This window comes from Telopea speciosissima, chromosome 9 (genome assembly GCF_018873765.1).
Source record: "Telopea speciosissima isolate NSW1024214 ecotype Mountain lineage chromosome 9, Tspe_v1, whole genome shotgun sequence".
NCBI lineage: Eukaryota > Viridiplantae > Streptophyta > Magnoliopsida > Proteales > Proteaceae > Telopea > Telopea speciosissima.
Window position 1 is genome coordinate 32,539,376 of NC_057924.1, and position 144,179 is coordinate 32,683,554.

The window sequence follows — 144,179 nt, forward strand, 5'->3', positions numbered from 1 at the left end:
TTTCAGTTCCGGCCGCAATTTGGCAGTAGGCCTCGAGCGCGGGATCAAACACTAAGTATAAATAAAAAATATGTTATTTAGTATTCCAAACTATTTTTGGATGTCCTAGGGTTGATCTAGGTTCACTGGTTAGACTCGGTGCACAATTGGACATCACTTGGAATTCTCTAGGCCTTGCATTGGGCCTTAGGTCTAAGTCCCGGTGCCTCATCTGGAGATTGTGGCTTAGGGGTAGAATGGTCTTTTACCCCTGCAATTCATGGTTCTAGGTCATAACAACCTTACAACACTATCCCCAATTCAGCAATGCTGCAGGACCAACACAGACAAGGTTTCCAAGCCCTACGAGGCCCACTTGGGTACCCAAGGTGTTCACAATTATGGACAGATGTGAGGAGGGGTATTTTGGTCATTTTCCACCTCCTTACACTATTTATAGTCCATATGTGGAGGTTCCCAAAGCAGATCAGCAAAATTACCTATTTTAATTCTCTGGGTGATGTGTGCATCGCCCATAGCCTGTTTAGAACGTGAACAGGCTCCAATTCCTAGGTTTTGCACCATGGGCAGTGCCTTGATCAATCCCCCATGCATGTTAGGTCATCATGGACCCCATGGGGTGTAGTTTGCACTGGACTTCATGGATTTTTACCTGGGCCCACCTCTTGGCTGCCAGGAGCTGCCCAGACAGCCTAATGAATAGTAACCCAGTAGAGCTTCAGCTGCAGACCATGGATTTGGCTGCATGCAAGGGTTGTTTCACATGTGTTAGAGCAATCTAGGGCTGCATCAACTTATAGCTAGGCTGCATGCAACCAGGGCACACAGATCTAAGCCCAGACTGCCTGTTCTTGGTGCAACAGTGCAGTGCAGTCTGGCACATGCATGGGTTTTGGTCTCAGGTGTACAACAGCAACCAAAACTTCATTAAGAAGCTTAGATCCTCCATGCATCATGTTTGCATGTTGGATCTGAGGTGGTTCATGGCAGCCCTCAGCTGTTCTGGGTTGCCAAGGGTCAAAAATGCTACCTAAGCACTGAGATCTATGAAGATGAACAGAGAACAGCAGCAAGGCAGCAGGTATAAGGTATGGTTTCATACCTTGAATGTGCAAAGAAGGCTACTAGAACTGATTTTGGAGGCAGGGACAGCTTCTCCTTCTTCTCTCTTCTTCTTCCCCTTCCTTTCTTCTTCCTCTCCTTCTCTTTCTCTCTTCTTTTCTCTCCCACGATTTCAATAGTGATTTAGAGTTCTAAAATGAGGCTGAGTCCTCTATTTATAGACCAGCCTCCACTGAGGTCTGTTTGTTTGCTTAGGCCTCTTTTGAGAATGCATTTTTAGACTGATTTTCAATCATCCAGGGCACTCAGGTGGGGTCCACAGGGGTCCAAGGGTGTGAGGTGGTCCCCCAGACTCCCTTCAACCTATGGAGGGTGCCCATGTCCAATATGGGTGATCCCCACACATCTGCAGATTAAAATAATGCATTTTTCCACTCTGGGTGATGTGTGCATCGTCCAGAGAATACAGCAAGGTTGTTTCACCTTGAGCTTGCACAAGGCTTTGACCCAAGGTTGGGGCCTTGCGCCGACACCTCACCCAAGCCCTTTTGCACCTATTTTCACCCACATTCATGGAGAGGAGAGAGAGTACCTGGAGTCCAAGCAGTATATTATGCTGTGGGCAATGCAACTGTAAGGATCTGCAATCCATCTTCTGACAGGTTTGTAGGAGGACATCCTTGGGGGTTCTCCATTAAATTCAATCACTGGAGTGATACTCCATAGTGTGCTTGGATGCCATGTCAGGGGTTCCTGTCCTTCAATAAAAAATTCTAGCTAGTCAGGGGCAGGTTTGACATTGTCCCTCCATATAGGCCAAATTAGAGTGGTTGGGTCCAAACTCGTTGTCCATTCTTCCAAAGCATTCATAGATCCCGTGGACAATCTTGGGGAGTGTAGTTCATCTTCATCTAGCAAACCATTCGAGGGGCAAGTGTTTTCAGTATCTCACGCCGCTGAGGGTATAGATACTCATGATACACTCCATGTAGATTCTTTAAGATTATCTCCACTTACTCTTCCTCCATTAGAGGGGGTTGCATCCTTTCGGCTTTTTTATGGAACCTGCTGACGAAGTTGAAGAATCCTTCATTTGGCTCTTGCTTTAGTGCATCCAATTCTTTTCTTTTCTTCCTACAAGGATAGCCATATAGGTTCGAGCGTCCATCAGCTTTCACTCTTGTTCCACAGGTTGAATCAGGATCGTCAGGTCCTTAAAGGGAACATCCACTTGTAACATGTTCACTCTATGATTTGGCAGAGGGTTGGTAGTCACATTAGGCTGTCGATCTGTCTTTAATTCAATTTTCCCCGCATCTATCAAGTCTTGGATTGCATGCTTGAGGTATATGCATCCGTCTATATGATGACCCTTCTGATTGTGGTAATAACAATGCCACTCTGACTTATATCTGGAGGTGGATTGGCCGTATTCACGGGCCACAGTGGTACAACATCCAACATCCCTGCCCTCTTGAGTTTGAAGAAAAGGCGAGTGGGTGTCATGCTGCCAAAGGTGAATTGTCTAGGAGGGGTTGACTGCTCAGCCTAAATCACCAAAGAAGGAGCAACTGTTGGTGAATTTGCTTCTTAGTGTACTGAACGGTAGTAACTGCATTCACTTCGGGGCCTTTCCCTCTTCCTCCTCTGTTGTTCTTGCCAAAATAAGATCCAGAAGCCTCTTTTGTTGAAGTTTGGGCTTGTTTTCCTTTGAAGAGCTTGTCCTCAATGCGCTTCCCAATGGCTATGAGTGCTTCAAGGGTCTTGATGTGTTGACAATAGAGGCGATCATGGCACTCTCCATATAGGTTTTCCAATATGATTTCAACCTGTTCTGATTCATTCGGGAGATTCCACATCTTGGACGCCTTTTCACGGAACCTCATGATGAAGTTAGAAAATCCCTCTTCGGCTCCTTGCCTCAAGGTTTCCAACTCACGCTGGGTGATGTCCACTTCGGTGTTATAAGAGTACTGTTTGGTGAATGCCTTCACAATTGCCAACCAAGTTTGAGTCTGAGTTTGGTCTAATTGGGTCAGCCACCTCAGAGCTGATCCTACCAACGAGTAAAGGAATGCTTGTCCCATTTGATTTCCTGTGAGATTCCACGACTTGGCTACTATAATAAAAATCTTCACGTGAGCTCGGGGATCTCTTGTCCTGTTGAACTTGTCAAGCTTCCATTTGAAATCTTCGAGTATTCTTTCTCCAGCGAAGCAGACCATGTCTTCTTCTGGTTTCTCAACAGCCTTTCCTTTCATTGCCACTTCAAGCTTCTCAACTTTCTCCCTCATCTACTTCTCCCTTTCCATTTCTGGTGGGTCTTGGTGAGCATTGATGGCTATATCCTCTTCTTCTATTATGATCCTGGGGTGTGCCCTAGACATCGTTGGGGTCTCCCTTGGCTCTCCGGTGGTTGGTGCATTATCTACTTGAGATTGACCTTGCATTGACTGGACCAACTGCATAACTAGCTGTTTCATCTTTGTCATGTTCCTCCGCATGCTAACCATTTCTTGACTTAGTGCTTCTTCTGAAGAATTGGCCTTTAGCGGATCCATGGTGCTCGTAACAGGGGTTGACCTTGTTTTGTGTCAGGGGACTAGAAGTCAAGGGAGGAGAACCAGAATTTTCAACTAGCTTAGAAGGTGACAACTGGTGGAGAATGGTCCGGTTCAATCAATTGCTACGATGGTTCCACACGGGTAGCCAGGATTTTCTTTGTCGCGGAATTGTGCCTTGCAAAGGTAAAGGGGGACCAATTTAGGACTCAAGTGATTCATTTTTAATCTTGTTTTAATATTTTATATATATTTTTTGATTTACAAACAAATATATACACGCATATATATATATATATATACAAACAAAGTAACAATTCGCTTTCAGTCTCCTGATTCTATTTTACTCAGGTAGTCGATGGTAAGGTTTGCATTTACGTTCAATACTGTTAGGGAATAACCCTTGTGATCTTGTGATGTGATGCAAGTTTTCCATAGATCCTTCATCATTTAATAGTTCTCGAAGATCAAATTTGAATTATCATAAGGAGATCTCATTGAGGACTTCTCAACGACCTACCTTTTCCTAATATAGAGAACCTCTCATCAGAATTCTATCATTGTCGTATTATTTAGACAGCGTATCCTTTTTCGAGGGACAACCGAGGCTATATTTTTTATACGCTGATCTAAATGGATATGTGATGTGCATTGGGGGACATTCGAGGGACAATCGAGGGACAAATAGAATTCTTCCCCTGATTGGTATTCTACATTAAGAGAAAGTATGCTTATGGGATTTTCACTTTCGACCTCGAGAAGCTACGAGGTTAGTTTGTGGCATATCCTAGTCGTATATGGTCTAATTTCCTACATGATGCATACAATAGGTAGGCTAATAGGACAGAACAAGGTTACCCTTGACAGGACCGAGATACCTATCGCTTGTGATAGCGAATTGCTGGTATGTGGTTCTTTTGATATATCTGGGGAATAAATCACGCGATCTCAAAATAATCCAACTAGTGTCCTTTTTGAGTAGCGGAGTACCCCACGACACACTAGCGAATACCCTCGTCAGTGATTCTAGACCCATATAGTAAATATCAAGGGTTGTGGCTTCGACCGCGAATTACCCATGACTACACATGGGGTTCAACGACTAACCACGGGGCTGTGTATTCCCATGAAGTGTTGTGTGTGCAAGATAGTGGTACAGGAAGTGGGTATCATCCGATCTCAGAGTACTTAGTATGATGTGCCCCACCTCCATGGGGGTAGAGGCACAACAGGGAGTACCCTCGTCGCTTGATTTTACTTCGAACATGATGCATGATGCAGTTAGTACGACAAAAGGGGTTAGCCAAACATGTTTCAATCAGTCAATGTAGAAGGGAGAAAATTCTCATTCAACGGTAGCATCTAGTATTGAAAGCTTGACCATCCATCCCCAGTGAAGTCATCACTATGAGGATCCATCCTTCCCAAGCGCGCTTTTGGAGGCACAAAGAGGGTTTTAATTGCTCCTCTTTTTGGAGGGAGAAGGAATGCATCTTCTCTGAAATATGGTTCAATTTATCAGGGGATGGGGGTCATACAATAAAATGAAATGGAGTCTCCACCTAAGGTTAGGGCCTAGGACCCATTGGTATAGCCCTAGAAGGTCTACAGGACTTCGGTTAGTCTGGTCAGAGATTCGGGGTAAATGGTCAGGTTACGAGAGTGGGAAGGTGTTAGGCACCCACCTTGCCCAGATAAACCAGTCTTTCTATTTATGCTTGTTTTCGAATATTCTCCCTTAATGAATGTCCTATTCCCATATGAATGGCTAAATAATGATGCACAAACTATTTAATTAAATTAAACTATGTTACACTAAGCAGTATACACAACATGAGAGTACAATAACGGAAGAAATGTATACCTATTTGCTTTAAATAAATGCAATTATATAAAATAGACAGCGTCCCCTAGCTCAAGTGGAGGCAAAAGACTGACTTTGTCCCTTTGTCAGACAGAGTAACGGTTTGCGGGTGTCAAATCTTACAATCTCGGACAAAATAACACCGTTCCAAGGCTTTGGAAACTAGGGGCTCAAAGGCCGGACAAAATGGCTATGCCACAGGAGGTTTCCCAGATTTGGGCAAGAAAGGGTCGAGGAAGCCTGACTTGGATAGCCCAGACTTCAGACAAAGGAGCGAGACTCGAAAGCTCGAAATCGGATTGGGGAAGAGCCTTGAAACAAGGAAAACAGGGAAAAACTAGAAAATTGGAGCTTTGGGGGTGCCCCCTCTCCCACAAAACTTTGATTTTTCAAATGAGGGGGGTGACCCCCTTTTTATAGGCAAATTTTGGGTTCGACGGCGCCACAAATATCATGTGGGGCCGCATGGCGAGGCTGCGGTAGAGCAAAAATAGAAAAAAAATCTGATTTTGGGCACCCGTGTGACCATGGCAAGGCCGCGGGTACGAAACACCGCATGGCAGGGTCACAGTGCACGCGCGTATGGCACTACACAACACCCCGTAGTAGGGCCGCGCAGGCCGCGGCGCTGTGCTACAGTGCCACAACGTGTGTGCATTGCAGTACAGCAGTGCGTGGCACCGTGTGGTAGGGCCGCGTAGTGCAGGGCGCTGCCTTGCGGGGCTACGGCCGTGACGCTGCCTCGTGGGGGTTACGCAGGCAATCTGGGGTTGTCTGGGGGGTCGTGCGCATGATTATACGCTTTATGGGATGAGTGGAGATGTTTTCCAGTACAGTGTCGATTTTGGGGACATTGCCAGTCATCTGCGTCCGATCGTCGTCATCGCTGGGGGGTGACGAAATTCAGCGTCTACAACACCATCAAAAGAAGCAAACATTCGGCCTCCGGAAGTGATAACACCCAAAGTGGTAAACCTATTGGATCAATTGTGGTTGAAATATGTAATTTCGGGATGAAGATATTGGACTTTGTGTTTCCACTCATTCCACCTTTTTTTTTTTTATTATCCGCAAAAACAACGCATTTAATGAGGAGAAATTGAATGCAAATGTTTGGAATTGTGCATTGTAAAAAAGTTTCATGTCAAGTAAAATTCTAAAATGCAAAAAAAGAAAAAAAAAACATTCAAAAGAAGAAAATAAAAAAATCCCAAAGTATTCGAAAGAAGAAAAAAGTGTCTAATCATTATCATCAAATAAAATCTCCTGGTCATCACTGCGGTACACAACTAATGGACCATGATGATCCCCCAAAGACTCGACCTGTCTCCAAAGCCTCTCAATCTCCCTCACATAAATCTTCCTGCTGCTCTCTGAGGTGTCAAGGGTCTCCTCAAAAGACCCAGCTGGCCACCCTATTAAAAAGAAAAGGGACATAAGTATTTTTAAAGTGCGAAGTCCAAATGACCAAAAAAGGAATGTACTCACTAAGTCCCGGACCATGGCCGACCGCTCAAAAAATTATGCTTCCCTGCATCCGGCGCATGTTTGCATATCTCTCAGCGTCGATCTACCATAACATTGCTAAATCAGTACCGTGATTATGCAAGTGAAGTCAGGATTAATCCAAAGGACAGATGACTTACCTCGTCAAAAGAAATCGAGAGCTCATGGTCTCGATCAGGGTCAAGCATACTAGGAGAGAGATCGTGGAATGAGCATCCACCACAAAAGGTATGGTCCACCACAGTAATGCGTGACTAGAGCATACACCTATGCTCCACTTTCCCATCGGGATCACTAATGCAGTATCTAAAGGCTATCTCATTCTTACGACAAATCAATAGATCAAAGAGAAGTAGAACAATATTGACAATATCAGAATTTGCGGAAGCTAAATGATAATATATACAATAATTGTTCATGTTTATCCAAAAGATTACACGTGTTTCCAATCAGGACTTATGTATTGAGTATTGTAAAATAATACATCTATCATGAAAGGGACAAAAAGAATACATGAATGTACCAAAATATAACCACATGGCCAAGCATCACTGTTTCCCCAAAGGAACAAACATCACAGTAATCATCTGGTCTGTGTTCCTCCACCTCCGAATTCCACTAATCATCACTACCACCATCAGAAGTCACATACTCCGAGCCACTCAGCCCCAATGCACCTGCATCAACATCTAAAAGAAGGTTTCCTCAACGAGTGAGCTCCAGTGAGCCCAATGAGCAGTTAAACCACGCAAACATACACAAATATCCATGAATGAAATTAGAAGGGCGCAAACCAAACATGATAAGCAAATCCCATAACGCCCCATACCACCAGAATAATTTGCACATCAAATCTGGTTTACAGTCATGCTATATGAATGCATGGTGAAGTTTAATTTTATTATTATCCACCTAACAAACAAATGCCTAAGTTTGGTAATATACTATTGCAACACCCTAAGTAGTATCCCCGGTGTCGGTACCACAAAGTGGATGGTATCCCAACAATGACAAACCCAAGTTGTGCTGGAAGCCTATAGTATCAGACTCCACCAAGAGCATGTACACAAACCCCCTTGACAAACCCATATATGATTTGTGGTGGTGGGATAGTGAATGACCTGTGGAGACCAAGGGTCAATCCAAAACAAGGTGTCCTGGCTAGAATTAATTTTATGGATGACAATGTCCTTAAGAGTTGGAAGGGTACTGGCTATGCTATTCTAGGTCCAAAACCCCTTTTTTTCACATGGTTCGAGGATCAAAAAGAGATATGTTGTGGGCGTAAATCACTAGCAAGCATTAGGCCCATAATGAATGAGAATCATTTAGAAGTCTCCAACCCATTTTAAGAAGGAGAGCATTGTTTTGAGTAGCAGCCTTCCGATGGCCCAATCCTCAAGAGCAAATTGTGTCCCAAGATATGAGGTGGCTTTTGTGAGCTCCTTTCATGTCTCCATTCCAAAATCTTAGACAAACATAATCAATTGATTGACAAATTTTAATAGGAAAAACAAAAGAAGACATAAGATAGTTAAGAATAGCAGATAATACAGATTGTGTAAGAATCTTATGCCCTGGATACAATAAAGGTTAGCTTTTGAGCAAGATAATCTATTTTTGACTCTTTGAACAATGTGATGAAGACTTTATGACTCGGATCTAAAATGGAAAAGGTTTGTACCCAAGTAGACTGCCGACTGAGACATCTCTTTAATTCCAAGAATATTGGAGAATCTTCTCCGATCCTCAGCAGTAACATTGTGACTGAAGCAAATTCCACTTTTATCCAAATTAACATATTAACTAGATAAATCAGATAAGAGATCAAGGATAGATTTAATTGTAAAATTATCATCTAATGTGGTACGGAAAAAAAAAATAAAGGTATAATATGCAAAAAACAAGTGAGATATATTTCAAGGGCATGTCGAGCCAATTTGATAGCTTTAAACCATATTCAGATCTCTGCATGCCTATAGAAGTCTGGATAAAACTTCCATTGCAGAAATGAAGAGATAAGGACTGAGGGGGCAACCTTGTCGGATCGGATACGTAAGACATCTTTTGGATGACTAAGGTTTGGTGTGGAGCTTGTTGGAGGACTATGGACCAACTATGGACGGTTCCTTGTTTTGTTTGACCAATCCTCCTTATGATCGGAGAGAAGCCAAACCACTCTTGGTTAGGTTATACTCCAATTTTAATGGTTTATGCGTTATTTATCTAATGGACTTAATTGCCACATCAACATTCTACATGGTACAATACAAATCGGCTATTTCAACAAATTTATTAGAGTTGGTTATTGAATTGAGTTTTTCCTTGTTTACCCCTCCCAAAAAAAAAAAGAAGAGTATCTCCCTAATTAATCGAACCTTTTATAAAAAGATAGGAAAAAAAGAACGCTACTTGGTTGCGTGATTGGCATGGCTCCTGTACCTAGACAGAAGCGCACAGAAGCATGTGAAAGTACCACCCTGCCCTCATGAAAACAAAAAAAGGGCATCTATGTTTATGCCTCCGTGTGCACTCTCGTTGGCCCATGCACTGGTGCAAGAGTTACAGACCTAGATAATGATCTTTTGTCAAAAAAAATAATACAAAAATTTTGATCATTAAATATGGAGGGCGTTTCATGCACGACCATATAAGGGGGTAGGTGACAATGCGTTAAATAGGAGGTGTTTGGTCATTTCGACCCTATATTATCCCATCCCATGGTCTGAGTTGGACCGTGCATGGTACACCTCTGTGCACAGAATCTTTTGCCTTACAAATATATATATTTTTTCAAAAAAAAACAAAGGAGTAACCTATGCCATATGTGGACACGTACCTGCGCCCAAACATAGCCTTGTACACGCCCACACATAGGAGTTCCTTTTCCCAAAAATTAAAAGGAGCAGCTGGTGTTGTATGTGGACATGTACTGCCCAGACACAGCCCCATACACGCCCACACATTGGAGTTGCTTTTCCCAAAAAGAAAAAATCTCAAAATTGATACTTAAATTCGACCCAAATGCCTTTGCATGGTGGAAAATTATCCTCTGAAATTTTCTAAAGCTCGAAGTGCGACAGTGCTAGGTGAAGATGCCAACATGTGGCAGTTCGGACATCCAATGGTCCGAGCTCAAGTCATGCATAGCGTCGCCAGGTTCGTGTACCGGATGGGCACGGTGGCGGTGCAAGTGCATTCTAGTGGGTGATACGTCTTAACATTTCCGCGATTTTGTGGTCCTTATTATTTTCCCGCAATTTAAAAAATCAAGACCACTCGTCTTCCCGTACGCTTATTTCTTCCATTGTGTTACTCAAGTTCAGGTGTTATCCGGAAAATGGAGTGCTGCTATTCTACCAAGCTATCAACGTCGTCTTCTTCAACCATTCTCAACCTTCAGGTAATCCCAAATCTCCTTTTACCATTTTACGTCTCAAATGTCTTTAATTTTGAGCTGCCATCGTATTTCTTATCTGGGAAGTGATACAGAGGTAACTGTATAAAACACGGGTTCTTTGATCCTTTTCTTCATTAATGCCCTTTGTTCGTGAATAGTTTATGATTTGTGATGTTTCAATACAAACAGCAGTTCAGAATTCTTCCCTGAAGCATATTGTTTAAGATGAGACATGGAAAACATAGGTTTCGTTTTGTGTTCTTGTGGTGGGTCGGATTATCCAATTGGGTTTGTTTGTGTAGACGGAGGTTAGGTTGAACAGGGTGTAGTGGAAACCAATTCAACTATATTATCTGATGATTGTACATGACAGCTTGAGTATTTTGTTCTTCAACAATGCCTCTTATCTTTTAAGTACTCGGCAAATTCTGAATGATTGTATATGGTTTGATATCGTCAAATAATTGTCCCACACTTCAACTATCTTTTTAGATGATTATTGACCTGCCCTTGCAAGAGTCCTTAACATGGCCAAAAGAAAAGTCACAACTCATTTGAGTCTCTTCAAGTTATTGAGGAGCTGGCAAAACTCTGTAACCTATTTGTATTTTTTTAAAATTTAATTTGGGTAGTCAAGTAAGAAACAGGTTGATCTGAAAAAAGAGTGTGAATGGCAGAGGATAGTGGTGGTTTTGGAAATGGGTTTGGGTGGAAGTGTGAAGGGGGTTTGCCTTTGCTTGACGAGGGAGCTCTTGCGTCCTGCAGAGGTTCTGAGGAGTTGGGTGTCGGTGTGTCTTTGTCGAGGTCGAGTGTGGGGGACCCTCATGTTCCTGCAGGCCGGTTCAGTCAGCCTGAGGTGGCCCCTGGGACGCAAGGTGAGTGGGCTGCCCTGTTCTCTCTGGGCTCTGGTCAAGCGGAGGGTCTCAAGCTCCAGTTTGTACAGTCAGCGTGCGTTGACGGCAGGCCGTTGGCACTCTGCCCAGCGGCTGTTGTAGAGGCGGAACTAGATCTTTGGAGCAACACCCTAATGGGATTCATGGGGAGAAGGGCTTTGCTTCGTCAGTGGAGATGCTCTAGAACGGTGGATGTCTCTCTACTCGATTCTGGGGTTTTTGTGTTTAGGTTCTCATCTGAGGAGGACAAGTTCAGGGTAATGGAAGGGGGAGTGTGGTCTGTCCTTAGGCGTCCTGTGGTGTTGAGGCCGTGGACTCCTCAATCCTGTTTGACTAGAATTTCGTTGGAATCCATGCTGTTGTGGGTAAACCTTCCGCATCTGCCGTTCCACCTTTGGACAGAGGCAGCCTTGAGCATTATAGGTAGCACTCTCGGTGTTTCTCTCTTTACTGACAAATGGACGAAGACTACGGGGCGGCTGTCCTATTCTAGGCTTTGTGTGGAGGTCTCGGCAAAGGTAGAGTTGCCTAAGTCTATTGAAATCATGGTGGAAGGAGGAGGGGGCCAGAAAGTTGATTTTGAATGGAGTCCCCCGAGGTGCTTTGTGTGCCTTTTGTTTGACCATGGAGACAGCCAATGTGCATCGAAGGCCCATCATCAGAATGATTCTCATGTTCCTCATCTTGGAGCCCATCTTAGGGAGAATGAAACATTGGTGGAGAATGGGTTTTAGCAAGCTCAGTCTTAGAGGAGAAGATGCCCTTCTAGAGGTACTGTTGGGAGAAGGGGGGATCCTTTGGATTATTTTTTGAGGGACTCCGACCAAAGGGCGATTGGATGCTCTAGCCTTTCTACTGCTCCGGCTTGGTCTGGCTTTATTGCTGACGGTGAAATTGCAGCGGTGGGAGCTGGTTGAGAGAGAGAGGAGCCTAGGGGATTAGTAACGAAGAGAGGGCCAGAGGTGGTGGGCCCAGCCATCACGGATGAGGTGGCAGTTGTTTTTTCCCATAGTGAAAAGGCTGTTTCACATGTCACTATTGCCATCCATTATCTCCTTGGTGAAGGTAATCGGTTCCCTTCTTTGGATGTCGTGGAGACAAGTGAAGCAGGTAGTGGCGTGCTTGGCAAGTCTGTCGTGCAGCAGCCTGGCGTGTCTGATCAAGTCGGCTTTGACCGATAGGTTGGGGTATGTCTTCGTCAAATAGTTGGACCTCTTTTGAGCTATGACACCTTTGCCCAGGAATTGGGTCTTGAGTTGTATGTTGAGTTGGGCCCTATTGTGTCCACAAGCGGGATTGAGCTAGCCGCGGCCAGTGAGTTCCACATTGAGAAAGTAGAACCACATTCACCTATTGCTGATCCAAGGTACATCCTTGCGCGTGGTGCCCTCAACGACCTAATTTGCGGTGCCGAGTTGAAGAACTCCAACTCTAACACCTCTCCTCCAGATAGGTTGCCTTTGCTGTCGCTGATTCTTATTTCTGCGACGTCTGAGTCGCCTCTGGCTTCTCCTCCATTGAAGGTCCCTGCTAGGAGGAAACAAGGTGGCAAAGTAAAGGGTAAATCTTCTTCTAAGGGAAAGAAAAGAAAGGGTAAGAAAGGGAAGAATCATCATGTAACCATTGAGGAGGGACCAGGTGGCAACACTAACTCTTCATCCCTTGTGGTACCCACGGATGAAGGTTTTTCTAATAAGTGTTCTATGGGGATAGAATTGGTGGATAAAGATGGGTTCATGGAAGAGGGAGGCACCATCTATATTGATCTTAATGGCCACCACGTTTTGTTAGATGAAGTCGATTCAATGGATGTTGAGATGACTGTATTGGGAGGTCCGTTGCAAACTTCGTTGACACATCTAGATCCCCAATAGGAGTTGGCACAGGATGTTCCAATTGATAATCTGACTCCCTATAATCCTAATGGGAAGAAGGTCAACTTTATATACAGATGATTGCTTGTTTGAGTTTGATTATGTCCTTTGTTCCTTTTTTGTGTGGTTTCCCTTCAGCTTGTTTAGGCTAGCTGTAGGTTAGTCCGTTGTTTTGTTGTTGAGCTTTCTCCTTGTTTTTTTCCTTGTTCTTTCCCCTTTTATTTTTTTGGGGGGAAAGTTTCTCGGTGCTTCGTTAATATATTTTTCATTCATTACAAAAAAAAAAAAGTGTTAACAAAACACAATTGGACTGAATGACTTGAATGATCAATGAGATCAGTCAAGCTCTCTATTTATAATAATAATGAAAGAGATTACAAAGGGAAACACTATACACGACATTGTTCACGACACTGTTCACGTGAACAATGTCACAACCATAATTACAATTCTACGCTTGTTCAAAAGTACATAAATAAAGCATAAATAAAATACCAAAAAGATCAATACCCCAACGATATTCTGGTATACATTATTCAACACTCCCCCTCAAGTTGGAGTAAATATGTCAATCATGCCCAACTTGACTAGATTATGATGGAACAACTTTCCAGACAATCCCTTGGTGAAAATATCAGCAAGCTGATTTGCAGACTTCACAAAGGGAACACAAATCAGCCATTCTTTCAAATTTTCCTTGATGAAATGTCTATCTTCTTCAACATGTTTGGTGCGATCATGCTGTACGGGGTTATGTGCAATGCTGATTGCAGCCTTGTTGTCACAGTACAATAACATAAGAAGATGAATAGGAACACCAAGATCTTGTAGCAAACCTTTCAACCAAAGTAACTCACAAATGTCTAGTACTATAGCACGGAATTCTGCTTCAGCATTAGAGCGAGCCACCACATTTTGCTTCTTGCTACGCCAAGTGATAAGGTTGTTACCTACAAAAGAACAATACCTAGAGATAGACTTGCGATTTGTAGAACCAGCCCAATCAATATCATTGTATGCCTCTATCTGTAGGTGACCATGAGGAGACAAGAAAATGCCTTTTTCAGGAGCTGACTTCAAGTAGTAAAGCATACGAAGAACAGTTTCCATATGAAAAGGGTGGGGATCATGCATAAATTGACTCACAGTACTCACGGCAAAATCAACTTCCCCACTAGTCTTTGGTATCGGCCTTTATCAACAGGTACACCCTCCTTTTCTTTGAGACGAACATTAGCATCCATAGGAGTATCTGAAGGGTGACATCCTAACAAACCAGTTTCAGCCAATAAATCTAGTACATACTTCCTTTGGGAGAGAAAAATACCCTTAGAAGATCTGACAACTTCAATCCCAAGAAAGTACCGTAGCTTTCCTAGATCTTTAATCTCAAACTCTTGCCCAAGAAATGTCTTCAAACGGCTGATCTTATCGCCATCATTGCCAGTAACCATAATGTCATCAATGTAGACTATAAGAATAGTGAGTTTTTCACCAACCCTCTTTATAAAGAGAGTGTGATCAGCATTACTCTGCTTGTAGCCCACAGAAACCATGGCCTTGTGAAACCGGCCAAACCATACTCTAGGTGACTGCTTCTGCCCATAAAGTGCATGCTTCAATTTACACACTTTGCCTTGGTTTTTGTCACAAGAGAACCCTGGTGGATGTCCATATACACCTCCTCATCCAGTTTTCCATTTAGGAAAGCATTCTTCACATCCAACTGCTGTAAATCCCATCCAAGATTGATTGCACAAGATAGCAAAACTCGAATAGTATTCAGCTTTGCAACAGGGGCAAAGGTCTCCTGGTAATCAATCCCGTATGTTTGGGTGAACCCCTTTGCCTTGAGTCGTGCCTTATATCTATCCATAGTGCCATCCACCTTCTGTTTCAATACAAACACCCACTTACATCCAACAGTCCTTTTCCCTGGTGGAGGAACCACAAGCTCCGATGTGTCATTTTTTTTTTCAAGGCTTCCATTTCTTCCATCATTGCTGCCTTCCACTATCCATCTGATAGAGCTTCCTGCCAATTGTTAGGAATGCGAACAGAAGAAAGAGAAGAAACAAAAGCACAAAAAGATGGAGAAAGGGAGTCATAGGAAACAACATGGGATATAGGATGCTTAGTGCAAGCCCTGACACCTTTGTGAACGACAATAGGTAGATCAAGCGAAGAAGTATTACCGGGTGGAGAAGTAGGTTCTGGATCCAGGTTTGGCAACTGAATGGGTACTAGTGCTGCAGTGGATTGAAGCTGCTTATGTTTTCTTGCATAAGTTTGCACATTAGAATCATTAATCCTCCTCTGAAATTCACTAATGATTTTCTGGATTGGAGTTGTCTCCCCTGAATAGGAATGTCAACATTATCTGTAATGGTCTCCCCCTATATAGGAACCTCTCCTCCTGAGGCAGAGGGAGGATTAGGAATAGGAGGAACAGGAATAGACTCATTCTGAACATATGGAAGGGGAGGTTCTATGGTCGGTACATCTTCACTAACACTCTCCCCCTGAAGAGGTGGGGACGAATAATAGGAGAGAGTCTTATGAAAGAAAACATCCATACTCCCCATGGCACGTCAGGCAGGAGGGTAATAGCATTTGTACCCCTTTTAGGTGGTAGAGTTACCCAAGAAAATGCAGCAGAGACTACGGGGCTCAAGTTTACCAAGGGATTTAGTATCCCTAGCATAACAGACAGCCAAAATACCTAGGGGGAACAATAAAAAAGGAAGAGCCGTGTAGAAGCTCGACAGGGGACTTGGAACCAAGTACCCGAGAGGGCTGCCTATTAATTAAATAGGCTACAGTAAGGACAACATCCTCCCAATAGGAGGGAACAGTTCGAGCAAACATAAGTGCTCTAGCCACCTTCAAAAGATGGCGATTTTTCCTCTCAGTCACACAATTCTAGGCTGGAGTATCAACACAACTGGTCTGATGTAAAATGCCATGGACAGCTAGGTATTTTTGGAACTGACCTTCTATATACTCTGTCCCATTGTCACTTTTCAAGACTTTGAGAGTGACATCAAATTGGGTTTGAACCATTTTGTGAAAGTGCTGAAAACAGGAAAAAACTTCAGCTTTTGTGTGCATCATATAGACCCAAGTGAACCTAGAATAACAATTTATGAAAGTGACAAACCATTGATGACCAGAAATAGAAACCTTACGACTAGGACCCCACACATCAGTATGAATCAAATTGAATAGGGAAGAACATCTTTTATTAGAAATAGGATAATTTGAATGTGTCTGTTTGGCCAAGACACAAGCCTCACAAAAAAACTCTTCCTTATTACAATTCTTAACTAAGGATGGAAATAAAGGAGATAAAGTTCCTAAGGGGGGGTGTCCTAATCTAGAATGCCATTGGTGTAACTCAGAGGAGAATGAAGATGGTTGACATAATGAAGAAGGTATCACTCTTGAAAGAGGAAGTCCATCATCAAGCAGGTACAATCCACCGTGCATACTACCCGATCCAATCGTTTTCCCTGAGTCCAGTTCCTGAAAAACACAATGATTTGGAAAAAAAGTTACTTTGCAATTCAGATGTTTGGTAATACTACTAATTGAGAGAAGATTAGCAGTGAATTTAGGAATATGCAAAACAGAAGACAAGTTAAGGGAAGAGGAGCAGCTGATGGATCCTTTCCCGGATACTGATGAGAGGGATCCATCAGCCACTTTGACTTTATCCTTGCCTGAAGTAGGAGAATAGGTATGGAAAAGGTTAGAAGAACTTGTCATGTGATCAGTGGCACTGGAGTCTATAATCCATGGAGTGGAGACAACTGAAGCACAATGACCAGCAAAAAAGATACCTGAACGGGCAGGGAACCTGATGGAGTAGAGTAACTGGCAGGAGCAGATGTAATAGAGGCAGCAGAAGTTTGTAACATACGCCGGAAAGCTTGTAATTCTTCCTGGGAGAGGCCACCTTTAGTAGTGGGGGCTGTAGCTACACTTTTAGTGTGATTAGCCTTGTTTCTAGTTTTACCACGACCACGTTTGGCCTCAAAATCAGCAGGATTCCCATGTAATTTCCAGCGAGTAGCCTTAGTGTGATATGGTTTGTTGCAATGTTCACACTTGACAGGCTTCTTTGCTGAAATAGCCGAAGCATTACCCTCAGATGAAGGAATAGGAGTAGAACCAGCAGCCTGTAAGGCTGATCTTTCAACCGTAGGGGTGAGTAACATTGCAGCCCTACGAGTTTCTTCAGTGTGAACAAAAGCAAAGGCCTGCTCCAAGGTTGGAAAAGGTACCCGACCAAGAACTTGAACCCGAATTGGATCATATTCAGCATTAAGTCCAGCCAAAAAATCATAGGTACGAATCTGGTCCACATATTTGCGATAGGCAGCAATGTCCGCAACCGTGGAGGGCTGAAACCGAGAGTAGTGATTCAATTGTTGCCATAGACTCTTGAGGGCAGCATAGTACTTAGAGATAGACAATTCTTTCTGTGTAGTGGTATGGAGGGGCTTACGAAGCTCATAAACTTGAGCGTCATTCCCCAACTGTTCAAACATTTCCATGGCAGCAGCCCAAATTTGTGTAGCTGTGTCAAGGAGAAGATACTGACCAGAGATATTAGAGTGCATAGAGTTCAATACGAATGACATAACCATCGCATCATTAGCAGTCCAACGAGCCCGAAGAGGGTCTTCATTAAGGGGCTGAACAGAGGTGCCAGTAAGATGGCCAGTGAGTCCTCTTCCAGCCACAGTTAGAGAAAGAGATCTGGCCCACATCAAGTAATTGGAACCATCCAATTTAATTGCAGCAGCGCAAGGGAGGAATTCAGTCCTGGCCTGACCTTCTTCTCCAGAGGTAGCTGTGGTAATATCTGACCCAGGCATACTTGTAGGTAATCAATAGAGAAAGCCAACAAAAAATTGAACCAGAAATTGGAAATCTGAGATTTGGCAGCAAAACTCCAAGGATGGGGCTGATATGCTGGTCGAGTGGTCCTTTGGTGTGTATAAAACTCCCCTAAAAAAATCAGCAAAAGGGGAGAACCCTAACCCTAAAATCGTTGAGTTTCAGGATTTTGAAAAAACCTTGAAGTTGAGATTGATAGAGGAAAGGGGCTTCAATATGTGAAGTAGACTTGCAATAGAAGCTGTCCAGAGCTGCTAGAATGGAACCTCCAATGCGAACAACCAATCTCCATTAGGAATGAGACCTGATCTTCAAGGGGGAGATTCTCCAAAAAATGGCCGAAGAAAAACAGGGCCAGCAGCTATCGCAGAGAAGAAAAAAACCTTATAGCATTGATTGAGGTAGACGGAGGGCAGCAACTAGATCATTCGATCACCTCATTAGTGCTGCCCCTTAAGCAGTGTAAAAAAACAGAAAAAAAGGAGAAGAAGAAGAAGCTGAGAAAGACAGGAGAAGAGAGAAACGATGGGGTGGGAGAGGGGGGAAGTGTTTTGTAACTTTAGATCAGAAGTGGCTCTGATGCCATGTTAACAATACACAATTGAACTGAATGGCTTGAATGATCAATGAGATCAGTCAAGCTCTCTATTTATAATAATAATGAAAGAGATTACAAAGGGAAACACTATTCACGATACTGTTCACGTGAACAGTGTCACATCCGTAATTACAATTCTACCCTTGTTCGAAAGTACATAAATAAAGCATAAATAAAATATCAAAAAGACCAGAATACCCCCACGGTATTCTGGTATACATTATTCAACAAAAAGATAATGGGTTAACTTTTAAGTGGTGAGGATAGGTCCTAAGTCAGTGAGCTCCTGCATGGTTTCAAGAACTTTTGCTACCGATTTACCTTTAGTATGAAAAACAGTTCTGGAAACTTCACTGTCATGTTGACCTGGATCTCGTAGTCATTGTTGTGTTGGATTACTGAATCAATTCGTATTGCAGGGGTTTTCTTCATCACCTGTTGGTAGGAGGTATTCTAAGAACAATTTACATCAGGGGCTGCTGTCTTCCTCACATTCTAAACACTTTCTTCAACTTAATGGCAGAGTGCAGCCATTTTACAGGCAAATTACACCTTTATCTTTGAAAACATATAGAGGGTCCATAGTTGCAGAAGCTGGAAGACAAGGTTGGGACTTCGGTAGATTTTTGAAAACATTATACTTTTTCAATGGGCCTCCATCTCCTGCTAAGGTTGATTATTACGTTTCATAGTTTTGTTTTTTACTTAACATTTCATTAATTATTTCCATTGTTCAGGTTGCTGATGCTTTCATTAACCTTTTATGTGTGAAGTTCTTTGAGTTTCTGATTGAGAAACTATCAAGCACAACAGCCAGTGAACCACTGAAGCCAATGGGGACTTCCGATGTCATCCTGGTAGCTGGAGCCACCGGAGGTGTTGGGAGGAGAGTAGTTGATATCTTACGCAAGAAAGGGTTGCCAGTCCGAGTATTGGTATTGTTTTCTTGCCTTTCTGATATTTGGTTGTTCTGTTGATCATAGCTCATGACTTGTTTTGGGAAAGAAAACATAGGGATGAGTTAGAGGGAACTAGAAAGGGGGAGAGTATCGGTTTATCAACTTTTTGATAGAGCAACTGATTTCCACTTTTGTAAAGTTTTAATTCTCAACTGTAAACCTTTCAGGTCAGGAATGAAGAGAAAGCAAGAAGGATGCTAGGTCTGGATGTCGACTTGGTGAGCCATCTACCACTCTTTGGAAATACCATTAAGAAAATTATATGGAATATTCTCCGCGATTTATAAATCAGTGAGACTGATTTTTCTCTATAATATTTCTTTTATGTTTGATAGGTTAGTTGTAAAACCCCTGCCCAAAAATACGGGCTAATTGGAATTTTTGTTGAAAGCCCAGAATCCGAGGTCAAAGCTACCAGTATACTGTGGTGCATTGCACCCGAGGTTGAACTTAATGAGGTAGCCCATCGGTGAGGACCTACATACCATTAAGAAGGCAAACACCAACTCCTTGTGACTGTACAGCTCACCACCAAATGTACAGGCTAAGGAAGGTGCCATACCTTGATTCTAGGACCCTTGGACTGAATCCTAGTTCTAGGTTAAACTGATGATGGCCCTCATCAGCTTATATGTTTTAGATAAAGCATTTTTAAATCCAAACATCAATTTGCATGATTGATTTGATGATGAGAACCCAATTCCATACATACATCTTAAATCCCAACATAAATGACAAATTCTGCTAATTTACAGATTGACCTTCTCTTAGTTAAAGTGATATAACTCCACCACCCGAACTTCATTTGTGTTGGTTTCAATTTTGTTGGAAACTAGACTCGTAGGGCTGCATTTTATTAGAAGACACCGTTACCTAGTTCTGTCTCTAAGTTTGTTAAAAGTTTAGTTCAAGTTGCTGTCAAAGTCGTATTCTGCTGTCTTAACAGATTGACCCTTGAGTAATAAAAATAACATAACTTCATCATCCAATCTGCATTTCCTTCGATTCCAATTTTGCTAGAAACTAGATTCATAGAGCTTCATTTTCTTAGAAGGAACCATGATCCAATTATGTCTCTAAATGAACTGAAATTTCATTTCAATCCAAACAATTCTGCAAATGAATTCTCTGGGCGATGCACAACATCACCCAGAGTGGGAAAATGCGATTTTTCATCAGCAGATGTGTGGGGACCACCCATATTGGCCACGAACATCCTCCATAGGTTGAGGGAAATCTGAGGGACCACCTCATACCTTTGGAATCATGTGGACCCCACTTAGGTAGCTAGAATGAAGGACAATTAGCTTAAAAATGTATTTTGAGCTTGGGACAGCAGCACCAAATAGGCCTTAGTGAAGCCTGGCCTATAAATAGGAGGGTCCAGCCCTAATTTCGTTTTCCCTACTGTTCCTAGCATTAGAGAGGAAAAAGAGAAAGAAAGAAAGAGAGGGAGAAGGAAGGAGAAGGAAGAGAAGGAAGAGAAGGAAGAGGAAAGAAGAAGGGATTGTGAGCTTGGAGCTTGGGATCGAATTCTCCACAGCTTAGGTATCTGGGTTTGAACTTAGAACAGTCCTCTCAGCCTATTTCACTTCTGTATTTTGTGTTTTACCTCTGAAACTTGATCTCTGTGGCCTTGTCTCTGTGTGTTTGCTTAGGATTTAGCATGTAGAAGCTTTGTATAGCCATGGATCATCCATGCATGTTCTGTAATCCATGTTTTGTTCATTATCTAGGCTAGATATAAATCTGTTAGACCATTATTTTTGCTTTCAGCCATGATAGATAGATGTTTCATACTCAATATGTATGTATACTATGTAAATGGTGAGCTAGAGACTTGGATCCCTACATGCATGCTAAATTTAGGATGTTATAGCTTAGGGTTGCTGCTGTAATAGGTATTATGGTCTGTTCCCATATGAATTACAGCAATCCAGGTAGTTGCATGCTTAATTTCAGCCATGCTTGATTGATCTCTGTGATATCTGAACCTAAACCAACACCTAAATGGTTAACCAAACCTTAACTCCTTTAATTCCATCCCATTCAACTTTATTCAAGTGTTACAACCCCCTGAGATCATCCATGATCGATTTGGGGCCAACCCAGCTGCAAAAACCAGATTTAGAGCTTGAAAACCCATGTTCTACCGGCACTGGGCGATGCATCACCCAGAGACATCACCCAGAGAATTAAAGTGGACTGTTTTGTAAATCTGAGTTTGGGGACCTCCACGTATGGACTATAAACAGTGTAAGGAGGTGGAAAATGACCAAAATACCCCTCCTCACATCTGACCATAATTATGTATACCTTGGGTACCCAAGTGGGCCCCACAGAGCTAGGTACAAGCACCCAGACTGAGCCAAACATGAGCTGAAACCTTTGGCCCTGTTTTGCATGCTTGGTGGGGCTGTGGTTAAGTTAATATTTCCCTAAAATTCATTAGAACATGGGTTCTGTATCTCTGGGTGATGCACTGGGAGTTTGACCTTTAGGGTGTGACATTAGTAGTTTCTCCAACCATTTATTTAAAGATTGAGTTAGAGCTGTTAAGTGATAGTCTCGGTTATGCGTTATGTTGTTCTATTTGTTAGTCTTAGTTAGTGAGGGGTGTTTTGGGTATTAGCATATACTTCATAACTTAAGTTTGTTGTAATTAGTTTGATATTACTATAAATCCCCTCCTAGGCCCACGGTTTCTGTATCCTATTCACAATACAAACTTTTACGTAAAAAACTGGAGTGGTCGACCTCCTTGGGTCGGTCTTGCACAGAAAGTAGTTAGCACAAGAGTGACCGGGCTGACCGGCAGAGGACACTCTGATGCTTAAGTCAGCGCTCTTAGCAACGGATTGTAAAGGACGAATTCAGATAGTGAGTAGTGGAGGTTACCTAGGTATTTATAGACCTTAGAGGAAGAGTCCCGGTGGTAATTGGAGTGTCCCCGCTAATGAAGACTCCTGGGCGTAATCTAAGACTGTGTGGAGACTCTACCGGGTGTTTGGATAAGAACCCTGTGCGTTACGCCTCCGTGGGCGAAGTCATGGGGCATTAGTTACTGAGCCGTTAGGTGCCATTCCTGGGATATGTGGGGGTGGTTGCTGGAGTCAACTTTACTTGTGGTCGGCTTGGATCGTATCGCTCTCATCCGTGTCAATCATTAATGCTCGGGTCATCCTTGTTGTTGGTGCAGACGGATTCCAGGTGAGTAGTGCCCGGATCCTTTACTTGCGTTAACCACTTAAAGGAGGGCGCAGGTTCTCGAGACAATCACTCATTAATGTCCTATCATCATTCTTTGAAAAGACATGATGGTTCACATTCCGAGCAACGCGTGGTACTAAGTCATTATGGCTTCTCGGGCAGTTCATCCGTCGCGTAATCATAACCGTCCATTTTGACGATCCTTGACCGTTGATCTTTGTCGTTTCACCTTCTCTCTTTACCTATAAATAGGAGAACCTTTTCCTTCATTTCTCGTTTTTGCTCTCCTACCTTCCTTGTTGCAAAGTAGCTCTGATCCTCGGCTCGACTCTAGATTTCTGTTCGGTGTTGGGGTTGTGTAAGTTGATCATCCTCGTCTTAAGAAAGTCTTGAGCTCATCGATCCGAACAGTAAGTTCTCTCTTTCAATGTTGTTTAATAATTCTTATCAGGGGCCTACTCTCGACCGTAGGACCTCCTTGGGATGAGTGAGGGCTCCGGCTCGAATGTAGATGCAGGTTCAAGAGATTCGGACAAAACCTAGTCCGATGATTAGGTCCCCTTACAGGCTCGATCCGAGGATCTTGCTGTTCCCAGACCTCTTGGCCATCTGGCCGAGTCTTCTATTGGGCTAATCGAAGCTGCTGGTCCGCACTTAGCACACGCCCTCGAAGGAAGTGACACAGATGTTGGCCCCGCCCAAGATTTTGAGGAGGTCGATGATGGTAATGAGTTTGAGGGCTCAGTTGTAATTGAGGACATCACTTCCGACTTGAACACTTTCGAGAGTGTCCTTGACGACCGAGCTCTAGTGGTCCTTAGGATTCTTTCCGCACGAGGTGGAACTTTGCACCTCGACCAAAATTGACAAGGCTTGTTATTTTCGGGAGGGCGAGGTTTGCCTCTATGAGATGTCCTTTATATGCGGCCTATGTCTCCCGGCTCAGTAATTCCCCGTCCTGATTTTGGATCATTACCACCTCTCGCCTGGTCAGTTGTTGGCGAATTCATGAAAGATTATCTTCGGGAGGTTGGGCCAACCTGTTATCATTGCCCTTTTCTCTTACTTTTTAATTTTGAAGAGGTCGGTCGGAGGGTGGTATTACTTCTCCTTCGCAACTTAAAGGAGTCTCTAAAGAATTTCCAATTTTTTGAGCACATGCCTAGCTTGGTCAAAAAATGGAAGGACTGGTTCTTCTTTGCAAGGATCGAGAATAACCCCTTTCAGGTTGGAATGGAAAGACATCTGCCTGAAGTATGTGAACCGACTGCTAGAGCTGAGCCAGGCCGACAAGGTGTCAGTAAACTGATGTCGGGAAGGGCTGCCTTTTGACGTCAGAAGGCTCTAGGACGAGGAGTTACTGCTTCTCTAGAGGCTAAGCTTGGGTCCGAGTGAGTATCTTCGGCTCGGGGGGACAACTTGTTTTGATTTATTATTCTTGTTCATCTCCGGGTATTGATTTTGTTCTTTCCTTTTCAGTGAATAATCAGCTAGATCGGACTCGGTTCAGGACCGCTGCCGCCGAGAAGAAGAAGAAAGCTGCCGAAGAAAGAGCAAACCGACATAAAGCTCTGACAGCCCCAGATGGACAAGGCGGGCCCTTCCGAGGGTCAGAATAAAGGGAAGGGTCATGCGACCGAGCATGGTCCGTCTTCTCAAAGGCGACCTCCTGCCGTGGAGAGCGGCTCAAAGAGAAACGAGAGGGAAGGCCACGAGGCTGGGGACCTTTCCTTCAGAACTAAACAGAAAAACGATGCCCCCCTGCCAACCGACCCCACCGCCTGGGGAAAAGAGGTCATCACTGTTGAGGTGGAGGCCGACATCCTCGAGGGAGAAAAGGATAAAGAGAAACCCCCCCTCTCGTCCCCGACTAGCACATCTACGAGGGCGTCTCAGCCCTTAGGGATTCGAATATGGCGCGGGAGTGGCTGGACAAGGCTCAACTTCTGGTAGATAGGGAGCTGCTGTCCCAGTTGCCGAACATCGAATTGGCAGACTTCCTTTATCGAGAGATGGCTGTGGTAAATGCTGTTCACTTTCTTGCTTTTCTTCGGTCATTATTGTCGTTACACTGATGTCTGGTTTTGTGTTTCCAGGTCTTATTTAAGGTCGTGGAGTCGGCCATTCGGTTTGAGAAGTACTGCTTCAAGTACTACAAGGGCAAAGGCACCCGTGCCAAGTTGGAGGAGCAATTGTTGGCTATGGTCGAGGAGAAGAACGGGATGGTCAACAAGGTGGCAGATATGGAGGAGGCAGTGAGGGTCCTCACCGAGAGGAAGGACACTCTGGAGATCGAAGCTCTTTCTGCTGTCGGATGGATCGCTGTTCTTGAGAAGGACTTGCAAGAGCTCAAAGCGAAGACTGAGGCCGACCTTAATGCTGTTCGGGTCCAAGCCGTGGAGGATTTCAAGAAGCCATGGACTTTACAATCTTGATCTATAAATACAAAGAAGGGACATATGGCTTCGACATTGATGACACGGTAAAGTTTGTCCTTGTGAAGGATCCAAGGTTCAACTTCTCGGAGTTTGATGCTTATTTTCCTCCCTAGGCCACAACTACGGTCATTGCAGATGGGCGTGTTGAGGATGGACCCGAAGTGGACCAGGGCTGTGTCGATGATCCATACCCGGGCCGTACTGATGATCTTTAGGAGACTGCAGACGCTGCTTCGAACCCGAACGTTGATGATCCCGCCCATACCTGATCAAGGCACTTTCAATGCAGTGGCTACGAGTAAGGACAACCTCTTATCATTGTTTGGTACCATGCCTCCTTGTCTCCTCTTCTCGTCGAGCTTCTCTTCTTTGGCCGGATCGGACTTCTTGTCAAGCTTGTCATTCTTTGCCGACCCGACCTGTGTCCTTTGCCTAGCTCTGATGTCAACCGAACTCTCCCTTCTCTTTTTTTTAAAATTTTTTTTTATCTTGAGGCAAGTTGTGGGGTGAGCCGACCCTGTTTTATGTAAAGAACTTTTGGATGCACTTGGTGTAATGACTTGGTTTGCCTTTGTATTTAAACTAATTGATGTGCCGATCTGCTAAAGTTGATCTTCTGTGTATCCTACTCATGCGTTTTTAGTATCGACCTCTAGGGTCGGTTTTTTCGTGCCTTATTTTTCCAAGGGCTTTGCTGTCGACCTCTAGGGTTGGTCTTTTGTGCCTTAATTTTGCAAGGGCTTTGATGCCAACCTCTAAAGAAGGTCTTTCATACCTTATTAAGGGCTTTTGTGCCGAACTTTAGGGTCGGTTTTTCGGGCCTTATTTTTCCAAGGGCTTTGGTGCCGACCTCTAGGGTCGGTCTTTCATGCCTTATTCAGGGCTTTTGTGCCGACCTTTAGGATCAGTCTTTTGCTTGAGAATTTGGAGGAACTTCGAACTTCAGACGTTATTAAGATGATCAAAATTACATAACTGGATCGCTACTGGTAAAATTTTTTCAAATTCTCGGAGTTTCATGGCTAGGGTATCTTGTTGCCCCCCGGAGTCTTCAAGCGATACGTGTTGGGCCATATTTTCTTAGCTGATAACTTCCTTTCTTTCCTCGGTTGAGAAGCTTTCGCCTTCCTGAGGACTAAGTCTCTTGGCCTGAACAACCTCTCCGTGACTTTCAAGTTGAAATACCAAGCCGTCCTTTATTGATACGCCACATTCCTCATCAGTGCCTTTTCTCATACTTCATCAAAGAAGTTAAGGTTAGCTTTGAGCCCGTCTTGGTATGTTCTTTCATTGAAGTGCAATACACTGTGTAATGCGGTGAGTACTTCAACTGGTGCTAAGCCTTCGGTTCCGTATGTCAATCGGAACGGACTCTCCCCTGTGGGCATACGAACTGTCGTTCGGTACGACCAGAGTATACTTAGTAGTTCGTCGACCCACCTTCCTTTTGCCTCAGTGAGTCTTCTCTTGATGCCGCTTAGTAGTGTTCGGTTTGTGACCTCAACTTGACCGTTTGCTTGTGGATATGCTATTGAAACTGGTTAGAAGTCGATGTGATACTGATGGCAAAATTGTTTGAAGGCCGGATTGTCAAATTGCTTGCCGTTGCCTGTGACGAGCACACGTGGCACTCCGAACTGATAGATAATTTTGTCCTTGAAAAGTTTTTCCATTTGTTTCCCTGTTATCTTTGCCAAGGTTTCAACCTCGACCTATTTGGCAAAGTAATCAATGGCTACCACCAGGTATTTCTTTCCTCCAGAAGCTGAGACAAAATCATCGAGGATATCCATTCTCCACATGGTGAACGGTATGGGGCTAAGGATTGAGTTCAATTTGGTTGTTGGCTGGTGTGGGATGGAGGAGAACTTCTGACATTGCTCACAGATCTTGATATATTCTATCGCTTCTTCCTACATCCTCGGCCAGTAGAATCCTTGGCGGAGTATCTTGGATGCCATTGCATGTCCTCCCATATGGCTCTCACATATGCCCTTATGTACCGTAGCCATAGCGTATTAGGCTTGCTTAGGACCGAGGCATTTTAGTGACAGGGCGGTGATTGACCTCTTGTACAGCTGTCCTTCGATCAATGTATACTTTGCTGCCCACTCTCTTACTTTTCTGGCTTCGGCTCAGTCTTCTGGAAGGATGTCATCTCTAAGTTGGCTGATTATGGGATCCATCCAACTTGGTTTGGCATCTATCTGGGCGACCTCTTTTTCTTGATGAGACGGCTCTCGCAACCTTTTGACATATACTGCCCAGTTTAATTGGGATAGGTCGTCTGTGGAGAGTCTAGACAACGCGTATGCTACTGCGTTCTCCGCCTGGTACTCTTTGCATTTCAAAGGTACCGAACTGCGCGATCATGACCCGAGCTTTATCAAGGTAAGCTAGCATTCGGTCATCTTTAGCTCTGTACTCCCCGTTCACTTGGTTGACTACGAGCTGTGAGTCGCTCCATACTGTCAAGCCTTCAATTTGTATGGCTCGGGCAATTCTGAGTCTTGCCAATAATGCCTCGTACTTGGCTTCATTCTTGGATGCCGGGAAAATGAATCGTAAGGCATACTGGATCTTAAACCCCTCGGGGCTGGTCAGCATGAAACCTGCCCCACTCCCTGCCGAGTTGCTCGAACCTTCCACGAACATTGTCCACGGGGCCTTTGCTTGTTTTTCAGGTTCGACTTCTTCTTCTTTAGTTTCTTGCTCATTCTTAGACAAGGTGCACTCGACTATGAAGTTGGCTAGAGCTTGGCCCTTTATGGCTGTTCTCGGCCAGTACTCGATCTGGTACTCACTCAACTCGACCGCCCACGCAATCAGCCGACCCGAGACATCAGGCTTGTGCATCACCTTCTTAAAAAGTTGGTTAGTTAGCATCGTGATCCGGTGAGCTTGGAAGTAGGGCCTCAGCTTTCTGTCCGCAATCACCAATGCAAAGGCCAGTTTCTCGATCTTTGGGTACCTCATTTCAGCATCTAGGAGTACGTGGCTCACATAGTAGACCAGTCTTTGCTATCTTTCTTCCTCTTTTATCAGGAAGACACTGACTGCCACGGCCGAAGTGGCTAGGTAGATCAACAACTCTCCTTCAGGCTCGGGTCGTACTAGTAGGGGCTGGCTAGTGAGATATTCCTTCAGTTTTTTGAAGGCTTGGTAGCATTCCTCGGTAGAGGAGAAGTCTTTAAGGGTCTTGTGGTTCTTTAGTGTCTTAAGGGACGGTAGGCACTTATCCCCCGATCTCGACATCAATCTTGCCAGAGCCGCTATTCTCCCGTTCAATCTTTGTACCTCCACACCGTTCCTGGCGGTGCCATGTCCTGTATTGCTTGTATCTTTGATGGATTCACCTCTATTCCTCGTTGAGATACCATGTACCTGAGGAACTTTCCCGAGGTGACACCGAAAGCATATTTTGTCAGGTTACAACCAGCTGTGTCTCGTGATGATTACAACCAGCTGTGTCTCGTGATGATTACAACCAGCTAATTAAATGCCTCCAACAACTTGAAGCTGCATCTGCCTCCACCTCTACCACCACTCTAGCCTATAAAGGTAATGTTGCCTTTTTTCCCTTCTACTTCATGGTTTATTGATTCGGGTGCTTCCTGTCACATGACTGGTAAGTCAAGTTTATTTTCTTCCATAAATTTTGTTCAAACCTCTTCCAACATTATCCTTGCTGATGGATCCTCTACTAAGGTAATTGGTCATGGAACTGTTTCTCCAACATCCACTATGACTTTTTCTCCTATTCTTCATATTCTTAAATTACCTTTAAATCTTTTATCTGTTAATCAACTTACTAAGTCTCTTTATTGTTTTGTCACTTTTTAAGTTTTTATCCTTCTTATTGCGTCTTTCAAGACCTTCAGACAAGGAAGATGATTGGTGGAGTGCTTGAGCACGATTGGCTGTATTGCCTAGATGGTAGCGGACCTTCCATTGGTGCTACATCCACTACCATACCATCCTCTATGCAATGGCATCTACGCCTTGGTCACCCATCCATACCTAAACTCCAATTAATGTTCCTTAGTTGCAAGTCCACATCTCATCTTGAATGTGAAGCTTGCGAACTAGGCAAACATCACTGTGCATCCTTTCCTGCCCGTACTTTACATAGGAGCTCTTCATTGTTTTCTTTAGTTCATTTTGACATTTAGGTTCGGTGTCGAGTTCCTAATAGGTTAGGAGTTTCTTACTTTGTTAGTTTTGTGGATGATTATTCTTGATCCACTTGAGTTTATCTGTTAACAGACTGTACTCAATTTTACTGTATTTAGAATTTTTTATTAAGAAATAAAGAATCAATTTGGTACATCCATAAAATTTTTTCGTTCTGATAATGCCCTTGAGTACACCCAAATTGAAATTTCTGATTTTTGCCTCACCCATGGTCTTATTCACCAAACTAGTTGTTCGTACACTCCACAACAAAATGGTGTGGCTGAACGCAAAAAATGGGCACTTATTAGAGGTTGCCCGATTCATTATATTCCACATGTATGTCCCCAAACGTTTTGGTGTGATGCTGTCCTTACTGCTTGTTATCTTATTAATCGTATGCCATCCTCAGTTTTATATAATAAAGTTTCTTTTTCTACCTGTTATCCTGATCGTCCTTTATTTTCCTCTCCACCAAATATTTTTGGTTGTGTGTTTTGTGCTCATTCTTCATCCCTCCATTGATAAACTATCTCCTCGATCCATTAAATGTCTGTTTCTTGGTTACTCTTGTACTAAAAAAGGGTATTAATGCTTTGACCCCATTTCTAATTGTTGTAATATGGGTTCAAGGGTACAAGGGTACAATTGTCTTTGTATCTATTCTAGAATGTTCCTTCTCATATTATTAATAAAGAATGGTTGTAGTCACTCTGACTCAAGCCAGTATTCACGGAATTCAACATGTCATCAGAGCTAAAAATCATCCGGGAATCTGGAAATTAAAATTTTTTTCCTTTTTTTCTTCTCTCGTGATTTCGCCCTAGCCTTCCCACCGCCTCCCACTACTCCAGCCTCTACCTTCCGCCAACCACCTCCTCTCTTCCGCCTCGCCAACCAGCCCTCCAACGACCCTCTCGTGGGGGTCTCGCCTGTTTTTATTTCCCACCCTTGGTGGTGAGTTGTCTCCCACCAAAGGATGTTTGTTTGCCTCCCCATGCATTAAAATATTTCTTGGAGAATTTTTTTCTCTTTGTTCTGGAGTAATTTTTTTTAACCAACCACTATGCCTGACAATTCCGAGATTACATCAGCTTCCTATGGTCCCGATGACACATCGCAACGTGATTTCCATCCTTTTCCTGCCAGTCCCGTCAAACTAAATGGCAGCAATTATCTATTGTGGTCTTTATCTTGCTTGTTTGCTATTGGTTCCCGTGGTCTCTCTGGCTACATCACCAGAACGACTGTCAGGCCTATCGATGCTGGTTTTGTCACACCCTGGTCCGGTTAATAAGGGTCTAGTGTGATTGGATGCCATCCGACATCCAACCAATCCCAAGGATCTCAAGTGCAGTACCCTATTCACAACAATTATCACAATACAATAATTTAAACGCAGCGGAAGAGTTTAAATAATAAGAATAAGATCAATAATAAAGAGAACTAAGTGATAATTCATTTATATGTATAACTGAAACTTGAGTTACATTGTACAGTTCTCACCAGTAACCCAAGACAAAAGTGTACAAGCTCTATATCATACTAAAGTATACAAAAGTGATGTATAAACACAAAAGAGTGGGGGCGGGGAGATAGCCTAGACCTGTCAGGCCACGTCAAGAGAAAGTGCAGTCATCACATGAGCACGAGGCATCGTGCACCTCATACAACGGAGCCTTAACTCCAACACCAGTAGGAGGATCCAAAGCGGAGGTAGCTCCTAGAGAAACACCAGTAGTAGTAGTAGAGTCATCTGAAAAATAAGGTTAACCATAGGGGTGAGCTCCACTGAGCCCAGCAAGGGAAACACACAAGTAAATGCAAATAGTCCATGATGAATGACCTAAAACTAAGTATGCTTCTGGCATCAGTACTAAGATTCATGGGGTATAACTGCTACTCGTCCAAACACAAACCGGGACAAGCCGGTCACCCGAGCGTATGATACACATCCCTCGTTAACCCTACTGTTTATTCCCATTCCTGTAGTGTTCGAAACCGGATGTGGAACAGTGAATGACATCCCAGAATCGTCCCTTCGAACCTACCACGGGTTATCCAACACCTCTCCCCTGTTGGTAAGGGCCGTAGCATTTGATTCATGCCAATCCTAACCATATGCATTCTAATATGATGGCATATGAATCAATAATAGATAGATAATAAAGCATTTCTGTCCAGCAACATCAATATCAAGAACAACTCATAGAACATAAGTAATTTATGCATATGCATCATGAAATGCAACCTAATATCATGCATCATCCAATGCGAAGAAGAAAGAAGCTATAAAACTACATGATTAGTATATTAATATGATGCATGATGTGGCAAACAATAACAAGGAGAAATTAATACACAAAAACACTGAAATTAAGGCCAAAATTCCCTTACCTTAACTTGAAGAACAACTAGCCCAAGGAAGATCCCAATTCACACAATAACCTCACCAACAGTAGAATTACAGCCCTAAAAAGACAATAGTTACCATATATCAGACATTAGAATAAGCTCAGGTCAAATCCCTATTAATTAGGTTCAAAACAGAGTCAGCAGATTGAACCGGATTCAGACCTGGGATCAATGGGTCGACCGTAGGGTCACCTGCAACTCCATCTGGTGGATGAACCAGAAAGGGGGTTTTGGCCGGGATTGCATGGATCTTGCCATGCAAAGTCTCAATTTGAAGAAATTAGACCTAGGGGGAGAAAACATAGCTAATTGGTTTAATTTAACCGAATTGCATGTTGGGTTTGAGGGTTTTAATACTCAATTGCCTAAGTTCTAAGCTTGGGGCTGAATAAAGTCATGAACTCAAAGGAAAGAAAGAGAAGGGGGAGAATTCAACCAAAACAGGAATTGGGGACAGAATCCTACCTGAATTTTAGGGTGTAGATGGTGATGACAGCCCCTACTTCAAGCTCCAAGCTCTAAGCTCCAAGTCCTTAGCTCTACTCCTTCCTTCTTCTTTATTCTTCTCTTCTCTTCTAAGAGCAGAAATCGGTTTTAGCTTTTGATAAAAAATGAAATCCTAAGCTAAGTTCCACTTATATACTAAGCCCTATTAAGGCATGATTGCCTTTGTTGGTCAAAATCAGTTTTTGTAAATGTGTTTCTTAAATCTAATTTTGTATAGAAATAACTGCATAATTAGCTATATCTAAGTCATAAGGGTGATGCCATGTGACATAAGCGGGAATCCAGCTGGGGTAAACTACGGGAAGTTAGATTCCACACTAAGGAGGTGGGTCCCACAAGAGGAAATTACTAGTCTGCCCCTACTGTACTATTTAAGCAAATATACAATATCTATAGTTACAAGAATGGATTTTTACCTAGGATCAGGCCTAACAGATCGAGAGCTTCTGCATGTGCTGGTCCAAGCACGTTTGACACATGTAGCTCAGATGCAGGGACCCGGCAGGGCCTTCGGATTCCAAGATGGCTAGCTGTGTTGGCTCCTAGGAATCTTCTATAGGTGGGTCGAGGAGTTGGTTTGAATCCTCCACCGATGCAGCCCACAACATTGAGGCAAACATGGACACTGAACCAGAACCTGGAATCACACAAGTTCCAAAGTTCAAATTTATAGTGGATTTCACAGGTTTCTCCCAGGATAAGTGGATGACTTCCAATTTCTTGGTCATGTCTTATCTAATTAATTCCATGGATCAAGAAAGTGCCGGACGCTACCTTCTCCTCGATACGCCTGCCAAAATCTGGAAGACAGCCCAGGACACCTACTCTCAGGTTGGGAATGCCGCCCAGTGTTATGAACTCCGCTAGAAAATTCGCTCGACAAAACAGTTGGAGTTGTCTCTATCCCAATACTATAAAAAGATGTGCACTATGTGGCAACGATTGGATTTTTTGGGCACCTTCACTGCAGCCTGTGATGTTGACACCACTGCTTTTCAGAAATAGGAAGATGGTTTACGGGTCTTTGATTTCCTTGCTGGTCTAAATATTGAATTTGACCAATTGTAGGCACATGTACTGAATTGTGACCCTCTACCGACTCTTGACCAAGCCTATGCGATTGTTACAGCCGAGGACAGTCGGCGTACAACCATGGTTCACCCCATAACTCAGGAGCGATCTGCCCTTATAGCTGGCACACAGTCTGCTTCTCGTGGGACTTCTTCCCGTGGTACAAGTGGTGATCGCTCTCCTATTAAATGTGACTTCTGTAGGAAGGACTGGCATACAAAGGGACGCTGTTGGAAGCTCCATGGTCACCTTGCGGATACCCGTGGGTATGGGAAGGGTGGATCTAATCGTTCCAACGATGCCCGTGCACATTAGGCATCTACGGAAGAGCAGCCTACTAACCAATCTCTTTCCTAGGTTGTGTAAGAACTCTAACATCTCAGGAATATGATGACTCGTTTGGATACCTCTTCAGCATTTGGGTCTCCTTTGGCTGCTTCGGCTGTTTCTCTGCCTTCCGACTCTTCTACCGCTCCTTCCATAGGTATTTCATTTGCTGGGAATTGCACCTCGGTCATACCCCACTCTTGGGTCATTGACTCTGGTGCAACCGACCATATGACAGATTTATAGGCCGTAGAGACCTTGATATAAGTTGGGATACATGTTGGACAAAGTTTTATTAGAGACAGACAGTCAAAATGACCAACACAATCAAGCGGTCGATCCACCGGTCGACCATTCCATAGGTTATTTTCGACCGCCACAAACAGTGGTCTGCCAGTTTCAACCGGTAACCAAACCGGTCACCCATCACCATAATCTACCGGTCGATCAACCAGTCGACCTGCCATTGACCGGTAGGCCAAGAAAAGTCCCAAATGGGCTCTATGTTACCCCTAACAGTCATGTTCAGCGGTCTACCCGTTAAAGCCAGCGGTCGATCAGTAGACCCAAAAACTATCCATTTTATAGCTCAGCCAGGCAGGGTTAGGAGGTTGGCCCAGGTCGGGTCAACCCAATCTGGTTCGGGTCGGGTAACTTTTTTGTTTTTTAAAAATTTTTTTCTTTAAAAAGATTCCATTTCAAAGGGTCCACATTGAAGTGCCAATATTTTTCAATCCGTGTGGCCGTTTTTGACACTCTACATATTGCCATGAAGCGTGTAAAATGTACTTTGCATCCGTACGGCTGATGTGGTCGTATTTTGTCGAAAAATGGCATGAATATCGAGGAAAGCACATAAATGGTCTTTTACATCGATTAAGTTCCAAATGATATCAGAATTACACGAAATTTTTCGTGCAAGCACAATATGACCAAATAAGGTCATCCAAATGGTTTCAGGTCACATCGGGTGGCCCGGATACTGAGAACCATTCTAACGGCAAAGCATCCATTTTCAGAAAAGTTATCCGATTTGGCCGAAACTTTACATGGAAGCTTAATATGAACAAATAAGGTCATCCAATGTGTTTCAGACCAAATTGGGTGGTCCGGATACTGAGAACCATGCCAAGGGCAAAACGGTCATTTTCACAAAAGGTGCCAGATTGGAGTGAAATTTCACATGTGGGTTTAAAATGGTTAAATAAGGCTATTCTAGGAGTTTTGGCTCTACTTGGGACAGTCTAGTTACAAAAAGTGGGGTAAGGGTAAAATGGTAATTGTCCATTGTCGAGTCACCACGCAAGCCATTCAGGCTTTGATCATGATTGCCATTACACACTCTCAAGGTGCCAAAATATAGTGTCTACAGTATCGCATGCTAAAGATACGTATGGAAATGACCAAGATACAAATGAAAATACACTTTTGGAACAAAAAAAACAATATAAATAAGCAATATATATCTTGTATCATGTATAAACACTAAAGTGGAGAATAATATATAACTAGACAAGTGCATTAAAGAAATTTTTGTAACAGATGAGGTTTCTTATATGTATCCCTCGCTCTATTTCCATGAAGAGTGTCGAGGAGGTTCAAACTCATATCTGGAAGAGTTTTCAGGAATAGGAGCGACTATGATGATCTTGTACACTGATTGAACATAAGCACAATACCTTTTTTTGTGTTCTTCTTCAAAACAAGAAATAAGATGGTTGTTGAGCAAAAAGCAACCCTACTTGCACCTTTAGAATCGTTTTCCCTTGAATGAGTAAATACCAAGCCTAATAGAGTGAAAGAAAGGTACGAAGAGAGGTAGAAATGAGGTTTTTATAGTGAAAAAGAAACTGCAGGGTTCTGATTTGCTTCTCTGTTTCACGAGTTAAGTGAAAAGAATGCAAAGATCAAGTGTATTGCAGGTGTATTGATGGTATCCCAGCGTATCGGTCCATACGTCTGCGATACGTACCAATACATTTTTTCCCCTTTTAATCTACGTATCGAGATGCTAGATACATATCGAGTGTATCGTATCACATTGCACCGTATCGGCCAATACTGTCACACCCCGGCTCGGTTCATAAGGGCCAAGTGTGATTGGATGTCTCTGACATCCAACCAACCCACCAGGATCGCAAGTGTTGTACTCTATTCGCAATCACATTCACAAATACAGAATTTAAATGCAACAGAAGCAATTAAATACATAAATAAGGCAGTAATAAAGAAGACTAAAGATGAACTGTGATATATATATATAAAAGAACTGAGTTATAGTGTTTGTTCCAAAAGCAGTAAAGTAAACAAAAGACTTATCTACAATAACTATACAAAAGTGTATAAAAAAAGGGGGGGGGGAAGAAGCCTGATCTAGTAATCAATCAGGAGAATGCACAGTCATCGCACCAGCACGAAGCATCGTGCTCCACCGCCAGAGGAATGTCAACTCCATGAGCCGAAGGAGAGTCCTATGTAGAGGAGACTCCCACAGAAGCACCAGAAACAACAGTATCATCTGAAAATAAGGTGTACACAAGGCCACAGGGGTGAGCTCCATCGAGCCCAGTAAGGAAATGCATGCAAACATAACACAACATTCCATGGTGAATGTCCTAAGCAAACATGTTCCTAACATGGATACTAAGTCATATGAGGTTTAAGTACTACTGTAATAGAATACTGGCCTTGGTCCCGGTAACACATAACTAGACGTCGCTCACCCGAGCGAAAGCATTCTACTACGGTGGAGACCCGACAGCTCAGGCATCATACATCTGACGCTAACGGACCCCCAGTGACTAACCCTATTGTTTGTTCCCACAATGGAGTACACACGCTAACATGGGACAGTGAATGGCATTCCTTAATTTACCCTTTGTACCTACCACGGGTTATCCAACACCTCTTCCCCTGTTGGTAAGGGACGTAGTACTGGGTAATGAAGCATCCTAGCCCAATGCAGTCTATCATGATGGCACATGTATGTATAGATCAATTGTAAAGTAAATAGTGCACCATTATCATCAATTGTACAATATCATATAAATATCAATGCAATGCAGTATGCCAATGTAACCTAATTCACATGCAGTCTAGTACAAAGAATATAAAGCTAATAAATTACATGATCTGAGCAGTAATAATGATGCATGACATGGCATACAGAACAAGTAGTAATTAAGGAAATAAGCATAGAAAAATTAAGTCAAATTCCCATACCTGGTGTGATAGACTAGCCTAAGGTAGGATAACTACAGTAACCCAGACAAGAACAGGCAAAAACAGTCCTAAAAATAACAGAAATACCAATTATTAGGGTCAGGGTCAAGCTGAAGTCAAATCAAAGCACTAGGGGGAGATTTTGGTCCAAATTGGTTGAACCGGATTCAGGGGCCAGACCTACCGGTCGACCGATTCAATACCTGCAACTGCATCCGATTGGTAAGTCAGAATTGGGGGTTTTGCTTGTAACCCCCAAATCTTGACATGCAGGCATCCAATTTTGTATTTCAACTCTATTCTAAGGTAGGTCAATCCAATTAGTGAATCAATTTCACAATTTAAGTCTAACTTGGGGATTTGTCTATTAAATCCCAATTTTACTGCTCTAGGGTTTATCATTAAGTCATTATAACCTGAAATTGGGTTCAATAGGGGAACAGCCATGAAGTTTCAGGTGTATCTGAACCATATTTGACCTAAAAGAGGTTTATATTTGCAGAATTTCTGTTATTAAAGCTTAGTTCTTTAAGCTTTAATGGCAGAATTGAGTTTAGGACTTAATTGGGACTGAAATTGGAGAAGAGGAAGATGAGAAGAGCTGAATTAGGGCCTACTTGAGTACAGCAGCAGTAACAATGTGATAGCAGCCTAGAATTATGCAGTCAGGTTGCCAAATTCAGTCCCAAGCTTCAATTTCAGGTGGAGAAAGAAAGCCCTTAGTAGACCCCTTTCTTTCCCTTCTTCTTCTCCTCCTTTCTCCTTCCTTCTACTTTCTTCTCTATTCTTCTAACTCTGGAATCGGTTCTTTATGTGTTTAGAGTAGTGAATAGTGAGATATGTTAGTTTATATAGTGGTTTAATTTAAGGCATGTTTGCCTAAAATACTAAAAATCTGTTTTGTGAATTAAATTCTTAAAGCTAATTCTAAGTAGAATTAATTACTAAATTAGCTTCTTTTAAGTGTAAAATGATATCATTTGACATCAGGGGTAATCCAAGTACGGGTAACTACTGGAAATAGGATTCCCCACTGGGGATGTGGGTCCCACAGAGGTAATTTACTAAACTGCCCTTGAAAACCCTAATTGGTTAGTACAATACGTTATAAAATACAAGTAATTCATACTTGCAATAGCTTTAATTGATGGAGAGGTTCTGCATGCTGTCCAGCTAGTAAATCTGACACAGGTAGCTTAGGTGCAGGGTTCCATCAGGGTCCTCTGGCTCTAGAAGGGCAAGTTGGAAAGACTCCCTGGAATCCTCCATAGGTGTGTCGAGTGACTGATCCATGTTCTCGACAGATGCGGCCCATAGCATCGAAGCAACCATGGACACAGAACTGGAACCTGAAATCACACAAGTTTTAAAGTTTAAATTTACTACAGTTTTTACACTCCTCCCTCCTTATTAGAATTTCGTCCTCAAAATTGACGTACCTGGGAGATCGAAGAGATAAGGGTATCTCTCTTTCATCAAGTCTTATGTTTCCTAAGATGCTTCAGCTGCAGAGTGGTTACTCCACCTAACTTTAACAAAAGAGATAGTTCGATTCCTCAGGTTGTGTTCCTTTGCATCAACAATCTTCTCGGGCACCTGTTCATATGTCAGATCAGCAATAAGTTCAGCTGGTTGCTGAGGTAGTAGATATATCGAATCAGGGATGTATTGTCTCAGCATAGAGACATGGAATACATCGTGTACACTGACAAGTGATGGGGGCGGTGCAAGCTGATAAGCCACTGCACCAACTCTAGCTATAATTTCATACGGGCCGATGTATCTAGGGTTCAACTTCCCTCTCTTTCCAAACCTCACAACACCTTTGATTGGGGACACCTTCAAGAATGCTTTTTCACCAACCTTGAACTGTATATGCTGCCTTCTTCTATCTGCATAGCTCTTCTGTCTAGACTGTGCAGCCTTGATCTTCTCTCTTATCAGATCAACCTTCTCACAGGTCTTCTGGATCAATTCAGGGCCCAATATACGTCGCTCTCCAACTTCATCCCAGTACAGTGGAGTACGACATGTCTTGTTGTACAGGGCCTTGAATGGAGTCATCTCAATAGATGCGTGGTAGCTGTTATTATAAGCAAACTCTATGAGGGATAGATGTTCATCCCAGCTGCCAGTCATCTCAAGTACACATGCTCCGAGCATCTAAGATCTGAATTGTCCTCTCTGACTGTCCATCTGTCTCAGGATGATGTGTTGAACTATGGCTCAACTCAGTTCCCATAGCCCTTTGTAAACTCTTCCAGAACCTAGAAGTAAACCTGGTGTCTCTGTCAGACAGAATGTTCACCGGTACTCCATGTAATCTGATAATGTTATCCACATAAAGTTTAGCTAATTGATCCATGGAGTAGGTAATCTTCATTGGGATAAAAGGGGCTGTCTTAGTAAATTTGTCAACAATTACCCAAATGGTATCCATTCCCTTCCTAGTGCGAGGAAGGCCAGTGACAAAGTCCATAGTGATGCTCTCCTTCCACTCTGGAATAGCAAGGGGTTGCAGAAGTCCCTGTGGTCGGTGTCTGACAGCCTTTACTTGCTGACAAGTAGAGCATTTAGAAACATATGCTGCTACATCATCTTTCATTCCACGCCACCACAAGTACTGTTTCAAGTCTCGGTACATTTTTGTACCACCTGGATGCACAGAGTAAGGAGATTGATGGGCTTCTTGTAAAATTAGACTCTTCAAGTGATTATCAGCAGGTAGACACAATCTGTCTCTGAACATCAAAACTCCATCAGATGTCACTGTGAAATCTGCATCTTTCTGTGTCCCAGCACGAATACTTCTTACAATGTCTTGGAACTCTTCATCAGAAGACTGGGCTGCAATGACCTGGGCCCGCAGTGATAGCTGCACCATCAACACTGACAGCAATGCTTCAGTCTCCCCAAATATAAGCTCCACATTCAATGCACTTAAGTCCTTCAGAATATCATTATTTATCACTATTCTACCTGTTGCCCAATCAGAGGACTTTCTGCTGAGTGCATCTGCTACAACATTGGCTTTCCCTGGATGGTATAAAATATCAAACTCATAATCATTAATGAGTTCGAGCCATCTTCTTTGCCTCATGTTCAACTCCTTCTGTGTGAAGAAGTATTTCAGACTTTTTTGATCTGTGAAGATTTCAATCTTCTCACCATACAGGTATTGCCTCCACATCTTCAGTGCAAATACTACTGTAGCCAGTTCCAGGTCGTGAGTTGGGTAGTTCTTCTCATGGTCCTTTAACAGTCGAGAACCATAGGCAATAACCTTCCCATGCTGCATCAACACACATCCTAGCCCTGTCTTGGAGGCATCTATATACACAACTATCCCCTCAGTTCCTTCAGGAAGGACAAGAACTGGGGCTGTCACCAATTTCTTCTTTAACTCTTGAAAACTATTTTCACAGTCTTCCTTCCATTCAAATTTAGCACCTTCTTAGTGAGCTGTGTCATGGGCATAGCTATCTTCGAGAAGTTCTCTATGAACCTCCCGTAGTATCCACCTAACCCTAGAAAACTTTTTATTTCAATTACAGTCTTGGGACTCTCCCAATTCACCATAGCTTCAACCTTCCCTGGGTCTACTTCAATCCCTCTGGCTGAAATTACATGGCCTAAAAATCCAACCTGAGATAGCCAAAATTCACATTTGCTGAATTTTGCATAAAGTTGTTTTTCTCTCAGTCTTTGTAGAATAAACCTCAAGTGCTGAGCATGCTCTTCGTCATTCTTGGAGTAAACCAATATGTCATCAATGAAGACTATCACAAACTTGTTCAGGACATCGTGGAAGACTCTGTTCATTAAGGCCATAAAGGCTGCTGGGGCATTACTAAGGCCAAAAGACATTACCAGGAACTCGTAGTGTCCATATCGAGTCTTGAAGGCTGTCTTACTAATATCAGCTTCCTTGATTCGAAGCTGATGGTACCTTGATCTGAGATCAATCTTTGAAAAGACTTGGGCACCCTGAAGCTGATCAAAGTCAATCCTTGGCAAAGGATATTTATTCTTAATTGTCAGCTTATTCAGCTCTCTGTAATCATTGCACATCCGCATGGAGCCGTCCTTCTTCACAAACAACACTGGAGCACCCCAAGGTGAGATACTCGGTCTTATAAACCCTTTCTTCAACAAGTCTTGAAGCTGAGCCTGTAATTATTTCAATTCACTCGGTGCCATTCTATAAGGTGCTTCAGATACCGGTGCCGCTCCAGGTACTAGATCATTGACAAACTCATTCTCCCTTGGTGGAGGTGGACTTGTCAAATCATCAGGGAACACATCAGGAAATTCCCCAACAATAGGGATCTCTGACATAGGCCTAACCTGTGTCCTAGTGCCCATAACAAACACAAGGTATCCCTGATATCCTTTGTCTAACATCTTTTTCATCTTTAAGGCTGAAATCACCATCTTTCTGGGTTTCTTCTTCTTGTTTCCCACAAAGATGAATCCCCTCTCGCCTCTTGGCTGGAATACAATTTTCCTCTCAGCACATATCACATTGGCCTTGTATGCTGCCAACCAATCCATTCCCAGTATGACATCAAAGTCAGTCATATCGAGCTGAATCAGATGGGCATTCATGTCTCGGCCAGTAATCCTTACAGCACACGGCTCGTACAATGTGTTCAAGTCTATTCTTGACCCTGTAGGCGTACTAACTGCTAGACCCTCTGTCAGACACTTAGGTGATACACCAGTCCTCTTAGCAAATGACGGTGACACAAAGGAATGAGTCACCCCCGTATCAAACAAGGTGTATGCAGGTGTAGAACAGATGAGATTGGTACCTATATGCCATGACTTGATGATTATGTATGCATGATATCAATCATTAAAAATACAATTAGGTATAAGTTAGAATGAAACCAGTAACCACTGCCTGGTTAGCCTCAGCCTCACTAGCAGTCACAGAGTATACTCGGCCCTGAGGCTTACTGGCTGGCTAACGAGCAGGAAGTACAGGTCTCCTGTGGTAGCATATCTTGGATGTATGACCCATCTGACCACAGGTGTAGCACTTGAAGTTTGCGGTGCTTGCTGGAGCTGTTGCATCTGTCGCCTTAGTACTGGGGTTAGCATACACGGGCCTGGACACTGATGACTCAGACTCACTCCTCTGTGGCAGGGCTGGAGCTGTACTAGGACCAAAAGATCTCGTGAACTTGTTGAATCCTCTATCAAAGAAGGGTGCTGCTCTCTTGCCGGATGCCTGACTCACATGATAAGCATCCCTCTGCTTATCCTCAATCTTCTTGGCTAACTGCACGGTCTCAGAATATCCTTGATTCACTCTAGTAGACATGATGGAGGCAATCTGCAGCCTCAAACCATCTTTAAACTTTTGTGCTTTTGCTTCATCATTGTTCAGATGTGGGGGAGCAAAGAAAAACAACTCTTCAAATTTCTGCTGGTATTCCAACACTGATTTTGGCCCTTGAGTTAACTCGGCCAACTTTACTTCTTTCTTCTTTCGTACACTAGTAGGAAAGTAGTTGGTGAAGAAAGCTTGTTTAAAGACCTCCCATTTCAGAATGGGATAAGCAGCCTCTAGAATAGGCCTAGTTGTCTCCCACCAGGCCTCTGCTTCATACTGGAGCTTGTATCCAACACATATGAGTTCTTGTTCATCAGTACATCCCAGAAACTTGAAAGCCTTTTCCATCTCCTTAACCCATTTAAAGGGTTGCAAGGTGTCTCTGCTAATTCCAGCAAACGTAAGGGGCTGGATCTTCAAAAACCTCTCCATTAGGCAACCCTCAGCATCATTATGCTGTGCAGGAGGGGTAGGGACAACAGGGGCTGCCTGGGGAGTCTGTAGATTCCTAATGACTGCCTGGAATTGATCACCCATGGTAGTCATCATCTGTTGCATCTGCTGTTGTTGCCTTTCCATGATGGTGTCCATAAGACCTGCCACATCATGCATGGGCATATCTGGAGGGTTTTCTTGTGCACCCTCAGCTAAAGGATCATTATGGGCAGGGTTGCAGGAAGAGGCTGCATTTGCAAGCCCTCGCGCATTATGCCTCCTATAAATGGTAGGACGCTGTCCATCCATAATGATCAGCTGAGATAAGAAAGTAAGACATCAAACTATCAGCACATGCATTAGTTTGATATGATAAAGTGCACAACAACAATAATACAGTAAGGAATAGTAAAGTATGCTTCATCATACTTAACAGAATTCAAGGAAGGCCTTGAAGTTTATCCGCCCATCTGGGGAGGATACTTTCGATGCGTGTGGTGTGAAATTGAAGGTATTCCACCCTTCGATCTATGATGTAGAAGTCCCTAGTCATCAAGGACTTGCCGTCATTTCAGAGAATTGACTGAAGGTATAACCGGTCATTGGTGAGTAACTCGAGCTTTCGATTCAACTCATCGACGTTTTCGGGATTGTAATTGTACTCCTCGATTGGCCTTAACACATAACTCATTTTGAGTTTCTGTTATATGTTAAGCCAACATCTCGAATTCCTAAAAAGAAACACGCAAATTATACAACATAATATAATATAATATAATAATAATAATACAATATACATGTATAAATATTTAAATAGCATTTAATACTTTATGCATAACAGTAATACTAAGTATAATTACATGCCAATAATCAATATAAGGTACAATATATATAATTTTATACTTAACATATATATTAAATATATATATATATATATATACATATATGTATCATTTACATATTACATACAAGCATTTTTACAAAATTTTATGTTATTTTATTTGATTTTTAGCATATTTATTTTTATTTTATTGTATTTTATTTTTATGAGTACATATGTATTATATAAGTAATATGGTATTATTATTATTATATTTATTCATTTATTTATTATATTTTTATATAGTTATAAATACTATTTTATTTGATTTACCATATTGTATATAAGTTATATTTACTTATATATTTATTACATAATTTTTAAAAAATCATTTTTAAATCATAAAACCCAACCGGATTCAGAGGCAAAAGTCGATCGGATTCACACATGAAGTCGTACCGTACGACTTCACAGTGACCTACCTGAGATTTTGGGTGAATCGGATTCAGCCAAAAAATTCAACCGGATTCACTGCTTGACCGAAGCGGTCGACCGGTTCGTGAAGCAGTGTTAAAAGCCTATTAAAAACGTGATTTTTCCTGCAACTTCATTTCTTACTTCTTATTCTGTCTTCAGAGCTTTCTCCTATTTCTCTCTAAGTCTTAAGGCTCTAAAGGGAAGCTACCAAGGGCATTCCTACATTTGTGGAGGGCATTCAAACACAAGATCTTACACTCCTAAGTAAATGTAAGTGTTCTAACTCCATTTCTTCTCTTTCTTTTCACTTCTTCTTAGATCTAGGTTAGATTTATCTCTATTACTTCCTAAGCTCTTCAATAAAACAGCAAGTTATTGTTCCTTTTCTTGCATTCTTTTTCTTCCTTGATCATTTTATCATCAAGCATTAGTCTTTTTCTTGTTTTTGCTCTACATCTACCATTTCCTACGTATTCCTTATGCTTACACTCACTGTGCACAGCAAGTGTTTGCATAAATGCTTAAATGACCTTATTATACCTTTTTGTCACTCTTTTTGCTGTCCTAAGCTATTATAGTTTGTAAATAGCTATTTTATAGTGATTTGTCCCTAAATACTCTATTTTTTTTACAAAATTTTTGGTACGTATTAGATTTTTTTTTCTTCCTAAAACTATGTTTATATTTGCATGTAAGGTGTTTGGTTAAATGTTTCTATGAACTTTTTGGCCTAAGTTTACTTGTTTTATTAACCTAGTCTATTTCATTATAATTATATAGACTTATAAGAAGTTTTTAGCATACAATCATGCATATAAATACACTATTTATTTTTATACTTGGTTTTACCACCCAATTTCGGTTCTAGCCTGTGGCTTTTTGCTGTATTTTTATTCAAGAGTGTTCACATATAGGCTGCTGTCCTATATGTGAACATACATTGAGTTATTTTTTTTGTTACTTACCACATACTTATGTTTTGCCTTGCAGCCTTTGAACATCAATGGCAGCGGCACGAGGAAGGGGTAGAGGTGGTAGAGGAAGGGGAAGAGGGGCTGCTAACCTATACGAGGAGTTTGAGCCTCTCTTCTTCCGAAATGCAGAGGAAGAGATACGCTACGGGGAACACTTCATGGAAAGAAACATAGAGATTGAGCGAGGAGTGGTCCTCGATGACCTACGGGCCTTCAAGGTCCAAGAGAGATTTGAGGCGATAGGATGGCTGCCTATGATTCAGCCCGAGCGCTATTACTATCCTAGACTTATCCAGCTGTTCTATAGCAACCTTGGCTACCGGCATGAGGGTAACGACTTCTACATCACGAGCTATTTTGAAGGGGAGAGAGATCTCCTTCAACGCAGGGCAGCTGGCCCAGATACTAGGGATCTCTAACAGGGGGGAGTGGAGGTATTGTCCTCCTAGGACAAAGACCACGGAGTTCCTGGCACGGACTGAGATTCGATGGCTATTCTCTGTGCTCACCAACGGGGTGTCTTATGACAGAGTGCTATCTGAGCTCCATTTCATCCCATCAGCTCGAGTACTCTCCAGGATCTGCGGTCACTACGTAGCTCCTAAGTCAGGACACCGCACGGAGCTGTCTTCGATGCAGATCATTACTACTTACAGCCTATACTGCGCCTATGAGATCTGCCTACCCTATTTGATCATGTGCACTATGGCTTACTTGCATGATCACTCGAGGTCAAGGAACCTACTATGCTGTCGACTCCTCACCAGGGTGTTCAGGAGTTTCAGCGTGCCCATGCTAGATGAGGAGCATGCAACAAAGAAGGTTTTAAATGTTAACCGAGTGACCCTGGTGAAGATGCGCATTCCGATGCCTCCCTTCTCTCTTGAGTTAGGCCATCCGGATTGCACGGAGATGGGTCAGCCTGCAGCTGAGGAGGAGCTACTGGTGTTTGAGGAGGATGACGACGATGCACCAGCAGACATGCCTGTTGATCACCCTATAGTGCCACAGCCTATAGTACCATCTGGGCATCCCGGTGCCTCTTCTTCCTCTGCTGCTCCACAGTACTCTGGTGATGGCACCACCTGGGCCCAGCTGTTTAGCAGATTGGACAGCTTGGAGAGAGCAGTGCACCAGGGCTTTTCATAGCTGAGTGGGAGAGTGAGCGCAGTGGAGACCCAGCTTACAGAGTGGAGGTCTCACTTTCATGGACAGGGCTCACCACCACAGTGACCATTAGATGTTTCTTGTCTTTTTAGTTTAGTCTTTACCTTGTAATTTCTTTTTATGCTTGTAAGGGTTATGGGTTATGTCTCCCAGTTATAGTATGCTAACCTAATGTAACCCAATCAGCCTAGTTGCTAAAATTTTGTATAGACTCGAATATATATATATATATATAATATAATATAAGTGTATCTTTACATTTACATTCTATAATCAAGTTTCTTTTATTTGGTATCTTTTACTTGAGGTTTTTAATTAACCCTAAACTAGACTCACCTTCAGATCAATGAGTCCAAGAGCTGCCGTATCATGAACTTGATTGCGAATAGAAATAGAGCATGATCGCTCTGATACCACTTAAATGTCACACCCCGGCCCGGTTCATAAGGGCCAAGTGTGACTGGATGTCTCTGACATCCAACCAACCCACCAGGATCGCAAGTGCTGTACTCTATTCGCAATCACATTCACAAATACAGAATTTAAATGCAGCGGAAGCAATTAAATACATAAATAAGGCAGTAATAAAGAAGACTAAAGATGAACTGTGATATATATATATATATATATATATATATATATATAAAAGCTTGATAAAACTTAAATTAAATCTTCAGAGAACTTGTTATAGGTATAGGACTTGAAGCATACAAGGACTTGGATATAAGTAAGGATACCAGAAGGGTTAACTTACAGGTATAAGGACGGACACTTGGAAGCTTGGGATAAAAGCTTAAGGAACTTGGAGATCTACCGTAGGAGGTTCACCTTCGGAAGATTATTACAACTTGATTACAGAAAAAGTACACTTGAAAATCCAAAATGGAAAATTAAACTTGCAGAGGATCTACTTAGATCCTGTTGATGTAGAAGAACTTGGAAGAGATGAGTTGCAGAGGTGCTGAACTATTTGGTTTCTCCCAAAATTTCTCCCCTCCTCCCTGGAAGACGAAGAGGTCCTTTTATAGAAGGCTTGCTGCGTGCCACCAAAAGTGATCCTTATCCGGAAGGAATCTCGGGATCACATGGGTTGCAATGGAGTGTCGGAATCTTTTAACTTGCTAGGCAAAAGGCACCGAAAGTAATTTTGTCGTGGTCTTGAGACACTTCTGGAAATGGGCCGATGGGTCGGCAAAATCCAGCTGGCTGAAGAGACTTGGAACTATTCAAAAAAGTCAATTTTACTATTTATGAATAGTGTTTTTGACAAAGATCAGTGAAAGGAATGGTCATCAGGGCATTCCAAGCATCCAGAAGGATATAGTTTTCCCTATATGAACCAAACACTGGTTATACCATATTTAAATGGGCCTGGTAGTGGCTTGACTATCCAAACCTGGGATAGTAACAGGGACACGACTTTTTGCCACGTGTCACTTGCAATGCCATTTATTTGATGACGTCATGGCTGATGTTTTTCCAACATCAAGGTCTGGAAAATAACCTTATTTTGAATGCTTCTTGCTATTTGTTTTGCTATGAATAGGCTGCTGAGTTGCTTGGCGTTGTTGGGCCCGGATAACTTGATTTCTGGTGCGAGGGGAAGTCGCAACAAAGGAAGTTTCTCCTTCGGAAACTCCATCATCGGAATCTTGAACTTCAGGGTCTTGAGCAAATTGGCCAATGTGAAGATGATGTGCCAAAGAGCTCATGCTAATGTGGTCTGGTATGTCCTATTCAGGTTTTGAATCACTGTCATGGCCAAGGGCTGCAAGGTTGGCTTTCAGGGCTTGCCGCTTGGATTTAATAGACGTGGAGCTTTTGTTACTGCCGGTAATCTTGGGGACTGGTTGTAGGCCAGTAAGGTTTTTGATTAAGGATTCTTTGCGGCATTTGCTAATGTCGCAGCTGTCCCACCTCTTAACAAAGAAAATTCTTGATAAGACTGGAATACTCCAGCCCACTTCTGTTTGCCGGGAAATCTCATAATCCCAGTACATAATCCAGGCGAGACGGCAATGGAGAAAAAATCTTAAAAGATCTGGTTGTTCAAGGACTGAAGGGGAGTGCTTGTAAAAAACATCAAAGGCTTCTTGAATTTGAGGAGGTAAGGTGTCTTGAATTGGGCCATAAGTAGCCCACCATTGTGTGAACCAATGTGGGAGGTGGCCGGTGAACTTGTAATTGAAACAGAAAAACCATGAATGGCGGTTCTTGCTATTTTGGTATAAGAAAGCATGACGCCATGCATGATGCATCTATATAATCAAAATAATGGTAGTCTTGGCGTTGATAGGTTTGGGTGAACTGCCGAATGGCCAAAGGATGAGTTCCCCAATCCTTCAAGAGAGAACCTTGTTGATGGTAACGGATGTATGAGTTACCAGTCCTGAATCTTGTTTATCAAAATTCTGCTTGATCGTGATCGAACCGGTATCCACCAAAATGAACTCAAAGAATTCTTGACTTTTGAGGGGATGGGATTGGTAAAAATGCCATCCAGAATAAAAAACTTTCTTTACAACCTCATAAGGAGTATTGCAATAATTGAGGGACTGTTGGTCTAGCACAAATACATCTTGGTAGCATTTCTTTTGGATGTACTGGCTCTTATAACTAGACTGGGCAGTTTGATTTGTAGGTTGGGTTCTAGTGATGGACTTGGTAGAAGAAGATCCTAATACCACTGTATGAGCATAGGATGAACTGGGTTGGACTTGCTTAGAAACGTTTGTTAGAGCAATTTGATTGAAAGGAGTGATCTTGGGCTTAGCATAACTGGCATTTGATTTTATCAGGGAATTGGAAGAAGTGGACTCCTTAGGGGGAGCCATCCCTATAGTAGTGATAGATTTCTGACTTTGGCCCTGTAAGAATTCACAGGTGAGGAAGTCAAGAATAGAATTTAGTTCTCCTTTGATATAGGTAATGTCAAAATCAAAACTTGATAAAAGGGCTTGCCATCGTGCAAAAATCTGTTTAGATGCAATGTTTTGAACATCGTTTTTCAAAACATGTTTTGCTGCACTACAATCCACACGGACTAAAAACTTTTTGTTTAGTAAATCACCTTGAAATTTGGATATGCACAAAACAATGGATAAAACTTCTTTTTTGATAGTGCTGTAGTTCTTTTGTGCTTGATTCCAATTTCCAGAGGTAAATTGAACTAATTGCTCCTTATGATCAGAAACCTATTTAAGGATGCCGCCATATCCTAAGTCAGAGGCATCGGTTTCAACAATTTTGGGTGCATCAGGGTCTGCAAGAGTAAGGCAAGGGATATCCTTGACAATTCTTTTAATTTGTTTGACCGCTTGGGTCTGAGCATCAAACCAGGCAGGAGGAGTCTTCTTAAGCCTTAGATATAAAGGCTCACCAGAACAAGACATACCAGACCACATTAGCATGAGCTCTTTGGCCCATCATCTTTACACTGGCCAATTTGCCCAAGACCTAGAAGTTCAAGATTCTGAAGATGGAGATTCTGAAGGAGAAACCTCCTTTGTTGCGACCTCCCCTCGCACCAGAAATCAAGTTATTCGGGCCTAACAACGCTAAGCTACTCAGCAACCTGGTCATAGTAAAGGGAAAAATAAGAAGCATTCCAAATAAGGTTATTTTCCAGACCTTGATGTTGGGAAAACGTCAGCCATGACATCATCAAATAAATGGCATTGCAAGTGACAGGTGGCAAAAAGACGTGTCCCTGTTACTATCCCAGGTTTGGATAGTCAAGTCACTACCAGGCCCATTTAAATATGGTATAACCAGTGTTTGGTTCATATGGGGAAAACTGTATCCTTCTGGATACTTGGAATGCCCTGATGACCATTCCTTTCACTATTCTTTGTCTAAAATACTATTTATGAATAGTAAAATTAACTTTTTGAATAGTTCCAAGTCTCTTTGGTCCATCGGATTTTGCCGACCCGACGACCCGTTTCCAGAAACGTCTCAAGACCACGACAATTTTACTTTCGGTAACTTTTGCCTCAAGTAAAAAAGATTCCGACATTCCACTGCAGCCCATGTGATCCCTAGATTCCTTCCGGATAAGGTTCATTTTCGGTGGAACGCAGCAAGCCTTCTATAAAAGGACCACTTTGTCTTCCAAGGAGGAGGAGGAGAAATTTTGGGAGAAACCAAATAGGGCAGCACCTCTACAACTCATCTCTTCCAAGTTCTTCTACATCAACAGGATCTAAGTAGATCCTTTGCAAGTTTAATTTTCCATTTTGGATTTTCAAGTGTACTTTTTCTGTAATCAAGTTGTAATAATCTTCCGAAGGTGAACCTCCTACGGTAGATCTCCAAGTTCCTTAAGCTTTTATCCTAAGCTTCCAAGTGTCCGTCCTTATACCTGTAAGTTAACCCTTCTGGTATCCTTACTTATATCCAAGTCCTTGTATGCTTCAAGTCTTACGCCTGTAACAAGTTCTCTGAAGATTTAATTTAAGTTTTATCAAGCTTTTGCATATTTCAAGTTTATTTGGCCGGCTCTGCCACCTCCAGCTTTGTATATTTCAAAATTACTTGGTCGGCTCTGCCGCCTCTAGTATTGTATGTTTCAAGTATTTGTTTTCAATTATTTGTTTTCTAGTCTTGTTTTCTTCTATTTTACATCACACACAAACCACACAATTGTACGATTCGATCCTTTTCTTATGGTATCAGAGCTGCATATATATATTTAAAAGAACTGAGTTACAGTGTTTGTTCCAAAAGCAGTAAAGTAAACAAAAGACTTATCTACAATAACTATACAAAAGTGTATAACAAAAAAAAAGGGGGGAAGAAGCCTGATCTAGCAATCACTCAGGAGAATGCGCAGTCATCGCACGAGCACGAAGCATCGTGCTCCACCGCCAAAGGAGTGTCAACTCCATGAGCCGAAGGAGAGTCCTGTGTAGTGGAGACTCCCACAGAAGCACCAGAAACAATAGTATCATCTGAAAAATAAGGTGTAGACAGGGGAGAGCTCCACCGAGCCCAGTAAGGAAATGCATGCAAACATAACACAACATTCCATGATGAATGTCCTAAGCAAACATGCTCCTAACATGGATACTAAGTCATATGAGGTTTAAGTACTACTGTAATAGAATACTAGCCTCGGTCCCGGAAACAAATAACTAGACGTCGGTCACCCGAGCGAAAGCATTCTACTACGGTGGAGACCCGGCAGCTCAGGCATCATACATTTGATGCTAACGGACCCCCAGTGACTAACCCTATTGTTGTTCCTACAGCGGAGTACACTCGCTAACATGGGACAGTGAATGGCATTCCGGAATTTACCCTTCGGACCTACCACGGGTTATCCAACACCTCTTCCCCTGTTGGTAAGGGACGTAGTACTGGGTAATGAAGCATCCTAGCCCAATGCAGTCTATCATGATGGCACATGTATGTATAGATCAATTGTAAAGTAAACAGTACACCATTATCATCAATTGTACAGTATCATATAAATATCAATGCAATGCAGTATGCTAATGCAACCTAATTCACATGCAGTCTAGTGCAAAGAATATAAAGCTAATAAACTACATGATCTGAGCAGTAATAATGATGCATGACATGGCATACGGAACAAGTAGTAATTAAGGCAATAAACACACAGAAATTAAGTCAAGTTCCCTTACCTAGTGTGATAGACTAGCCTAAGGTAGGATAACTCTAGCAACCCAGACAAGAACAGTCAAGAACAGGCAAAAAGAGTCCTAAAAATAACAGAAATACCAATTATTAGGGTCAGGGTCAAGCTCAAGTCAAATCAAAGCACTTGGGGGACATTTTGGTCCAAATTGGTTGAACCGGATTCAGGGGCTAGACCAACCGGTCGACCGGTTCAATACCTGTAACTGTATCCGATTGGTAAGTCAGAATTGGGGGTTTTGCTTGTAACCCCCAGATCTTGACATGCAGGCATCCGATTTTGTATTTCAACTCTATTCTAAGGTGGGTCAATCTAATTAGTGAATCAATTTCACAATTTAAGTCCAATTTGGGGATTTGTCTATTAAATCCCAATTTTACTGCTCTAAGGTTTATCATTTAGTCATTAGAACCTGAAATTGGGTTCAATAGGGGAACAACCATGAAGTTTCTGTTAGGTTTTAGAGTAGATGGAGAAGAAAGGAAAAAACTCCAAGAAAGCCAAGAATTCAAATACGATTCTTGGGTAAATCTATTATGTCTCAAAACTAGAGACTAACAAGCTTATATTGAAAAGAATGTATAATTACACTGAGGCCCTTGGCCTAATACAAATGAAAGATAGAGTACATAAGTAGGGGTTATGTACATATATACCCCTGGTACAACTATTCTTAACACTCCCCCTCAAGCTAGGTGGTATATGTCATACATACCCAGCTTGTCTAACATAAAACTGAAGTGATGAGAACTAAGTCCTTTGGTGAAGATGTCTGCCACTTATTCATTTGTCTTCACAAAAGGAGTACAAATAGTCTTAGATTCTATCTTCTCCTTGATAAAGTGTCTGTCAACCTCAACATGCTTTGTCCGGTCATGTTGAACCGGATTGTGAGTAATACTGATGGCTGCCTTGTTATCGCAGTATAGACTCATAGGCTCAATTGTCTCAAACCCCAATTCTTGAACAAGTTTCTTCAACCACAAGATTTCACACACACCATGAGCCATGGCTCTAAACTCTGATTCAGCACTTTACCTTGCTACCATAGGTTGCTTCTTACATCTCCAAGTGACTAAGTTTCCCCCAACAAAAGTACAGTATCCAGAAGTGGACCTTCTATCCGAAATAGACCCGGCCCAATCAGCATCTGTATAAACTTCGATTCTTAAGTGATCATTCCTAAAGAAGAGAAGACCCTTTCCAGGACATGACTTCAAATACCTGAGGATCCTATAAACTGCATCAAGATGTCCCATCTTGGGTGCATGTATAAACTGACTCATCACTCCAACAGCATAGGTTATGTCAGGTCTGGTGAGGGAGAGGTAGATTAGCTTGCCTACTAATCGTTGATATTTTTCAGCATCCATAAGAGGTTCATCACAATCTTCCCCTAGTTTGTGGTTCTGCTTAATAGGGGAGGAGATTAGTTTGCATCCTAAGTAGCCTGTCTCTGTAAGTAGATCAAGAACAAACTTCCTTTGGCAAACATTGATCCCTTGCTTAGATCTTGAGACTTCAATCCCCAAAAAATACTTCAATGGACCGAGATCTTTGATCTCAAACTGCCGAGCCAAATAAAGCTTAAGTTTTGAGATTTCAGCTTCACTGTTTCCCGTGACCACAATGTCATTAACATAAACAATGAGAGCTGTAGTGGTGCTGCCCTTCCTTTGTATAAACAATGTGTGATCAGCTTGACTTTGAGTATAACCATTTTGTAGGAGGGCTTGTCTAAACCTCTCAAACCAAGCCTTAGGAGACTGTTTGAGTCCATAGAGAGCCTTCCTAAGACGACAAACTTTCCCATTGTCACCAGTATGCTTGAACCCAGGAGGATGATGCATATATACCTCTTCTTCTAGGTCACCATGTAAGAATGCATTCTTCACATCAAGCTGGTACAATGGCCAATCAAGATTTGCAGCCACTGAGAGAAGTACACGGATGGAGTTGTGCTTGGCTACTGGAGCAAAGGTATCTTGATGGTCAATGCCATACACCTGTGTATAACCCTTGGCGACAAGTCTTGCCTTATACCTCTCCACAGTACCTTCAGACTTGAACTTGACCGTGAAAACCCATCTGCATCCAACAGGGATTCTCCCTTTAGGGAGCTCAACAAGGTCCCAAGTGTGATTCTTCTCAAGAGCCAACATCTCTGTGTTCATTGCTTCTCTCCATTTTGGATCTGCCATAGCCTCTGCTACATTCTTGGGAATAGATATGGAAGAGATAGCCACAGAAAAGGCTACACCTGTAAGGGAGATAGAATCATAGGAAACAAACTTTGCAATGGGATTAGTACATGCCCGAGTTCCCTTACGGTGGGCAATTGGAAGATCTAAGTCTGAGAATAGAGAAGTAGAAGAAGGTATACCTGTCTCGATGGATGGAGTGTCAGGATGAGGAGACGAAGAAGGGTTTTGGCCAGTCTTCTTTATAGGAAGCCATGTAGTTGGAGTTCTCTTGTCCTTCGTATACACTAGTAGCTCCCCTTGTTCTCTGTTCACCTGTGCAATAGCAGGCTCCCCCTCAACCACATTATCCACAGAACTTTTCTTTCCCTTGTCAATCTGAAAAGGAGAAATAGGAACAGGGAAGGAGAGGGGAACAGAAACAAACTTTGGAACCTCTTCACCCTCAACACCACCAAGAGATGAACACTCCCCCTGAAGAGGTGACTGAAAATATGGGATGGTTTCAAAGAACTGGACATCTTTGGAGAGAAGCCACCGACGAGTAGGGGGATGATAGCACTTATAGCCTTTGGAGGTGGAGGAATACCCCAAAAAGATACATTTGAGAGCTTTAGGATCCAATTTAGTGCGGGCAGATTTGCTAATATGGACATAGCAAATACACCCAAACACCCTTGGTGGAAGGGAGAAGGAAGAAGAACAGGGAGGTAAGACATCAAGTGGAACTTTGAAGTTCAAGACACTGGACGACATATGGTTAATAAGAAAGACAACAGTTAATATGGCATCTGACCAAAAAGTTTTGGGAACATGCATAGTAAACCAAAGAGATCTAGCCACTTCAAGAAGATGGTGATTTTTGCGTTCAGCCACCCCATTTTGTTGTGGGGTATCGAGACAGGCCACCTGATGAATAATGCCATGGTCAGAAAAGAAGGCTTCCAAACCACTATACATATACTCCCCACTTTTGTCAGAACGGACAACTTGGATCCGAGTTTGAAATTGGGTATACACTAACTCATAAAAATTTTTAAATGCAACATAGACATCACTCTTGTGTTTCAACAAGTAAACCCAAGTAACCCGAGAATAGTCATCAATAAAAGAAACAAAGTAGCGGAAGCCACGCAAAGAAGTAACAGGGGAAGGTCCCCAAACATCAGTATGGATAAGATGAAAAGGTGAAGTAGATCTATTATCATTAGATGCATAAACTGTTTGACAACTTTTGGCAAATAGACAAGGTTCACAATGAAAAACATGAGTGACAGGAAAAGAAGAAAATAAGCGAGGCAACAGTTTCCTCATAACAGAAAAAGAGGGTGGCCCAAACGACGATGCCGCAGCAAACTATCCTCTTGAGTACATCCTCCTCCTTGCCCACAAACATAGGATTGAGCTTGCACAACAGGGGAAGCACCAGTCTCCAAAACATATAAGCCATTAGTTTCACGACCATTGCCAATCACCCTCCTCGTTACCAAATCTTGAAAGAGACAATGAGTAGGGAAGAAGGTGACAAAGCAGTTCAAGGATTTAGTCAATTGGCTAACTGAAAGAAGGTTAGTAGCAAAGTTGGGAACATGAAAGACTGACTTCAAGGGTAAACAAGGTGTAACCCGGATATCTCCCTTACCAGAGATAGAGGAGAAGGAACCATCAACAATTTTTACCTTATCTTTCCCGGAACAGACAGAATAGGAATTATACAGCTGAGACCTACCAATCATATGATCCGTGGCACCCGAGTCAATGACCCAAGGTATGGTGCCGGAGGAGGAAGAGGCCTGCAGTGCTGTGGAAGTAGGAGTAGCAGAGGCCCCATCCAGGTGAGCTACAATTCGACGAAAAGCAGCAATGTCTTCTTTGGATAGGGATGATGAATTAGCTTCAGTGACCCCAACATGAGCCTTAGGCCCCTTCTTCCGCTATCCCTTCAGTCCCCCTGAGGAACCAGGAGAAGGCTTCCCATGAAGATCCCAACAAAAATCCTTTGTATGCCCAGATTTGCCACAATGGTCACAGAGGAATCGGCCCTTCGTAGAGCCCTTAGCAGCCCCCTTATCAGCTCCCTTAATGGAGTCCTGAGGGGTGGAAGAAATAAGAGCAAAACGCTCAACAATGGAGTTAGGAGTAGTCCCCATGGCACCCCTACGGGTCTCCTCACTCTGTAGATAGCCACAAACCTCCTCCAGTGAGGGAAGACTTAGTCGGCCAAGGATTTGTACCCTAAAAGGTTCAAATTCAGAGTTAAGGCCGCCAAGAAGAAATAGGACCCTCTCTTTCTCAAACAACCGGTGCACCTTGACCTCATCTTTAGGACACAACTGAAGATCGCTATAATGATCATACTCCTCCCACAGGCCCACGACAAGACTATAGTAATCAGAAATGCTTCTATCACCCTGACACAGGCTGACAATCTGTTGGAGAAGTTGGTACACCTTTGTAGAGTCCCCAACTCTATCAAAGATACGAGCCACATTATCCCAAATGGCCTTGGCAGTCTCTTTGCCCATAAACCTCCTGGCAATCTCAGGCTTCATGGAGAAAAGAAGCCAAGCCATCACAAGAGAATTCTCAGTGTCTCATTTGGGATACCCTTGCTCGGTAGGAAGGGGAACTTTGATGCTGCCATTTATGTACCCCATCTTCCCCCTACAACGAAGAATCAATTTCATGGATCGGGACCAATCAAGGTAATTGGTATTGTCCAACTTGACAATGGGAAGCTGCACATTGGGGTTCTCATATGAAAGGATTGGGGAGGATGCAGCCGTAGGGTCTGCAGATAAAGGGAAGCCTGTTTCAACATTTTTGTCACCCATATTGACCCCAAATCAAACACTTGAAGGGTCCAAACAACAGTACTTCAAGCACAACAGCTTCTCCTCAAACACAACAGTCAAAAAACAGAGGAAAAACAGAGGCAAGAACTGAAAAAGGCCTGTAAAACTTCAAACAATCATCAAACTGCAGCGGAATGACAAAGACAAACCTTCTTCAGCAAAAAACGATGCCAAGTAGCCCAGAAAAAACAACCAACAAAGCTCTATTGATGAGCTTTGTCACTTCAAGAACCCCAGCTGGCGGAAAAAATTGCAGAACAGGTCTGGCCGAACTTCAGCTTCTACCCTTTGATGCTTCAAATAGGCTTGAGATGATCGAAAGAGAAGAAAAGGGACTTCCAAACGAAGCTACAGCCTCTGGTTGCTCTCCATTTGGATGTCAAACAAACAAGAAACAGCTTTGTGAAGATACCATAAGGTTACCTTCGAGTACCAGCAGAAACCAGGAGATGAAGGCTAGCCCTAGCCTTCCAAGCAACCTTCAAACACCTTCAAACTCCAGGAACAAACTGCTCTGATACCATGTTAGGTTTTAGAGTAGATGGAGAAGAAAGGAAAAAACTCCAAGAGAGCCAAGAGTTCAAACACGATTCTTGGGTAAATCTCTTATGTCTCAAAACTAGAGACTAACAAGCTTATATTGAAAAGAATGTATAATTACACTGAGGCCCTTTGCCTAATACAAATGAAACATAGAGTACATAAGTAGGGGTTATGTACATATATACCCCTGATACAACTATTCTTAACAGTTTCAGGTGTATCTGAACCATATTTGACCTAAAACAGGTTTATATTTGCAGAATTTCTGTTATTAAAGCTTAGTTCTTTAAGCTTTAATGGCAGAATTGAGTTTAGGACTGAAATTGGAGAAGAGCAAGATGAGAAGAGCTGAATTAGGCCTACCTGAGTACAGTAGCAGTAACAGTGTGATAGCAGCCTAGAATTATGCAGCCAGGTTGCCAAATTCCGTCCCAAGCTTCAATTTCAAGTGGAGAAACAAAGCCCTTAGTATACCCCTTTCCTTCCCTTATTCTTCTCCTCCTTTCTCCTTCCTTCTACTTTCTTCTCTATTCTTCTAAGTCTGGAATCGGTTCTTTAGGTGTTTAGAGTAGTGAATAGTGAGATATGCTAGTTTATATAGTGGTTTAATTTAAGGCATGTTTGCCTAAAATACTAAAAATCTGTTTTGCGAATTAAATTCTTAAAGCTAATTCTAAGTAGAATTAATTACTAAATTAGCTTCTTTTAAGTGTAAAATGATGTCATTTGACATCAGGGGTAATCCAAGTATGGGTAACTATTGGCAATAGGATTCCCCACTGGGGATGTGGGTCCCACAAAGGTAATTTACTAAATTGCCCCTATAAACCCTAATTGGTCAGTACAATACGTTATAAAATACAAGTAATTCATGCTTACAATAGCTTTAATTGATGGAGAGGTTCTGCATGCTATCCAACCAGTAGATCTGACACAGGTAGCTTAGGTGCGGGGTTCCATCAGGGTCCTCTGACTCCAGAAGGGCAAGTTGGGAAGACTCCCTGGAATCCTTCATAGGTGTGTCGAGTGATTGATCTATGTCCTCGACAGATGCAGCCCATAGCATCGAAGCAACCATGGACATAGAACTGGAACCTGAAATCACACAAGTTCCAAAGTTTAAATTTACTGCGGTTTTCACAAATACGATGTGATACAAATCGATACAACATTTTTTAAAAAAAAATAGACATCTCGGCATGTATCGTCTCGCAGGCCTGCGATACCGATACGTATCGGCCCAGATGAGACGAGACGGCGCTAGACTTAAAACCCCGAGTGTACCTTACTTAGTGGGGGGAGTAGTGAGTGTACATAAGTGGATTGGTACCTCACTTAATGGGAGGAGGAGTGAGAGTACTAAATGAGTGATGAATGGGGAGGAGTGACGGTATTAAATTAGTGATGAGTTTATGGTACGCCTCATTTAGCAGGGGTAGAAGGAGTGAGGGTACAGGGGGTTGATCTCACTTAATGGGGGGAGGAGTGGAGATTTAACATGAAGGTCATTCTGCCTACTTGTGGTTATGACAAACGACATGAGAAGTGAAGGAATTGGAGACCATTCCACCACCGTGGTTATGGCATTGGATGTTATGGGAGATGTATATGAGATATGTGCATAGTTATCAAGGCGGGAAGGCGACCAAGGAGTCTGGATGCCATGGCGACGCCTTGATAACTATGGATATGTGTGAATCCATTCTACCTACGTGTGGGTGTGGTGATTATTGTGATATGTGCATTATGGCATGATGATATTTGAGAATTTGAGCATGATAATGAGCATGAGAACTATTGGGCTTGAGCATATTTACTTGTGAGAATCGTGAATTAATCATATAATGATGTGTGTATTAGTGAGAATGTTTTAGAGTATATATTACTCACTGGGCTGTTGTAACTCACCCCTCTGTGAACATTTCTTTTACAAAGCCTTCAGATTTGGAAGGTGGAGAGTTCGCTAGTTGAGGAGCGGACGAAGAAGTTATTCTTTTGTGTATTTGGTATAAGCTTGTTTATATCCCTCATGTCATCATACATGAAAGGCTTGTAAAGACAATATGTTTTGTATATGGGTGGGGGTGTATATATATATATATATATATATATATTACATCATTGCCATTAGGAGGAGAACCACATGAATATTTGTATTGGCTAACACTTTCCGCTGGGTGTACTCTGAATTATGATGATGTGGTTGGTATCATATCAAATGTTTTATGTGTATGAAAATTTTCATTTACTTATAATTGAATTTAATGTTACGATCTTACGATCTTCGCCCATGAGGGCTGTACCTTCCCTTATCCCGGGACGCGTGGTGTAACAGTATGGCTTTCTAGCACGGGTTGGCTTGCTTACTAGCTTCCCGGTTTGGCAGCTAAAGATGGCTCCAGTTGTCTCCAGGTAAAGTCAATCAGACTTGGAATATAAAAGTTATTTCCTCTACCAGTAAACAAAAAGAAGGCCGGGTTTCATGTTAATTATGTGGACTATTGTCGGGTACGATGTCTTGAATTCCATCGCTTGCATTTGTGGGTATTATCTATATAGGGTTTCACTATATATTTGTAGCGAGATGGTTTTATCTGTAACCTGAGAGAGGTGTGAGGGCGAGCGGATGTAAACTATCTCCATCGATAGTGAAGTAGATCTCATCTCATTGTGGACATAGGCAATCTTGCCGAACCACCTAAATCTTTATGTGCATTGTGTGATTGTTGTTGGTGATTTCCATTATTTTCTGCACCATTTTAGGTTTTCTTTTTTTTACAAACTGGTATTAGAGCTTCTAGGTTTTTTCGTTTTCTGGGGTTTGTTACCATGATGGCAGGGAATGGCTCAATAGTTAAGTACGACATTGAACGGTTTAACGGGAAGAACAACTTCACACTCTGGTTGCGAAGGATGAAGGACCTTCCAATACAGCAGGGTTTGGCGAAGGCTCTGTTGGGAAAGTCAAAGAAACCTGAAAAGTGAGTGATGGAGACTGTGAAGAGATGGAGAAGGCGGTATTCGTCATTTGGTTGAATCTTTTAGATGATGTCCTACTATATGTGATGGATCTCAAATTTGCACCAGATCTATGGGCGGAACTTGAAAATATCTACATGACGAAGTCCCTAATGAATAAGTTGTTCGTGAAGAAGCATTTGTATTCTGTACAGATGGAAGAAGGCATGGATCTATTGGAACATCTTAACACGTTCAATGAGATCAAAGGCAACTTGCAAGCCTAGAGGTTTCGATTGAGGATGAAGACAAAGCCAACTACTAGCTTCGTATGTTTAGTGACGATTCGCTTATATGAGAAGGAGACCATTGAGATGGATGAAGTCACGGTTGCCCTTATGTATAATGAAACAAGGAAGAGGACCAACAATACGAAATTTCAAGGTCTCTTTGGAAAAGTCAAGAAGAAGGGAGAGATCAAATCATAAGAGATCTAGGACTGGGAGCAGAGGTCAATCAAAATCAAAAGGGGGAAAAACAAAGTTGTCTTGTTACTTCGTAGGAAAACAGGCCATCTGAAGAAGATTGTTTGGAGAGGAAAGATGACTTGAAGAAGGAGGGTGTAGATAAGGCATCTGAGGAAGCCAGCGTGGCTGATAGCTCAGAAGGGGATGATGGAGATGTACTCTATATTATCAGGTAAGAATCAACTCTCTGATTCTTGGATTTTAGATTATGGTTGTTCGTATCACATGTGTCTACATAGGTATTGGTATGCTACATACCAATCATACAATGGTGGGTCTGTTTTAATGGGGAATGAAGCAGTATGCAAGACCATCAGTTCTATCATCCTCCTACTCAGAAACTTTTCGTTACTATAGATGCCACTTTTCATGAGACCGAACCCTATTATCAATCATTTCTTCATGGGGGGGCATCAACTGGAGGAAGAGTTTAGTTCTACTACCCCTCTTGTGATGAATACTGTTCGTCTTCACGGGAGAGACCTACTCCAAGTACTAAGGACATCATTACTTACACTTGCAGGAAAGAGAAGCAGAGTCTTTGTCTCCCTCCTATTGTGCATTTGTTTCCTCCCTTTCTTTTGTGTCTATTCCACCGGGCTGGAAAGAAGCTGTCACAGATAAAAAATAGAAGAATGCCACAGTGGGAGAAATGCATGCCTTAAAGAAAAATAATATCTGGGAACTTGTTCCTTGTCCAAAAGGAAAGAAAACAGTAGGGTACAAGTGGGTATTCACCATAAAGCAAAAAGCTGATGGAACTATTGAAAGATATAAGGTAAGACCGGTAGCCAAGGGCTTTACCCAGACTTATGGCATTAACTACGGAGACACCTTTGCCCTTGTTGCAAAGATGAATTCTGTCGGAGCCTTACTCTATGCAACTAGTCTTGGATGGAATCTTCAACAGCTTGATGTAAAGAATGCTTTCCTCAATAGAGATCTTGAAGAGGAAGTATATATGGGTGTTCCTCCTGGCTTCGATTCACTAGCCATAGTCAGGAAAGTATGTAGACTGAAAGAATCCCTTTATGGACTCAAACAATCTCCTCGAGCATGGTTCGACAGGTTTCAAAAAGCAATGCAAAATTTTAGGTACAAATAGAGTCAAGCTGATCATACCCTGTTTACCAAACACAAGGAAGGGAAGGTCACTACCCTCATAGTCTATGTTGTTGATATAGTCATAACTGGCAATGATGACTCCGAAATCAGTGTATTAAAGTCCCAGTTGGCGACTGAGTTTGAAACCAAGGATTTAGGATCTCCTCAGATACTTCCTGGGAATTGAAGTAGCCCGATCTAGCAAGGGCATCTTCATTTCTCAAGGGAAGTATGTTCTAGATCTTCTGGAGGAGACCAGGATGCTAGGGTGCAAGCCTACTGACTCACCTATTGAGGTTAATCACCAATTGAACAATGAGGGAGATCCTGTAGATAAGGAGAGGTATCAATGTCTTGGGGGGAGACTAATATACCTTTCACATACTAGTCCGGATGTAGCCTATGCTGTGGGAGTTGTAAGCCGGTTCATGCATGATCCAAGAATAGCTCATCTTGAGGCTGTATACAGAATCCTGAGATACTTAAAGTCTACTCCAGGAAAAGGTATTATTATTCTCCAACAATGGTAATCTTAAGTTGGAGTCCTTTACTGACGCCGATTGGGCAGGTTCCATAGATGATTGTCGCTCGACATCAGGATATTGTACTTTCCTTGAAGGGAATTTGGTCACATGCGCAGTAAGAAGCAATCGGTTGTGCCCAGATCAAGTGCAGAAGCTGAATATAGAGCAATGTCACAAGGTGTTTGTGAACTCATCTGGCTCAAGTTACTACTTACTGATCTGGGGGTGACTCATGAAGGTCCTGTGCGTTTATATTATGATAACAAGGTTGCAATCAGCATAGCCCATAATCCAGTCCAATACGATAGGACTAAGTACATTGAAATTGACTAACACTTCATCAAAGAGAAAATAGAAGGTGGTATGATATGCATTCCATTTGTTACTACAGAGAACCAACTGGTTAATATTTTCACTAAGGGCTTAATGGTGAAATCCTTCCATCCTACCATTTCCAAGTTGGGCATGTGAGATATCTATGCACCAACTTGAAGGGGAGTGTTGAAGTGCAGACCGATTAGGTTCTCCTATTGGTTCTCTTGTTAGAGTTTGTAATATAACTAGATTCATTTTAGCGTCTAGGTTCATTGTGCACATGTTAAATGTGCAAGATATGGATTGAGTCAATCATTCCATATTTGGATTATTCTCAAGTTATAAATAAAGGCATGGCCTCTATCTCATTGACAAGCCAAATCATTCTCTCCTTCTCATCTCTCAACTTGTTTGCTTAAGAGGTCGCTTTATGATCTTAAGCAATCTCTTAGGTAGTTGTACAAGTGCTTTGATTCCTACATTATGCGGATTGACTATACAAGGGGTGAGTATAATTGTTGTGTATATTATAAAGCATCAGGTGATAATTCTATTATTCTTTTGATGCTTTATGTTTGATGACATACTCATTGCTGCCAAGAACAAACATGATATTATCTCTCTAAAATCTTCGTTGAGTGCTAAATTGAGATGAATGATCTTGATGCTATGAAAAGGACCCATGGTATGGAAATCTATAGAGATAGAAGTATAGCTAAACTTTAGGTAACTCAGAAGAGGTATGTTGAAAAGATGCTAGAGTGTTTCAACATGGAAAATGTCTGTGCGCCATTTTTCTTCTCTACCATGGCGAATCAATTGATTGACTGTAGGCATGTATTGGCTTGGCTTTGTCCTAAACCAAGGAGGCATTTTGGCAGATGTGTGCGTGGAGGAAGGCCAACAACTACTTAGTGCTAAAAGACTACGAATACAAGCCAAGCCTATACCGATTATCACTCCATTAGCTAGCCACTTAAAGTTATCTGAAAGCAATGCCCTACGACACATGAGTAGGTGTAGAAGATGTCTCGGTTCCCTATGCTAGCATAGTCGGGAGTCTGTATGCTATGGTGTGTAGCAGGCTGGATTTGTATCATGCAGTCAATGTTGTTAGTTTGATACATGAGTAATCCAGGGAAGGAGCATTGGAGTGCAATTATGTGGATTTTCAGATATCTGAGCTAGACTACAGATTTGGTTATTATATTTAGTGGCAAGGGAAGTTCCACAGAGTTGGTGGGAATGGGGGATATGTTGATTCAGACTATGCCGGTGTCTTCGACAGGCGGAGGTCTACTAAAGGCTATGTATTTACATCAGCTGGTGGACCTATCTTGTGGAGGGTGATGCTTCAGTCCACAGTTGCATTCTCTACTACAGAGGCAGAGTACATGCCGGTGGTTGAGGTTGCCAAGGAAAGGCTCTGGTTGACTGGGTTGGTTTGCGAGTTGGGGTTGGAGCAAAGAGGTACGGTGTTACACTGTGACAGTGTTATACATCTTGCAAAGAATCAAGTGTATCATACAAGGACAAAGCATATTGATGTGAGGTTTCACAAGATCAAGGAGCTTGTGTCAGAAGGCAGAATTTACTTGAGGAAAATTCATACAAATAGCAATCCTGTAGATATTCTCACCAAGCCGGTCAGTACAGAGAAGTTCGAGTTCTGTTTAGACTTGATCAATGTTACTTTCTGTTGAAAGCGAGGGACACGCTGTTGGGTGCTGGTTTGAGGCCCAGAGGAATCGGTCCACCTTGCGCATTATCTTCGTTACTGGGGCCTCGACAAACTGGCGGGATTCTGCCCTGAGGAATTTTTTAGGGCTATATGGGTATTTTGGTAAACAGCCTATGCAAGGTTTCGCTATATATTAGTAGCGAGATGGTTTTCTCTGTAATTGAGAGAGTTGTGAGGATGAGTGGCTGTAACCTATTCTCCATTGATAGTGAAGCAGGTCTCATCTCGCTGTGGTTGTAGGCAATCTTGCCGAACCACGTAAATGCTTGTGTGCATTGTGTAATTGTTGTTTGTGATTTCCATTCTTTTCTGCTTTCGTATTAGGTTTTTGTTTTTCTACGTGGACAGCATATTGGAGAGGGAGGCTCTGATACCATATGCGAGTTCAACCAGAGATACAAGTTTCCTGCCACTTATGCGGAAATAAACTGACAAAGAAGGAGATATACGTACCTCTAGGTCCCAGAACTCCTGTCATGCTTTCCAACGTGATGGCTGGTTGTCTTGCTTTAACAGTTTCCTGCTATCTTCAACCACTCAACAATTCAAGATTATCCAACCAACTATAGTTACTGGTTTCTGCAAAACTCTCAGGCCAAAGTTTGATGGTATTGTTCTGTTGCATACTCGAAAGCAGGGACCAACATTGTATATAGAGCCACTATCCTCAATTTCCTTCCATCAAGGAAGTTGTAGTGGTTTCTGCAGCCACGTCTAACCCTTGCGTGAACCTACACAACTGATAGAACAGTTATTCTGATGTGGCAATTTTTGCGCCACATAAGCCAATATGTTATCCTCATATATATTGTGAATAGATATGTTATCTTCAATAAAAGAACTGTATTAGTTCGACCCTCTTTGGAATGCTGAATTGTTTTTATACTTAATGGTAACTTTTCTGTCAGTCAACTTGGGCAGGCTTCTCTTTATTAGTGTTATCATTGAACTCAATCCGAATAGGAATGTTTCCAGCAGTTCTCACCTATGACTCGAGAAAAGAAAGAAGAGTTTTAAGCCTACCAACTTATTCGTTATTTGAATAGATCTGAGCTTGTTGTCTTCCTTTTTTTCCCAGATTGTTGGAGACATTACTAAGGAGAGCACTCTTCTTCCTGAGTACTTCAAAGATGTGAGAAAAGTCATCAATGCAGCTTCTGTCATCGTTGGCCCAAAGGAAGGGGACACTCCTGATAGGGAAAAATACAGCCAAGTATGCATTAAGCTCTGTCATATCCATTATAGTTATGGTTAAAAGAATCAGGCGCCTGTGATTGGGATTGGGATAGGGTGGGCCAATGTACTGGTGTTTTATTTTTATTTTTTTAATACTAGATTGGCCAAACACCAGCTGATCCTTCTGTTGATTGCCAATCCAAAACTGCTTTAGATTGGTATCTCCCGAATATGATCTGCAGCCTGATCTTGGTCTTCTTTTTTTGGATGGGGTAATTTGATATATTCAATGAAGCACAGAGAATACATGGCCGTTTTAAACAACATTTTAGAGATCCATAAACTGTTTCTTTACTTTATGTATTCTTATTTCCACTATTGACATCATGGTCTCCTGGTATGGTGCAGGGAATCAAGTTTTTTGAACCAGAGGTGGTCAAATGATTGCATATATTATGTGTCAGGAGTCAGATTAATAGAAAGTTTGATGTTGGCGCTTTCATTTACTTTCCGATTTCTGTTGTATTCTTTAGAGTTATTATTCTAACTGTGAAGCTGTGTTTGACTTGTTGCAAGTAGATAAAAGGTGATTCACCAGAAATGGTAGAATACGTCGGGATGAAAAATTTGATTAATGCTGTAAAGACGAGTGTTGGACTTCGAAATGGAAAATTGCTATTTGGATTTGAAGGTTAGTTATTTGACTGTTGGGAGATGTATAGATCAACATGTGGATTATCAGATGGACAAAAATGTTTGGATGTATTAATTGTAGGAATTCAAAAGACCTATTTCTTACAAAAGCATGCTTTAAGCTAAGAAACCTTAAAAGTTCATGAAACTATGGAACCTTCTATATTAATATAATAGTTGTAGAGTGCTCCTATCATTCTGTTGAGAGGCTTACACTTCTCCATTTTATTTTAGATGCACAATCATGTGAGTAATACAGCCCTGGATCTGACATGAGTCAGTCTTGACTCAACCAAAATTGTTGAGACTTGGTTGAGTCACAGGAGAAACTGTATCAGCTTGAACTTGAAGTCTGGAATAATATGTCTGAAATAGTATATCATCTTGTATTGGTATTTGGTACTAGGGGGTATATAGACAAGTCTTTGGAATAGCATGAAGCTTGGCTTTGTTGCGACTTAGCCATAGGTATATAGACTGTTCATAGCTGAAAAAAATATTATGTTAGTGACAGATTCTTCGTCTCTTGATAATCTGTTCATTGCTGCAAAAATTTATACCCAATAACCAATTCTTCTTCTCTCCTTTATGGATCTATTTCAGTGATATTTTTGGTGCAGATAAATTATCTAGGGAACTTCCTTGGGGTGCTTTAGATGATGTTGTCATGGGAGGAGTTAGTAAAAGTACATTTCAAATTGATCCAACCGGCGGAGAAACTGGTGGACCTACTGGTCTTTTCAAAGGTTTATACATGTCGACTTATCCTGGTTGTGCGTATTATTGTTCTACAGAGTAATCAGATAGATTTCTATCTCTAAATTCCTTTTATCTTTATCCTCTTTAGGTGTTGTTTCAACCGCCAACAATGGTGGGTTCACCAGTATCAGGACAAGGGTAAGCTAGTGTTTTTTTTTTCATCTCCATTGCCTAATAGTTATATCATTTTCTAATTCTTGCTTTGGGATATGAAATTATGTGTTTGATCTCTTCCGTCATGTTTATTTATTTTACCATAATAGGTGCTAGGAGATCTATATGTTCACAACAGCTGGTTTTGTCATTTAACTTGTTTTTTTCTTTTCATCTTTCAGTTAATCAACTTCATTAATTGCTCTGTGGTCTTAGTTGAGTGACATAGATGTTAGAAAAGGAAACCCAATAGGGAAATATTGGATATTCCACCCAAGATTGGATTCCTCTAGCAATGTAGATCTTTCCTCATTGAGAAAGATTGGATGGGTAGATAATTGAGTCATTTTTGGAAACTCAATATATCACACCCATGTGAGATAGCTTTTGGGGATTGTGTGAGATACAAATATATATTATTTGTGGGTTGCAAAAACATACAAGATATGTACAAGAACCCAAAACGTTGGAGCTCTCTCTTCCCTTTTCAAAATCCGTTTTCTCCCTTCTCTCTTCTTTGGTGTTTGATCTTAGAAGATATCAAGGTGGTGTGTTCCTTGGTGTGTGGAGGAGATATACAGCTTGACCGTGTGGGAATGCAAAGCTTGAGTGGTGCGTGGAACGATCGTGAAAGGGCTATCATCGATTGGAGGTCTTGCACTTGTGAGGCTTAGGTAATAATCGATCCTTGCTTCGTTCCGTTGTTGAATAACTTCTCCCATCGATATTGTGATCTTGTTTACGCTTCCGTTGCGATCGCACTTGAGATGCCTACAGTGGCATCAGAGCCTCTTTATCGATGGGATTGTTTTCAAATTTTTTTTTTCCATTATTATGTGATGCTCTTAAATTTTATTCAAGTTTTTATTTAAAAAAAATAAAAAAAATTCTATTTTACTTGTTCAAGGGAATTTCATTGGAGAAGATGGGTGGAGAGATTCCTCCCTTCACCCACCTTCCCCAATAGGCATAATGGCTTATTATAGTTTTATGCTAATTAATTTTATTTTAAGCATGTATGTGATGGCTTAGTGGGGGCATGTGTCATGACCATTATGGCATAAGTTGTCATGGTAATGGCTATGTGATGTACATAATCATAGTGACATTGGATTGTCATGGTAATGGTCATGTAATGCACATAACCATTATGACATAAGTTGTCATGGTAATGGTTGCATGATGGATGCATTGGATGCACATGATCATAGTGACTTGGATTGTCATGGTAATGATGATTTTATGTGTTTTTGGGCAATTTTCACATAAAATATTGGAATATTATTTAGAGCATCATATATGTAATGAGGACCATGGTTATGGGATTTAAAAATTACATGCATTAGATGTATGTGTGTGCTAGGCATGGCATGGATGTGATTTTATATGTAATTTTCTTCTTTTCTCCAAGCAGTCCAATTTTGGTGGACTGGTTTCCTGTTATGTAATTTTAATTATTTGGAAAGAATTGTAATATTTTTGGATTTAGTTTAAAATTTATTCATTGTTACCATTTGGAGACCATTGTGGATCGTGGATCATGGATCGTTGATCAAGGATCTTGTCGGTTCATTGGAGAGAAGATTGAAGGATAGACTTGCTTACCTGGAGTGCCCAAATTTATTACAGTTTTGGTTTTTCCCTGTAGTAGTTAGTTGCATATGCATTATCACACTAATTTTGCCATGTGTGGGAGTAACATATGAGGCTATGATTGCTCCCATCCATCTCTTAATCAAAGTGAGTTTGTCTTGGATATGAACTCATGTTGATTAAAGATGCTATCCCATAACCATTAGTGTTGATATGTTTATAGTTTTCCTTGGATGGATGTGCTATTATGTTTATACATTGGATGTATGTTTGTGGTTTATATGCGTTTTCGTTTTCCCTCATTTTAATACAAGTGTGATATAGGAAACCCTGGTTGGTGGGATTCTCATGGCCTCCCTTAATTGGTGAGTATAGAATTTTCATTGATCCACCCTTATAGGTGCCGATAGGATAATATTTGGGTGAATTGGTGAAATTGTCTGCACTCATCTCACATGTGATCGGTAGAGAATATGGTCAGTGGTATATGTACTATGATAATAGGCATTAACCCACAAACAACATAGTTCCCTCCAAAATTAAGGGTAAACACTTGAGTGTGTGTTAGCCGATAGGAATGGGCATGACACTCAGGTGGCCAAATGACATTGGAAGTCTAAGTGATGGACAGAATAGTCCACCCAACCAAGATGCGAATAATGAACTCCGATAGGCTAAGTCAGGAGCATGAGGGTTGATGGTTTCCAATTCATGCCCTATAAGCTAGAGGGAAGCTTAGGGTGTGATTGACCATTGATTGTTCTTACCCGAGTTATTTCAATGGTTGTAGATCATGCTAATTATTAATTTTTGTAAATCATGTAGATTTTAAAAATGTCAACCCAAATGAACTATGCCGCCCTTATTAAAGACCACATTTTGACCGGCCCTAACTATGTTGATTGGAGGAGGAACATCAAGTTACTCCTGTCTGCAGAAGGTCTAATGTCTGTCTTGGACGAAGATGAGCCTGAATTCCCTAATGAGGAGAACCCCGATTCTAAGCCTGCCTATGAGTTGTTTCGACAGAAGAACTCTAAGGCAAAACTCCTCGTGTTGAGTTCTCTGGAGAAGACCATCGCTGATTCGGTTAAGGATCTGTACTTGACCAAGGACATGATGGGGGAGTTGAAGGAGATGTATGGGAGAGAAGAAAGACATGCCCATCATCAACTAGTGACACTCTTCCATAGCACGAAGATGGCTCAAGGTACTCCGGTTATTGACCATGTCATAAAAATGCGGAACTTGTTCCAAGAACTGGAGAACCTTGGGACGTCCTTCAAGCTGAATTATAAGACGGATGTCATTTTCTACTCTTTGCCTCAAGAGATCTACGGATCGTTTATTATTAATTATAATAGGAATAAACTTTCTGTGGAACTCCCTGAGCTGGGCAACATGTTGCAAGAAGTGGAAGCTACATCCAAGAAGCAGAAAGTGGAGGTCTTGACTACAGAGGACAAGTCTTCTTCCTCAAAGCCTAAGGGCAAGAAGAAGAAGAAGAAGGTCGACAAGGGCAAAAACCCTAAGGTTGGCAACAAGGAAATTCGAGCAAGGGGACTTGTTTCTATTGTAAGAAGGACGGACATTAGAAGAAGGAATGTCGTGCTTTCCTGGCTGCTCAAAAAAAGAAGCAGAAGAAACAAGAAGAAGGTATTTCTGAAACCTTGGTCCTTTATGAGTCTAATTTGTCAGAGGAACCTACTAACACATGGTTGGTGGACTCGGGGTCTACTGCCCATATTTGCAACTTGTTGCAAGGGTTCAAGCTGACAAGAAGACTGAGTAAGGATGAAGTTTGTTTGCGAACGGGTACGGGTGCTGAGGCCGTTGGAGATTTTACTTTAGTTTTTGATAATAGTACTTTAGTTTTGAGAGATTGTTTTTATGTTTCTCATTTCAGGAGGAACATTGTTTCTGTTAGTAGGTTTGTTTTGGATGGTTACACTTTCCTTTTTGGTAATAAGTTAACTATTCGGCTTAATAATTCATTTATTACTTTTGGCCTACTAGATAACGGATTATATCTCTTAAAACCAGTACTAGAGGTTAATGAGATCTCCAATAATTCTTTAAAAAGAAAATCAGCCCGAGATAGTTCAACATCTCTTTGGCACTTGAGGTTAGGTCATATTGGAGTAGAAATGATAAACAGGTTGGTGAAGGATGGGCCTTTGGAATCATTGAAGGTAGAACCTTATCCAACCTGTGAGTCGTATCTACTAGGAAAGATGACCAAGAAACCCTTCTCTCACAAGGGAAGAAGAGCCGAAGCTGTATTAGAATTGATACACTCAGATGTATGTGGACCCATTAACGTTCAGGCGAGGTATGGTTACGAATACTTCGTGACCTTTACTGATGACTACTCTCATTATGGTTATATTTACTTGATGTACCGCAAGTCGGAAACCTTTGACAAGTTCAAGGAATTCCGAGCGGAGGTTGAAAAACAGTTGGGTAATTGCATCAAGTGCCTCAGATCTGATCGAGGAGGAGAGTACTTATCAGATGAGTTCAGGGACTAGATGAAAGAAGCTGGGATCATAACTCAGTTGACTGCCCCAGGAACACCTCAACAGAACAGAGTTTCAGAAAGGAGGAACCGAACCTTGTTGGACATGGTTCGGTCCATGTTGAATTATTCAGAACTGCCATTGAGTTTTTGGGGTATCACACTGGAAACTGCCATCTATATACTGAATAGGGTACCAGCAAAGTCTGTGACCAGAACACCTTTTGAGTTGTGGTATCGGCGTAAGCCTAGTCTTTAACATCTTAAGGTGTGGGGTTGCATAGAACATGTAAGGAAACAACAAACGGATAAGTTGGAATCCCGAACAGATAGATGTTATTTATTGGGATACCCTAAGACTACAATAGGCTACTACTTCTATGACCCTGTTAATCAGAAAGTCATAGTTAGTACGCATGCGACATTTCTTGAGGATGACTTGATCTCACCAAGATCAGATCCGGTGGTCATTAAAGAAATAATTGATGACCAAGTACCCTCTGCATCGACACAGGTTCCAGTTGACGTACCCACAGTTGAGCAACAGCCTCAAGAGCCTAGGAGGAGTGGGAGGTCTATCAGACCACCAACTCGTTTGAACTTTCTCATGGAGGAGGATCATAAGGTGGAAGAATTCCACATGGTGTCTGATTGTTCAGAAACAGATCCTTATACTTATGCCAAGGCTCTTAAGGATGTTGACTCGGTGAAATGGCAGGAAGCTATGCGCAGTGAAATAGATTCCATGGATTCTAACCATGTCTGGACTCTTGGAGATCTGCCAGAAGGGGTAAAACCCATTGACTGTAAATGGATCTACAAGAGGAAGAGAAGTGTGCATGGAAAGGTGGAACGTTTCAAGGCAAGACTGGTGGCGAAGGGATATACTCAGAAAGAGGGTGTTGACTATGATGAAACCTTCTCACCTATAGCGATGATTAATTCCATTCGGATTCTATTGTCGATTGCTGCATACCATGATTATGAGATCTGGCAGATGGATGTACAGACCGCTTTCCTTAACGGTTAACTTGATGAGGTCATATACATGAATCAGCCAGAGGGTTTTATCTCCCCAGGAGAGGAAAACAAGGTATGCAGGTTGTTGAGGTCCATTTATGGACTGAAACAAGCTTCCAGATCATGGAACATCCGTTTTGATCAAACTATCAAGGATTTTGAGTTTGAACAAAACATTGATGAACCATGTGTGTATAAGAAAATCTGTGGGGGTGCCGTCTGTTTCCTTGTCCTATATGTAGATGATATGCTGCTCATTGGGAATGATGTGGAGTTACTTTCATCTGTAAAGATGTGGTTATCCAAAACATTCTCAATGAAAGATCTGGGTGAAGCCAGCTACATCCTAGGAATTAAGCTTGTGAGAGATCGCAAGAAGAGGATGTTGGGATTGTCACAATCCACCTACATTGACAAAGTGCTTGAGAGGTTCAACATGCAGGATTCGAAGAGAGGTAATGTGCCTCTCAGACATGGAATCGGTTTATCCAAGTCACAATGTCCTCAAATTCATGAGGAAATTGAGACTATGAAGAGAGTTCCTTATGCTTCGGCAGTAGGAAGTCTGATGTACGCCATGTTGTGTACCAGACCAGATATTTGTCATGCTGTAGGGATTGTGAGTCGATATCAATCCAATCTAGGACAAGAACACTGGACAGCTATCAAGGGGATCCTCAAGTACTTAAGGAGGGCCAAAGATTACTTCCTTGTATATGGTTGTAATCAGTTGTCAGTAGTTGGATATACGGATTCGGATTTCCAAACTGACAAGGATGACAAAAAGTCTACCTCTGGGATGGTTTTTGTGATTGGTGGGGGTGCAGTAATTTGGAGGAGTGCCAAACAGAAGTCAACAACTTATTCCACAACAGAAGCTGAGTACTTGGCAGCTAGTGAGGCAGCCAAGGAAGGTGTCTGGCTCAAGAAATTCTTGACAGACCAAGGGGTGGTCCTTGAGCTAGTGGAGCGACTCATACAACTGTTATGTGACAACAAGGGAGCTATAGCACAAGCGAAGGAACCAAGAGCTCATCAGAGGAACAAGCATGTGGAGAGAAAATATCACTTGATTCGTGAGATTACTCAGCGTGGTGATGTAGCCATAGCTAAGGTTGACACTGCAGATAACCTATCTGACCCCATGACTAAGGCATTGCCTCCTAGTGTTTTTGAGAAACATGTTGGGAATATGGGGGTGAAGTCCATGGGTGACTGGCACTGATGTACAAAACTTCTTCTGTTTGAATTAATAAACTTTGTTTTTGATTTGCATGATCGATTATTGAGCTCAGTTATTGTCCTTAGGTATTCATACCTAAAACTGTTCACTACTGGGGATGGGACTGGACATCCCATCCGGCATGGTGGTCACATTGTGTGTGCTTAGGGAGGATATTTTTCCAAGACACAAATGTGAGTGTACATTTGGTGTGTACATTGGACTGGATCACTTGAGAATTTCACATGTGGTATACTGTCAGTTTATAAAGAAAATGAGATTCTCTTAAGTAGTTCACGATTGGTCCCTTAACCTGAGGGGTCCTTATCGATGCATTCATATGTTGAGAGTTTTGGTGTACCAACAGTTGATGTCTCTCCCTGACTATATATCGGTGCACTGGATTCTCAGTGTTTGACTGTATTCGAAAGAGATGCCCAACATGGAACCCACATCCCATACGTATGGAGTATGTTGAGGAGAGTATTCTATACAGGATTGGACCCAAATCCGGATCCGGTAGCATTTTTCAAAATGTTTTTGAAATGTTTTTAGTTATATATATATATATATATAAAAACATTATCTATTTTCTTGAACATTTGTTTGAAATGTTTTCTTTCGGTCCAATCAAGGTAACTGAATCTCTCGATCGGTATATGGGTTCACTGAGGATTGACAGTCTCGTACACATGCCTTATATTGAACCATGCAACATTGTTTTGTGGGGGGACTGATGCGTGTTTTAACTACTTACCTTGGGCGTAGGTTATTACATTTGCTTAGCATCTTCGATTTTGCATTTCTTAGAAGCTGAGTGGAATCCCATTGCGATCCTACCCTTTTCCTTTCGGTTCCATTCATCTATGCTGTAACGGTTGATCATGGTTTCCTTTTCATGATCCTCTTGTAAGATTGGATCTTACAGTAGGATGGAGGAGATTGTTAGAAAAGGAAACCCAATGTGGGAATATTGGATATTCCACTCAAGATTGGATTCCTCTAGCAATGTAGATCTTTCCTCATTGAGAAAGATTGGATGGGTAGATAATTGAGTCATTTTTGGAAACTCAATATATCACACCCATGTGAGATAGCTTTTGGGGATTGTGTGAGATACAAATATATATTATTTGTGGGTTGCAAAAACATACAAGATATGCACAAGAACCCAAAACGTTGGAGCTCTCTCTTCCCCTCCCAAAATCTGTTTTCTCCCTTCTCTCTTCTTTGGTGTTTGATCCTAGAAGATATCAAGGTGGTGTGTTCCTTGGTGTGTGGAGGAAATATACAGCTTGACCGTGTGGGAGCGCAAAGCTTGCGTGGTGCGTGGAACAATCGTGAAAGGGCTATCATCGATTGGAGGTCTTGCACTTGTAAGGCTTAGGTAATAATTGATCCCTGATTCGTTCTGTTATTTGAATGACTTCTCCATCGATATTGTGATCTTGTTTACGCTTCCGTTGCGATCGCCCTTGCGATGCCTACAATAGACACTAACTATCATTGACTTTATGATCCAGGTATTCCTGGAGACAAAGTTACCCTTACAACTGGATAGCTCAACATAATAGTAGTATCCATGTCCAAAGCTTCACTTTTAAGCATTTCTTGGACTCAAATCTTCACCATATCCAGGCAAAATAGCAATGAAAACATTATAGTATCAGTACAACTTAAACTCTTGGCAATTTGTGAATCCTTATCACAATATAATTGTCCGAAGTTGAGAAAGACAGAATGGTTACACCAGTCTTCTTCAATTGAACTTTTCCGTGAAGACAATGGGTTGTGAGGATTTATTGATGGATTAATTCTTATCCTGGTTCACAAAGGCTGATTATTTTCATAAATCTCTGAGAAGGAACAGACAATAAGCTAACTTCACAGTAATGGTGCCACTTAAGGGGGTAGGATTGGGCTATGGGCCAACCCAACCTTATCTGCAAATTGAATAATCAACCTATTGCCAGATCCAATGGGAGCCTAAAGGAAAGTGGCTCAGATGAACCCAGCTACTGTCTAATCTTCTTAACAGCCAGTGTAAGCACCTTGAAGATTCTTTTTCTCTTCCCACTTCCACTTTTTTGTTTTGGATGGGCTCGCTAAATATTTAATTTAATTAAGGTCCTGGATGACAATGATATCAGCAGAACAAATGACAATTAACGAAAAAAAGCAAAAGGATCTTATTGATGCATCCATATCAAAACTGACTCCTTGAGGGGAAAAAATGGACCAAAGCATCCAATTGAAAAACACACAGCCGGAAGAAACCTAGGGGAAAAAAAGAATGTATGTGGGTGGCTTGAGAGAGAGGGACTATGCAGACCTATGATTCTTGTCCAAGGTCTGAGTGTCAAAATTCACTAGACATTTGAGGATTGTCTTGGGTTTGAGCTCCTGCTGAAGAAAGCCCAAGTTCCCATGATTATTGAGCCTTGCCTTTACATCTGTCAGGGGATCAGCCACATATGATCCTCTAACAGTAAATGTGTTCTCAATCTGGGAAAGCCTTCAGGAGTGTCCATAGTTCTAACTTCTAAGAGATCATCTATTGGGGACTGGTTCAGAGCAGCAGGTGTAGTATTGCATACTCATAGAAGTACTGCACATCCAGCTTTCCTGAACCATAATTAGGCATTTCAAACAAAGCAATGGGAATCTCTTTGAAAGTAATGGTTATTGAAACATTAGATTTTGTGTCCACTTTGACATCATTGGGGTATTCTTGTACTTGCATTCTGTTGCCGCATCTGTAGTCGTTTCTTTGTTCAATATGATTTTTTAGCCATATTGCCAAAAAATGTTAATTAGGTTACAAATATTTTAGGTGTTGATGTACTTGGAAATATGCTTCTGTTTTCTACATGTTTCTGTCATACCATTAGTAGTGCCATTGAGGGTACATCTTTACAATTTTACATAGGATGTTCTTGAAAAAAGTTTTCTTTTTGAAGACTGATCATTGTCATTGTCATCCAAACCTTATTACATAGGGTACATCTTTACAATTTTAGGGTTGGCCTCATGGATGCTATTCTCTATCTAGGCCCCACCTTCTGCTAACATATGAGCATTCATATCGTAGTCACTACATAAGCCCATGACCTTTTAGAACATCATGTGTTTATTAAAGCCTTCAACTAGCACCACAGCACTCTTCACCCATGTCGGTGCTATTGTTGGTTGTCATTCAATATGATTAATCCATGCTAGTAATTCTTCCTTAGCATTTAGCAATCCAATGGTTGCTATCCTGAAATTTCCTTTGTGTGCGTTCATTTCTAATTTACTAATAGACATCTTATCCTTGCCGCTCATCTGGCTTACAATCCCCAACTCGACTATACATTCCGTCGATGTGTTGTTTCTGGATTTTGAGAAAAAGATTTGAGTCTCAAGTAGAAGTTGGACGACAATGGTAGGGATTCTAATGGTGACATAGAGGGTAAAGAATGCTGATTCTCTCATCATTAGCACTGTTCATGTATTACCTGCTACTGCCTCTTTTGACTTTTCCTGTCTAAACAGGTGCAACCTCTCTGCAATTTTATCTATCATTTATTCTTATTTTATAAAGATGTTTCCATATTGGTTACTTTAGTGAGTGCTTAACAAAGGCATTATCTGTGGGTTTTTCCTTTCAGAATTTTATTGTACCTGAGGACCTTTCTGCATATGATGGCCTGGAGTTACAACTTAAAGGTGATGGGCGTAGGTACAAAATCATAGTTCGCATTAGCCCAGATTGGGATACTGTTGGTTATACAGCAAGTTTTGACACTATAGAAGGGCAGTGGCAGTCAGTAAGTAATATTACTATTCAGTATGCCTTATTAATTTATTTATATTCATTTCTTTTTCACTATATATAACTTATTTGCCTCAGATACGCATTCCATTTTCTTCTTTAAGGCCCATATTCCGAGCACGTACAGTACCAGATGCTCCTCCCTTTGATCCGAGCAAAATTACATCGCTGCAGGCATGATCTGTGTCACTTCTTTTTCCCCTTATTTTGCTGATCTCCAGTTTCTTTATGCTTCTGACAATGCATACAACTTCTTTTCCAGCTCATGTTCAGCAAGTTTGAATATGATGGGAAGCTGAACCCAGCTTTTGCAGAAGGTGAATTTCAGCTTCCAGTATCGAGAATAAGAGCATATATTCAAGACCCAATAACTCCCAGGTCATCTCTTTTCTTTTCATGCAAATTGATGTTCCTCTGGAAAATACCTCACTGAAAGTGATAGATGCACTAGAGATGCCTGGGCTTCAGCTTTTGACAACGCTGCACTGCTTGCAGGTTTGTGCATGTGGGTTCTGCAGGGGTTACTCGACCTGACAGGCCTGGACTTGATTTAAGTAAGCAACCTCCTGCTGTTCGCTTGAATAAGGAGCTGGACTTTATCCTCACTTTCAAGTTGAAGGTTCTGTACCATCGTTGTGCTTGTCTGTTTCCTTGTTTACAATATTAGACAAGTAATCCATATCAGAATGATGTTCTCCTTGGAAGGACTCAGGAGTCTCTGAATTATTGTTCGAAAATTAGATTGCTTGACTGGCAGTTACACATTCGGATGCACATTGGAACAGATCCTTTTAGAAAATGGTGCTTCACCTCTTAAAACCAACTGGAAAATTCAATTCAACCTAATCTACCTCAATTTTGATGTTTGGCAAGGGACATCAAGATGTTGAATTAAATGGTTGATGTAAATAACAGTGAGTTAGGTGAAGAAAAGAGTAAGGAGGAAGAAGAAGAAGTAGGCTGCAATGGGTTGGGGAGAACAATCGATTAGATTATTCTCCCCTTTCACTATTATATATATAATGGTGTAAAATTACAAAAGAGAGCAAAACCCCAAAATACCTCACTAAACTAGTCTCAGTATTAGCGCTTGGCGCTAATACCGAAATGCTCATTTTCGTATTCTAACATTCCCCCTCAACCTGGAGCATAGATGTTAATCATGCCCAGCTTGTTACAAATATAATCAATTCTCACACGCCCCAAAGACTTATTAAAAACATCAGCAAGTTGCTCCCCTGTAGAAACATGTTGTGGAGCAATAAGACCTTGTAGCTTTTCTAGAACAAAATGACAGTCAACCTCTATGTGTTTTGTTCTTTCATGGAACACAGGGTTGGAAGCAATGTGGATAGCAACTTGATTGTCACACCATAACTGTATGGGCGACTTGTCTACAAATTTCAATTCAGCCAACAACTGCTTCATCCACATCAACTCACAAGTAATCTGGGTCATAGCCCGATATTCTGACTCTGCACTAGATCTGGCTATTACTGGCTGTTTCTTGCTCTTCCAGGACACCAAATTTCCTCCCACAAAGACACAATATTCAGTAGTAGATCTCCTATCCACGGGTGACCCTGCCCAATCTGCATCACAAAACCCCTCAATCCGTCTATTACCATGATCAGTGTAGAGTAGACCACGGCTTGGAGCCTTCTTGAGGTACCTCAAAATCTGAATCACAGCATCCCAATGTGGCGCCCTTGGAGAGGACAGAAACTGACTCACTACACTGACCGGAAAGGCAATGTCCAGTCGAGTCACAGTGAGATAATTCAATTTACCAACAAGTCTTTGATATTTTTCTGGGTCATCAAGAACATCACCACTATCACCTATCAACTTCAAATTTGAGTCCATTAGAGTATCCAAAGGTTTAGACCCAAGCATACTTGTTTCTGTAAGCAGGTCAAGGACATACTTTCTCTGGGAGAGAGAAATACATTTGCTAGACTAAGCAACCTCAACCCTAAGGAAATACTTCAACTTGGCAAGATCCTTGGTTTGAAATTTATGCTGTAAATGTACTTTCAGCTGCTTAATACCTTCAACATCGTTACCAGTGATGACGATATCATCTACACATACCACCAAAAATAACCTACCAGCCTTGCTATGCTAGTAGAACACCGAATGATCACTGCTACACCGAGTCAGCCCAAACTCCAAAACCACATCAGAAAATCTTCCAAACTAGGCTCTGGGAGATTGCTTCAAACCATACAACTACTTCCTTAGTTTGCAAACTAGACCAGACTCCCCCTGAGCAACAAACCCAGGAGGTTGCTCCATATAAACCTCCTCTTGGAGATCACCATGAAGAAACACATTCTTTACATCCAACTGAAAAGAGGCCAGTGATGAGAAGCTGCAAGAGAGATCAAGAGGTGAACAGATGCAAGCTTGGCAACCGGGGAAAAAGTGTCAAAATAATCAACCCCATAGATTTGGTTATAACCCTTTGTGACCAACCGTGCCTTCAAACGGGCCAAGGAGCCATCTGGATTCACCTTCACAACATTGACCCACCTACAACCAACTGCCTTTGCACCAGCAAGTAAAGGCACTAAATCCCAAGTGCGATTTTCAGCCAAAGCAGACAATTCCTCCTCCATAGCTGTCTTCCTGCCAGAATGGGATAATGCCTCTGAAACAGACTTAGGGGTACGATAAGACTCAATAGTAGAGAGACAAGAGGAGAAGTTAGCAGACAAACTAGCATAAGAGACAATGAGACCAAGGATGTTTAGTACAACTACGAACACCCTTACGATGAGCAATGGGAATATCTAGATCAGAAGTAGGAACACTTAATTGAGGACTTGGATCTGCAAACAAAGTAGATGCTGGAGGAGCAGTAGAGGCCGAAGGATGCTGTATTAACACGAGGACGACGAACAAAGGTGAACTGAACCGGTGGAGGTATTGGTCGAATAGGTGGAGGTGGAGGTGGAGGTGGAGGTGGCGGTGATGAAACTGCAGCCAGTGGAACTTGTGAAACAGACCACTGAACAACATACAAAGGAAGCTCATCGTTCAACTCAGAGGGAACAAAAGACGCATCACTATAGGAGGTGGACTCAAAAAAGGAAACATCAGCAGTGAAAATATTTTTGAAGGATAGGGGAATAACGTTGATAACCTTTTTGTGTCCTAGAATATCCCAAGAAAAATACAATTAATGGCTTTGGGATCTAACTTGGACAGTGTAGGACGATGATTACGAATAAAGCAAACATAGCCAAAAAATCCGAGGTGGTAAAAAAAAGCGGTTCAGTTGGAAACAAAAGAGAATGAGGAATTCCTCCCTTTAACACAGAAGATGGCATACGATTTATAAGGAAACAAGCGGTCAAAACAGCATCAGACTAAAATATTTTTGGCACTTTCATTTCAAAGAGAATGGAACGGGTTACCTCCATAAGATGTCTATTCTTCCGTTCAGCCACACCATTCTGTTGGGATGTGGCTGAACAAGAAGACTGGTGTAACATACCACGGTCAACCATAAAAGAGTTAAAGGGGGCAAAAAAATATTCCACCGCATTATCACTACGCAAAACACGAATATTGGTACTAAATTGAGTCTGAATTTCAGTAACAAAGGTACGAAAAGTGTCAAATAATTCAGAACGATGCTTCATTAAATAAATTCATGTGACTAGAGAAAAGTCATCAACAAAAGTAACAAAATATTTAAATCCCAGCTTAGAAGTAACAGGACAAGGCTCCCATACATCAGAATGCACTAAAGAGAAAGGGTTCGCAGACCGTTTATTTATTCTAGGGGAATAACTCACATGGTGGAGCTTTTCAAACTAACATGACTCACCCTCTAGACTAGAAAGAGAACTAAAACGAGAATCCAACTTCTGTAAACTCTGCAAAGATGGATAGCCCAATCGACAATGAACCTGGTGGGGAGAGAGAACACTGGAACAAGCAACTGAAGGAGAATCGTCAAGAGGATACAACCCCCCTTTCTCACATCCCCTACCAAGCATCTTCTTCGTCGTAAGATCCTGAAAAACACAAGAATCAGGAAAGAAGGTCACTGAACAATTATATGCTTTAGTAATTTTACTGACAAAAAGCAAGTTACAAGGGAAGTCAGGTAAATGGAGGACAGAAGACAAAGGACTTAGTTGGACAAACAGTTCCAGTGCCAGCGACTTTGGCAAAGGAACCATCTGCCAATGTAACAATAGATTCGGTAGACTGAAAGAAAGAAAAATTATGTGACATACCAGACATATGATCAGATGCACCCGAATCAATGATCCAGGGGTGAGAAGATGAGAAACACGCAGTGGCATTACCTGTCTGGGCAAAAGTAGCTATGGAGGAAGACGTAGAAGGCTGTGAAATCTGAAATTATGTGAACCGAGCATAATCTTCATCCGACAATCTCACTACCTTACCCTCAGAAGATGGAACAGAAGACTCGGTACTAGCCGCTAAATTGGCATACTGTTATTTTGGTGGTTTGCCATGAAGCTTCCAACAAAAACGTTGGATATGTCCTGGTCGACCACAATGGTTATAGGTCTTCACAGAACCAGAAGTTTACCACCATTACCACCATCACAGCCACCAATGCCACCACCGTGGCCCCTATTATGTCCACCATTGCCTCTCCCTTGACTAGATGCAAAAAGGGCTTAACTCTCATCATTAACAGGTGCTGATTCGTGTGAAGTATCACAAGAAACACAAAGTACAGTAGTACAGGAGAGAAAGTCTCTACAAGGGAGGCAACTCAATCACCTTCAAGAATAGTAGAATGTACGGAGTCATACTCCAGACCCAATCCTCCCAAAAAACCCATAACCGCGAGTTGTTTCCGCTGGTCTTGCATCCGTTTCACATCAGAATTAATGGGCAGAAATGCATTTAACTCTTCAAACATACGTTTATAATCAACAAAATATTGGTTCAATGGACGACCCTTCCTGTCAGCCAGATAAAACTCCCAGGAGAGTTCATAAATGCGAGACAAATTATTCTGTCCAGAATCTAGAATATGTAGATAGTCCCATAACTCCTTCACAATATCTATGTCAGTTACTAAGTCCTCAATTTGCGAATCCATACTATTCAGCATCTGCCCCATAATACACGCATCTACAATTTCCCATGCTTCATCATCTTTAGTTTGGCCTTTGTAAGATGTTTCTGTTGGCTATGACCAGTCAGAACTACCCAAAAAATTTTCTTCCATTGCTGGAAATTACTTACATCTTCCAATTTCTTATCTGTGATGGACTTGGAAGAGCCCGAGACAACTTCAACAACGTCTTTGGAGTCTCCACTTGTGTCACCCATCTCGATCAAACAAAAAATACGGCTTCAAAGAACTTCCACAAAATCGAACTCCAACAAAAATCAATCCGGGGAAAAATTTCGAACAGATCTGCCAACACTGAAAACTGATAACAAATCTGAAACTGAACCTCTTCTCAATCGAAATTCAACTACTAACCCTGAATCGATATAGACTACAAAAATTGAGAACTAGTTCTTCTTATATCTTCATGAACTAGTCTCAAACAATCTCCAAAAAATGCAGCATAGGGTGCTGCAGCCCCTTCAAATCAAATCCACAAAAAACTTCAAACCTGAAAAAGCTGCAGATCACAACTTCTATGAGAACCGAAAATAAAAGAGTAGGTCCTAGGAACTTAAATCGACCTAGCTCTGATACCATGTAAATAACAGTGAGTTAAGTGAAGAAAAGTGAGAGGAGGAAGAAGAAGTAGGCTGCTATGGTTTGGGGAGAACAATCGATTAGATTATTCTCCCCTCTTCACTATTATATATAGAATAGGGTAAAAATACAAAAGAGAGCAAAACCCCAAAATACCCTCTCTAAACTAGTCTCGGTATTAGCGTTTGGCGCTAATACCGAGATGCTTATTCTTGTATTCTAACAGTTGACTTGTTCAATCACTAATGGGATGCACCTGGTATGCAGAATATCTTGTTGGGCTCATTTGGTAGACATCTTGTTGCGTCAGAAAATCGTTCAACGGTCCTTCGAGTGCTGTAACCTGCAAAAGAACCTGGGTGACAACGGAGAACCGGTGTGGTTCCGGCCTAGGACTCTCCGATGCCTAAGTTAGATCTCTCTGAGCAAACAGATGAATCAATAGAATTCAAGATGGGTTGATGGAATAGAATACCTTCCCTTTTATAGTAGAGTATGGTGGTGTGGAGAGTCCCAGTTTGGTGGCGAGTAATCCATGTAGTGGATAGAGACCCTGGGTAGCAGGGCTCTTCCTTGGTTGGCCGTCTCCCTGCGGGAGGGAGTGTCCCAACGATGTTGGGATCCTTAATAGATAGACATCCGCATGCGGTGATTAGACTTTTGGTGTTTGAGTCCGTTAGGGAGACGTGACTTCTAGGCTGTGGCCTAGAGTCTTGGGGAGATAGTGCATGTCTACGGCGAAGGCTGGCTCGCAGGCTAGGTGTCATGACGTCATGGCCGCGCCTGGAGAGGACGCACCCGTGGGGGCCGCGCCCGTGGGGGTCGTGCCCGTGGGGGGAGGCAGCGCCTAAGGGAGGTAGCGCCCCGTGGAGGTCGCACTCGTGGGGGTCGCGCTTGAGGGTGAGGCCGCGCCTGTGAGAGGTTGCATCCGTGGGAGTCGCGCCTGTGATCTTCCTTGAGGTTTATGTCCAAGCTGGTTCTCCTCTGGTTCTGGAACGGCTCACCTCTTGGACCGGGACACGTGGCAACCTTTGATTGGTTCGTATAATCTTGGGTTTATCATTTGCCCCCCACTCTCTTGGAACGGAGTGTTCAAGAGAGTAATGCTTCCATGTAGTGAGGGGTTTTCCGCGAATATGCTTCTCTTGAGGGGCGTGCCCATAATTCTTCTAGTGAGGTAGGAGAGGTTGTAGGTTCAATTCTCTCCTCCTACCCTTTTTCTTCTTTTTTTTGTTTTCTTTTTTGTAGGTTTATGTCTCTCTTCTTCACTCTTCCTTTTTCACTTTTTGCTTTTTCTCCTCTCTTGCTTTTTGCTTTCCATCTTTTTTGAAATCTTGTCTCTTCCTTACATTCATTTGGCATTTTCCTTTTTGGTGCCCACCACATGTTTATCTTTAAGCAACATAGGTTAGTGTGACTCCTTGTTGGCTTTCTTGTCCTCCTTTGGCCATTGGCCTTGGTGCCTTCTTGGTGCTTGTTTGGTGCTTGCTTGGTGTTGGCTTGTGCTCATTACTTGTGACTTGACGTCACGCCCGTCGTGGTCACGTTCATAGGTCCTGCTTGTTCGAGATTTCGCCCAAGGCCGCGTCCCGTCCGGGTCTGTCTGCCCCATCCGTCTGAGTCCGCGCCTGGGGTCGAGGATGCGTCTGTGTCCGCGCTCACGGTAGCGCCCGAGATCGCTCCCCGTGGTTATGCCTGAGGCCGCGCCCGTAGTCGCGCTAGAGGTCGCGCCCATCTCTGTGCTTGGGGCCGCTCCTGAGGTCGCTCGTCCACCTGAGGTCGCACTCTTTGTGTTCGCCTGCTTGAGGTTATATTCGTGACCGTGTCTTTTTGAGGTGTGGAAGCCTTCTTCTCTATCATGATCTTTTTTTTTGTTCTCATGGATTTGTTGGTTAATCATTGCAGCTTGTCTTCTTCCTTCTCGTGCTAGCCCCTTGTCTTTGGGAGATCACTCTCTGAGTAAGTACTCTATCCCACTGTTCATGTCGTCTTCTAGTGATTCTGATCCTGCCAAGGTTGTGGTCGGATCCTCGAAGGAGCCTTCCTCGGGGTCGCCTTCCGCTGCGGGTACCCCATCTTCAGTGCCTTCCCCTAGTACTAGTGATGGGGAAGTGGGACCTTCCAGCGCCCCTAGCCTTGGTAGAGGTTCTAGGTCTTCTCGGGCAACGCCTACAGCCGCTGGCCCTGCTAGTAGGTCGGGTCATGTTGCCAGTATCCTGACCCCTTCGGATTTGGTCTCCCTTCGCCAGGAGTACCATATTCCTTCGGATGTCGTGCTTCGTATTCCCGGACCCAACGATTATGCCTTCTCTCACCGAGCGGATGAGATTTGTCTTTACCGCATTTTCTTCTCCTAGGGTCTTCGCTTTCCTATTCCTCGTTTTTTCGAGCTAGTGTTAGAGCACTGACACCTCACCTCTGGGCAGGTATTGCCCAATTCCTGGAGGGTTATTTTGGGCATTTATGTGTACTTCGCCCGCATAGGGCGTGCTGCCACTGTTCCCCTGTTCTCGTATTTTTACCTGTTGAAGAAGGGGGACGGTGGATGTTATCACTTCGCTCGCCGCGTCCTCAAGGGACCCTATGCCACTTTGGAGTTCCTCGAGGGGATCACTAGTTCAGTGAAGTATTGGAGGGATCGCTTCTTTTTTGCTACGATCCCCCGATGTTCGCTGCGGACTTCCTGGGAGGTTATCGACCTCAAGAGGGTCAATCACAGCCTTGAGTTGAGTGATTCTGAGGGCAATTCCCTTAAGCGATGTCTGGGACGTGATCCATTCAACGTCCAGGAGCTGGACTCGGAGGCCTTCCTATTTCTTTGGAAGCTGAGTCCTGGTGAGACTACTGTCCCCTGCACTTGATCTTTATGCTTGTATTCTTCTCTTAGTGTATTGGCTGTTGACTTTATCTATCGTTGGATGTTGCTATGTAGTGGACCTTCGGCCGGACATCAATGTCTTCCGCGCCAACCTGTAGAAGAGAGCCGCTCAGTGTGATTCATCTTCTGGTGGGAGTGCTCCCGCGACCTCTAGACCTTCCTCTGCCGGTGTCAAACGGAAAGGGGATCCTGATCCACCTAGTAGCACGAGGAGTGGTCCACAAGTTATCCTTCCGAGGCAGAAGCCTGCTGCTGGGGCCTCAAGGTCTTCTACTCCCCCTCCTGCTACAGCGTAGGGGGTGGCTTCCTCTTCTGCTGATCCGCTGCCTCCATCTACTGTCGGCCTGTCGACTCCTTCTACTTTGGTGCTTCCTTGGGACCTTCAGGAGGGTGCGGTCTTGACTAGCATGGGTGTGCCCCAAAAATGGTTGGACCTGGGGAGGCTTTCGGCTGAGCGTTCGGCCCTGCAGGGGATGAGTAACTCGGTTCTGGTGCATGCTCTTTATCAAGACATGGCTTCAGTGAGTCATACTTCTTCCCTTTTTTATTTTCAGTGTCATTATGTGGTGGGCTTCTGATGTTCTCGTTGTTTACAGGTTCAGCATCGTACCATTGAGGCGGTACTCCGTCTTGAGCAGAAGGTGTTCCAGGAGATCCAGCAGGCTCGCAATCTGCGCAGTATGGAGAGGGAGCTCCAGGAGCATCAATTCGCCCGAGAGGAGGCCGCCGTTCGAGTGAGGAGGATGGCTGAGGAGCTTAGGGCTATGTCTTCCCGGAGTATGACTATGGAGGCTGAGAGTTCAGCCCGGATCTGTACCCTGGAGGAGGAGCTTCGAGATGTGAGGCAGAGTCATGAAGTGGAGTTAGCCGAGTCTGGCAAGCGAGCTGTGGCGGAGTACTAGCAGTCTTTGGAGCTCATGGATTGGTTCTACAGGGAGAACCAGGGGATATGTGATGCGGGGATCCAAAACTTGGCCGCCTACGTTCTTGAGGAGACTCATGGTTATGACTTCTCGTGGTTCGCGGGTGTTGCGGCGTTGACCTCAGTCGCTGTTCTGACCACTGATGTCCCGATGGGGGAGAGCACTGTGGTGCCCGAGGAGGACGTCGCCCAGCCTGATGAGGGTACTGCTTCTGTGGAGGAGAGTGCGGCACCCCATCCTGAGGCAGAGATGGTTTCTCCTCCAGAGGAGGATGTGACTCCCCCAGCGGAAGCTTCTTGATTTTTTGTGTATATGATCTGTTGAACTTGTGGATTCTGAACTATGTGATTACAGTGACCTCTTGTTATGAGTAGTTAACTTCTTATCTTCTTCGTCGTACTGTTCTTTATGGTTGACGTGTGTGTGCTCTATCGCCTTCAGTAGTTGTTTAAACTTGATGACCTGTTGCTTTAATGGTTCCCGGACCTTGGCGGTCTACGGACCTTGGTGGCATTACGCCTTGGTGGTCTACGGACCTTGATGGCATTGCGCCTTGGTGGTCTACGGACCTCGGTGGCATTGCGCCTTGGTGGTCTACAGACCTCGTGGCATTACACCTCGGTGGTCTACAGACCTCGGTAGCATTACGCCTTGGTGGTCTACGGACCTTGGTGGCATTACACCTCGGTGGTCTACGGACCTTGATGGCATTACGCCTTGGTGGTTTACGGACCTCGGTGGCGTTGCGCCTTGGTGATCTACAGACCTCGGTGGCATTGCGCCTCGGTGGTCTACGGACCTCGGTGGCATTGCGCCTCGGTGGTCTACGGACCTCGGTGGCATTATGCCTCGGTGGTCTACAGACCTCGGTGGCATTACGCCTTGGTGGTCTACGGACCTCGGTGGCATTATGCCTCGATGGTCTACAGACCTCGGTGGCATTACGCCTTGGTGGTTTACGGACCTCGGTGGCATTGCGCCTCGATGGTCTACAGACCTTAATGGCATTACGCCTTGGTGGTCTACGGACCTCGGTGGCATTATGCCTTGGTGGTCTACGGACCTCGGTGGCATTACGAGTTGGTGGTTTACGGACCTTGGTGGCATTGTGCCTCGGTGGTCTACGGACCTTGATGGCATTGAGCCTCGGTGGTCTACGGACCTTAGTGGCATTGCGTCTCGGTGGTCGACGGACCTTGGTGTGGTGGGAGTGATTTGATTGAGTAGTAGAAGTAGATGAGTGTGCCCGAAATCAACTATTTGCTTCAAATAAAGAATTTTTTCAAATTATCCTTGAAAACTGTAATGCGATCATCGCTATCGCTACCACTACCACTACTATCGCTACTTTACCGCTAGGCACATCGTCTTTGCGCTGTTATTTCTACTGGTAGTATTTCTTCAGGTGTTCTGAATTCCAGGTACGGTCTACCTTCTTGCCCTCCGGAGTTTTCAAGCGGTATGTCCCTGGACGTATCTGCTTGGAAACTATATAAGGTCCTTCCCAGTTTGCTGATAGCTTCCCTTTGTTCCTTGGCTTTGATGCACTTGCCCTTCTTAGGATTAGGTCCCCCTGATGGAATAATCGTTCTTGCACCCTGGCGTTGTAGTACTTGGCTGTTCGTTGTTGGTAGGCCACATTCTTCAGCAATGCTTTCTCACGTACCTCATCCAGGATGTCCAGGTTTGCTCACAGTCCATCGGTGTAGGTTTTTTATTGAAGTGTAGTACTCTGTGTGACATGGCGAGGACCTCTACTGGTGCTAGTGCCTCTGTGCCATATGCTAGGCGAAATGGACTTTCCCCTGTGGGCGTTCTTACTGTGGTTCGGTATGCCCACAAGACACTTAGTAGTTCCTCGACCCACTTCCCTTTAGCTCCTTCTAGCCTTTTCTTGACTCCATCTAGCAGTGTTTTGTTTGTCACCTCTACCTGACCATTGGCCTGTGGGTAGGCTACTGACACAGGCCGATAGTCAATGTTGTAACTTTGACAGAAGGCTCTGAACTTGGGGTTGTTGAATTGTTTCCCATTGTTCGAGACTGGTATCCTTGGTACTCCGAATCTGTAGATGACATCGTCACGGACGAACTACTCCATTTTATTCTCTGTGATCTTAGCCAAGGGCTTGGCTTCTATCCACTTGGTGAAGCAGTCTATGGCAACCACCAAGTACTTGCGGTTACTGGACGCTAGTGTGAAGTCGCCTAAGATGTCCACCCCCCATATGGCAAAGGGAATGGGGTTGACGATGGACGTCAGCCTGGTGGCAGGTAGATGGGGTACTGGGCCGAACAATTGACATTGCTCGCAAGCCTTGACGTACTGTATTGCTTCCTCTTGCATTCGTGGCCAGTAGAGCCCCTGGCGGAGGATTTTGTAGGCTAGAGCTCTTCCTCCCATGTGGCTTTTGCAGATTCCCTTATGGACCTCTGCCAGGGCATACTGGGCTCCCTTGGGTCCTAGGCACCGAAGGAGTGGTGCTGTGGCTCCCCTTTTATATAGTATTCCATCTAGGACGGTGTACTTCGCAGCTCTCATCCTTATCTTTCGTGCTTCGACTTTGTCTTCTGGTAAAACGTCGTTCTGTAGGTAATTGAGTATAGGATCCATCCAACTAGGCCCCTCTTTAATCTCATTGACCTGCTTTTCCTGGTATGTTGGCTCAAGTAGTATCTCGACGTAGATGGTACTGGCCAGGTTGCGGAGCTCATCATTGGCTAGCCTGGACAGGGCGTCGGCGGTGGTGTTCTCGATCTTGGGAACTCGAACCATCTCGAACTTCACAAACCCCCCGATCAATTCTCGAGCACGTGCTAGATATGACGCCATTCGCTTGACCTTCGCCTCATACTCTCCCTTCACCTGATTCACTACTAGCTGGGAGTCACTCCGGATAGATAGGTGTGTGACTTGAATGGCTTTGGCCACCCGGAGTCCAGCCAGTAGTGCTTCATACTCTGCTTCGTTGTTGGATGCTGGGAAGGTGAAACGGAGAGCATACTGGATTCGAAATCCTTCGGGGCTGGTGAGTATGAAGCCAGCCCCGCTTCCTGTGGCGTTACTCGAACCATCCACGTACATCTCCCACGATCCTCGATCATGCTCACCTAGTTCTTCTTCTTCTGGCTCGATCTCAGGTAGAGTGCATTCAACGACGAAGTCCTCCAAGGCTTGGCCCTTGATGGCCGTCCTGGGCTGGAACCGGATGTCATGTTCACTTAACTCTACTGCCGAGGCAACCAACCGTCCAGAGACTTCTGGTTTGTGTAGTACCTTCTTCAGTGGTAGGTCGGTGAGGACTATAATAGTATGGGCTTGGAAGTATGGCCGTAGCTTCCTAACCGCAATCACCAAGGTGTAGGCTACCTTCTCGATCCTTGTGTACCTGGTCTCTGCGTCAATCAGGACATGACTGACATAATAGATGGGTCTCTGTATCTTACCCTCTTCCTTCAACAGTACTGCACTCACCGCGACTGGGGTTACAGCCAGGTAGATCTGTAGCTCTTCATTGGGTTCTGGTCGCCCAAGCAGTGGAGGATTCTCCAGGTATTCCTTTAACTCCTCGAATGCTTTTTGACAGTCCTCTGTCCATGCAAAGTCTTTTGGACTTCGGACGTTTTTCAATGTCTTGAAGAACGGCAAGCACTTGTCTCCTGACCGTGACACGAACCTTGAAAGGGCGGCGACCCTCCCATTCAGCCTCTGTACTTCTCTGACCGTCCAAGGTGGTACCATCTCTTGGATGGCTTTGATCTTGGATGGGTTGGCTTCGATTCCGTGTACTGAGACCATGAACCCTAGGAACTTCCCTAACGTTACTCCGAAGGCGCACTTTGCAGGGTTTAGTCTCATCTGGTTCCTTCTCAATACCGCAAATGTCTCTTCCAGGTCGAATAGGTGTTGGTGGGCTTGGATGCTTTTCACGAGCATGTCGTCTACGTACACCTCCATGTTGCGCCCGATCTGTTCCTCGAACATTTTATTGACCATCCTTTGGTAGGTGGCCCCTACATTCTTTAGCCCGAATGGCATAACATGGTAGCAGTAGTTCTCCTTGTCCGTTTGGAATGCGGTGTAAGATTCGTCATCCTCATGCATGAGGATCTGGTTGTAACTGGAGTATGCGTCCATGAAACTCAACATCTCATGTCCGGCGGTGGCGTAGATTAACATATCAATCATGGGTAGTGGGTACTCGTCCATTGGGCATGCTTTATTCAGGTCAGTGTAGTCGACGAATATTCTCTACTTCCCATTAGGCTTGGGTACCATGACCATGTTCGCGAGCCAGGTAGGGAACTTCTCCTCTCTGATGAATCCTGCCCGGCTCAACTTTTCCACCTCCTCCTTGATAGCCGCCTGTCGGTCGAGGGTGAAATTCGGCCGCTTCTGTTGGATGAGCTTCCTGGTTGGGTCTATATGTAGCCTGTGCGCTGCTATGGATCTGGGTATGCCAGGCATGTCGGCAGTCGACCATGCGAAGACAACCATGTTGCTTTGGAGGAGGCGTCCCAATTCTTCTTTCTGTTCATTATTCAGCAATGAGCCGATGTGTACGACCTTGGAGGGATCATCCTTACTGAGTGGCCATGGGACAAGGTCCTCCATTGGCCTTCCTCTCTTCTCTATCAATTCATCTCTCTGGTCGTTGACCAAGTTCTCTATACACAGTGCCATCCCACGTGTGTTGCCGTTGTTCTTCTTCAAAAAGGTGGCATAGCATTCTCTGGCCTTCTTCTGATCACCTCGGACTTCGCCCACTCTGTGGTCAGTGGGGAACTTCATCTTCAGGTGGAGTGGAGACACGATACCCCTAAGGGCTACCAGAGATGGTCACCCTAAGAGGCCATTGAATGACACCACGGATCTGATGACCATGAAGTTCACCATTACGGTCACTTTTCGAGGGTGTTCTCCAAAGGTGACGGGTAGCTCTATAGTATCTCTGATGGAGGCAGTGGCGCCCGAGAACCCATGGAGGTAGGTGGGCTCTGGCTTGAGTTGGTCATCCCTGAATCCGAATTGGCGGTAGGCTTCCATGGAGAGTACATCCACTGATGCCCCAGTATCTATCAGTACTCGATGCACTGGTCGATTGGCTATCTCTACCTACACTACTAAGGCGTCCTCATGGGGAAAGCTTACCCCTTCCAGGTCTGCATCCAAGAAGGAGATCACCGTCTCGGTCTTTGCTACCTTGCTTGGCTTCTCTGTTACTCCCACGAACCTGGCATGGGCTTTGGCCTTTCTAGTGGACTCTTGCCCTGGTCCTCCAAGAATGGTGAGGATGGGGGCTCCCTTAGTGCCACTTGGTTCTGCTGCATCTCTCCTCTCTTCCGTGCGGTCTCTCTCTCTATCTTGATCCGCCCTCCTTTCTTCCCTTCTTGGTTCTTCTCTCTCTCGATCGCGACCTCGGTCTCCTTGACCCGAACGACCGTCACACCTTCCTTTTATGTATTTGTTCAAGCTCCTTGCTCTTATAAGGTTTTCTATCTCTCTCTTTAGTTGGTAGCAATCCTCTGTGTCGTGTCCGTTGTCCTTGTGGAAGAGACAGTACTTGTTGGGATTGCGCTTTTCAGGCTCTGATAGCATGGGTCGTGGCCATCGGAGTAGGTCACGATCCTAGATTTGCATAAGGATCTGAGACCTGGTGGTGTTCAGGGGTGTGAACTCTGGGCTGCTTGCTCTCTCACTCCTTTTTGGACGACGGTCACTCCTACCTGAGGGATGATCGCCCTTCTCCTGTCGTCGCTCGGTCCTCGACCTCTTGCTTTCCTTGCGATCATCTGATGCCGACCTCTTGTTATCCTGGGGCTTGGCTTCGATCGCCTTCTTCCGAGCTTATACTATCTCGGCCATATTGGCAAACTCATTACATCTCTCCAGGAGCTCCTTTATGGTCTTGGTTTCATGACATGTCAGGTCCTTGATCGAGTCAAGGTCCCTAATACCTCCAGCCAGGGCGGCATGTTGGGTCTGATCATCTAAGTCGCGGACCTCCAGGGATTCTTTGGTGAACCTGCTAACGTACTCCCTGAGGGACTCCCCAGGGTTCTGTATCATGTTCAACAGATTGACCGTGGTCTTCTTCTGCTTGATGCTGCTCTGGAAGCGGGTGACAAATTGCTTGCACAGCTCTGCGAACGAACTTATCGACCTTGGTCGTAGTCTGGAGAACCACGAAGTGGCTGCACCCTTGAGGGAGGCAGGGAATGCTCGACAGAAGACCACATCCGATCCACCGTATAGGGTCATCATCCCGTTGAAGTAGTTGATGTGGTCATTAGGGTCCGTGGTACCACTGTACAGTTCGAAGGTGGGTAACCTGAACCTGGATGGGAGTGAGGCTGACATGATCTCTGTCGAGAATGGGTGTTGCCCGGGTATAGAGTGTGTCTCGCCCTTGGTCTGTTTCTTCAACCCTTCCAGCTTCTCATCCAACTCTCGCAGTCTCTTATCTGGCTCTTCGTCTCGCGCTTGCCCCTCTCGTCTGACTGGTCGTTCACTGTGGCCTCGTTCACGTCCTCTCCTTGAAGTCCCCTCCTGCCTTGAGTATTGGCGAGACGGTGAAGGGTCACGTCGCGATGAACCTTGATGTGAATGTGAGGGGCTTCTTCTCTGTGGGACTGGCTCCATCCTGGTGCATAACTCCCCCCTAGTCGACCTTGGAACACCAATCTTCTTATTGAGCCTTCTGGACTAGGTACCATAGATATGTGCGATGGTGTTCTCCCACGATCCGACCATACTGGGAGGCCCGCCGTTCTCCTGGGATGTTGGGAGGGATCTCCCCGCTGTCTAGTATGTCTCAAGACCTATCACCCCTGGGAGGGGACCTCCTGGGGCTCTACTCTTGTCGAGGATTTGTCCTACGACGGTGGGATGTTGCACGTTGCCTTAAGTAGTCACGGAAGAGTTGTTGGTCATGGAGGATCTATCGCTGTAGGTCATTGATCTGGCCTACAGTTGCTAGTGCATTGGGATCAGGCACCGGCTCCTCAGTGGCGGCTTCAATGGCTACTTCAGGGTTAGGGTTGACTCCCCCAACTTGTTGGTTCTCGGGGACCTCCCTCTCCTGAGAGACACGGTCAGTAGCTCGGCGGCGTAAGCTCTCTAGAGGAGGTGATCCGTTCCCCTCCCTCGCAGCATTGTTGGTAGAGGGAACGGTCTTCTTGCCTCGCGGTGCCATTGTTGAACAGTTATGGAAACAAGCTAGTAGGTACGATGGCTAGTGTCGTTCCCACAGACGGCGCCAATCTGTTGCGTCAGGAAATTGTTCAGCTGTCCTTCAAGTGCCGTAACCAGCAAAAGAACCTGGGTGACAACGGAGAACCGGTGTGGTTCCGGCCTAGGACTCTCCGATTCCTAAGTTAGATCTGTCTGAGCAAACAGATGAATCAATAGAATTGAAGATGGGTTGATGGAATAGAATACCTTCCCTTCTATAGTAGAGTATGGTGGTGTGGAGAGTCTCAGTTTGGTGGCGAGTAATCCATGTAGTGGATAGAGACCCTGGGTAGCAGGGCTCTTCCTTGGTTGGCCGTCTCCCTGCGGGAGGGAGTGTCCCAGCGATGTTGGGATCCTTAATAGATAGACACCTGCGTGCGGTGATTAGACTTTTGGTGTTTGAGTCCGTCACGGCGACGTGACTTCTAGGCGGTGGCCTAGAGTCCTGGAGATAGCACATGTCTACGGTGAAGGCTGGATCGCAGGCTAGGTGTCATGACGTCATGGCCGCGCCTGGAGAGGTCGCACCCGTGGGGGAGGCCGCGCCTAAGGGAGGCCGCACCCGAGGAGGCTGCGCCCGTGGGGGTCGCACCCGTGGGGGGAGGCTGCACCCGAGGAGTAAGGCCGCGCCCCGTGGAGGCTGCGCCCGTGGGGGTCGCGCCTGTGATCTTCCTTGAGGTTTATGTCCGAGCTGGTTCTCCTCTGGTTTTGGAATGGCTCACCTCTTGGACCGGGACACGTGGCAGCCTCTGATTGGTTCGTATAATCTTGGGTTTATCACAACTCGAGGAGGGTTTAAAACAAACTGAACTTTAGTGGAGGTGAACTTTACAACGTTCTTAACTGTGTTGAGCCTGTATCTCTATGCCTCTTCCATTTATTTATTCCGTTTCTCCTGTCCTGCCTCTGCGTGTCGTTCACACTGGCAACTCCATCAGGCCATTCCTCTCAGAGAGTGCTCATCATTGATGAACTGTTCCATTAGATACATCCCCCCGGGAAGTCCAAAGAGATAATTTTTAGCATTCTATATCAAAACACGGCATCTGGTATACAGATCTGTGAATGTTCTCTCTCTTATTTATCTTCATTTTAGTGGAGCAAAGATCTGTATGATTTTTTTTAAACCCGAATATTCCTTGGGACCCAGGCTGGCCCCTAGCTTTTTATTAAAAATCAATCAATCAATAAAACAGAATACAAGGGGGGGACATACCCGCCTTACCCCAACCCAAGTGAGAACAAAATCAATCACATACTCAAACAGATGAGACCTCACTCCCTTACAAAACTCACATAAAATAATTAATGAATTCTCAACACTAGAATACCAGCTACATCCTCTCTTAATACGCCTGAGATCTGAGGGGAGCTCCGAATCGGTAGAGAAAAAAGAATTATTTGCCGAGTCGCATGCCCAATTTGCCAGCCAATCTGTTGCCCTATTGCCTTCTCTGAAGGTGAAAGAGATCCTAGGGCGGAGCGAGTCAACCAATACCTGAATGTCGTGGAACTAGTACCATCCTTTCCAAAGATTGCACTTTTTCGAGGAATTACAGCGCACCACCATGGCAGAGTCCGTGTTAACATGAAAGTCCGAATACCCCATAGTGCAAATTTGGAGACCATCCTTGAGTGCTCTGATTTCTACAATGGAGTTGGTACACTCCCCATAAAAATTAGCAAAAGCCGCCAACAAGCGACCATCATAGCCTTTAATAATGCCCCCTCCACTCCCCAGACCAGGGGTTCCCCCTGCATGCACCATCCACATTGAGCTTGACATTATTGAAAGGGGAGCACCAGTACACGGGGATAGGCATTTTGTGAATAAGCAAAGATCTGTATGATTGTTAGGAAGAAAGCTAGAGATATGGATAAAGGAGTCGCTTCCTGCTAAGAGAATGGCAGTACTAAAAGAAGCCCTTAATGAATTTAAAAAAAAAAAACAACTTGCAATGGGTAAATAACCCAAGTAGTCTTCATTTCTCTCTTACCACCCCCAATCTCAACCCCCCCCCCCCCCCCGGCCCTACTAAAAAAATGGCCCTTGTGGGGCATTGGGGGAAGGGGGGAACTATTGCTTTTTGTCATAGGATGGATGACTTTTTGAATCTGGTGACTGCACCATGGAAACAGACCTTTTTCTAGAGATGCCTGCAAGTTGGCTTTTGGAAGCCATTGAAAGAAGCTCTTTGTTACCACTATTTTCTTGAGGCGCTTTCGGTTGTTGCGTTACTGTGAGATTGCGGCCAAAGCTCTCCCATCTATAGTTGTTCAGTGGCAGTCTGGGACATGTATCTCTATGCTTCTTTTGCACCATCAGACAACTGACTATTGTTTTCTGGATCACAATAAAATAAGAAAGTTGTCCAAAGACACAACTCTGGTTGGGTGCCTACCATCAAAATCCTCAACTCAGTAACCAGTTAAACCTCTAGTTTTGGCAAGATCAGTATAACAAAAGCATGATAAGGACCCTTGAAAATGAAAAGGATCTCTTCTTTTCGAACATGGTGTCATGTGACACCTACAAGAATGACAGGTCTGATTAGTAGAAAAGGCTGCTTCTATGGATCTTTATACTGAAATTTTGTCTCTTTGGCAGAAATTTTGTTCATTTATTGGAAGGTAAGAGTTTCTGTCATCGTTAGCAAGAAAATGTTACTGTGAAGATTCAAAATAGATGTAAATTGAGAGATTAGAGAGGGAGCAAACTCAAGATGGGTGTGAAGCACAGGAAATATAGCCAGTCTCCTTATGTCATGATAGGTGTAAAATAAATTAGATGGCAAAGAGTGCTGGGTGACCTTTCAGTAAAATGACTTTACAAAGGTGATCCTTGAAATTTCAAGCCCACAAGCCTGTGATGGAGATCAGCCTCAAGAGAATCAAGAGAGGTACTCTAAAAAGTACCATAGAAGGAGAAACAACTGACTCAGTAGCAACTCAGCTCTACTCAGTCTTGCGGTTCTAAGTTGATTCAGTTTGAACCAGTTTTGGTTCAGCCAAGCCTTAATTAAAGCTTGGGTGTTTTCTGGTTCACCCTCTAAAACTGAATCGTGTGACTCTTAAGTGTTTTCTGTCTTTTATATTAGTTATTTGTTTAGTTGTAATAAAGTTCCACTTTAAGAGAACTATGTCTTACCTTGTTTTAAGTGTTTTAGATTATTAGAACTTTTTAAAACCTCTCCCATGACTTGGAGAGTTTTCTTTCACATTCTTTCTTTAGTTTCATGCTTTAGTTATGATTACTTTGTAGAATGGGACTCTACAAGCTTACTTCTATTTATATGGTTCATTGTTGGAAGAGTACTGCTACCCAATGATTTTGAAGAATAAAGAGATGGCTTTTTCTGTTCCTGGTCTGTGTGATTCCGATTCTGGTTGTGTGACTCAACCACCCTATTGCTGAGATTGCATACTGCTAGTGGGATTCCAGCAAGATCAGGTGGGAGATCTGGTCATATCTTCTCTTATTAAACTTGTTCTCAATTCATGTCAGTTCTATTTTATTTCCTGGTTTATTTTTCGTCCATCAATTTCTGCTACTGCATGCAAGTTACATCTCAGATTAACCTCTGCTATTACCATTATTTAATCACTGTTCTGTGGAGCATTTCAGCTCTGGACTGAGGTTGAAATCTGGATACTGTTCTTAACATTTTTCTGCATTTTTTATTTTTTGGTATCCTGAGATACCCTGTTTTGAAGGGTTTTCTGGCCATTGCTTTAAGATCTGTTGCGACAGATCTAACCATCAGATCTGTCTCATATTTTTATATATTGTTTACTAGTATAAGAATTGTTGTCGAGCAGAACCAGATCTATATCTGTTAATTATTTGCTGAGATATCTAAGTTACTGGTTCTTAGGATCTTGACTTGCTAATTCTGTAATGTTATTCTTGAGATCCAACCATTGGCTCAAGTCCATCTTTTGAGTTGTTCTTAATCATAAGACTGACCTTCGACCAGAATTCGAGCACATCTGTTTATTTGATCTCAAGTTATTAAATTGTCTTTAATCTGATTGTTTCATATTCACTGCGATTCTGGAAATTATTTAAGTTTCAGAACCTAACTTCTTAGGATTCTAAAAGCCCTGCGGCCAATTTGAGTTGGACATCCATTTTAAGAGCTATAAGATTTGTTTGATCTAGTTCTTAGATCTTTCTTTAGTTTGCTTCTCTCATTTTAGAAGTTAAACTATTAAACTAGTCTATGATATTATGATAAGTTTCGGATAACTTGCGTATGATGTGCTTGCCTAATATATGCATAATATGCATATTATACATTGTACATACAGAAATATTTCAGTGAATAAAAAACTGTTGCATCTCTTTGTTTGGTGGTTCTGTGAGCTCGCTAGCTAAGAATTTGGACTGTTTTAACCTTTATCCTCTGATATCACTGTTGGATTATATGGGCCAGAATATCGTGGGGGGTATTCTGGACCTTTTTTACTGTTTTATTTTTATTTCTATTATGTGGGTTTAGTCCCACATTGGTCACATGTAATTCTGTCTTCTATTTTCAATAATATAAATACAGGCTTGGGGGTAATCATTAATCATCCAAGCATTCTCTCATAGTCTGTTTTGTTAGCATTCTCTCAGCTCCTGGAAAGGGCATTCTCCTGTCTTCTCATGGTCACCTACGGATGGAGGTGTACACTGATGTTGATTGGGCTGTTTCTACAGATCGCAAGTCTATCTTTGGGTATTGTTCTTTTGTAGGTGGCAATCTTGTCACTTAGCGTAGCAAGAAGCAGAATGTGGTTGCTCGTTCTAGTGCCGAAGCAGAATTTTGTGCTATGGCACAAGGCATTTGTGAGTTACTTTGGCTCAAAGGCTTGCTACAAAACCTTGGGGTTCCTATTTGTCGTCCTATGATGTTGTACTATGATTACAAGGCTGCAATCAGTATTGCACATAACCCGGTACAGCATGATCGCACTAAGCATGTTGAAGTGGATAGACATTTTATCAAGGAGAAATTGGAAGAAGGGCTGATTTGTGTTCCCTTTGTGAATTCTACTGATCAGCTTGTTGATATTTTCACCTAAGGATTATCTGGAGAACTGTTTCATCCTAATCTAGTCAAGTTGGGCATGATTGACATATTTGCTCCAACCTGAGGGGGAGTGTTGGATTATATAAGCCAGAATACCGTGTGGGGTATTCTGGACCTTTTTTACTGTTTTATTTTTATTTCTATTATGTGGGCTTAGTCCCACATTGCTCACATATAATTCTGTCTTCTATTTTCAATAATATAAATACAGGCTTGGGGGTGATCATTAATCATCCAAGCATTCTCTCATATTCTGTTTTGTTAACAATCACTTATGTTGTACCTTAGGGGGAGGATTTGATACGTGAAAGTGGTATTCCTTTTACAATAGTAAGGCCGTGTGCCTTAACCGAGGAGCCTGCCGGTGCTGATCTCATTTTTGACCAGGGAGACAATATTACGGTATTCTCATTCAAGATTGCATTTTTATTTTACTTTCATAGTTTTCAGTCAGCAACTCTTTGCTCACTTGCCTTTGCTATTACATTTCAGTATTCTGTATCCGTTTATCCAAGTCCCATCTATTTGCAAGAGCGAATTTTTTATTTTTATTTTTCAGTCGCTGATAATAACTTTAAGGCATGGTCTAGCCACTGATTTTTAAATTATTAATTTACATGACAATGCAGGGGAAGATATCAAGGGAAGAGGTTGCCCGCATTTGTGTTGCTGCTCTGGAAAGCCCATATGCATGTGATAAGACATTTGAGGTTACAGTTTATCTATCTTTCACAATTTGTACTCTCATGAAGTCTAGGATTATCCCTGTCATGTTTCTGTTGAAACAGTGTCATGGCTTTAACTAGTTACATGAAGTGTCCTAATTTGATGTTTTTCTATTCAGTTGATGTTGACTGAGATAAGCATGTAACAGAAAGCATAACATGGTGGATGGGACTAGTCCATGAAAATATCATTGAAACTTGTACCAAATTGAAAATTTCCTGGCCCAATCTTCTGAAGAGCATATTGGACCTTAAGATAAGCAATGCTACTATGAAATATTCTGGAAGTAGGACGATATTGAATTTTTAGTTCGTATCCGTGGCCATCTTCTCTGAATTTTGAAAAACTGTCAAATTATTTTCTGCAGAACTCCTCTGTCAAAGGAGTAAAGAAGCTAACCAGCCTACCCTTAATGTGTTTCAAATTAGGCTAAACATGGAGAAAACTGTACATCTATGATGACTAAATCGAACAACATTGTAATTTAAGATAGGATCAATATCCAGTCTAAACCTAAAAATAGTTATTTTATTCAGAATGCAGTCCACATTTTGTCATGGATCTGATTACATACTCCAATTTATTTGCAGGTTAAAAGTGTCATTCCATTCAGTAAACCATTCACAGTGGACCCTGAAAATCCTCCCCCTGAGAAGGATTATAATATATACTTCAAAACTTTGAAGGATGATGTTACAGGGAAAGAAGTCTTGGAGCAGAGTCCCATGTTAGTTTGATGCTTGCACATGATCCATTTTCAGCATTATTGGAAAGAAGTCTTGGAGCAGAGTCCCATGTTAGTTTGATGCTTGCACATGATCCATTTTCAGCATTATTGGAAAGAAGTCTTGGAGCAGAGTCCCATGTTAGTTTGATGCTTGCACATGATCCATTTTCAGCATTATTACATGTAAGTACAAGAAATAAGTACACAGATCATGGGTATTTATGTTAAGATTAGATGGCTAGTACTCAATCCGTTTGCTACTCCCATCCAAATGTTACCACAAAATTCTGTGTTCAATATTCTACCATAAGTGCTGTGTATTTCATGGGCTCCTAGAGGTCATCATGCAGGCGTGGGATTGAATCCCTGAGCTTCCTTCCACTAATGAAAGTTTAGTTGTAGTATATACAAGAAGGGAGTGGTCCAACGGCGTATCCTATTTCAATTGGATGACAGCAGGTTTAGGAACCTGACAATTTACCTGTAATTTCATGATGTCAAACCTTAGTTCTTTGCTTTCTGGTGCCACTGACATTCTCTTCTTATAATGGTTCAGGAAAATTGCCATCAAAATCAGGTACCACTGACATCTTATAATGGTTCAAGAGAATCACCATAAAAAAACTGCTATGGGGTTCTAAAGAAACTAATAATGCAAGGAACGGAAGCTAGGATTACTTGACACATGCAAGGGGGTTAATCCCTTCCTTACCATTTCTGGTATTTGTATATGAGTAAGTAAACTCTTCTTGCTTAATGTTTATTGCTTCAGGATTTTTGTTATTTCTCTGCAGAGGTAGGGTCGTAACTGTGCAGTATGAGCTATGTATCTTGAGGCTATATGTCTGGCCTTGAATCCATTAGGGGTTAGAACAAGGCATGCCCGAGTTCAGCTCCTCTATAAGTGAACATGGATACTTGCTTCAGGAATCATTGCTCTCTCTCTGTTGCCAAGTTGTGTAATTTGCTCATGATCAACTTGTCTAGGGAGTATACTGCAATACGTGTATTTTTTTTGTTTTTCGTGTGTGGGGGGTGGGGGGTGAAGGGGGGCCGGGGTTTGTTTGCAAAGTTGGAATCCTATTTTACGGTGCACCCCCTCCTTCAGTACAGTTTTCTCTTTATGGGCTTGCTTAAATTGCATCTATTTTCACTTTCCCCCATATATGCAAACAATTCCTGCATGGCACATCAAATGAGGCCAATTTTTGTGGATAGGTAGATCTCTACATCTCTTGTTTACACAACAAGTTTCAGTTCTGTTGGAGTTTACCACATGGAAAAATAGAGCTTGAAAATTTAGGGTTGTGGTAGAGTGCATAGTTATGGACGGAGTATTATGGGCATATATGCCAATACACGAGAGTCTTTGATTGAATTAGGTTTTGAAATTTAATGCGATTAATCTAGACCATGACTTCTCTATCTGACGGTTAAAATAGGTTCACATTTATCCATGACTTCTTATCCACGGCAATGGGAGAGTGCACAATAATGATTGGAGTACTATGAGCATGTATAGATATACATGTGAATGCATGCCAGTATAGGGAAGGGTATTTCATTAAAGGAAGAAAGTTCTCTATGGGGGAGTGTACCGACCCACCCCCATGAAAAGTAGAAATCCCACCCCCAATGCCTCCATGATGCCAACGTGTGCTCTCATTGACTCTTGCGTGTGCATAGGGGCTACGCTCCCCCACAGAGAACACTAACCCCTCATTAAATTAAGCTTTGAAATTTAGCATATGGCTAATCCAAATCCTAACTTCTGTACCTAATGGTTAGGATACATGGGATTGAATCCTAGTATATAGGAGAGTATTTGATTAGGGTGGCTATTTAGACCATGTACTTTCTATTCAACTGTGGGAAGTGTTGCATCAAGAAACCTCTGGTGGGTCCTCCTATGGGATGGACCTGCTGTTAGAAAAGGAAACTCATTGGGGGAATATTGGATATTCCACTAAATATTGGATTCCTCTAGCAATGTAGATCTTTCCTCATTGAGAAAGATTGGATGGGTAGATAATTGAGTCACAATTGAAAACTCAATATATCACACCCATGTGAGCTAGCCTTGTGGGATTGTGTGAGGTGCAAATATATAATATTTGTGGGATTACAAAATCACACGAGATACACAGAACCCCAAAATCGTGGAGCTGTCTCTCCCTCTCCAAAATTCGTTTTCTCCCTCGTGCTTTTGGTGTTTGATCCTAGAGGAATTCCAAGGTGTTGTGTTCCTTAGTGGTGTAGAGGAGATAGTTTGACCGTGTAGGGAACGCAAAGCTTGCGTGGTGCGTGGAACAATCGTGAAAGGGTTATCATCAATTGGAGGTCTTGCATTTGTGAGGCTCTAGGTAATAATCGATCCCTATATTGTTCTGTTATTGAGAATGACATCTCCCATCGATATCCATGATCTTGTATTTGCTTCTGTTGGATCGCACTATGGATGCTAGCACCTGCACAGGATAGCAAATAGACAAGGGAGATGAGTGTCGATGGGAGACTCTCCAATGCCTAAGTTAGGTCTCTTTAGCACACAGATGAAACAGTAAGAGTTTCAAGAGTTCGATCCCCTGCATGGGAGGTTACCTTCCCTTTTATAAGGTTGTCGTGGAGATGTAGATGTCTTGATGTGACCAATGATGGAGCCCTCCTCAAGGGAGGAAGTGGAGTATTTCTTTGTCGTAGATGTCTATCTTTAGGTCTGAAGAGTCGAATGTGGAGAATACTTTATTAGGAAGGCCTCCTACGTGTGTAGGGGTTCCTTTCAATGGGCATTAATAAATGCTCATAAATGTCATGGAGACGTGGAGATATGGAGAGTGGCTCTCTTCACTGGATCGCCACCTTCATAAGAGTTTTTGGTGTGCCAAGGTCCTTCATGGTGCGCCCATGCCTATTTGAGAGGCTATGTGCTAGGGTGTGTAGGCTTACCTTTGATAGGCTCCTTAACCTGATGGATGTGCCAATTTCTTTTAGTTTCTTTGAGGGGACCTTTGGATCTTTTAACCACGGGCCTTCGGGCAGATAAGTCTTAACCGGTAGACCCATTATGAGTCTTGGGGTAGATATTTCTTACCTAGTAGACCCATTGGCTGTCTCTATTGGTGCCACGTGTCGTGGAGTTATTGGGTGGCTATTATATTGTATTTTACATAAAGCCCCCCACTCTAATAGATTCCATTCTGGTGTGTGTTGGAGTAGAATAGATTTCTGGCGCATCTTCTACGATGTTCCACCTCGCCATTTAATAGGTCGGTGTTAGCTCCAGGTTCTTGTCTGAATCTCTTTAAGATTTGGGTGATCCCCTGTTCAACCTTCTTCGTTGTTTTTTGATTTAGGGGTGTAGTTTGTAACTGTCTTGGGGGCTAACCGTCGTGTCATTAAAGCGGGAGTGATGGTGCCCATTCCCATTTCTGTTGTTGCACTTATCCATGCATTGAATCTTAGAGGGCGTCTAACACATCACACAGAGTAGCTGCCTTTTTTAGTGAATTCTCATCAATGCCTTTTGTGGGAAGTGTTGCTATTTGTGGCATTCGATGCGTCGTACCCGGAGGCCTCCAATGGGGAATGGTCATGTCCAACTAGGCAGTTATTCCTCTTGTGATCTTCCCAGATGCAAAAGACCTGAACACTAAAGTCATTCTAGGATAGCCTTTCCTAGAACTCATAAAACCTTTCACTGTGTCAAACCAAGGAATCACAACCACTATTCTAGGCAAACAGGTTCATTTTGAGTTCTTTGAACAAGCTAAAACAAAAGAGATAGACCTGCTCAAAGCAGTTGCTCTATCAAAACAGTCAACTATAAACCTAATCCAAAATAAACAGAAACACCTCCAATATTTAAAACAAGAAGTCACTCACAAAGCTATTGAACAAAGACTCCAAGATAGAACCATTCAAAAACAAATTTCTAATATCAAAACCCAAATTTAAAAGGAACTCTGCTCAGAATTTTCTGATGCTTTTTGGCATAGACACAGACACATTGTTCATCTCCCTTATGAACCAAGTTTCTCAGACAAGGATATTCCTACCAAAGCCAGACCTATCCAAATGACCCAAGAATTACAAGAGATATGTAAAAAAGAAATTCAAGACCTTCTTGACAAAAAACTAATAAGCAAAAGCAAGTCTCCTTAGAGTTGTGCTGCTTTCTATGTTAACAAAAATGCTGAAATAGAAAGAGGAACACCCAGGCTAGTCATCAACTATAAGCCCCTAAATGAAGCCTTACAATGGATTAGATATCCAATTCCAAACAAAAAAGATTTACTCCAGAGACTTTACCAAGCTACCATCTTCCCAAAATTCGATCTCAAATCTGGATACTGGCAAATTCAGGTTCATAAAGAGGATCGCTACAAAATTGCTTTCACCACACCATTTGGTCATTACGAATGGAATGTAATGCCTTTTGGTTTAAAAAATGCCCCCAGTGAATTTCAAAATATTATGAATAACATCCTAAATCCTTTCAGCCAGTTCATAATAGTCTACATTGATGATGTCCTAGTTTTCTCCAAGACCATTGAACAACATTTTAAGCACCTAAGGAGTTTTGTCCATACCATGAAAACTAGTGGCCTTGTTCTCTCCCAGAAGAAAATGGAGTTATTCCAAATCAAAATTAGATTTCTAGGTCATTACATCTACCAAAATCAAGTCATTCCCATAGAAAGATCTATAGCTTTTGCTGACAAGTTCCCTGACCAAATATTAGATAAAAAACGACTACAAAGGTTTTTAGGAAGCCTAAATTATGTCAGAGATTTTATTCCTCAAATTAGCCAGTTATGTAAAGATCTTTACTCTAGGCTCAAGAAGAAACCAAGTCCCTGGACTTCTAGTCACACCACAGCAGTCCGGGATATCAAGAAACTTGTCAAAGAGATCCCATGCTTAAAGCTTGCAGATCCAACACTCTTTAAGATTGTAGAAACTGATGCCTCAGAATTAGGATATGGGGGCATTCTTAAGCAAGTCCAAGATGACAAAGAACAATTAGTACAATTTGCTTCAGGAAACTGGAACCCTGCCCAACAAAACTATAGTACCATCAAGAAAGAGATCTTATCAGTTGTCCTTTGCATTCAAAAGTTTCAAAGTGATTTATTAAACAAATAATTTTTAGTAAGAGTAGATTGCAGTGCTGCAAAACAAGTTTTAAAAAATGATGTTCAAAACCTTGCTTCAAAACAAATTTTTGCAAGATGGCAAGCCCTGTTATCAAGTTTTGATTTTGACATAACTTATATCAAAGGAGAAATGAATTCAATTCCTGATTTCCTGACCCGTGAATTCCTGCAGGGTCCCAAAACAATTTATGTAATCATGGCTCCTAAGGAGCCTCCCAAACCCAGCATAAAATTAAAAGGTTCTTATGCCAAGCCAGCTCCTTCAAGTCAATTAGTCAGGGTTTCCCCTTCCAAAACAGTAGTTACAAGCGTTCCTTTCACCCAAGTCGTGACTAGCTAGTGCACCCAAATGGTCCCACAAGGTCATCCCAACTACTTTCCAGGCCTAGTTCATCCGCAACAATGTCCAAACCAGCTCCTTCTCAGAATCTTCCCAAAAGCCAATATGTCCTCAAACAGGCCTATCAAGACCTTTTTGCCCTTGATGATCAATTCACCAAAGGCTGCAAAACTCCTGTAGAAATAGCTCAAAGAGTCTTTTACAAGGATTGGAATTTCTATTCCCCAAATAGTTCAAAAATTCAAGAGTTCTATGAATTTATTCTTGTCGATACAGACTCCATCCATATCAAACATAATTTTGACAAGAATGAGCCAAATCTGGTTACCCACACTTCAGTAACCATCCTCCAAATAATCAGTTCAAAGGATTGGGGCACACATCCCCTCACTCCTGAAAGATTCTCTCAAGTCTACCAACCACATGAATACCATTATTTTGATTACATGGATGCTTGGCACCATGCCTTCCTCTACCAAAATAGTAAGAACCAACATTCATGGTTCTTTGGCTTTGACTTCAAGTTTTCAAGCCCGATCCCAAATTGGTTCCCTCGATGGTGGACCGCCTATGGGCCAATCCAAGATATCCTGCCAATCCAAGTGTTTGATGCTCTTAACATCTTTTGCCAGCACACCGAACAAATCCCTGAACAACCAGATCTGTTGAGATTTTTTATCCATTGTCGATTGGCCTGGATCATGTGTTGGGAATATGCAGTCGAGCAGTCTGAAGGCCCTGATTGCTCTATCCCTATTCTCATAAGGAATTTCAGGGTCAAATGGTGGGATAAATGTGACCTAAAAAGATGCACCCCTGAGGCCCTTATCCAATCTCTCATAAGAGCTACCCCTCAAGTGACCCTCTCAGAAAAATCAGACAAGTCCAGCAACAGTAGACGCCTTAAACTAAAGGCCAAACAAGCAGAGATCGAGGCCCAGCTTGCGGCCCTTGATACTGAAGAAGAAAAGGAAAAAACTAGCTCAAGTGTTGGGTCCATTGACCCCCACCTCCATGAGGGACAGTTTGCTCAATACCCTGATGATGGGCTGGACCTCATCAGTCAACAGTTCTCCTCAATAAGGTCCACCAGACGCTCCATGAGCCAAACATCCAGAAAGTTGGGCCATAAGCCCATGGGTTAGTCTCCAAACCCTGATGTTGGAGAATCGTCAGCCATGACAACACCAAAAGAATGGCATAGCAACTGACACGTGGCTGTTTCAAAAGTCGTGTCCCAGCTACTATCTCTGGTCCTAGATAGTCAAGCCACCACTGGGCCCATTCCAATACAGTGAACAGTCTAAACCAAACCAATGAGGAAAATAGTGTTTCGACACGTGGATTGCCTCGGTGCGATTTTTGAAGCCTCTCTTCAACAGTTCAAGATCTACCGACAAAGTAGTGAATAATAAATTTAACTTTTTACTGTAGCACTACCGTCCAAAGATACTTTCGGCGCCTTTGCCTCAAAAGTCAAGAATCTGCCTCAAATATCAAAAGTCTGGGCCCACGCCCACATGCTTCTACGCTCTGCCAAAGATTCCTTCGAAGATAAGGTTGCTTTCGGTGGAAAAGTAAAGCGTCCAAAGCCTCCAAAGCTCTATAAGACCCTTCGTCTTCTCCAAGAGGAGGAGGAGAATTTGGAAGAGGAAAATAGAAGTACGCAGCATCGCTGTAACTCAGCTCTTCAAAGTTCTCTATCATCAAAAGATCTAACAGAGATCCCTTTCAACATTTTTTAATTTTATTTCTTCAAGTTCAAATTGTATCAAGTGTTCTTCAAGTTTCATTCAAGTTGTAACTAAGATTCTACATTCAAGTGTTCGTCCCAAGTTGTAACTCCAAGTCCAAGCCTTTATCTCAGGCTGTTAAGTATCCTTCAAGGAACCTGTAAGTTAACAGTTATCTTCAAGCTTTCTTCAAAAATCCAGTATCAAGATTGTAATTCAAGTTCTCCAAGTAATATATATAATTCAAGTTTTCTTTCAAGCTTTACTTTTAAATATTTGGTGGCTCGCCGCCTACTATTGCACTGTAAGACCGCCTCGCAAATTAGCGGATCGATAAGGGTTACCCCTTTGAGTACAGCGACGGATCCATACCTGGATCTTCAGTACCTGTTCCGCACACAAGGCACTTTTCAAGTGTTCACTAATTTTTATCTTTCATTACTTCATAACTTTACTGTGCATCCTGGATAACCTATTGGTATCATATATATAAATAAATAAATATATATATATATATATATATATATATATACATATTAAATACTCATTATAAACATATCAACAAAATTTTCCAAGTCCCTTTGATTTTAAAAAAGTTGTGTTTGTTTAATTCTTAGATTAATAGTTTAATTTTTTTTTATAATTTTTTTTTTTAAAACATTAATAAAAGTCTGTACCTTTATGTTTCCCAAGGTTATTTTAGGTAAATCCTAAGTTTCCATGAGTTATGATCAAAAAATCAGCAAAATACATTCATTGGGCGATGTCTCTGGGCGTTGGCCAAGCTCTGTCACACCCCAAATCACCCCCTGGGAGGATTGGGTAGGTGACCCAAATTGCGTAACGGCAATCCACCAAATCCCATGGATCTAGAAGCAGTTATTACATTCACGGAACCACATTCATCACTTTACCATACGCAAGATCAGAGTGTTGCAGTTAAACTACAATTTCAATAACAAATAGAAAGCGTAGTGATACGGGAAATGATGATAACATATACATAGATAAGTTTGTCCTGATACATTTCCCAACAACCCACAACCTAAGAAACAAAGTTGAAAAGAACAAAACTAAAGTTACTACATACATATATATACAGGGTGAAATAACTCAACCCCAAAAAGAAAGTAAGAAGACTACAACAGAACCACAGTCAGAACGGGAATAAACTCCTAACAAAAACAAAAAAGAGTCCCCAAGACAAAAAGCATCAAATGCACTCTTCAACGGTCTTCACCAATGACCACCGAGAATGCACGCATCATCGGCACAACCTCCATCGGCGTCCATACCAAGATCATCATAATAACCAAGGCTCTCCTCCTCGTAATGAGCCTCCATGCCATAGCAGCATCGATTTGCAAAATCATCTAAAGAAAAACATATATAACAGAGTGTGAGCTCCCACTGAGCTCGGGAGCAAAATATATCATCATGCATGCACGTGCAACCACAATCCACATAATCCTACATGATATGCAAGTCCAGATTATTTATTAGCCACTTAACATCACAACTAAATCAGGTCAGTGCTACTACAATCTCCAATACATGTATCCCTAGTGCGGGCTTTCAACCCCTTCCCGCGATACACCCATTGAGTTATCGGAGAGGACCAGTCAGCTCCCGCATTCGTTCACCAAGGTCAGCCCACTAGCCTTCTGTGATTAACCTGTAGGGTAATCCATCACATTTTCTCATTTCTTTTCTTTTCTAGCATATAGCCCGGCATATAGCTCAAAATCACCATTTCGGTGTAAACACATTTCATTTCATTTCATTTCTTTTCTGTTCTCATATACACATATGGTCACCCTCACAGGAATCCAACACCTTAACCCTTGTTGGCAAAGGTACGTAGCACGGGTGATGAAACTCTAACCCCATGTCTATATGGCATCGTATGAGTCAAGTGGTGTCAACCGCATCACATACTATAGGCTACCACAGGCCTCATTTCCAAGCCGACTATGGCATCTAGTCTGACATTCACATTCATCAGATAAAATTCACAGTGTTGATCAACAGACAATCAATGTATAATAGTTTGAATAATTGAATTGAATGTAATAAACACAGCATTAATATTTGAATTTAATTACCGGCACAGCATCACATATTACATGTACATATATGATAATATTTCACTCACCTAAGTTTTATTCTAAGACCTCGGTCGCAAACTCAGTTCCAATAGCAGTTTGGTTGTTGCCCTCGAGCGCGGGATCAAATCTTAAATATAAATAAAAAATTATCATGTTGAGTTTTCAACCTATCTCTGGTAGTCCTAGGGTTAACCTAAGCTTACTGGGTTGACCCAGTGTTCAGTTGGTTCTCACTTGGAACTCTCTGGGACTTGCACTGGGCCTTAGGTCCATGTCCTGGTGCATCATCCAGAGATGATGGTCTAGGGGTAAAATGGTCATTCTCAGTAATTATACCTGACCCTAGGTCAGATTAGGTTCACAGTGCTGTCCATAGCTTGTCTATGCTGTAGGACCAAGCACAGCAGGGTTTCCTTCACCTGTAGGGCCCACTTGGGTTCCAAAGGCAATCCTTCTTAAGGACAGATGTGGAAAAGGGCATTTAGGTCATTTCCCATCTTCCCACACTATCACATGGTCAATGGGTGAGGTCCCCAAGGTCAGTTTGCAAAAACTGCAGCAAATCCTTCATTGGGCGATGGCTCTGGGCGTTGGGTGCATCGCCCAGTGCATTGCCCAGAGTCTACAAATCGACAAAGGGCTGAGATTCCAAGGTTGGGCTTCATAGGCAGTGCTCACAACATCACCCCATGCATGTTAGGGGGTCAGGTAGCCCTAGGGATGATCTCCATTCTGGTCCAGATGGATCCTCCACTAGGCCCACCATTTGGCTGCCAGAGGCTGCCCAGACATCCCAGTGAATAGTATTATAGGGTTTTTTTTCCAAACATGAATCTCAGTTTCAGCCACATGCAAAGCTGGAAACAAATATAATATGGTGGTTTATGGATGCAATTACCTAGGGTTAGGTCTGTGCAGCCATAGCTTGCATCCAGGGTTCCAAACAACAAGCCAGCAGTGGATCTGGGCAGTGCAGCCATGCACAACCAGATTTGGCTCTCATAAACAGCAAACCAGACTTATATGTTTGTTAAAAAATCACAGATCTTCCATGCTCTAAGCTTGCATGGCAGGTCTAAGGCTGTCCAGGGCAGATTCCAGCTATTCTGGACTGCCTAGAGAGCAGAGACACAACTAAAAATATGCATCCAAAGGCAACAGCAGGTAGGAATACTGTTGGTTATACCTGCCCAGGTCTGAGAAGCTCGATCCAGCCTTGGATGGGGTGGCAACCTCTCCTTCTTCCTCTTCCTTCTTCTTCTTTCTCTTCTTTCTCTCTGCTTTCTCTCCTTTCTTTCCTCTCTTCTCTCCCGCGAATTGAACAGTAGCCAAGGGTTCTAAAATGAGCCCAAGGCATTCCTATTTATAGGCCCAACCCTCACTGAGGTCTGTTTGGCTATTAAGGCCCATTTGTAAAATGAGTTTATAAACTGATTCTGAGTGATTTTGGGCACACTGGTGGGGTCCACAGTGAACCAAGGTTATGAGGTAGTCCTTCAAACTCCCCTCTATCTATGGAGGGTGCCCATGTCCATGTTGGGTGGTCCAATTAAAATCCATTAAAATATGTTGTTTCACTCACTGGGCGATGTCTCTGGGCCTTGTCTGCATCGCCCAGAGATTGCAGCAAAGTTGAATCTTAGTGGGGCTTGCACAAGGGTTTGACCCTTGGTCAGGGCATTGTCCCCACATGCCATTTGGAGATTTTTACACACTTTTCCAGAGGTGGGTCCCACATTTATTGAGAGGAGAGAGATTACCTGTAGTCCAGGCCATACATCATGCTATGAGCTGTGCATTTGTAGGGGTCTGCTATCCACCTACTGACAGGCATGTAGGATGATCCACACAGGGTTTCTTCATCAATGTAACTCACTGGAGTGATACTCCACAATGTTCTTTGTTTCCTGATCAGGGGTTCCTGTCCTTCAACCAAAATTCCAGCTAGTCAGGAGCAGGGTTTGATAGGAAGATTGCATCTTCAATCTTTGGTAGGTATGAACATGACACTCGCATGGGACTTGCTTCGAGGCACTTCTCTCTACTGGATCCTAGAGGTACACGTGTTCCGCTTTGGTATAGTTGAGGTATGTCCGATTTATGAGGAATTTCGTGCATGCTTCCTCTATGCTTGTCATGGTGCTATGATACGTCCCCTCTTGAAGGTCGACTGTTCCAAAGACATCCTGTCCTTTGGTTTGGAAAAGGGACGTTTTCCCCACTTTATGCATGGTCACCGTATTGATGTCTTGACAATTATTTGCCTTTTTGCGGGTCAACATAGGGGTGACCATGATTTTATGGAGTGTAGGAAGTGAGCTTTCTTATTCTGTGTGATTGCCCAATTCCTTCTTTGTTCCGATGCTCGTGGGTCTTCCCTTGTGCTGATGGAAGTTGTTAAACAAATCCAGCGGGGTGGTGATATTGTTCCTACCATCTTGGCAGAAACAATGAGGGGGATGGACATCTTGAGCGGGAGTCATACTCCTCGTAGTGAGGATTTTACTGGTAGTCCGTACATGCTACAGGTACTTTCCCTTCTCCTAGTGATTTTTCTTTTTCATTTTTTGCCATATGTTTAGAACTACCCTTGCCTCTATTTGTAAGGCAGGTTTGGCTTTGTGAGAGGTTGCAATTTGTGAAACCGATGAGGGGAGACTTAAAGATCAAGCATTATCGCCTCCATTTAGTAGTGATGGAGTATCATCATTGGGACACTTGGGAACGTGCTCTTTCCCGCATCTCTTCTAACAACATCCATTGGTGGTGCTCTTGGTGGCCTGTTGATGCCCCAGTGTTGAATTCTTCAGGGTGTAACTATATGCGCCTGATGTGGTTAGGGTGTAACAACAATTGGCTGCGTCGACAATATAGGCTGACTCAAGATCTGTCGGAGGACTTGGTGAACTTTTATCCACCAGAACAGTTGGACAAGGAGTTGGTGGTGAGGATTGCAAGTTTGTGGTGATCCAAGACAATACTGAAGACTATGGGAGCTGTTGATGATGGTGGGATGACTGCTGAGTACGACGACTGGGTGAAGACCCAAGGAAAGAAGAAAGAGAAGACTATAAGGAGGAAGTTGACATGGGAGTGGAAGGAGACTTCAGGATCTTCAAGTTCCAAGCATTCCAAGGAAGTGGAAAAAGATAATGGTGAAGACACGGAACGATCCGATTGTTCTAAAGGCTAGGACTGTAAAGTTGCAGAAGATGGCAGAGGATTTGAGCTATTAGGATGTTTTGATTGCTAAGTGTATTTTTCTTTTCTTTTTTTTAATTATGTTTTTTTTGTTGAGCTTTGAACTTCAAATTTGTGATTGAACTTTGAACTTGATTGAATGATGGTGTTTTATTTGATTTTTTTTTATTTTTTTATGTGACCGGTCCTGATGTTATTTCACCAAGATGCCTACGTACCCTCAAGTTTTTGTGGGATCAGGTCGAACGGAGTTCTTTTGTTTATGACCCATTAGACATAGTACTTCTTGAGTTGATCCATGTTTGTTCAGTAAGGGAGCTCAATCCCATCCAGATCCACTACTCAAACCGCTTGGCCGGGTAATATTTCCTTGATCATGTAAGGGCCGCTCCAATTGGGCCTAAATTTATCTCGTGGATCGTGTATGGGGGCTCGTTGCTCCTTAAGCACCAAATCACCAACGGATAGTTGGAGTGGTACAACCTTCTTGTTGAACACTTGTATCATCCTTTGTTAGTACTTCTTCAAGTTGTCGATGGCACGCATCCTTTTCTCGTCAATGAGATTTAGTTTCTGAAATCTTGTCTTGATCCATTCTGCTTCTGGAATTTCACTATCCATTATGACCTGAAGAGAGGGTATCTCTAATTCTACTGGAAGGACTGCTTCCATTCCATAGACCAGTGAGTAGGGTGTTGCCCTAGTCGATGTTCGGATGGGTGTTCTATATGCCCAAAGTATGTAAGGTAGCTTATCGGCCATCTTCTGTATTATCCTGTTGATGTTCTTGTTGATAGCTTCCACTGCACCATTAGTTTGAGGTCTGTAAGGTAATAATCTATGCCTTTGAATGTTCATTATGTCGCATAACTTCTTCACTTCTCCTCTAAAGTGGGATCCCTGATCTGATATGAGCTCGTGAGGGACTCCGTATCGGCACATAATGTTGTTGCTTATGAACTTGGCCACGTTGGTTGCCTTTAGTTTTGCATAAGATTGTGCTTCCACCCACTTGGTGAAGTAATCGATAGCCACTAGAATGTACTCATGACCATTAGAAGACTTAGGGACCACCTGGCCGATGACATCAATGCCCCAAGTGATGAATGGCTAGGGTGAGCTTAGAGTGTGTAACTCCGAAGGCGGTGTGTGTACGAGGTTGCCGAATATCTGATACTTGTGACACTTCCTCACATATTGCGCACAGTCAACTTCCATACTATTCTAGTAGTACCCTAATTTGAAGATCTTTTTGGCCATCACTGTTGCATTCATGTGAGGTCAACATATGTCTTAGAGAGTTCGATGCATGACTAGCTTTGACTGTTCTTCATCAACACATAATAGTTGTACCCCATTGTACGACCTCTTGTACATGACGTCTTCTAATAGAATGAATTGTGTAGCGTATCTTCTCAAGAGACGCTTCTCTTTGGTAGTTGAATCCTTAGGGTATCGTCCTTCCCAGATGAAATCCACTACATTTGCATACCATAGCCTTCCTTCAACCGTCAAGGCATGGATGTGATTAATGTATGCCGATTGATGTCTTAGATTGATCGAGAATGGATGTACTTTGTTTCAGATTCCATCTCAACCCGATGCCAAAGTTGCTAGTGCAACAACGAACAGATTGTTGTCTCTTAGCAGGTAAGAGAAAGTGATTTCCTTGAGTTCCCTAGATAGTATCTCCATGTATTCTTGATAGGGTATCAACTTCTCATCCTTTGTTTTTTATTTTTTTTTATTTGGCATATGACTAAGGAAGAATCCCTATAGACTTCTAGTTTCTTGAGTGTGAATTCACCTAGGGGTGAATAGGTGAAGGTAATGGAATATAAAAAAATTGCGAAAATAAAAGAGTTATCAATGAAAGACAATTAAAATTGTAAAGATAACACAAGAAATTTATAGTGGTTCGGCCAAAACTTGCCTACGTCCACTCGTCTCACCGTAGAGAGAATTCCACTATATAGAATCATGAGAATGAGCAAGAGAACTCGTACAAATCTTGATTGAGAGCAAGAGAACTCAACTACTCTTGATTTCGAGCAAGAGGACTCAACCAATCTTGATTGCGAGTAAGAGGACTCAACTTAACATATATAATGACTAGAAAAAGATTACCTCAACCTTAGTAAGTGTGTAAGCTACCTTCCACTCTTGGAGCTTGAAGCTTAATTGAGGTAGAGGAGCTTAAGTGTGTGAGCTTTGGGATGATTTGATGCTTACAATTAATGAATGGCTCACTTTGATCTATTGCAATGTATCTTGTATTGAAGGCTCTTAATTGTGATTAGTAGTAGTGATTAGAGTCTTAAACAAGTGTGTATTTATAGGCTGGGTAGCTCTAATTATTATGGAAACTGTCTTAATATCGGATTGAATTAGACAGCCATAATCCGGTATGTCGGTTCACCAAATTTCCTTATATGAATTAAGGAGTAACGGTCAAATTCCAATAGTCATATATTAATCTGGTATGTAGGATCATAATCTGGTATACCGTTTCAGGGTAAAACACTGGTAGTAGTGATCCGGTATGCTGGATCACTTTCCAGCATGAGCTGGAAAGCTGCTGTGGCTTATTTCCTGTGATCCACAATGATCCGGTATGCCATTTAAGAATCCGGTATGCTGGATTAGCCATTTTCTGCTGAAATGAGCTAATTCCTTTATGGAGCTACCTGGGGGGTTTCCAAACTAAATTGGTCACATGTGTAGGGGTTGTTTTAACCTCCTAAGGTCATTCTATATGATTGTATGCGTGTGTGTGTGCAATACATTAATTGTGACTTTAATTTACAAACAAGTACAACTTAAAAACTTTAAACTTGAAGGTCTTCAAAATAGACTTCTATTTGACTTGGTCTTTGTCTTCAAGACTTAATTCTTCATTTTCATGTCTTTGAAATTAACTTGAGCAATAATTACTTGACTTGAGAGCTTGCTTCAATTGAGTGTGTACTTTTGTATGCTTATGTATATGCTCCCCCTCACTTGGTGCTATGCTCTTATCTAAACAACTTAAACAAGAGTTAGTCCAAAAGTTATTTTATTTGTCATCATCAAAACTTTTATGTCATCATGGTGGATGACTTGGAGTGTATGAGGTCTTTTCTTCAATAATCTCCCCGTTTTGATGATGACAAATAATCCAAGTGAATAAAATAATAAAGCAACTTTAAATTGAAGCAATGTATAGAAATTCAAGGAAATTGCACATATCATTAAAGTCAAGGAAAGTTGCACAATCATACAATTTGAAACTTGAAATAAAATATACAAATTACATTCAAAAGTTTTAAAACATTCAAAACATTTCAATTCAACATTCCATTACATTTTATTCCATGCCCATATATTTCTCCCCCTTTGTCATTATCAAAAAGAGGGTAGAGTCAATTCAAGGATTTGGGTCAGATGGTGGAATAGGAGGAATGGAGCTTGATTCACCGAGGATTGATGCTCGAAAGGGTGGTCTATACCCTTAAGGGGTAAAGCCTTGTGGTGTAGCTCCCAGTGTGTCAAAAGTTAGATGTCCAAGATTGAAAGAGAGATTGTGGATTGCATTTAGGATTGCATCTTGGCGAGAGTTGATGGAGTCAAAGCCGGGTTTCACTTTTTGGTGAAGAGAGGTCACATCTTCTTGAATTCTTTATTGTCCAAATTCAAGTTCCATGATCCGAGTGTTGGCTTCATCCATGTACTCATCAATGCTAGAGACCCATTCTTGTAGAGATGCTGGTATCCCTTCTTGTGCTTGAAGAGGAGGGGGCACATTATCATTTAAGATCTCTTCGGCTTCAACAAAGACATCAGAAGGAGGAGGGATGACAATGGTGTGAAAGCTATTTCGGATGATATGTTAAAAGACAAGGTAGGCGAGTGAGAAGCCGGCCATAGGGTAGATTAGTGTGATTACGAGGGTGAGCACACGATTCCATGTATCTCATAATAAAGTATGGAAGATAAGTAGGGGTGCTTGTATAGACACAAAAGGTGAGATAGGCTTGTGGTGTAAGACACTTACTTCTATCACCTCCTTTAGGGATGAAATTGTGTTGAATGATGTAAGAGATTACATGAGGAATGACCCTAAGTCTTCCGGTGAAAACGGTTGCCGCATTAGGATCAAATTGCTTGAGGATGGAGGAATAGACTTCTTCATGGTTGATGAGGTCTCCAAGTTGGGGTTCTTCGGAGTCCAAAAAATACACGGTCCATCACTTGAAATTTGAAGGAGTTGGGCAAAGTCGTCAATAGAGAGCTCTATGTGAACATATTTCACATAAGAGTGGAGTTTCAAACTTTGTTCCATCCCGCTAAAATAGAGATTAGCATAGAAATATTTTACCAAATTGGAGTAACAACGCTCCGACATGTTGAGAAGAGGTTCCCATCCAATGTCCTTGAATCTTTCTTCAAATCGAATGCTATTGAATGAGAAAACGTCAACCTCATGTCCTTCTTTGATCTTTCGGGCAAGGTAGAGAGGCCAATTTTCACAGCAATACGGAGAATGAAAGAGTCGGTCTTCTCCTTCTGAATAGGGTTGCCTTGAGGAGCCTCCTCTTCCTCCGGTTCTTCCTCTTTTACGAGGTGGTTGCTTTTCAATCATAGCCTCCTTGCCTCTTCTACTCATGGTGAAGGAGAGAGTTGAGAGAGAGAAATGAAAGAGAATAGAGAGATAATGCTTAACAAGATGTAATTTGAGTTTAGAGTGAGAGTGGAGTGAATAGTGATTAAGAAAATGACAAAGAGAGGGGTTTATATAGGCTTAATTAAGTGCTTAAAGCTATAAAACGGTCAAAAAGACTAATCTGGTATACCATTTGGTGATCCGGTATACCGTTTCAAGTCCAACAGTTAAATTAATAGCTATATTTGCTGAACCGGTATACTGTTTGGTAATCCGGTATACCGTTTTAGCAAAAATAGTGAGAAAAACCAGTTTTAACAGCATGTTCAATTACTCAAAAGGGTCACATAAGCCTAAGTCTCTTCTAAGTGAGAAGAACCTTTCTTCACTTAAGGGTTTTGTGAAGATGTCCGCGAGTTGCTTCACGGTCTCAATAAAGTCAAGTTGGATTTCACCTCTTTGAGCTGTATCACATAGGAAGTGATGGATGATATCAATGTGTTTAGCTCTTGAGTGTAAAATTTGGTTCTTAGTTAAGTTTACTGTACTTGTGTTATCACACTGGATAGAGGAAGTGTCAAACTTAACTCCATAGTCTTGGAGAGTTTGCCTCGTCCATAGCACTTGTTCACAACACCTTCCGGTTGTAATATATTCGGCCTCGGTGGTAGATAGAGCAATAGAATTTTGCTTCTTACTAAACCACGAAACCAAACATGATCCTAGGAAGTGACAAGATCCACTTGTATTCTTTTGATCAACATGACACTCGACAAAGTCGGCATCGGAGAAGCTAATAAGGTCAAAGTCATTGTCCATAGGGTACCAGAGGTCAATGCTTGGTGTCACACCCCAAAGCACCCCCTGGGAGGATTTAGGCAAGTGATCGGATATCCTACGACATCCGCCAATCCCCAAGGATCAAGAAGCAGTACTTACACGTCATAAACCACACAATGAGGGTAAAAAGATAGTAAAAGAATATCAGAGTGCAACGGAAGATTAGATTACCCATAGATGATTTATATCATCGATAATATAATCCCAAATACCTATGTTTTATCATATACATATCCATTTATGTCCAATAAGTACATTATCTTGGTAATAAACTTCATGAAAGAAATAAACTTAAATAATAACAAAATCGTCGCTAAGCAACGAGATGAGGAAGATCTACAATTCCATCAACAGCTTCCTCGCCCATTGGCAAACCCGTTCCTGCAAAATCAACTAAAAGAGAATATACAAGAGTGTGAGCTCCACCGAGCCCGTGAATAAAATACAAACCATGCATGCACATGCAAGCACAACCAAATGAGTCCTACATGAGGTACAATTCATTTTATTTATTAGCCACCTAACATCACAACTAAGGCAGATTAGTGCTACTACAATCCCCAATACATGTATCCCTGGTGCGGGCTTGGTTACCCCTTCCCGCGATACACCCATTGAGTTGTCGGAGAGGACCAGTCAGCCCTAGCGCACTAGTCCTTGGTTAGCCCGACCAGCCCTCTGTGATTAACGTGTGGGGTAACCGTTAGTATTTAGTTCAATTCTTTTCCCTTTTTAATTGTGACATAAAGCCCGGCATATAGCTCCTGACATTAATTATCGCGTAAAGCCCAACATATAGCTCCTGACATTAATTGTGGCGTAAAGCCCGGCATATAGCTCCTAACATTAATTGTGGCTTATAGCCCAGCATATAGCTCCTGACAATAATTGTGGCTCCCACAGGCATCTAACACCTTAACCCCTGTTGGCAAGGGTGCGTAGCACGGGTGATGAAACCCTAGTCTCATGTCTATATGGCATCGTATGAGTCAGGCGGTGTCAACCATATCCCATAATACGGGTTACCATAGGCCTCATTTCCAAGCCGGCTACGGCATCTAATCTAGCAATTCCACATACAAGCATTGTCATACATTTCCAATGTTCATCAAATAAGATTCAGAATTCAAATGAGAATATAAAATAATTTAAAGTAATTAAAGACAGTAAATATTATTGTTGTTGTCATGACCCATCACTTATGTTACACCTACACTCATGGTGTAATTCCACTCACTTTGGTTTGATCCTATCGGTTCAGTTGTTTGTTCAGTTCCAGCGGGTATCTGGCTGTGCACCTCGAGCACGGAATCAAATCCTAAAATAATAAATTAGAAATGTGTTATTTTAATTATTCACACTATTTTGGATAACCTAGTGTTGGTCTAGGCTCGCTGGTCTGGCTCGGAGCTTAGTTCGAGATCACTTGCAATTCTCTGGTCCTTGTACTGGGCTTTAGGCCTATGTCCCGGTGCATCACCCGAAGAATGTGGCTTACGGTCAATATGATATTTTACCATTGTAGTACATGTTCCTAGGTCACAATAGTCTTACATAATAGTTCCTAGGTCTGCAGTGCTGCATGACCAACACAGACAAGGTTTCCAAGCCCTACGGGACCTACTCGGGTACCCAAGGTGTTCATAATTATGGACAGATGTGAGGAGGGGTATTATTGTCATTTTCCATCTCCTTACACTATTTATAGTCCATATGTGGAGGTCCCCAAACTCAGATTTGCAAAACAGTCCACTTTAATTCTCTGGGTGATGTGTGCATAGCCCAGTGCTATCACCCAGAGAATTCATATGCAGAATTTATTTGGATTGAAATGAAATTTCAGTCTATTTAGAGACATAATTGGCTCATAGTTCCTTCTAAGAAAGTGAAGCTCTATGAATCCAGTTTCTATTAAAACTGGAATGGAAGGAAATGAAGATTGAATGATGAAGTTATGTTATTTTTATTACGCAAGGGTCAATCTGTCAAGACAACAGTATCCGATTTTGATAGCAACTTGAACTAAACTTTTAACTAACTTAGAGACAGAACTAGGTAACAGTGTCTTCTAATAAAATGTATCCCTATGAGTCTAGTTTCTAAAAATATTGGAACCAACACAAATGAAGTTCAGGTGGTGGAGTCATATCATTTTAACTAAAATAAGGTCAATCTGCAGAGTAGCAGAATTTGATATTTATGTTGGGATTAGACATGCATGTATGGATCCGTGGCTCTATCCTAATATTCATGTTTAATGCATATGATTTGGTATAAACTAAGCTATATTCATGGCTGGAACTGAGGTCTAAACAATTCTGGGTTTGTAAGAATGTGGATGAAGAGCAATAGCATAGAATCTATGGCATGCATGCAAGGATCCATGGTTCTATCTTGCAAATCATGGCTTACATTCATAGTTTAGCATGATAGTTAGCCAAATCATGGCTGGAAGTTAAGTTCAGGTACATTCCAAGTTTGAGAAGAAGGTAGGAGGTAGGAGGGAGTGGTTATGCAAGAGGATCATGCATCCTAGCTACAAATTTAAGCATTTCATACATTGCATGCAAGGTAGGAGTTTAGGTTCAATTCTGTAATTGTTTTCCCAAAACAGAATTTTTATAAGGAAGTTTATGAGATGAGAAGGTTGGATTCTATGGTGCTTACCTTGGGTCTTGAGAGCAAGAGGTGAGCAAGGCTCCTTCTTCTTCTTCTTCTCTTTCTCTTTCTCTTCTTCCTCTCCTCTTTTCTTTCTTCTCCTTCTCTTTCTCTTCTTCTTCTCTTCTTTTTCAGTTTTGCTAAACTAAAACCAACGAATATGGGTTCCCTTTTATACCTGATTTTATTTTATTTTATTTTTGATTTATAAGAATACCATTTTACCCCTTCTTTATCCTTGTATAACCAATATATTATTTTCTTTATTTAGTATCTTGGGTACCCATCTCAATGTGTAAGGACATAAATGTCCCCATACTTTAAATGAAAAGTCTCTAAGTCCTAAACCTATGAAATCCCAGTCCTACCCTTCCTTGCCTCCATTTTCCACCAATAGTAATTAGTCTTCTTCTTTGATTAAGGTACCCTTATGAAGTGAAAAGACTTGATTACCCATTAGTCTTATGTTTTATTTCAATTATATCTAACCTATCCCAACTTGCCACCTATTTATTAATTTGATTTCTTAATTCTCACCAATAGGATCCTTCCACATGGAATGCCATGTGTCCTCCAACTATTGTATGCATGTTTAACATGCAACATATGTCACTGCTTGAGTGTGCCACGTGGCTACCACTTTAGGTGGGCCCCACATACATATTTGTTTTAAAAATTACTTTTCCACCTCACCACATGTCTTTTATTAAACTTATTTAAACTTTTATGTATATATGTAAAAGTATACATGGGTGGGGATTTGAACCTATAACCTCCCTCTTAAATTCCAAAGTAACAACCAATTGGGCTAAGACCTTAATTTGCTATCATTTGAAGAATAAATTAGTTTATCCTTTTGTTCCTACTATTTTGATCAAAATTTTGTCTAGGAAACCCGGAATTGACTTTCGTTAGTTGTATAGGTTTCGTTTTAAGGTTCTTCTCAATAATTTATTGATCCTAAGAATTATTTCACATTGTCAAAAGTTAATTTTTCATGAGTTGATATAATTACCCTAATGCCCCTATATTACAAATATAAGTTGTTTTATTGTTTATCGATCACCAAGTTAGACCGGTGATGCACTAGTTGGCAACCAAAGTTAATGGGAAAAATTTTAAAACAAAGATATGGGCATTACATTATGTTATTTTTCTCAACCATTTGTTCAACGCTCTACAAGGTACTGGTGCCATTGACCTCGGGTTTTGGACCTTCAACAAAATTTCAAATTAGCCTGTATTTTTGGGCATGGGTTTTACATTCCCTCAACCTTATAAAAATTTCATCCTCGAAATTGAACATGTCTGGGGATTCAAGTAGATGAGGATACTTTGACCGCTTTTCATCTTCTCGTCAACTGGACACTCCTTGATCGAGCCGACTATTCCTCAGTACCTTTACAACAAGATAATTTGGTTGTGGAGATTGTACTTCTCACATTCCACATTCCCTTTGGGTTTCTCTTGACAGGTCATGGAGGAAATGAGCCTAAGCGGTTCCTAAGTGAAGACATGAGTCAAGTCCGGGAGATACTTCTTCAACATCGATGCATGGAATACGTCATGGGGTTCTGCCAATCAGTACGCCACTGGTCATGATTCTCGGATTCAGCTTCCCTTTTTATCAAACTGCACCACCCCTTTGGTTGGCGATTCCCAAGAAAATACTTTACTGCCCATGACGTACTTCAGGCCCTTTCGTCTTGTATCGGCATCGCTCATTGTTTCTATTGAGCTATAAAGATTTGGTCCTCAAACATATCCAACTCCCAATAAGTTATCTAAATTGCTCCCAAGTTTGATTAATCTAATGTCCAACTTGATCTTGAGGGCCTAAGGAAAATTGAACTCCCAACATATACCTCAATAGAAGTCAAACAATTCAGTGACCCCCGTATATTGTGCCTAATAATCTATACTCCTACGACTTTGGATTGTGTGGTATAAATCTACACCATCTTTCCTACACAGTCCTTCCTATGAACACTTTAACTTCTGGTTCCCCAATACCTAGTCTCAATTTTAGGATGAATTGGGATATTGATGGAATCCCTATTATTCGCTCCCAATAACAGAGGGTACATTCGGTGATCCATTACCCCCTTCATACCTATTGTTGAGCAAGGTTTTGTCGGATCCTTTAGTTTCAGTTTCATCTTGATCTTGGTTGTTCTAGTCATTTGGTTTGCGGTATAACGCTTTACCAAGACCAAACTATGCGCCTATAGTCTTTTATCGTCCTCCCAGAATCTACATACAATTATAGAATTTCCAAATGGATAGGGCCCATGATCTTCATTTAATTTCACAATGTTTCAATTGACAATGCTAACCACCAAGTTGTGTTCTAAGTTCTTCGAGGGCATCCTCCTCTTACCAACAAACTCAGTAGAATGAAAGAGTGTGATGCACTACAATCAAATAATACTCAATAGGTGAGGATGATACAGGTAGAGTACCTGCTATTATTCCAAATTCGTCTCAGCTTCCCTTGTGTCGAAGGCATATACTTGTTTTTGGACTCCATTGCTTTGGGACGGAAAGGCCAAGTAGTAAGTGGATCTCATCGTGGTGCACGAAATCTGCGTCGAGGACAATCCCTAGCCATGTGTCCAGGCTGCTTGCAGACATAGCATCGGTTGTTCGACTTAGATGGTCGGGGCACAGCGGTAAATTGTGTCAATTGGCTCAAAGCATGGCCACAATACTGTGTAGGCTGTTCAAATGTTGGGTGATTGGGTTGATATGCTTGACCCATGTTTGAGTTTAAAAATTACCGCAAGCGTACGGGTCAATCGTAGCTACGGGTCAAACACGAGGAGATATACACCACTTTATTTAACTAACTTAAAAGTAATGCAAAGTGAACCAAATTAAAGTGTTAAATTAAACTAATTAAACTAATAAAAATTAATGCATCCTAACTCATAAGCATCTAACAAAATTAAGAGATTAAATTGGCGTCCTAACACATGAGCATCTAACCTATCAAACTAAAGCGAATTGAAAGGAATAAAATTGCAGCTACACATAATAACCACATAAAAAGAAATAAGGGTATAAAAGTGCATCCACAAACCATAACCATATAAAAAAACATAAAAGAAATAGAGGGAGAAGAAGAAGAAGATAGAGAGAGATAGAGGAGAGGAGAATGAGATTAAAGGTTTAGAGAATGAGATACCTTGATGTGCTTGAACCGGATTGAACTTGCTTGCATGAATACTTGAATAAACTTACCATGGCTTCCTCTTCTAAATCTCCAAGTCTTGTCATCAACATAGGAACTTAGACTAGGAAGCTTTAAACTAAAGCTATTACAACCATTAAACTAGACTTATGAAATCAAAACTAAGAACTTGAAAGAACTAATATTATAAAATCAAAACAAAAAACTAGAAAACCAAAAATCACAATTTAGAAGGAAAAGAAGAGAAGAAATTTCACTAATTAATTGAACTAAAAACTACACTAAAAACTGAATTAAATTGAATTAGAAACTAACTAAAAACTAACTTGTTACAACCCAAAGGGCAAGGGGTATTTATAGGGGGAAGGGAGAAGAGAGAAGAGGGAAGTGGTAGGAGAAATATTCCCTAAGAAAAGAGAATATTCTCTTCTCCTTCCTCCTTTACAATTCCTTGAATCCCAAGAAAAAAGAAAAAACATAGAAAGAGGGAGAGAAAAGAATCCTAGATACATAAATCTTCTATTTATTAAAAAGTGACTTTCTAATTCTAACTTGTGCTTGCTTTTCTTTATAGGTGTCTTCTCCAAGCAATGAGATAAAGGCATCTTTGACTTCTCAATCTTCCATAGATGAGAGAATATCTTTCAAAAGAAATCTATCCCAAATAGAATTCTAAAAGTGCCCTTGAAAAGTTGGAGGAGACAGAGAGCAAGGGTGACGACTAGGATTCCACTCACAATTAATGAAATGTCAAATCTATCCTTCAAAAAAATGTGGAGCATGGGATGCTTACATGGGCCTCACTGTTGTATTCCTTACAAAAAATCACCCAAAACAGACCCAAATTTCGTCCAATTTGGAGTTCGGGAGCCCAAGATATCTCAAGTTGAAGTTGGACTGCTCCAGAGCCTTCCAAATGGAATCTTTCGGCTGACAGAAAGATAACTTCTAATAATTGCACTAAGGCCCCTAGAATCCGAACTTCCACTTTATTTTGTCTCCGGCCAACTATCAATAATTACAAATAAACCCCTATCCAAGGAAACGGCCGTAACTTCTTCGTTTCAACTCGGAATCAAGTGTCGTTTGAACTGTTGCGAAGCTGACTCGACGAGCTACGCATCCATACTATTAACACCTCAAAATTATGCTAAGGGGTCCACTGTAATCACATTTAAATTTGATTGATTGACGTGATTCTTTCAGTGCTCAATCCCAACTTGATTTTCTCGACTCCTAGGCACTTCCGGCTATTCTTAGTATCTTTTGCTCCATTTTCACAAGAATTCACCTAAAACCTAAAAAGCATAAGAAAGCACCAAAGTAACTCTATCCAATGTGGTAAAATGTATGCTTTATGCCCTAAGATTTCACACATAAATGTGCTCATCAACCCATTTCAAGCCCACAATTCTGTGCCAGGCTAGGGCTTAAGCTAGATCCTCGAAAGGTCTCGTTGGGCCACTCTAAATTTTGGAAGGCATTAGGCCTCTTACCTAGCCCCGTTGATCCTGTGGTCCCCTCGTTCAGTCTATCCTCTATCATCTTGGCTTTATCGATCATCTGTGCATAGGTCTGAATATCCATGACTAACATGTCCCTCTTGTTCCTTTGACTTCAACGTGTCCCTCTAATTCCTTTGACTTGATGATCATGTCATCGACATAGACCTCGACCTCTTTATGTATTAGGTCATGTAAAATGGTGGTTTCTGCTCTTTGATAGGTTTCCCTGACATTCTTGAGCCCAAACGGCATTACCTTGTAATAGTATGTTCCCTATTGAGTAATAAAGGATGTCTTTCGCATGTCTTTGGGTGCCATCTTGATTTGGTTGTACCCTGAGAACCTTCCATAAAAGATAGAAGGGTGTGTTTGGACGTATTGTCTACAATTATTTCAATGTGAGATAGGGGAAAGCCATCCTTTGAGCTTGCTTTGTTCAGGTCCCTAAAGTCTACACACATTCGTTCTCGTCCGTCTTTCTTGGGTACCAGCACAATGTTGGCCAACCATTCAAGGTATTCAGCCACTTCTAGAAATCCCGCTTTGAGTTATTTAGTGACTTCCTCTTTGATTTTTAAGATCCATTCTAGTCTCATCCGTCTGGGTTTTACTTTACTGGTTTCATTCTAGGGTATAAAGGTAGACGGTGTGTGACAATATTGGCGTCAATTCCAGGCATGTTATCGCATGACCATGCGAACACTTCCATGTATTTCTTTAAGAGTTCAATCAGAGGTTGGACCTCTTGTTCATTCAAAGTTGAGCCGATTTTTATTTCTCTTGGCAATTCTGATTATCCTAAATTGATGATTTTAAAGTTCTCAGGGATTGGTTGAGCTCTTTTTTCTTCATCCTGTTGTATTTGTTTTAGAAGATTGGGTGGAGGATCATTGAACATTTCATCCTCATTTATGTAAGCAAGAAGAGGTACAATGTAACCAGAAGAAAGTACTTCATTGAAATCAAATTCAAGATCTACATTAGACTTAGACATGGACTCAGACTCGGACTAAGAACTAGAACTAGAAGAGAAAAAATGTAAACTAGGACTAGGGCTAGAACTCTCGATGCCTTTGTAGAAGCGGTACTCCAAAAACTATTGGGTATAGCTCCTTCAAGGGCCGTCTAATGCAGCGATCACTCCTTCGAATAGGTCTTCAATGTGGAAAGAAGCCACTTCATCTTGCCAGTCTTTGTTGGAGTCCACACAATCTTCCTGAAGGATTTCCAACCAGCCCATTTGATCTGTAAAGAAAATTTTAAGACCTGGCATTAGTTGTTGAGAAATTTCATAGTACCATAGTTCATTAAATCCATAATAAGGGAGGGTATCCCCTTCTTTGATGAAATATCCATTGAGAGTTGTAGGGTAAGGTGTAGTGACGTTTACCTCAGCTTTTGGGCTCTTTGACTCCTTTACCCTCTTATACTTCTCGGGGTCCTCTTTATATAGCTTCTTCATATAAGCTTCACTCCTCTTCTATTTCTCTTTTCGTTTGAAGAGGTCTTCTTTAGTCGGGGCATAGCCTAGACCGTAGTACTCTTTATTGTGAGAGGGTAATATAAGCTCTAACATTCCTTGGTGTAACTTTCCAAGACCCATACCTAGAAAATACTCCATTTTCTTGAGCATGTTTGGGACTGTTCAGGTGAGTGAGGGGAAGTTTCTCCCTCAGGGGTTGTGCTAAGTATGTAAACACGGTGTCGAACTAAAAACCAGCTAGTTGAGAATCTGATTCCTTGCTAGCCTCTACATTGGTAAGCATGCTTATTACCTCAGGATCGGCCAAGATGGTGACAACCTTGTTGTTGATTATGAACTTGGGCTTCTGACGGAGAGAGGATGGCACTGCCCCGACCACGTGAAGCCATGGCCTTCCAAGGAGCATGTTGAAAGATGAAGGGAAAAATGACTTAGAACTCAACTTGGAACTTAGTCAGGCCCATGGTGATTTTAGTGCTAATGATTCCAATGACATTCCTTCTAGTATTGTCATAGGCTCGCACTCCTTGTGTGAAGGGCTGTAGCTTTGATGGGTGAATCCCTATGTGCCAAATAGTTCATAGTAGCCAGACATTCAGGGCTGAGCGATTGTCTACTAAGACTTGAGGGATTCAACTTCCATCGCAATCAATGGTAACATAGAGCGCTTTTGTATGGTTTGGCCCTTCAGGTGGAAGATCCTTGTTGAAAAACATGACAAACTTGGGTACATAAAGGGCTCCTACTATGTTGGCTAGCTGGGCTGGTTCTGTCTCAATTGGATCATGTACACTAGCCAGAGCTTTTAGGACTACCTCTTTATGGGTTCGAGAACCAGTTAGCAAACGCCAGATTGAGATGTTGCCTTAGGTTTTCTTGAGCTGCTATAGAACCTCATTTTTTGGCTCAATGGTAGCATGGTTCTGGTTTTGGTTCCTTCCCAACCTGGCTGGGTTGTCTACATTGGGTCAGGCTAGTTTGAAGTTTTTCCCACTCCTCGTATTTGCATTTTTACACTCCTCATCAGATGGGAAATAGAGCTTACAATCAAATTGGGCTAAAGGTGATCAACATCCTGATCTGACTCATCCGATTCCCCATTTTACTTATGATGAGCATGTTGATTTTGGGTTCATCGATGGTCATGGTGAATTCTTGAAGCTTGTCGCATAGCGCCCATACCATTGTTTTGATTATTCGGGTTTCATCGTCCAATTCTTTAAGGTGGTCAAAGATCTCATCTTAATGGCTAGGAAAGGGTAAGATAGTTTATCGCCTCGAGCTCAGATTGAGTCCCCCAGGCACATTTCTATGAATGTATGCTTTGGACCCTTGGATTAGTTCATTATGTGAGGATCCGTTCTTTCCCTGAACTGCATGGTGAGGGGGTTTGGCGTTCCTCCCGCATTTGGTTCAGAAATGGGTTTGGGATTATTCTCCTTAGTTGGAGAGAGAGAAGGAATGTGTCTTCTCAAATGGTTCTGATTTATCAGGGGATGGGGATCATACAATGAAATGAAATAGAGTCGCCACCTAGGATTAGGGCCTAGGACCCATTGATGTGGCCCTGTGAAGGACTATGGGACTTCGTTTGGTCTGGTAAGAGATTTGGGGTAAGTGGTCAGGTTACGAGAGTGGGAAGGTGTTAGGCACCCACCTCGCCTGGTAAAACTGGTCTTTCTACTAGATGCTGATTTTTAAATATTCTTCCTTCATAAATGTCTTATTCCCACATGTACGGCTAAAATGATGCGCAAACTGCTTAATTAAATTAACTACTGTACACTACACAGTCATAATTTAAAAGTCTACATTGTTACAGAATTAAATTACCATCAAAGAGTTAAATACCTGTATGCGTTTAAATCAATGCAGTTATATGGGATGAATCGCATCCCTCAGCTCAAGTGGAGGCAAAAGATTGACTTTGTCCTTCGTCTGACAGAGTAACAACGTCGGGAAATCCTTGTACAAAGATGTACAAGGATTTGAAGAAGTATTACTAGTGGATGGGAATGAAGGAGACCATAGCAATATATGTGTCCAAGTGCATCACCTGTCAACAGATAAAAGCAGAGAGACACCGACCGTATGGATTGTTGTAGCCACTTCCTATACTTGAATGGAAGTGGGAAAGGATCACTATGGATTTCGTAAAAAGTCTCTCCAACACCAGGAAGGGCATGAATGCGATATGGGTGATTGTAGATGGACTGACTAAAGCAGCTCACTTCATACCAATTAAGATAAATTACTCCATGGACAAGCTTGCCCAGATATACATTGAAAACATAGTCAGCTTACACGGTGTGCCTGTCAGTATTGTGTCGGATAGAGATCCTTGATTCACCTCAAGGTTTTGGAGAAGTTTATAGAAGGTATTGAGAACTCAACTAAATCTTAGTACAGCTTTCCATCTGCAGACGGACGGACAGTCAGAAAGAACTATCTAGACAGTGGAAGATATGCTCCGAGCCTTTGTTTTGGAAATGAATGACAGTTGGGATGCTCACATACCTCTGGTGGAGTTTGCATACAATAATAGTTATCACTCCACCATTGGCATGGCACCATTTGAAGCATTGTATGGACGGAATTGTAGAACTCCGTTATATTGGGATGAAGTTGGTGAACGAAAATATCTCGGGCCTGAGATGATACAAGCGACCTGCAACAAGGTGGATATTATAAGAGAAAAGATCAAGACAGCCCAGTCAAGACAGAAAAGTTATGCGGATAATATAAGGAAGGACATTGAATTTGAAGTCGAAGAAAAAATATTCCTTCGAGTATCCCCAACTAAAGGATTGCTACGATTTAACAAAAAAGGCAAGTTGAGCCTAAGATTCATCGGTCCTTATGAAATACTCAACAAAGTAGGACCTGTAGCATACCGACTGGCACTACCACCATCTTTGTCAAGTGTCCACGATGTTTTTCATCTGTCGATGCTAAGGAAATACATTAACAACCCGATACATGTACTGTCAACTGAACCTGAACAGTTGGATGTGGATATGACCTATGAAGAGCAACCTACGGAGATATTGGACAGAAAGGAGCATAACCTTCGTAACTGCACTGTCGCTTTTATAAAGGTTCATTGGAGAAATAACCCAGTGGAAGACACTTCATGGGAACGAGAAGAAGAAATGAAGGAGAAATATCCCCAGCTTTTTGGATTGCAAGGTAAGAAAATTTTGAGGATGAAATTTTTTGTAAGGTGGGGAGAAATGTCAAACCCTGCTCCTGACTGGCTGGAATTTTGATTTAAGGACAGGAACCCCTGATCAGGCAACCAAGAACACTATCACTCCAGTGATTTGGATTGATGAGGAAACCCCGTGTGGATCATCCTACATGCCTGTCAATAGGTGGATAGCAGACCCCTGCAAATGTACAGCTCATAGCATGATGTATGGCCTAAACTCCAGCTAATCTCTCTCCTCCCCATAAGTGTGGGACCCACCATTAAACCCTGCTCCTGACTGGTTGGATTTTTGATTGAAGGGCAGGAACCCCTGTCCAAGCAACTAGGATCACTGTGGAGCATCACACCACTCAATGAGATCAATGAGAATACTTTGAACAGGTTTCCCTATATACCTGTCAAAAGATGGATAGCAGACCCTTGCAACTGTGCAGCTCACAGCCTGATGTATGGCTTGGATCCCAGGTAATCTCTCTCCTCCCCAAACAGTGGGACCCACCTATGTGAAAAGTGTGTAAAATCTCCTATTTGGCATGTGGGGACAATACCCTGACTTAGGGTCAAACCCTGTACAGGTCCCATTGAATTTCACCTTACTGGAATTCTCTGGGCGATTGCACTGGGCGATGCAGCAAGGCCCAGAGACATCGACCAGTGACTGATTTTGAATATTTTAATGGATTTTATTTATGGGGACCACCCAATATGAACATGGGCACCCTCCACTGATAGAGGGGAGTCTGAGGGACCACCTCATGCCCTCAGTTCACTGTGGACCTCACCAGTGTGCCCAGAATCAGTCAGAATCAGTTTAAAAAATGATTTTTAAAAAAGGGACTTATTGACCAAACAAGCCTTAGTTGGGGCTGGGTCTATAAATAGGCAGGCCTAAGCTCAATAAATAGGCAGGCCTAAGCTCATTTAGAGCTCTTATTTCCTGCTGAAACTGAGAGGAGAGAAAGAAAAGGAAAAGGAGAGAAAGAGAAGAAGAAGAAGAGGGAAGAAGGAAGGAAGAAGAAGAGGGGGGGGGGCTGCTGCAGCCCATTTCAGCCTGCAACCGAGCCTCTCTCAGGCCCCAGTGCAGGTGGGCGCAGCCAGGTTTTGGCCTCAAGAACAGTGTAATAGCCTTTTATTTTTTTATAAAAATCTCAGATCCTCCATGCACAAGGTCTGCATGGTTGATTTGGATCAGATTTGGGCAAACCCTAGCTAGTTTGGCTAATAATTAAACTGGACTTGCATATCATGTAGGATCATGTGGATTGTGGTTGCATGTGCATGCATGATGATATATTTTGCTCACAAGCTCAGTGGGGGCTCACACTCTGTTATACATTATTTTTCTTGGATGATTTTGCAGATCGATGCCACTGTGACATGGAGGCTCATTACGAGGAGGCGAGCCCTAATTATTATGATGATCTTGGTATGGACCTTGACGGAGGTTGTGCCGATGATGCATGCATTCTCGATGGTCATTGATGAAGACCGTTGAAGAGTGCACTTAGAGTTTATCCCCGTTCTGGTTGTGGTTCTGTTGTAGTTTCTTTGTTTTTCTTTTTGGTGCTGAGTTATCTCACCCTGTATATATATATATGTAGTAACTTTAGTTCTGTTCTTGTCAGCTTTGTTTCTTAGGTTGTGGGTTGTCGGGAAATGTATCAAACTTATCTATGTATATATTATCATCATTTCCCGTATCGCTACACTTTCTATTTATCATTGCATTTGTAGTTTATCTGCAGCACTCTGATCTTGCTTATGGTAAAGTGATGAATGTACTTTATCTGTAGTTTATCTGCAACACTCGGATTCGGGTCGCCTACCTAATCCTCCCAGGGGGTGGTTTGGGGTGTGACAACTCGAATGTAATTTCTTCAAAATTCTTGATCATCCCTTCCAAGTGTTCCTAATAGGGTTTCAACTTTTCATCTTTTGTTTTCCATCTTCCTTGAGTTTGATAGATTACGATGGACAAATCCCCATAAACTTTCAACTTCTTGATTCCCAATGCCATGACGGCCTTGAGGCCAATCACACATGCTTCGTACTCTACGATGTTGTTGGTACATGGTAATTCTAATCGGAAAGCAGAAGGGAGATAAAGAACTTCTGGGATTATCAGCAATATTCTGACTCCATATCCCCTTTGATTGGTTGCACCATCAAAATATAACTGCCACCAGTCTTTGCACTCTTCTTCTTCCAAGCATGCTAAGTCCCCATCCAGGAAAAGATCTTCTGTTGGTAGCAAATTCGATTCTGCGTGATGTGCAGCTAGATGGTCTGAGATTGCTCACCCCTTCATAGAATTTTTGTTGACATAAGTTATGTTAAATTCTAATAATAACAACAGCCATCTAGCCATCCTTCTAGTTAGCACTGGCTTTTCAAACAAGTATTTTATTGGGTCCATCCTTGAGATGAGTCGGATTGGATGCGAAAGCATGTAATGCCTCAATCTTTTAGTCACCCAAACCAGAGTGGTACATGTCTTCTCCAAAGGGGTATAACGAGTTTTGTACTCTAACAATTTCTTGCTCAAGTAGTAGACTGCGTGCTCTTCCTCATTCTACTGATCAAGTTGTGCTACTATTGATCCCATTGCCATTTTTTCAACGGATAAGTATAACAGCAATGGTTCGCCCAGCACCGACAGGACAAGTACTGGTGGATGATTCAAGTACTCCTTTATTTTTTCAAACACCTCTTGGCACTTATCATTCCATTCTTTTGGTTCTTCTTTTCTCAGGAGCTTGAAGATGGGTTCACATGTCGCGGTTAGGAGTTCTATGAACCGGCTTATATATTGGATGTGACCCAAGAAACCTCGGATCTCTTTTTCTATTTTTGGTGACAACATTTCTATTATAGCCTTTATTTTATCGGGATCCACTTCTATTCCTCTTTCACTGACGAGAAATCCCTAAAGCTTTCCTGTCGTTGCTTCGAATACACATTTTGGAGGGTTCAATCTGAGCTTGTATTCTTTTATTTGCTCGAGGAACTTTCTCAGTGCCAGGAAATGCCCCTGTTAGGTGACTGATTTGACGATCATGTCATCCACATACACTTCTACTTCTTTATGTATCATGTCATGTAGGATGACCGTAGCTACTCTTTGATACGCTGCTTAAGCGTTCTTTAGACCAAAGAGCATTACCTTGTAACAATAAGTTCCCTATGATGTGGTAAATGCTATCTTCTCTCTATTCTTTGGACACATGTTGATCTGATTATACCCAGAAAATCCATCCATAAATGACAGTTGGGCATGCTTTGCTGTGTTGTTTACCAGCAAGTCAATGTGTGGTAATGGGATGTCATCCTTGGGGCTGACTTTGTTGAGATCTCGGAAATCCACACACATCCATGCTTTCTTGTCTTTTTTGGGAACTGAGACAATATTGGACAACCATTGAGGATATTGTGCCACTTGGAGAAATCCTATATTCCAGTGCTTGATGACTTCCTCCCTGATCTTTTCACTCCATTCAGACTACATTCTTCTGGGATTTTGTTTGATAGGCCGAGGGTCTGGATACATGGGTAGTTGATGTTGTACTATCCTTGGATCGATGCTTCTTGAAATTCTTTTAACAAGGCCGTCATCTGACCAATTTCCTCCTTATCGAGTGAGGAGCCAATTTTAACCATTCGGGGGCACTGTTCTGTTCCCAGATTTATGAGACAAGAGTCTTCTCGGATAGGCTGGACTTTTCTGTGCTTCAGTTGTTTTATTAAGTGATGATGTTTAAGGATATCCTCATCATTGAAAGATGAATCGGAAGAAGAAGAAGAGACATACGCAGAATGGTTGACTTCATTCATGATGGAAAGAGGAGTATAAGCAGACTCGTTAGACTGGAAGGTACTACCTTCCTTGATTACGAGAGACTTACCAGCAGATGAGACTAGTTCGGAGTTGACCACTCCTTGAGACTCTATTTCCTGAAACCTATCAGAAACGCTGATCCAGTTTACAATGGGTTCTTAGAGAGGGTGAATCAAAAGATGAGGTTTTGGCCCTTCTTCGTCCCCTACAGAAATCATGGCTATCTCAAATAATTCTTTGATGCTCAGATCTTCTTTGACAACTGTCAATTCTGCTTGTTCCACCTCTAGTGCCACTCAGTCGATGTTTTCTTGACAGAAGACTTCAAATCCTGACTGGAGACTTCCTTTGTCGTGATCAAACTAAGGCTCAATGTTGCCACAGTATGGAAGTTCTCTTCTTCCTTGACGAAATACCCGTTCAGAGTCTTGAAATATGGAGATGGTCCTATGGCAGTGCTTGCCTTATCACATTTCAGGCTATTTTCAAGCTTGACTTTCTTTCTTGGTTCTTCATATCCCAGTCTATGACAGTTGCTGTAAGTTGGAAACTCAGGGAATTCTGGAATCCCTTGCTGATTCTTTCCTAGTCCAAGACCTGGGAAATATTCCATGTTGTTCATCATCTTCAGAGTTGACTTACTCCAAGCAGATGGGTATCCGAATGGGATTATCTCTCTCTCTCTTCTGAGGTCATCACATCGATTGCTCCAATCTCGAATCCATCTAGCTGGGTATCTTCTAGAGTTTCTACTTCTACCTCAATGCTTGCCAAGGTGTGAACTATTTCTAGGTCACCGAAGATGGTGATCATCTTCCCTTCTTGGATAAACTTCATTTTTTGATGTAGGCTTGTGGCCATCACCCATACAGAATGTAGCTAGGGTCACCCCAATAACATGTTAAATGATGCTTGAATGTCGATCACTTGACATTCCACCGTGAACTGGACAGGTCCAACTCAAATATTAGTGTCAAAACTTCTAGAACTTTCCTTCTTGTGTTGTCATATGCTCTGATGGTCTGAGTAAAGGGTTTTATACGAGTGAGGTCTAGTGCCATGTAGCTTGCAGCTTTGAGAGGTATGATGTTGAGAGCAAATCCATTGTCTATTAAGACTTGGGGGATCCGGTTCCCGTTGCATTCTACGGTAATGTGCAAGGCTCGATTATGATTCTTTCCTCCAGGTGGTAGATCATCTTTGGAAAATGAGAGGGAATGTGTGGCATTGGTAGCCCCCACGATGTTTGAAAGTTCTTCTGGGCCCATCTCTATTGGTACATGAACTTTGTTGAGTGCCTTCAGGATTGCTTCTCGATGTGGTGGGGAGGCCATCAACAACCCCTAGTGTCAAACCCTGCTCCTGACTAGTTGGATTTTTGGTTTGAAGGGCAGGAACCCCTATCTTGGCAACCAAGATCACTGTGGAGCATAACTCCACTCAATGAAATCAATGAGAATTCTTTGAACAGGTTTCCCTATGTACCTGTTAGAAGATGGATAGCAGACCCCTGCAACTGTGTGTGAGCTTGAAATATGGTTTGGATCCCAGGTAATCTCTCTCCTCCTTATAATGGTGGGACCCACCGCTAAAAAAATCATGTAAAAGTCCCTAGGTGGCATGTGGGGACAATACCCCGACCAAGGGTCAAACCCCTGTGCAAGCCCCATTGAATTTCAGCTTGTTGGAATTCTCTGGGCGATGCAGCAAGGCCCAGAGACATCGCCAGTGGCTGATTTTGATTATTTTTGATTATTTTAATTATGGGGACCACCCAACATGGACATGGGAACCATCCACTAATAGAGGGGAGTCTGAGGGACCACCTCATGACCTCAGTTCACTGTGGACCCAACCAGTGAGCCCAGAATCAGTTAGAATCAAGTTAAAAACTGATTTTTAAAAAGGGGACTTTAGGCCAAATAGACCTTAGTGGTCTTGGGCCTATAAATAGGCATGACCTGAGCTCATTTAGAGCTCTTGTTCTCTGCTGAATCCGAAGGAGAGAAAGAAAGGAAAAAGGAGAGAAAGAGAAGGAGAAGGAAGAAGAAGAAGGAGTTGCTGCCACCCATCCCTGCTTCATTCGAGCTCTCTCTCAGCCCCCTTCAGGTATAAAAACCTCCATGCATGCCTGCTGTTCCCATTCTCCCTCCATGATTCTTGCATTTTTGCTCTCTGGGCTGCCTAGACTAGCTAGGGTTTGCCCAGATTTGGTCTAGATCTACCATGCAGACCTTGTGCATTGAAGATCTGAAATTTTTATGTCATTTTAGCGTTTAGATATGCTATTCCTATGGCCGAAATCTGTGTGTGCCCACTTGCACTGCCAGATGGCCCTATTGATCTGTGATTTGGAACCCTGGGTGCTGGCCAAGGCTGCACAGCCCTAACCCTAGATGGATGCAGCTTTAAACCCTTTTGATTCAGGTATTTTCAGCCATATACAAGGCTAGAACTGAAATCCAAGCCTAACCAAAACCTTGAACACTATTCATCTGGGCTACTTGGGCATCCACAGTCAGCCTGACAAGGAGTCTGATGGAAAAACCCTCTGGACCATGATCCCATCACTGGGGCTACCTAATCTCCTAAACATGCAGAGGATCAGGTATAAGCCCAGCCTTGTAGGCCCCACCTTGGAAACTCAGCCTTGTTGTCAATTGCAGGCACTAGGCAATGCACTAGGCGATGCAGCAACGCCCAGAGCCAATGCCCAGTGATGGAAAACCTACTATTTTGTTGGACAGAGCTGGGGGATCTCATCCAATGACCCCTGGACACTGTGGGATGTGGGAAATGACAAAAATACCCTTTCCCCACATCTGTCCATAATTGGGAAATATTTTGAAACCCTAGTGGGCCCCGTAGGTAAAGGTAACCCTGCAGTGCTTAGTCCTGTAACACAGACAAGCTGTGGATAGCACTGTAAGCATATCCTAACCTACGGTCAGGTACAACCTTGGAAATGACCATTTTTCCCTTTGAGCCACTGACATTGATTGATGCACCGGGACATGACCTAAGGCCCAGTGTATAGCCTAGTGATTCCAAGAGTGCACCAATTAAACTCTGGGTCAACCCAGTAAGATTAGGGTAACCCTAGGACTTCTAATGACAAACTGATAACTTAACATGACAACTTGTGATTTACATCTAGGGCTTGATCTCGAGCTTGAGGTCAATGACCAAACAACTGCTGGAACTGAATTTGTGACTGACTACCTAGAACCAAGTACTGGTGAGTGAATAATACTATCATATGTGTAAATGTGATCATGATCTAATGCCGGCTAATAAGAAATGAATATAAATGCTGTGATATTTATTTCTGTTTAAAGCTATTCAAATCACTGCATATTGAATGACTGTTGATCAACCTGAGAATGTTTGCTTGATGAATGTCTGCTAGACTAGATGCCGTAGTCGGTTTGGAAATGGGGCTTGTGGTAGCCCGTATTATGGGGTACGGTTGACACCGCTTGACTCATACGATGTCATATAGACATGGGGCTAGAGTTTCATCACCCGTGCTACGCACCCTTGCCAGCAGGGGTTAAGGTGCTGGATACCTGTGGGGGCAATTATCAAAGAGAGAGAACAAGAATAAAAGAACACCGAAATGGTGCATGAATAAAAGAACACCGGAATGATGCATATAGGCTCTAAGCTAGAAAAGAAAATGAGGGAAGAAACGATTGTTTCCCCAGGTTAATCACAGAGGGCTGGCCTGGCCAACCTTGGTGAACGAATGCTGGGGCTGACCAGTCTTCTCTGACAACTCAATGGGTGTATCGCGGGAAGGGGTTAGAAGCCCGCACTAGGGATACATGTATTGGGTATTGTAGTAACACAGACTTGACTTAGTTGTATTGCTAGGTGGCTAATAATCAAACTGGACTTGCATATTATGTAGGACCATATGAATTGTGAATTGTGATTGCATGTGTATGCATGATTGATGTTATTTGCTCACGAGCTCAGTGGGGCTCACACTCTATTATGCAATGTTTTTCTTAGATGATTTTGCAGGTAGATGCTGTTGTGGCATGGCGAGCCATCTTTCTGGAGGAGAGTTTTGGTTGTTACGATGATCTTGGTATGGACCCCGATGGAGGTCATACCGATCCTGCGCACGTATTCGGTGGTTGTTGATGAAGACCATTGAAGAGTGTTCATGATAGCTTTTTGACTTGGGGACTCCTTTTGGGTTATCTGGAGTTATCCCCGTTCTGACTTGTTGGTTGTAGTTTTTACTTTTCCTTTTTGGGGCTTAGAATGCTCGCCCTATATGTATTTTTGTATGTAGTACTATACTTATCAGCTTTTGTTTCTTTGTTGTGTGTTATGTGTGCTCGGGAGATGTATCAAACAAGACTTTATATGTATATATTGTCATCATTTCCCGTATCGCTATGCTTCCATTTACTTTTGAATTGTAGACGTCCTGCATTACTCTGATCCTACTTATGGTTAAGATGTGGATATGGTCCCATGATAGTAAGCACTGCTTCTAGATCTGTGGGCTTTTGCGGATTGCCGATATACAATTCGGGTCACCTACCCAATCCTCCTAGGGGTGGTTTGGGGTGTGACAGAGCTTGGTATCAGAGCATGAGGCTCTTCTTTCGATTATGGATTGCCGACTAGGACTAATAAGCTTTAAAGAATAAAACATGCAAGAATTAAAAACCATAGGGGAGGTAGATGCAATTAAGTAAAGATGCAAAATTTCCATTAACTCAGCAGTAATTACAAAAGTTTGATTGCATAACTGCAATTCAACAAGTACATAAACTGAAAACAAAGAAAAAAAAAATGATGATGATCTAGACTACGTAGCAAACTGTCAGGAATTGATAAGGAACTACTCTGTAGGAGGAATATCACTAGGCGGAGCCTGTGTCTGGCGTGAATCGACTCTATAGAACCTGTCTCAGAAGTCGAGGCACTGCTCTACAGAATCCACTTTGCGCTCCAGCGAAGTGAAACCTTATTCTACTCTGGTCGTCAAGGTAGTGAGTTGGGTACTGAGGCTCTAGAAATGTGCCATTATCTGAGACCACTTTGAAGGACCTGGAACCTGTGAGCTAGTGGCACCGACTAACTCATAAGCGGGTAGGTCAGTGAACGGGGTGCCTAAGCCCTCCAAGTCGCCCTGATCCATGCCTAGCTCCTCTGTATACATGCCCTGAGTGTCTACTCCAATGTCACCCTTCTCCTCTCCGGTATGACCCTCACCCTGTGCATCACCACCTTGCCCTCCGCCCTGCTGCACATCCTCAGCCATCATCTGCTCCTCACCCACCACTGGATCTTCCTCAGGCACCTTCATCTTCAAACCAGCCTTACACTAGGCCATTTCAGCCATGGGACAATCGAAAGCAAGGAAAGGTGTATGCTTTGACAAATGAAGAAGCTGAGGCGAACCTCGACGTATTAACAGGTATGTTGCTGAACACTACTTAACTATAGGGAATAATTGGCTTACTACATGTAACCTAAATTACCTACAAACCCTAGGTACCCTGAATGTCTCAACCATACCCGCGCGAGTATTATTTGACTCGGGTGTAACCCACTCTTTTGTCTCCTTAACCTTTGCGAGTAAGATGGAAGATCAACCAAGGGACATCGGGCATGAGTTAGTAGTCAGTACACCGACAGGGAGTGTCGTGAGATTGAAGGAGGTTTACGACCCTTGTTAGATCAAAATTTGTGAGAAGAATCTAACCACATGACTGATAAAGATGGATATAAATGATTTCGACGTAATACTAGGCATAGATTAGCTATCTGCCTATGGTGCGAACGTCTTATGTGCGGAGAAAAAGATAAAATTTAAATTGGGAGATGGGTCAGATTTCACCTATCAAAGTAAATTAAGAAGGAAGTTCAGAAGGATAACATTATCCACACTTCAGGTGCAGAAGTTGCTTGATGATGGATGCCAAGGCTTTTTGGCTAGTGTGATAGACACGGAGGCGAAGATAAAACCCTTGGAGAAACTCCATGTTGTCAGAGACTTTCTTGATGTATTTCTAGAAGATCTAACTCAACTACCGCCGGACTGCGATATAGAGTTCGTGATTGATCTGATTTCTGGTGTAGCACCGGTATCCAAGGCACCATACCAGATGGCGCCTATCGAGCTGAAAGAGTTACAGGTTTAACTCCAAGATCTGCTGAAGAAGGGATTCATTCGGCCTAATGTATCACCCTAGGGAGCACCTGTGCTGTTCGTAAAGAAGAAAGATGGAAGCATGCGGCTATGTATCGACTACTACGAGTTGAATAAACTGACAATCAAGAATTGATATCCATTGCCGCGTATTGATGACCAATTTGATCAGCTACAAGGAAAAAGAGTTTTCTCTAAGATTGATCTTAGGTCAAGATACCATCAACTGAAGATCAAAGGCGGTTACTAAAATGGCATTCCGAACTCGATATGGACACTATGAATTTTTAGTTCTGTCGTTCGGATTAACCAGCGCCCCGGCAGCTTTCATGGATATGATGAATAGAGTATTTCATTATGTGTTGGATAAGTTCGTCATAGTATTTATTGATGACATCCTGGTGTACTCTAAGAGTGAAGAAGAACATGCACGACACCTTATTTTTGTGTTGCAGCGATTGCGGGAACACCAACTCTTTGCCAAGTTCAGCAAATGCGAATTTTGGCTTCACCAAATTGGTTTCCTAGGGCATATCGTCACCAAAGATGGCATCAAAGTAGACCCCGATACGGTGAAAGTGGTTCTCGAGTGGGAAACTCCAACGAATGCCACTGAGATCCAAAGTTTCTTAGGATTGGCTGGTTATTACCACCAATTTATTGAGAATTTCTCACGCATCTTGGCGCCCATGATAAAAATTATGAGGAAGGGTGCTAAGTTTGAATGGAATGAGATATGTGAGAAAAGTTTTCAGGAATTGAAGAATCGATTGGTAACAGCTCTAGTTTTGACCATTCCGGACGGAACTGGAGGAATGGTAGTATATACGGACGCATCCAGGACAGGATTGGGTGGCGTCTTAATGCAAAGAGGAAAGGTGGTCACCTATGCCTCCAGGCAGTTAAAAGAACACAAGAAAAACTACCCCACTCATGACTGAGAGTTGGCAGCTGTAGTTTTTGCATTGAAAATATGACGACATTACTTATACGGTGAAAAGAGTGAAATCTTCAGCGATCATAAAAGTCTGAAGTATTTCTTCACTTAGAAGGAGCTAAACATGAGACAAAGGCGGTGGCTGGAATTGGTAAAAGATTATGACTGTGAAATCCAGTACCACCCCAGTAAGGCCAATGTTGTGGTGGATGCATTAAGCAGAAAATCTCAGACTGCATCCCTCGCATCTTTGGTCGTAAGTGAGCAACTAATAGAGGAAGCTTAGAAATTTGATTCGGAGCTCGTGATCGAAGAAGCGGCTATGCAATTAGCAGCAATGGATTCTGAGCTGGCCAAAATAATTTGGGAAGTTCAACAAGGTGTCCATAAGGACCCAAATTTTTCCTTGGCCCAAGATGGTGCATTGAAGTTTCGAGATAGATTATGCGTGCCTGATGACTTTGACGTCCAAGACCGAATTCTTAAAGAGGCGCATAGCTCACCCTATACAATCCACCCCGAAAGCACAAAGATGTACAAAGATTTGAAGAAGTATTACTAGTGGATGGGAATGAAAGCAACCATAGTAATTTACGTGTCCAAGTACCTCACCTATCAATAAATAAAAGCGGAGAGACACTGACCGTACGGATTGTTACAACCACTTCCCATACCTGAGTGGAAGTGGGAAAGAATCACTATAGATTTCGTGACAAATCTGCCCAACACCAGGAAGGGCATGAATACAATTTGGGTGATTGCAGACGGACTAACAAAGGCGGCACACTTCATATCGATCAAAATAAGTTATCTAATGGAGAAGCTTGCCCAGATATACATTGAAAACATAGTCCGCTTACACAGCATGCCTATCAGTATTGTGTCTGACAGAGATCCTCGATTCACCTCAAGGTTTTGGAGAAGTTTGCAGAAGGCATTGGGATCTGAACTAAATCTTAGTACAACTTTCTATCCGCAGATGGACGGATAATTAGAAAGAACCATTCAAACTCTGGAGGACATGCTCCGCGCCTGTGTCTTGGAAATGAATGACAGTTGGGATGCTCACATATCACTGGTGGAATTTGCATACAATAATAGCTACCACTCCACCATTGGCATGGCACCATTCGAAGCACTCTATGGCAAAAAGTGCCGAACTCCGCTTTATTGGGATGAAGTTGGTGAGCGAAAATATCTCGGACCCAAAATGATTCAAGTGACCTGCGACAAGGTGGATATCATAAGAGAGAAGATCAAGGTAGCCCAGTCAAGAAAGAAAAGTTATGCAGATAATCGAAGGAAAGATATCGAGTTTGAAGTCAGAGAAAAAGTATTCCTTCGAGTATCTCCAACCAAAGGATTGCTACGTTTCAACAAGAAAGGCAAGTTAAGCCCAAGATTCATTAGTCAATATGAAATTCTCAATAAGGTGGGACCCGTAGCATACCGACTGGATTTACCACCATCTTTGTTAGGCGTCCACGATGTTTTTCATGTGTCGATGTTAAGAAAGTATATTAACAACCCGGCACATGTACTGTCAACAGAACCTGAACAGTTGGATGTGGATATGACCTATGAAGAACACCCCACGGAGATACAGGATAAAAAGGAGCATAACCTCCGTAACCGCACCGTCGCTTTTGTGAAAGTTTGATGGGGAAATAATCCAGTAGAAGAAGCTTCGTGGGAACGAGAGGAAGAAATGAAGGAGAAGTATCCCCAACTTTTGGGATTACAAGGTAAGCAAATTTCGAGGACGAAATTTTTGTAAGGTGGGGCGAAATGTCAAACCCTGCTCTTGATTGGTTGGATTTTTGGTTTGAAGGGCAGGAACTCTAGTCCCGGCAACCAGGATCACTGTGGAGCATAACTCCATTCAATGAAATCAATGAGAATACTTTGAATAGGTTTCCCTATATACCTGTTAGAAGATGGATAGCAGACCCCTGCAACTGTGCAGCTCACAGCTTGATATATGGTTTGGATCCCAGGTAATCTCTCTCCTCCTTATAATGGTGGGACCCACCACTGAAAAAATCATGTAAAAGTCCCTAGGTGGCATGTGGGGACAATACCCTGACCAAGGGTCAAACCCCTGTGCAAGCCCCATTGAATTTCAGCTTGTTGGAATTCTTTGGGTGATGGAACTGGGCGATGCAGTAAGGCCCAGAGACATCGCCCAGTGGCTGATTTTGATTATTTTTTATTATTTTAATTATGGGAACCACCCAACATGGACATGGGAACCATCCACTAATAGAGGGGAGTCTGAGGGACCACCTCATGACCTTAGTTCAC

General features: G+C 42.4%; 1 protein-coding gene and 1 long non-coding RNA gene across 5 annotated transcripts; both read left to right on the top strand.

The window, feature by feature from the left end:
- Positions 1–10,253: 10,253 nt before the first annotated feature.
- LOC122639771 (protein HIGH CHLOROPHYLL FLUORESCENCE PHENOTYPE 173, chloroplastic) lies at positions 10,254–101,266 on the top strand. 4 transcript variants are annotated; one of them, XM_043832725.1, is made up of 17 exons: positions 10,254–10,396; positions 19,083–19,334; positions 19,437–19,598; positions 19,790–19,840; positions 65,708–65,842; positions 66,214–66,237; positions 66,385–66,496; positions 67,119–67,244; positions 67,346–67,395; positions 77,414–77,572; positions 77,656–77,751; positions 77,840–77,955; positions 78,073–78,196; positions 99,691–99,804; positions 100,032–100,112; positions 100,719–100,884; positions 101,018–101,266. In XM_043832725.1, exons 1-16 carry the CDS (start codon positions 10,334–10,336, stop codon positions 100,863–100,865), a joined length of 1,812 nt encoding a protein of 603 aa, XP_043688660.1. In that variant the 5' UTR covers positions 10,254–10,333; the 3' UTR covers positions 100,866–100,884; positions 101,018–101,266. The 4 variants fall into 4 exon arrangements, with proteins under 4 accessions (XP_043688660.1, XP_043688659.1, XP_043688661.1 ...); XM_043832724.1 differs by having other exon boundaries at positions 100,719–101,266; XM_043832726.1 differs by lacking the exon at positions 66,214–66,237 and having other exon boundaries at positions 100,719–101,266.
- LOC122639773 lies at positions 83,516–95,197 on the top strand. Its single transcript, XR_006329568.1, has 3 exons — positions 83,516–83,590; positions 93,210–93,212; positions 95,114–95,197. It is a non-coding gene; the product is annotated as an uncharacterized LOC122639773 (long non-coding RNA).
- Positions 101,267–144,179: the final 42,913 nt, after the last annotated feature.

Coding starts and splice junctions, on each gene's coding strand:
- LOC122639771 (XM_043832724.1), top strand. CDS start 10,334: ATGGAGTGCTGCTATTCTACCAAGCTATCAACGTCGTCTTCTTCAACC. Junction 78,197..99,690: donor TCCTCACTTTCAAGTTGAAG/GTTCTGTACCAT, acceptor GTTGTACCTTAG/GGGGAGGATTTGATACGTGA. Junction 99,805..100,031: donor ACCAGGGAGACAATATTACG/GTATTCTCATTC, acceptor ATGACAATGCAG/GGGAAGATATCAAGGGAAGA.